Here is a 138,915-nt window from a genome sequence, read left to right as displayed (position 1 = left end):
AGTTGATAGATGAGGGAGGCAGATAGATAAGCGGTGAGATGGTGGAAGTTTGAAGCGAAATAAAGTGCAAGGTGAAAGACAAAGAAGCACAGAGGGACAAAGACAGAAAACAGCAAGAGAATGAAAAGATTAAAAATGGGATGAATATATTAAAAGATGACAAATCAAATATTTAATGTTGTTGAATGAGACTCTATAAACAGGGGTGTCAAAGTCATTTTCACCGAGGGACACATCAGCATCATGGCTGTCCTCAAAGGACCAGATGTAACTAATAAATGTAACTAAATGTAACTCAATTTAATGTAAAAATGAATGTAACTACTTCATGTTAAATAACCCTGAATTTATTACTTATTCAAGTTATTCAAGTTATTTAACTTCGCCAATGAAGGACTAAACTATCCAATGAATAAAATACAAGTTAGGACATTAACTTTTTTCGTCAAGAGTTAAAATGGGCTTAATTACTGCATTGTGGGAAACGTAGTTTCTGGTCAAAGCACAATTTTGACCTATTTATTATTAGACACTGACTTTTTTATGCTATAAAGATGGATACGGCATATAAAATGATGTGGCGGGCCATATTTGGCCCCCGGGCCATGACTTTGACACATGTGCTCTAAGAGATCAGAACTGATCGGGATTTTGTAGGAAATCGGTTCAATTCTGATCGGTGAGACTGGAAACTGGAGACGGAAACATGGAAGTTCAGGAGTGACATCGGCGTGAACGTTCCTCTGAGACGGGACGAGCAAAACAGGACGTGGAGCAGGATTAACAGACCTGTTCCAACACACACACACACACACACACACACACACACACACACACAGCGTGTTTGTGCATTGACACAGAGAGTGTCAGTATGTATTGAACGGCGGGCAGTAAGTGAGCCCTCCTCTCCCGCCCATCCCTTCCTCCGTGTCTCCTTCTCTCTATCGGATATCAGTCCCTTCTCCTCTAATCATTTCCTTCCTTTTGCTCCTCTCTTCTCTCTAATGCAATTATCCCTCGTTCCTCCTTTCCTTCCTCTTTTGCTCCCCGTGCTTCTGCTCCTACTACTTCCATCCTTCTCTTCCTGATGGCGTTTTTTTTTTTTCCTGTTTTAATTTGCAAGATTATTTTGTTTTCTTTTCCTCCCCCTTTTGTTATCTCTCCAGTCATGTTCAGGCTAACAACACTGTGTCTACCATTGTCGGTTGTACTTATTGTTCCTCCTTGTTTGCTCTTACCTGGCTCCCTCCTTTGTTTTGTTCTTTAGTGATCAGTCTCCTGTTGCCTTGGTGTGTGACAAAAAGGTTCTCATTAATCAATATCACTCTCCAAATGTGATAACATTCTTCTCCCAGCCTCTACAATATGGCAAAGAGAAACATACATAATAATTGTGAGTAAATATGACTTCTACACATTGAAAAGGCAGATTGCCCAATTTGAGAAAAACCTTTTCTCTATCATAGAATTAAGTGTACATGTATATTAAATCTATCTTTTAAGATAATGATCAACCTAAGAGACTTTTCTTGTTGAAAACACATCTTTTAGAGAAATAGCCACAATTTATCCAGCTACAACCCCCTCAAACAAAAAAAAACCAAACAAAAAACAACACTTTTGTTAAACCAGCCAACTCTTAAAATTAGATGCAGAGAAATGACATCTCCATGAACGCCACGGGCAACGTGACAGCGATGATGTCATCATATTTCTAGAGGCAGACAAACAAATCAGAGCAATTTAAGAAAGTTTGAAAGTCTGGTCTCCACAGCTGTCTAATCCCTGGAATTAGTATCATGAAAAAGCAATAACTGTAATAGTGGATTAATACACATGATGGTGAAAGATGATGTCCTGTTCCCACATGAAAAAGAAAAAAAGCTCTTTTCTTGGTCTCACATTAAGTTAATGTTACACTTTCCTCTCACCGTGACGTGTCTGCAGGCTCATTGGATCTCAGCCGTCGGCCTCGTCACGGCATCTTCGCAGGGGTCCGAGAAAACACGGCCCATAAAGCGGGAGCACCTGTGTAATCTCATCTCATTTCTAAGTGCTCCCAAAATCCACCAAGTGTCACCCCGCTGATGGCGACACTGGTCAAAAGCATATTCATTGGGCCTGAAATAAAATTAGGAGCAGGCCTCTAATCAGAATCGATCTCATCCAAATGTGATTACCGCTAGAACTGATAGAGTAGGAAGATGGAAAGATCACATCCTCTCCACAGTACAATATCACAGTGTTTGTTGCGAATGCCCAGGGCGCCTCATGTCAGGGCGATGGAGAACGGCGTGTCTCTCCGCTGCTTTATCTGGACACGTCTCTCTTCAATGCGCACACACGCACTCGCCTGAACACCTGTTGGGGATCAGCTTTAACAGCCATTAATGATGAATTGTGGTGTGAGGACAGGTACGCCTATAGTGAACCGTGCCACAGCCAGCTTCCTTTCAGCGGTGATATATCTCTACAACATTACTGCCATTGACTTGATGCTCTGTTCTGCAACACTTCACTCCCTCCTGTACTCCGGATAGTAAAAGAGAAGAGGGGTGATATTTCACAACAAGCGCTTTGGCAGACAACAACCTTTCCTCACAAATTTGTGAACCTGGCTTCCTGCGTGCCCCCTCGCCCGTTTGCACGCAGCCCCGGAAACAGATGGTTCCCGGAATGTCCTGAAGCAGAGCTCTGAAGAGCTGCTGGGAGCCCGAGAGGCCTGTGAACGAGGGAGGGGCGCCCCACCAGACTCCTGCTCCACTCTGTAGCATCGTCTTCCTGCTCAATTAAGATACTTAATAATAGTTAAATATAATTACGCTGTCATACTGCAGAGCTCTGCCGCAGCACTTAAAGTAACTTTCACTGTTATTTTACTCAGACGAGCACCAGGGGCGTCGCTAGACATCGAGGCTCTGCTGGGGCCCCTTTAACTCAGATCACTATATGCTGCATGTATGAAACTTGATATAGGAATTCACTTTGCTCAGCCTGGTAGTCCTGCCATTGTCAGGCTGCTCCTGAAAAGAAACCAACTACCAGGGAAGTATTTATTTCTATTATGATGATGATAATAATAATAATAATAAAAGGGAAAAATGATTTTGGAGCAGGGATTTTTTTTTTTTTTAAAGTTTAATGATTTAGGTTCTTTTTGTTATTGATGGGATGGAATTTATAGGTAATCTGAAAACAGGATAGTATGTTGGTCTTCAGAAGGACATCAGGTGGGAATTGGTTTCAGCACCTTGGACAGCGAACACCCGTCCTCTGCGGCGGGCAGCCTGTTCAGCACCACGGACAGGGACCAGAACCCATCACGATGAGATCACAGACCCCATCAACGGTAATACTAGGTCATAAATATATATTACTGTCCAAAAACTCTACTGTTGTATTTGCGTCTTATTTCAATTTCTATATATTCTCAGAGATAAAGATTTATTTCTACTCTGCTAAAAAAAAAAGATTCTTTGTCAACCGTACGAAAAGTAGATAAAATGAGTTGCATCACGACGATTGAAGGTTGTTTACATGTTTATGCATCATGATAACAATCATTTATTTATTTTCATTTTGCCCCCCCATCCTGATTCCACCACTGCTTACAGATGAACCATATGATTTGGATAAGGGTCACCCCTAAAATTAACCCCATTAGTGAATTCAAAACTACAACAACCCTGTATTTGTGTTCCCCGTTAATGGACTGCGAGCATCTTTTCCAATTAAACTGTTGTAATCCGCGGCTCATCCCTGCCTTACGCACCACTTGTCCCACACCTGATACTTTGATCCAGACATGGCGGCGTCTGGCGATCCGGTTCCTTTGTTATAGAGCAACGTCGGGGCTAATCTCAGTGACCCGGCGCAACCTTGACCACCCACTCCCCCGGCCTCGGGCTTGGTTGAACGCCGCCCCGGACACACAACACTTCCCGGGAGTGAGCGAGAGAAGCCCTTGATCGTTTCATCAAACGCGTCCCTGCTGAGGGAAGCATGTGCGCGCCGCCGACCGCCTCCTCGTCCCAGCAGCGGGGATAAGAGGGAAGTCGATGCAACAGCGGCAGCACAGTCAGTGATCCATAAACAAGAGCCAATAGGCGAGTGGGTAATGAGGGACTTCATTTGAACTTTATGTAAACAGCGAGGAGCGATATGACCGGGAAACCGACGCGGGAATGACCGTCGTTTCAACCTTGATGGATGGAGAGATTACGCATGAAATAAACAGATCCTATCCCGCTGGTTCTATGAAAACCAGAGATTAATATCAAGTTGTCTCCTTAATGCAAAAAAAAAAAAACACACACAAAAAAAACTGCATATTCGATTTGAAGACACGTACTTTTACTCTGAGTCCAAAGAAATAAAATACACACACAAACACTTAAAGTCAAACAGAGAGAGAAAGAAGGGGAGCGAGAAGCACCTTTCACCCTCCCTTCTCCTCCTTCCCTCTCTATCTCTCGTTTTCACCCACCCCCCCCCCTTCCTCCTCCCCTCCCAAACACCCCCTTCTCTCCCCTTTCTCTCTGGAAAAAAAAAAAAACGGCAAGGAGGCGCGACTCGCAGGGCCGCACATAGCTGATCAATATTCGATTTAGTTGCTAATTTAGGGCCTTTCTATAGCTGTCATCCCGTGATGTATGAGTCCTAACCCGAGGTCGCCGCGGAAAAGAAGAAGAAGAAAAAAAAAAGAGAGAGAAAAAAAAAAATCAAACACCAGTCAACTTTTCACTTAACAATAGAGCGACTTGAATATTATTTATGGGCGAAAGACCCACTTTATGGGTGAATTGCTCCTATCGCTGGTGGGATGATGAAGCGCCTTGTAAGTACATGCCACACAGGCTCTGACAACGGCGCAAACAGACGTGCAGCAAGCCGGGAAGAAGCATGTAAACACTACCGGGGAAGCGCGCCGCCTTTCCCATCTATACGCGTAAAATCCGCGCAAAGAGGGGAAACATTAATATCAACAGACGTCAATATCTCGGTCTCTTGGAGTTCACAATGTAATTTGAATGCACACATTTGATTAATGACGTTTATACGATAAAGAGCCCCCCCACCACCCACCCCTTACATTCCCTCCCACGTAGCGCGCAGGCAACTTCAGGTTGACGCACAAGATATCCTATTTGTCATGCGGACTAATATTATGTATTATGGACCTAATTGTTTTTGCACATTGCTTTACGAACACACACACAGGCACCCATCAAATCTGAACGCACGCCTTTATTTTGCCACTTAATGTCTTCCCGATCGATCACTGTTCTAAGGATGTTATCAATAATTTGAAAGCTTGATTAACTTCAACGTTTCCATAACAATTCCACCACGTTTATCCTCCTCTCTAATTTTTAATTAATGCCTGCTTAATTAGTTCGAGATCGTTTGGGAGTGAGATACTTTATTTTAAGGAGGAGGAGGGGAGGAAATTAACATAAAAATCTCTGCTGATAAATTGATATATTATGAGGGAAAAAAATGTTGTAGGAATTTCTAGGCGGAACGAGTCATAAACAGACATCCATCAACAGCAGACAGCTTGAGACATGTATAATTCTTTGGTAGAATTTTTTAATTATTTAATGACTACGCTATTATAATTTCTCCAAGTAATGAGGGTGTTTTCTTTGTGCCCAAATCATCCATTCACAAAGGGACCGATTTATAAAATTGCAGCATGAACAGGAAACCAATTTCCTCAGGTGACAAAGTATTTTAAGGACCAGTCAACCTTGCAGCCACATCTACTCCATGTACTGCAGGTTTTATTGAAACAGGATAACAAAGGATCTGTAATGTAGATCTTAATCCACTGATATTGTGAACTGAAATTTCTGCATATTTGTATGGCAAATGATCCTTAAAGGCAAGTAAAGACTGCCATGTAAACCATTGACAGAATAAAAGGCATTTTAATTACAGTGATTAGTTAAGGAATCAATGAGCTGGCACCAGTGAAGCTCACAGGCAGACCTGGGATCAGCTAATGGAGCCGCAGCATATGAAAGTATGTTTTTACACTCCTACTTAGACTACACCTCTGTTTTTGGCTGGTACCTGCAAATACGATCAAATAGGAGAAGTTAAAAAAAAAAAGTTACAGAACCAATAGATTCTTCATCAAAAAAAGATGAAATGTTTTGCTTTTTTTTTATATTCCTGTCTTCATTTATTTGACTAAAAGATTATGCAGCATTTTATTCGAAAGAAGCTAGATTCTGGTGGAATCTTTATGCAGGCCATACATCACAGATCCAGTGTGTTTAGGAGTGTCTTTGCATATAAACTAAGATAAAGGGAGTGGGAGTGTGTGTATTGGCTGCTGCCAGCTGCCATGCAGCCTCCAGGTTGTTTGGTGAAAGTGAAAGTGTGATTTCCCCAGACCCTGGTCTCTGGGGACCGCTGGCTCCCCCTGCCATCTCCCCCAGAAACCCAACGGTTAAACGGAAGGGTCACTGATACACACACATACACACAAGCACGCACACATAACTGCTGCGTAGTCCCTATGTGGGCCCCCGCTGCCATATAAAGGCCACATTTCCCCGGTCATTACCGACAAGTCACATGGAATCTCTCACCTCAGTGTGTATGCTCCGTAATCAGATCAAACCTGGAATTACCATCATTTAGAAATATAGCAGGGGGAGAATCAAAAGGAAACAATCTGGTGAATAATAGCGCACCCCGCCAATGAGAGCTGTAATTGTAAATCTGATTCTAGCCCTCAAATGCAAGCTGTAATGAACATCCAGCATTGTTTAAATGACTCAAATGAAATGGATGCTGATTCACCAAGCATGAATGACAGCTCATATGAAGACGTTCGCTGGGAATGAGATATGATGGGAGTGTGTGTGTGTGTGTGTGTGTGTGTGTGTGTGTGCGCACATTTTGGTTGTGTGTGTCTTCATGTGCGGAGGGTGGCGGGGCTTGAATGGGGTGTTTAACAATGGTATTAATAATCTCCATGATCTATGAGCTCGTCTGGTGTCATTCAGCCATTAGAGAGACCGTCTCTCTGTGTTCTCCACACCTCGTTTCCTCCCCCCTCGCCCATGTCGGCCCCCAAAATAATTGTGCGTTAATGGGTGAGGAGGAGGGGTGCGAGGGTTGGGTATGAAGCGGATTACAGACCAAGAAGAGGTGGGATAGGAGGATTATGGGGGGTGGGGGGTGGGTCACTGTTAACAGAGGAGATGATTAGGTGTGATGACTGACCCTTCCAAGTCACAGAAACAGTGGAGGCGATATGTGGTCGTAATGAGGGCATAAATAGCGTGCAAGAATGGAATGGAATGATGCAAAACAAAAATAGAAGGAAAGAGACCTTAAATGCAAAAAATATGTGAATGTTGGATAACCAGAGAGTGAGAAGTAATAGTTGTGTCGGTATTCCTGCGAGAAGGGGTGATCTGTAGATAGGTGAGATACCCTAGAACCATTTACAGGTCCTAATCTGGGTGGAATGAGCCATGAGAGGAAGAAGAAACTAAAGTACACTGACTAACAGGTCTCCCCTGACCCCTCTCCAACTCCCATTCTCCCACCTCTACTTTTCCTCTCCCTCGTTTCCTGTCTCCTTCCCAACCCCGCTTTCCACCAATTCCATCTGCAAAACAAAGTTGTCTGGCATTGACGGGGCCCTGGAGGCTGTCAGTACAGGGAAAGGTGGGAGTCACCCTCGGCCACGAGAAAGAGGTAAGAAAACGAATGAGGCCAAGGGAGAGAGAGAGGGAGAGAGAGAGAGAGAGGAAAGAGGGGGAGTGAGGAGATTGAAGCGTTTCTAATTTAAATAAACCCTTTGGCAGACTGAAACTGGCAGCGAGCTTCCCCTTTGCTCACAAGGAATAGAGGGAGAAGAAAGGAAAAGAGGAAAACGAGGAAGGGCAAAGGGAAAGGAGAAATAGATATACATGTAGATACAGAGATGTCTCCATGCCGGTTTGTTTATCCGCATGGGAGAGTTCGGGATGAGGAATGAGGGAATATAGAGAGTAAGGTGGAATAAGACAGGGAGCCAGATGGAGGAGAAAGAGATGGGACACAAATAATGGGAGAAAACGCTGACAAGTTACAGAGGTTAAGGAAGGGTAGGAGAGGAAAGAGATGTGAAAGTTAGGTAATAGAAAACTGTGTGTGTGAATAGATATAGGTGTAATCCATCTATTGGGAAGACTTCATCCATTCTCCCCTGTGCAAGAAACACACACACACACACACACACACACACACACACACACAAAGAGAGAGAGAGAGAGAGAGAGAAGGACAGGGTCTCACAGCAGTGGATCCGATCAGTCTCATCTCATCAAAACTTGTGCAAAGTTTTTTGGATGGATCCCAGATCCAATCTGCTTGAGCAGACACACTCTTCTCCGTCACACTGTCTCCCCCTGTCTGTCCCTTCGGCTCGTCACAGCGGCAGCCTGCCCACCGGGCTATACGGTGCTAATGGGCAACCGTGGAGAGAGGAGCTGCAGCAATCCAGGCTGTAATCTAAAGCCTCACTGCTCAGCGCCAGAGGATGCCCAGCGTCTTCTGAGAGGTGACAAACAGGCGGACACGTTCTCAGAGAGATTCAGAGAGAAGTTCCTAACAAATAGTAGAAAAATACAGAGCGACAAATCAAAACACAGTCAGGGCTGGAGGGTCAGCACACAGGGGTGACACATCATCGTGTCTGGAGGAAAAACTGACGTTTCAAATATATAATGCATCCAACATAGTTATCCACAACGTGGATCTTTAAAGGGATAAAGATCTATGGTGTGTTTAATGTCTCTGAATGGTATCAAGGGGTATCTGCTTAGGCCCATCTGCCTGATGAGGGAAGCTCATGTGCATATAGACGGGTCATCACAGGTATGTCATTGTGTGAATAATGGCATCAGTGCTTATGAACTCTTAAAATAAATAAATAAATAAAAAAACACGACAAAATGCGATCACAGCGAGTCCGGATTAAAGGTGCGTGTGCGTAAAAGCGCGCGTCGTGTGTTGTGTAGGTCTACAGGTAGCCTATAGATGGATGGATGGATGGATGGATGGATGGATGGAGAGCGTGGGGACAGAAGGAAGGGGTGGGGGGTTGGGGGTTGGGGGGTGGGGGGTCGGTGGGGGTCCTCTCGACCCCCTCCTTCAAACATACACACCGCGAACTGGCTCCGGCTTCGCTGGAGTGGAGAACCATAAATCTTCATATAGCGGCTGTTTTGATTAATGCAGCCGAGTCGAGCTAGGGGGCTGGACCTATCCCATTACGGCCTAATGGAAGATGGAGCGGCGCTGTCTCCACCACTAGGCCCCTGTCATTTGTTCCACTTTGCAGTCCATTTGGCCGAGAGACTACAAGCCACTCCATCAAAAATATTTTCAGAGTTAATTTCCGCCCGCTTAATTCGCCTTGATTCGGATTGCGTATCGAATGGCAGGATCGATTTTCGCCTGGCGTCTAAATTAAATAAAAGAGAGGGGGGGGGTATACTTTAAGTCTGCGTTTTCTTTCTTTTCTCTTTTCCATCCATTCTCCCACCCCCCTTTTTTTTTTTTTCCCCAAGACATCCTTTACCGTGGGCCGGCTCATTCTTATTTTTACGATGCATCTCATTTCCTCCTTTTTCTCAGATTTTGATTGACCCGTGTTTACAGAGGAGGAGGAGGAGGAGGAGGAGGAGGAGGAGGAGAGAGATATGATGGTAGTCACAGAGGAAGGGAACCCTACCGAAACGGGAGCATTATGGATATGTCACATGTTACAAAAAGATACATGAAAAGACCAAACGATGAGGGGAAACACCTATTATGACATGTGGATAAAAAAGAAAAGAAAGAAAAAGAAATAATCCAACAGTTTCACATCCTAAAACACATTTTTTTTGGGAAAACATAGAGTGGAGGGGAATTGGACAGGAAAATAGGGTAAATTAGGGGCATTGGGGTATTGGGGTGGGGGGCTGAAAAATAATAGATGGAGAGGGGGGGGAGAGAAAGTACCAAAAAAGAAATGAAAAGAGGCAAAAAAAAAAGCACGGTGACAAATTGGTAGAGTGTGTCGCAAATTCCCTTTCAGATTTAAAGCCGTGTGTAGCCTATCGTCATATCTTTCCAGAGTAATTTATTTTCTCATTTCTCTCTCTCTCCCATCACTACCCCCCCCCCCCCCACACACACACACACACACACACACACTCTCTCTCTCTCTCTCCCTGTGTGTGAATGTCTCTGGTAGTCACATGGGCAGAGTGGGAGGGGAAAAGTCAATAAAAGTCTCTGGCGACAACTGTTTCCCGTTTGGTCTCTCGTCTCCTTCTTACATTATCTTTCCTGCTTTGCTTTCCATTTGTTTATGCACTGAAGCTGCTTTGCTTCTCCTGATTTCCTCTTCCATCTGCCGTGTTTCCTGTTTCGGATCCTCTCTCCCATATTATAGGACTACAAGCTATACCCACTCCTCTCCAGAGAGGCCTATTGATTTTATTCTCCCACTAACAGAAAGCCCCAATGCTTTGAAATTACAAAATCAGGAAGCTGTAGGATCCATCTCTTGTATCCTGCTCAAAAATGTTTCGATAGGCATCAAGAAAAGTTCTCAGAGGCTTACAAGGTGGAGATGAAGGCCAGTGAGCTCTGCCCCGCAGACATGAAGCCACTTGTAGATTCCTCAAATCAACAAAGAAATTAAAATTTAATCTATTTGATTTTATTACATTCTGCCAAATCTATTTCTTTACAGAAATAACAGAAACATTAACACAATAAAGGCAGGTAAGAATGGGGGGATCTAATGGGAATTTTGGTCGAACTGGTTGAGAAATAATCCTGAAATCCAGGGATGAGCGGACGTTGCTTTAATAAACCATGTAAAGACCATGGAGATGGTTTGATCGATTGATTCTCCTTCAGTTATGGTAAACACTCAGAACATGGAATAACATTAAAGATCAAATAATTACCAGTCAAGTATATCACAATATTTATGAGACCAAAAGGTTGATTGCTGGAGATTCAAACTGTGACGGTTCTCAAATCCATTAGGAAAAACTACAGAATATAAAAATTCCCCTATGGTGATAACACTGTTGTGTGTGATAGCATGAGGATATTAAAAGGTAACTTTTTAGTTCAATTATTTTATTTTCACACGTAGCAGTCCTAAAATTGTACTAGAATAAAAGTGCTTACCTCACCATAATAACACATCTAAGTAAAGCCTATTTCCTCATAGATACATGCAGCAGTTTACGGTTCACGCCACTGTCGAGCCGAGAGGGTTGATCAAATTGAAGGCTCTCTGTGCTCTGGGTATCCTTAGGGGGGGGTTTACACTTCCACGGCAAACAGGACTGATTGCCGACCCACCCAGCAATATGACTTGTTCACTCAGCCCCTCCAATATCAGTGTCTCTATTTGAGTCACCACATCTGTTATTGTCTGATTCTTGAGAAAAAAGTGGCTGAGCAGTGGATAATGAAATCAAAGCCCAACACACACAGTCGAGAAGCCCCTGGTAAGAAACACGGTGTCAATATTAATCTCTCTGACAGAAAGTCGAAATATGGCATCTGTCACACATCATCTTCCCTCTCTCCTGTCTTTCTGTGGAGGGGCAAAAGATGGAGAGGAGGTGGTTTTGGTGGGAGTGAAGAGGGGGAAGTTGTTGGAAATTGAAGACATGGACTGGAAAGAGCAAAGGACTCTGGGATTTAAAAATTTTTTTTTTTTAAATTTTGTCTCCTTGAATTTGTTGTGAGGTACATTTGGGCCCCTCAGACCTTTAGTGAAATTAAAGTAAACGTTACGAATCACTTGTCAAAGAGAACCAGACGTGAGTAATGTCTCCACGTCAGAGATGACTCAACGCTATCTAAGGTATGCAGCAGTTAAAAAAAAACTTAGAGATGTCCCTGCTCCCTTCAGCTAAGACCAGAGAAATGATTTCGCTTCCACTGGGATGAGCCTACAATCGATACGTAGTAACTTCTGTATGTTCTTCTCTAATCAAATGCATCTTCTGCGTCGCTGTCGGCTGCAGCTTCACTTTCGACAGCAATAGAAAACCAACTGGCTTTAAAGTTGTTGAAACGTGCTGGTAAATAGTTTTTTTTAATTGTTGTTGTTTAATGGTTTAGTAATGTGTTGACCAGTAATAAAAGTGACACCGCCAGACTACTGCTCAAATAACACAGCATTTAATGATGATTAAGTAGAGACATCTACCATACTTTTCTCGCCTCATGCCTAATTATCAGTAAACTCTAACTTTCATTTTTAAAAAAAGAAAAGAAAAAGTGTTCAGTGAAATGGAACATGACCATGATCCGAGCGTTTGTCCTCCAGAGAGCAGACTCAAGGTCAAAGTGTGAAAAGCAACAAGTCTGGGTGAGACACGAGACTGCAGGGCAGCAAAACTAATGTTGCGCCACTAATAAGTTGCTTAAAGGCAGCGATCAAAACACAAAATCTCTTGGTGGTGAGATATAAAATGTCGTCTGATATTCCATCAGTTTTCCTATACTTGAAGTTTCTCCTCGCGATGCACATCCTCTATCCTTTATCTATCCTTCAATCATCCACAGCTCTCCCCCTTCTCAGGCTGCGATCTCTTTCTCCCACTCATTTCACCCAGAACATTTTCCTTTCTTTCATCCTCTTTCCATCTCGCTTCCTCTTCCTCCCACCTCTCTTCTTCCTCCCTCTCTCTGTCTTTTGGACATTTTTCTTAGTTGTTTCTGTATCCCCCTACCGTGCCTCTCCCACCTCCCTCTCTCCCCCCTCCTCCTCTTTCCCCTGTGATGAATGAGTCTGTCTGCTGGGTGCAGTTCATATTTACTGAGCAGGGGAGCGCACACTGTCAGTCTCTCTCGCCCTCCACATCTCTATCCCTCCTCTAAAGAGACAGAGAGAGCAAGAGGTTACGGCGGGATGAAAGGAGGAGGGAGGCCGTGGTCAAAAGATCCACTCAAGAAGTCACCACGATAGCAGCTGGCCTGGTGGAGAACACATTAGTCCTGCCCTGCACAGTTTCTCTGTGTTCGCACTAGAGGTGGTGGAGGGAGAGCGAAATCTTCCTTACTTCTTGACCAACCTGTCAATGCGGTGATACTAATAGGGAATAAACAGTGTCTTAGCAGCCCTTTGTGTGTTATTCAGCAGCCCACTCTCAGCATTCACTGCCACACACTTGAATAGAGTTTTCTCTCTCCTTCCTTTGTGTGAGCCATGCTTTTAGGCACATTTTTGACTTGAGAGGGAGAGAATGTAACAGCCGCTACCAGCCGAAGCTAACCAAAGGCCCACAAAATACCCAGTTTCATCTACACCCACGCACACTAGTGTGTTGCGGGGAGTCAAACGGTGTGTTTTGACCTGTGTGTTGACCCGTTCATGAATAAGAGGAGTGGATGTAGGTCTGCTAGAGCCCAAAGGGACAGGCCAAGAGCCGCTGCAAAGCCCCGCAGAGCCACCATCTCTTCCCACACACTGACCTCCGAGGCCAGCCAACGCCAAAACCACCGTAGCGTGACGACATCCAGTGACACCCGGCGCCAACGCACTCAATGTGTCCTCTGCCAAATTGACAAAATATAGACAGTAAATACAAGGAAAATTGGATGGCTCAAATTACATCACAAAAAGAAAATCCCCTCAACTGGACTTTTATAAGATTCAATATGGGGTAATTTGATTCCCGCACTACAGCCGAAAGCGCAACCAGCTGTCTGTCAAAGGGGGAGATAGAAATTTATTTTGTTTTGCAATTTGGTTTTGGGACAAGGAAGAGTTCATAAACGAAGATTTTTTTCTTCTTCTCTTTTTTACAGATGATTTGCAGTGTATTTTCAGTTGTAATATTACGTGATGTCACAGCAAACATTCACATCATGTATCTGTACATTCAGAATTAAAGTAAAAGAGAGCCGGGGGAAAGGCAGGATCAGGGAAAGGAAGAGAGTGTAATGCTGAAAGGAGCAAAGTAAAGCATCATGCTGTAATGATCTGAATATTAGAGAAAATTGGATGTGGGGAAAGGAGAAAATTGGATACGGGAAAGATTTCGGAGGAGCAAAGAAAAGCCTGAATGCATCAAATGTGGAAACAATGACCGGTATCAAAACGGATGGAACATATATTGGCCCCTCCAGATAAATCACTGCTGTGAAATATCCTTTAGGAGCTTCTAAAAGCCATCGCGGCCAGACAAATGACAGGGTCAGAGGTCTTAGACAGGGAAAACTATCAGCGGGAGCAACGCTGTGTGCAACAAAGGATGAGGTATGATGTTGCTTTACAATGAGACATAAAAAATATTTTCTGTATGCACTGACCACAGGCTTTTTCCACATCACAGTTCTAACAAATTGCCCCAACTTCAGAGCAAGAGACATTTCCTGAGCTGGCTTATTCCCCGAAGCATCCTTTCCACAGCTATCCATTTCCCCCTGGTGCCTCCAGAGAGGAACTACTGCTGTTTAACTCCCGCCTTCCAGGGAGAATTCATCTGCCGACTCATCTGCTTTCAAGCTGACGTAGGCCGCAAACTGTGATGCATCCCATCGTAACCAGTCAGAGGATGATGTACATGCAAACATCAGGGTGAAGCTGCACAATAACACCTTTATTTGTAAGGATGCATCTTCTACTGCCTTGTGTTTGTATGCTGCAGCTCTCAAACCCCCCACCACCACCACCTACCCTGGATCATATTTGTCCATCTGCCTGCCACGGCGATGGAACGTTCCAAAAATGGCTGCGGTGCAATCTATCTCAATTTTCCAAATCTATTAACTTTCTTTGTGCGGTCCGCCTCTCCTCAAGCTCGATCTTTAAAAACCGTGGCTGTTCAACAATTATGATAACTGCAACAGGGGGAATTAGAGAATCCACCCATTCATCTCTCTGCACAGACATGACGCGGCTAAATGAAAAATGGACACGCTTTAAGAAGTATTGATTCTAGCTTTAAACAAAGGTACAGTCAATATTATTTACTACTAAATATATCTTTGTTATCTGTGCCGGAGCCGTAGTTACTGGTCTGTCCTCGTAATTGCGGACATAAAAATAATAGACCAATTCCCGCTGAATTGACCGAGACAGGTTTAGTTGCAGCCCTTGTCCTAGTGATGCATATCCTGGGTGTAAATAAGTGTGTAAAATGACCACCTCACCAGCAGGCAGGTATGTTGTGTATTTTGATCTAAACAGGGAATAAAATACTGAATGCAAAGTCAGACAAAAAAATAATAAAAAATTCAATACAGTTAGATAATCTGAAAAAGACTTTTCTTCTTTCTATCATTGTTTCTGATGCATGTGTTTTCCTCCAGTTTTGTCTGCATATTGTTTTTCATTTCTTAAGGTGTTTTTTGTGATGTTCCTGATCTATGAGGTTATAATAATAAGAACAACAACAATAATAATAAGAACAGCAGCACCCAGTAACAAAACTAAACAAGAGCCTTCCTGTTTTTCATGGTAGATTCATATTTCCACAGACACGCTTGAACAGCAACTAAAGGTTTCTTTATCTGCATGTGTGACGATACCAGTGCATTAAAACCTTCTAGTTTGAGTCTTTCACATACTTTGTATGCTATTAGAATGTGACTTTTGGTATTTATAATGCATCATGTAAAGAGTATGAGTAAAATGCAAGAACTAACACTGACATTTCTTCACACCGTACATTCACGCATTCACCAATTTTGTTCAACTTTTGATGGATCCTCTTGTAATATTTTAGAATACAGATAGTGTTTTTTTTGGAGATTCTGTAAGGCTGAAACTTTTCCCAGACTGAAAATGGGTCCGATTGTGTAAAAATGTGAGATTTCTGATATTTACATCACAATAAACCTGTAAACAGAGAATAATGCAACCCTTTTGATGCTGCTGGTTATCTGGGCTTCATGTATTCAGTTTGGTAGCAGGTAAGCTGGTAGCATCCATCCCTGTCCAGTTTGAACTCATTTTCAATGTACAGTAGTTAATTTGTGAGAGGCAGTCATTTTTTGAAACATAACACAAAACATAGGAGGACAAACACTCTAATTTTAACATCAAACACTGCATTCAATAAATCAAGCGCGTCTTATTTGAACACCTTTACCTCGGAGGTAAAGTGATCAGTTGTGACGAATACAGAGGAGGCCAAAGCAGAGGAAAGGACCTGTAATTTAGGAGCAATTCCATCCTTCCATTTTCTTTTACCATCTTCCATTGCAAGGAACACTTTGTGAAGTTGGAAGAGAGCTAGGGTGGTCAGTTGATCACAGGGCTAACACAAAGAGACAAACAACCGTTTACACTCACATTTGTGGGAGGAAGCCGGGCGACCCGGAGGGGGACCGACACAGACGCAGGAAGAACTCCACACAGAAACATTCCAGATACCCTGTGAGGGAACAGTGTGACCCACTCAGCCACCAGGGAACAATTAGCAGCATCCAAATCTGGAAAGCAGTACTGAACAGTACAGCCTCAAGATTCATTCTTTAGTGCTGTTTAAATATCATTGCTTGTAATTTGGGTTAATGGGCAGTGCTCTTTGGAACTCCAGTAACAACATTTTGCTTTCGAGAATTTATTTGACCACCTGCAATCTTACCATCACTATTGTCCAAGCAATACAATAGTGATAATCTCGGTGGTGAAACATGCAGGAAGCTATGAGTGAGTGACAGCGACGTGGAGTGCAGTGTTGAGAAAAGATGTGCACCAACATGACACGCTTGTCTTGTGACTGCAAATGACAGAAACTTTGATGTATCAGCTAAAAAACACAACTGTTTTAATAAGTTGATCAAATAAACCAGGCTTATTCCAGTTAGTCTGACTCATCTACTGGTTGAGTCAGATGTGGACAAAATACTTTTGTAAAAAGGTTTGAACATGTAGGTCAGTCTGCATCAATCCTAACAGAGAACACCCAAATATTATAGTTGTACATATGCAAACAATCATTATTTTCTATAGCAGTAAATACAATGATTAAATATTTAAAGGATCTGCATAAAGGAACTCATTAGTATATATTAATGTATTCATTAGAACATAACGTACTTGTAACTCCGTAGAATATTAATGTTTGACCGGTCTGGGCCAAATTATTCATATTTAAAGGTGTGGTAAGGAAATAACTCGGTGAAGCAGCTTCCTGCGATGAGGACTAGTAAGATTTGGACTTTTGTTTGTAGGTCGACAAATATTCGTCAGAGTCAAGCCGACGGCGCACAAGTAATGTCATGTTAACGGCAATATTTCCACGAGAAAACGTTTCGATCCATCATGCTTTTGTGTGAAAGTACAACACGCAATGTTGCATTACAAATCATTCTTTACCTGCGTGTGTCCCTTTCGGGTTTCCGTAGTATTGTGTGCGTCTCCGCTGCTGATACTGATCGTTAAACCTGCTTCTAAGTCCCGCTAATCAATGTTGAAAAGACTTGAACTACAAACATTTTTTTCGGATAAAAAAAAAAATAATACAGGTATGTAAAAGTTATAAATAATTCTACCCCATGCCAAGATCCTTTTAATAAACTTACCTCCAGCTTCAGGAATCATTATTGACCAGTGCGCAAATTATTTTTGGAGTGTCCTTGTGATTCTGACAGGAATATGAAATACACGTTCAGGCATTTGTCAAATAATTTATTAGATTAAAACAAATACATGATTAATCTGTGGAGAAATCACCGGAAAGCCTTGCTGACATCTGAAATGATCTGAATGCCCTAATCCTGACCCTAACCCATACAAAGTATTAAGCTTCATTATAATAAGAGTTTTGTGAAATCACCTAAACCACAGGTTCCATGCAGTGTGAGTCATGTGTTGAACTATTTTATACTACCGAGTTGAAGACATCTGAGTCAAGAGGCTTCATATAAATAACTGTACAATGATGTGGGACTTGTCCAAACAATAGAAGACTACACAATTCCATTGATTACCACTTTACATAAGAGTAACTTATTTACAACCCCATTTCCAGAAACATACGGAATCTATGTAACCCGCAAATAAAACCAGAATGAAGTGAGTTGTAAATCACTGAAACCCCCCCCATGTAATTTAAAGTAGCAGACAATACAAATGTGAAAACAAACATTTCATTGTAACACACGTGATCCATATACGGATGAAGAGTCTGAATGTAGACTCCCACCATGTTAGCCCCATTACTTTTAAAACATGTGAAATGTGAGAACCAATTCTCACTTGCAAGCGTGACTTGACCAAGAGACCCCTGTGGGAAAAAGTACAAAAACACACATGTATATGTTCACATACAAACATACTGTGCAAAAAATTAAATAAAATAAAATTTAAAAAAAAGCAGAGGTCAAAGGGGAACAAGTGTGAAGATTATCAGAATAGATGGCAGGAGTAAGATGTGTGCTGATGACTAAATATGTATGCACACACGCGTGAATGAAGAAGAGTGTATGACGTATCCATGTAAAAAAGTTTAGGGATAATCAGTAAGAGCAGCAGTCAATTAACTATGATCTGTTGGATTTTAAGGATGAAACTGGTAAGAGATGAGCTTAGCCCTTTGTAAGGCACTCATTGAAACACTTTGAAATTCAAAAATTCTACCTTAGTGTTACTGGAGGACAAAACCTCCTTTCTGCTGTTACATTTTTCATAATTATTCAATGTCATTCAGAAAATCAAATAACCAAAAATAGTCACTTGCCCGATGAAGGGGTTTAGAGGTGACAGATGGTGACCATGATTGTCATATAGATTTAAAAAAAAAACTGTGTATAGTGAGGGAGAGTCAGCCTGCTAGTGTATAGAGATCACAGTGGTGATTGTGAGAGGGTGCACTATATTCAAAAAAGACAGTTGAATGATGAAGAGTGTCCAAATATTGGAGGGTAGTGCTTGATGACATTTTATAGATGATGTCATCATAGTCCAAGACAAACATGTTAGATGTGTTCTTTTGATATTTCACAACCTTTCCAGTCTCTTGTCCCCATGTTTCTGAAAACTGCTGCTGACATCAAACTCAAAATGTTAATTCATTTTTCAAAACAATGGAATTCCTCTATTCCAATATTTGTTGTCTTGGGGGGTTGTTTTCATTAAAATCTTACGTTTCAATGGTTTGCAAATGATTGCATTCTTTTTCTTTTTGGACAGCTTCTCATCTTTTTTGGAAAAAGGGTTGTACATAGGTCTTCAAAAAAACAAAAGAACAACTCAGCGACATTTAGCCACATGTCCTGAAAGATGATGGGAGCGGGCAAACCTGCGGAAGCAGTTGGGACAGGAATACGGCTTTTCCCCTGTGTGGGTCAACATGTGAGTTTTCAGATGTCCTGACAAACGGAAACTTTTTCCACACTCTTGACACGAATATGGACGCAGGTTTGTGTGACTCCTCCTGTGCTTACCCAGATCACCAGAGGAGGTGTAACAACGGTGGCATTCCGGACACTCAAAGGGCTTTTCCCCAGAGTGTATCCTCTTATGTTTCACCAGATCACCAGACTGAGTGAAACTCTTGTCACATTCAGTGCATTTGTAAGGTCTCTCACCAGTGTGGGTGCGTTGGTGGTTTCGCAGATGAGAAAGCCTAATGAATCTATTTCCACAGACCGTGCAGTGGTACGGTCTTTCTCCCGTGTGAGTCCGAAGATGGATTTTCAATGACCCAAGATCTCCTATTTTCAGGCCACAGTCCCCACACTGGTGAGCTTTCTCACTGATGTGGGTTTTGGAGTGAACCCTCAGGTTTCTCTGAGTGTTAAAGTTCTTACCACACACATCACATCGAAAGGGTCTCTCGCTGGAATGCGTCCTCATGTGGAGAACCAGACTTGACTTGAATCCAAATTCTTTCCCACATTCGGTGCAAGAATATTCTTTCTTGCCAGAGTGTGTGGTTAAGTGGCTCTTGAGATGATGCGCTCTAATGAAGGCCTTCCCACAGACCTCACATTTGTGTGGCTTCTCCCCCGAGTGTATTTTCATGTGTTGTCGCCAACCGCTGCGCTCCACAAACCTCCTGCCACAATCCTTGCACACGAATGGACGATCACCTGTGTGGGTGCGCATGTGATCCGCCAGGCTTTGAGGCGTGCACAGCTTCTTGCCACAATCTGTGCACTGCACACCAGTATCCAGACAGACTGGTTTATCCTCAGGTTCTGTGTTATTTGGTTCATGACACAAATGAGGCCCTTGACCCCAGGTGGCTTTAAAACTCTTCCCACAGTCTGCGCAGCTGAGATGCCCTCCTCTGGTTACCACAGACATGTTGTGCCATCGCTGACAATGATTCTTCAGATTCTTTAGGTACTGGAAGCTGCGTGCACAGGTCGGACAGGGGTGGAGTCTTCGGGGAGGCGCAGAAGGGTGAACTTCACGTACGTGGATCCTCAGGTGCACTTTGGATTTAAACGTGCTGCTGCAGACGGTGCAGGTGTGTTTCGTAATGAGGTTTAATGAGCGGCTTGAGAGACATTTTTTCAGCTTGGCAAGATACTGTTTCTGATGGACCCACTTGACATGCTTCTCCAAGAAGTCGACGTCCGTAAAGGAGACGTCACAGTGGGGACAGGGAAAGAAATCAGACGGTGACTCTAAGGAGGGGAGGAGATGAGGAAATTAGGATTTAAACATCCCAACATGACGACGATCTCAGATGTACCGATTTTAAGATAAGTGAAAGAAATACAGCAATTTTAAATATAAGAAATGCACTTGTGCAGACATTATGTGATATCCAGAGCATTCCCACAATATCGTCTGACAATCAGTTACAAAGTGGATAATTCGCACCTCTATATGGAGACATACGGATAGCAGAGGAAAGACATCAGTGAGAATGCCATGGCTGGAGGAACATAACAATGCATGTACCCAGATTCCCCTGAAATAACATCATAATAGCAGACTTTCTTTTTCCTAAGCTGCTGCTTCCTACCTGCAGAGACCTCCTCTCTTTCTTCTTCCTCTCTCTCATCTTTAATCCAGAACTCTGGTTCTTCCTTAACAGCCACTTCAGTTGATTCATATTCCGTCTGATGGTCTGATTCACACTCCTCCTTTACGTTAACCTTTTGGTTCTGAATGTCCGGAGTGGATGTTAATGTGTCGGGTTTCGTGTCTGAGCAGCCGCTGTGGTCATCACCGATCAGCTGCAGATGTGGTTCCTCCTTGATTTGAATGTTCAATCCATAGTCGTTAATGTGAGCTTCATCAGCGTCTTCTTCGAATTCAGTCTTAACTACGGTGGCATCTAGTTGGTCCTCTCCATTTTCGACTGATTTCATCTTCATGCCGTCATCAGTGGGCCTTCGTCTATTTATTATGCTGTGTACCAGAAGGAATTGAAGTTAAGTCAAGTCAGACAATACAAAATAAACACAAACGGCAGTCTTCTCCATTTTGCTCACCTTTCTGCTAGCAACAAAGCTAAATTATGCCCACGGCGGCATTAGCCTATTAGCAATGCTAGCACGGTCAGTCGCGTTCATTATATTCACGAGCAGTGGATATGTCACGTCATTCAGCTTTAACCTGCTGCAGAGAAAACACTCACCGTAACGGACGATTCATCCGAAGCTGCTTCCAGAACCCTTACGTTTCTGGTCTGGTTACTTTGGTGGGCTGTGGTCACAACACAGGAAGAGCTCCGCACTTCCGGTGTTGTGGCCAATCAGCTCAGACCACTGACGGGCAAGTCACGTCCCATAAGAGAAGGCCCCGAAAATCACGTGGCTAGTACAACATAATGTTGTCACCGTGACGTCAGTATTTAATATACAGTAGTCTTTTTTGTTTCTTTGATTTTACGGTGGTGATCATAAACCAAAAATCCGGCCATGATTTTTTATAATACATTATGATAACACATGATAACACATCATCTCTCTTTTACCCATTTATCAAATATTTTTCAAGCCTCGTGTTGAATTACAGCAAACAAAATAAAATCTCAACAATTTTTAAATGACTACCCAGTGGTATGATATATAGAATACTGTAATAAACAGCACCCACAGTAAAAATAAAACATTACAGAGCAAAAAAACAAAACCACAAGATATTCGCTCCTTTTGGACAGTACGTATCACTTGAAGTGTTACAAACTGCAGGAAGACATCACATGTATGAAACAAAGTAAAAACTTCAAAACATTTTTCAATGTAACTGTTACATCTAGAATCTCTCATTTCACTTTATGAACATGGCTATGTAAAAAATTGAAAGAAACATCCTATACTCTATGTCCAAAAGCACACATACACACTTATGCATGAAAAGCTGTGGAACAGTAGAGCCACTTGCAAGCACAAGACCACTCTGCAAGTCATACAACGTACTGGAGCTTTGCTGCTCTGAGAAAAGTGTGCTGACCTCCTCTGGCAGATGTCCAGTGGTCCTCCTGCAGATTGAGATGCCATCAGTGGATGTTGTCTCCCTTGTTCTGAGAGGACTTCTTTGTATGTCATCTTCATGTCTTTGATGCTGGGCCAAGAAGGTCTTCGTCACTTCCATACAAAACCCAAGGAACTGCATGATGGTCTTTTTAGGTGTAACACATACAGAAAGGTCTTTGTGGTTGAGCAGCCAGCTGTTGGCTGAGGTCACTTCTTCGTCCGTACGAAGAAGTGGCATCTACACTGTCCACTACTTCGTACGGACGCTCATGCATTAACTAATCATTCTGTCAACTCCACCCATCAGGTTCCATGAATAACATACATCATTATTGCTGGTTTGTTGTCATAGCACCTCACTACAGATATCCTTCCATCTTCAGAGGTAACATCTGTGGAGGTACCTCTTCTGGTCCTTTTCAATGTTTCGTCAGAGGGTAACCTCTGCGTACCAGTCATATACAGCTCCTTTGTCATCAGTCGTTCTGCACCCTGAATGGTTGTGAAAAATAAAATATGATCCAGAAAAGGCTCGCCTTCAAGGATTTTTCCGTCTTCCTCAGGTCGTCTGGAAAATCACAATCAATCTGCTAGGTCTGACGGTGATGTTTGAGAGTTTAATCTGGCAACGTCATAATCTGAACCTGTACCTATTCCTAAACCTGACAACAGGTGACGTAAATTAGCATTTTGCTAAACATAGAATGGTGCCATGTCCATGTTTTTTTCACAATCATTCAGGTTGCCTTGATGGTTTTTAAAATGAACCGAAGTCCGCATGGTCTTGGTTCACCATCATTTTCATCATAGATTTTTATGTCTTCTGCTGTGTTCAGTAGGTGGTGGAATGTCATCTTCATTGCTACTTTGTTCCTGTGGTAGGGGGCTGACAATTAGTATCTGACAAATCTTTCACTTCTGAGTTGACTTAATCGATTAACCCCAGTAACTCCAGTGCTCTTCAGAGAAAAATACTATGGAAATAAAATCCTGAAAAATCAAATACAAATTCATGTGTATTTATTCATCAATTAATTAATTTCAGGACGACAGTGTGCAGCTTTTTACCTGCACAATGTGATTGACATACGCTCATTTTTATCTGCTAGCCCTGTGCAAATTTTTGCTAACATATTCATGTTTTGAAAAAAATTAAGTCTCTGTCCACATACAGCAGGAAAAATGAAAATTAAAGCCACTAATGACAAAAAACCCCCACCTATGCAAAGCAATCAAACCTTAGATGCCCCTGTCAACGGCTGCTGCACGCCCCAGTTGATGTGGTACACATGTGCTATGTGTGTGTGTTTTCGCTATGACTCAGAGGGTAATTGTTGAAGTATAACAATAATAATAACAATAATAATTAAAAAAGTAATAACCTCATTAAAGCCGAACTTTTCCATGGCATTGATTTTTAATTTGTCTTTGATATTTGGGCTGAGTGTAAAAAAGACTGATCTTTTTACAAGATATAATTTCTAAGTAAAATGATGTCCACATAAAAGAACAGAAGGAAAGAAATCAACTTTATTGATCCCCAATAGGGGAAATTATTTGACCAGTCAAATACCAGTGTATGTGTACATAAGAAGACATTTGTTTTAAATTTTGATAGCACACAATAAAGTCATTTGGCATGAAACATTTCATTTACACTCCACAACTGCTACTTCAAATTCTTTTTCTTTTGAGAACATGTTTACACCTATGTGTGAAAAGCTTTTGTTAACAGTTGCAATTATGCCTTTTGCAGCATATGGGCTTCTGATCAGTTACCTTTACTGATCCTCGGGTTTATACCTCTCTCCTATTTTATTGTCAACATACACCCGGGACGTCAACCTGGGGTACACTGGTTATCTTTTGACGCTGGAAGAAGATGGCACTGGGACTTTTTTTGACTCGGATTTTCTCTCGATTCTAATTACTACCCTCGAAGCATCTTACAATTCCTGGAACCCTGCGGGTCGTCTCTTCAGCAAGTTTTGCCTCTGTATGAGGAGGATGTGATTAAAAAAGACTAAGCATCGGCGTTTGTGAACAAATTTCAAAGCCGTATTAGAAATTTGAGTTTCGTCAGCAAGGCGTTTGTTCTTCAAAAACTTTTAGAAAATGCGCCGCAGCCATGTGTAGAAGTTAGATTTGTCCCCAAAAGGAAAACAAAAAACAAGAGATGGTTCAGCTTCCCGGGGAGCACTGGGATCCAGAAACAGATAAGCTTCCTGGGGAGGGGCCGGGGGAGGAGCAGGATCCTTAAGCGGATTCGCTCCTCCTCACTGCTCCCACAGGTCTTCCCGGCACGCCGGCCATACCTCGGGTTCGTTTTGTTGTGAATGACTGGCGGAGTGTAATTTAACCAATCAAGAGCGTCTTGCAAGGGTTGAAAGTAGTTTTCCTGACATTTGCTCGAGCTTTGATAAAGCGTCCCGAAAATTCTCATTTACACCCCGTGCTTCACCAGATTCAACCCAAATAGTCCCTGGAATTTGATTTGATTCTTTTATTGTCCGCTTCCAATTTATACAGAATCACATTGAGTTGACAGAGATTAAAAAGATTATCAAAAATCGATTTCTTCATCCATTTTGTTTTATTTACAATAACTTTTTTATAACAATATCCCAACACAAGGATATGAGATCTTTTACCAGATGTTTAGCTACAGTCAGACGCAGATGCTCCAGGCTTCTTATCCTGAGAAAGCCATCCTCCCTCTTTTCTTCCTCAATGAAACCAACCATAGAGTCCACTTTCTCTTCAGCTCCCTCCGCCTTCTCTTCAACTTCCTCGTCCTCCTCATATATCTGTCTCGTTTTTCACCTTCTATTATCAAAAAGAAAAAGAAAAACATATACGTTATATACACATTATATTGAAAATATAATGACTACGAGTGTGTGGCATTGTCTTTTTAATTTTTCTCACTTCAACCCCACCCTGTTGGAAATACCCACTCAGCGTCTACCGGTACGTCACAGGAGGTGCATTGCCAGAATTCAAACTTTCTTACCCCACTCAGCTGCTCTATGCTCGCTCTCGGTTGTAACGTGTTGAGCGGTGGCAGCGGGGGACGGCTGGCGCTAGCCCTCCGAGAGTACCTCGCCTGCTACAAATAGAAAAGTCAAGTTGTGATAAAAGAGGAGTAATCTGTGTATTACCTGTAAATTAAAAAAAACAACACCTTTTAAACAAATAAATACATGTTATACTTACAGTCATATATTTCTCCCAAGTCGGGAAGGTTTTCGGCGTATGCAGGAAGTTGTTGGCTTTGCAAGCAAATTACTAACAGTACAATAAATTAAACTGAGCATTTAAAAAATGATGAATTTTTACTTAAAAAATTAATCGCTAAAAGTTACCTATTTTTGTCATGATTCAGCTGATCTTGCCTCTCTCTTTTTTTTTTTCTGGGGGGAGGGGGAGCTGGTTATCTTTATCATTAACTATTAACTATCCGCAGAGATGTGCATCTCCCTCCAGAAGTGCGTCTCCCACGGCCGAAATGGTAGGAACTTGTTCGGACATTATGAGCTCTCTCACTCTCTTTTTTGTTCCAAACAGGTGACTCTTTGGACTTTATCTTCAACACTTTTGTATACTCTTACATTTTAAAAGTCTGTGTTAGAAGAGCGGCCTTGGGCGGGGTTACGAAGCTTTAACCTTTATTTCACGTAGCATGTTTTTATTACTTGAAAACGAGTTTTATATTTTTTCTTTTTACAGTGGTAGCTCTCCTCACAAAATTAATTGTTTCTGGAAGAAATTTCTTAACTAGAAAATTTTATTAGTAGAGATGCATTTTCCATGCAAATGCCCTAATCCGTTTCAAGCCCCCCAGAATTCAGACATAAATGTTTTATGAAGGATAAAAATGCATCAAAGCATGCAATAAATACATGTTACAATTAGATTATTGCACAATAAATGAGAGCTGTGCATAATGTAAAAAACAAGAATAAAGAATAAAAATAATGGTCATTTACCTTTTTACTGCTGTCCTCATCGATTTTTGCCCTCTTTGGTTTATGTTCTCTCTCAGAAGTGGTTTTTGCCTGGCGTTTTGTAAAGGACTGATCCAAGGACGTTTGCTTTTGTCGGCTTTTAACAATCCTTCGAAAATGTCCAAGGCAAACATTATCATAGTGAGCGATTGCCCGACTGGTGAACACTTGTTCTGGGTGATTCTTTTCAACAAATTCCGAAACTTCATGGAATTTTTCTAGAATGGCTTTGATTCGGGCTAATGGAATCATGTCTGCCTTCTGCTCCTCGTCCTCTTTGAACTTCTCCTGCACTGCCGTGTATTGCATCGCCTCCAACTCCTTCAGCTCCATCGTTGAAAGCTCCTCATTTTGCTCCCGAATCAACTCGCTGATGTCCTCTTCATTCACCTCAAGACCCATGCACTTCCCCAGCGAGATAATTTCCTCAACTTCAGGCTGAACTTCACCCTCCAACTCGAACCCCTCCATATTGGGTGGAGTAACAGCATCGGGCCACAGTTTTCTCCAAGCTGCATTAAGGTTATGCATGGTCACCTCCTGCCAAGCCGTATCGATCATCTCGAGGCAATCAACGATATTGAAGTGCTGCTTCCAAAACTCACGAAGGGTAAGCTGAGTGTTTTCAGTGATTTCGAAACAACGCTTGAACAGGTGTTTTGTGTAGAGTTTCTTAAAGTTTGAAATGAGTTCTTGGTCCATGGGCTGGAGGATAGAGGTTGTGTTGGATGGGAGGTACAACACCTTAATAAACGAGAACTCCTCCAGGACATCATCTTCGAGGCCGGGCGGGTGGGCAGGGGCGTTATCAAGAACGAGAAGGCACTTGAAGGGGAGATCGTTCTCTTCTAGATACCTCTTAACAGCAGGACCAAAAACCAAATTGACCCACTCAACAAAAAATTGACGGGTGACCCAGGCCTTGGCATTGGCCCTCCATAGCACCTGAAGTCTTTCTTTTAATATTTTGTGAACCTTGAATGCTCTGGGATTTTCAGAGTGGTACACCAGCAGGGGCTTGATTTTGCAATCCCCACTTGCATTGGAACAAAGGGCAAGCGTAAGGCGGTCATTCATGGGCTTGTGGCCTGGCATTTTCTTCTCTTCTGCTGTGATGAAGGTATGGCGAGGCATCCTTTTCCAAAAAAGGCCCGTTTCGTCGCAATTAAAAACTTGCTGTGCAACGTAGCCTTCATCAGTCACTAATTGTTTGAATTTTTGCACAAATTCGTCTGCCGCTTTGTGGTTGGCCCTACTTGCCTCACCATGCCGAACAACAGAGCGAAGTTCAGTCCTCTTTTTGAACTTCTCGAACCACCCACGCGATGCCTTAAACTCTTGGTGTTCTTTCGCCAACTTTCCCTCGCCTGAATCCTCCTCCACAAGGTCATTAAAAATGACAGTTGCCTTTTCGCAAATTATGGCATCGGTCACTATGTCTCCAGCCATCTCTTTCTCCTTTATCCACAGGAGTAACAACCTCTCCATCTCATCGTTCACTGCCGACCTCCGCTTCGAAATTACAGCGAGGCCTTTGGAAGGAGTTATAGCTTTTATGGCTTCCTTTTGTCTTAAAAACGTGGAGATTGTAGATACGTTACGGCCATACAGTTTGGCGAGATCAACCAAACGCATCCCCTTTTCATGCTTTTCTATTATCTCTTGCTTTGTTTGTATGGACAAAAAAACTCTTTTCTTCTTCTTTTCTTTTCCTCTTTTCTCCGTCACTTTCTTGGGGTCCATAGTGCATACTGCAAAAGTTAATACATTTACGTAAAACTGTCAGAACACTTCATGGATCAAGGACTGATTGAGGAGGACGCTGCATCGACACATATCTATCTACACAGACACATACGGTAGAGGTCCCTCTTAGCCAATGGGATGCCAGGAAGATGTTAGGTAATAGCCAATGGCAGAGCAGCTATAAGAATGTTGCATTCAGGGAACTTTGGGAGATGCGAGTAGCAGCCAATACTGTATTTTTACCTTGCGTATCCTGAAATTTCTTTCGTAACAAGAGGCAATATTTTCCTGTTGAGACGTTTCGTAACTTGAAAATTTCATATGAAGAGACATTTGTAAGCAGAGGTACCACAGTACCTCCAATATCACCTACCCCTCTTCCCTTCTGATCACGTGATACACCCCTCCCACCCATCACGTGAACCCATCCCCCTGAACCCATCCACACACAGCCCACACACATCTCCACCCTTCTAACCTCTGCCCTAGAGCTGTAAAAAAGTTTGACGAAAGGTGGGGCCTTAGACTCTTTGATCACAATCAACTTTAGCTGGAAGAGACAATATTCCAAAGTTTCATGAGGTTTTCATAAACTACAGCTCCTTACCTGTGGAGACCTCTCTTTCCTCTTCATCCCTCTCATCTTTAATCCAAGACTCTAATTCTTCCCCGACAGCCACGTCAGTTGATTTATTTTCTGGTTGATGGTTGGAGTCACACTCTTGTTTTACGTTAACCTGTTGGTTCTGAATGTCCGGTGTGCATGTTCTTGTGTCAGGCTTAATATCTGAGCAGCTTGAAGAGTCTCCATTATTCCCCTCACTGACCAACAGTAAATGTGGCTCCTCCTTGATTTGGATGCTGAAGTCATCTCGTTGAATATGAATCTCATGGTAGTTGTCTTCATATTCGCATTCAGTTTTAATCATAGCCTCACCTTGCTGTTCCTCTCGATTTTCAGCTGATTTAACCTTCATGTTCTCTCCGATAGCAATTTGTGTCGTTGGTTTGCTGTGGGCAAGAGGGACAAGGTATTCAGGTGAAGACAAAGTCAAGCAACACTGAAAGAATAGGAAGTCACTAGCTTAAGTCAATCCACTGGATGTAAAGAAAGTTCTTGGAGAAGTTCTGTCTCTCATCCAAGAGACTTCTTCAGTTCTAAAAAGTGGCTGGTCATGTCCCAGCTTATTAACCCTGTGGGGTGTTATCAGTGCTAGTTACATTCAAACGACCCCTCGTCGGAGCCCGTCTGGCTCCTCAACGATTGTTGATGGGGGTGTCAAAGGGGGGTCGTTGAAATGTGAGTTTCACCTTGGTATGCTAATGAGGTTCATTAGCATGAGAGACATCACCTGGTTCAATCTGCTGAGACAATCTTTTTGGGAGTTTTGAAAGGACATGGTTGTAAATGGGAGAAAAAGGTCATGTCGCAGACCCCCCCCCTCTGTTCAGAGATGGCTTCTCCACTTTGATGTGGATGGCCTCTTTCTCTCCTGTCTCTGACAACCTACACAAACATCTATTCAGGTGAAGACAAAGTCAAGTCAACCAATACTAAAAGAATAGGAAGTCACTAGCTTGTGTATTTTGGGTGATGTTCCACAAAGCATCAAATACACAAATGAATGAACTTCATGGATTTGGAAAAGCAAATTACTGTATCCTATGTAATTCTATGGAGAGAATTTCAGGATTTAACCTGCAATACTAACCGATATTCATGCTGAACTTACTTCATCACACAGTGGCCGAAAACGAGTCACACCAGCCTATATAAGTCTGCATTAAAATGATAAACTGGCTTTACTAAACTGGACTTTTGTCACCTTCCCGCTAGCATTCAAGCTAAGCTACAACCATAACAGCGTTAGCCTAGCAGCAGTGCTAGCACCGTCGTTCACTCAGAGTATAACTATTGATCCTTAAGGAGGCTCACAGTGGTTTTCCCACAGCTATATATATATATTTGCCAATATTATTCATATTTCATAGGCCGAAAAAAAAACACATTTACCGTTACAGCTACGATACTCAGTCAAAGCTGTGACCAGAACGCCGATGTTTCTAAAGTAGTTCAGAGGAAACAATGAGACCGGAAGAGCTTTACACTTCCTGTTGTTTTGTCCAATCAGCTCAGCCCTCTGCTAGTCAGGTTACATCCCACAATACAATGAAAAGGATGGTTGACTTGGTTATGTCATTGTTATAAAAATTAATAAATAAGAGCTATTTTGTAATAGAATGATGTAAAAACGTTCTTACTGCAATATTTGCTGCTTTTAAACGACTATATACAGCAGGGGTCTCCACACTTTTCCCTGTAAGAGCCAAATAATGTTTCCCTTCTCTGATGGGGTGGCGTGGTCATTTCGTAACAGAGACTGTGTCGATCGCAGGGGTGCCTAAATGTAAACATTTATCTTCCAGAACCAAATATTAGTAACCCTTTCCGGTTATTATGTCATTTGCGAAGCCGGCATAGAAGTCAATGAGACTGTCGGGCTTGAATGTGTCGTTCTCACATCAAACTCCTCCATACGGCTTGTGGGCTTTAGTTTGGGGCCCACTGATATACTGTACTGTCTTACTAATTGTATATCTGCGTAGGTTCTCATTTATCCAAGTCATGGTTATCCAATGTTGTTTATGGTTATCCAAAGTTGTTTAAATCAATCCACTGAACTGTAAGAAAGTTTCTTGAAAATGTTTCACCTCTCATCCAAGAGGTTTGGATGTGGCAAATCATCAGGACAGGTTTCAGCGGTCTTCCTTCATCACAGGAAAGAGGGGCACTCGTTCAAAGATACCAATGTTGTGATTGGTACCTTGGGACCCATACTTCACAAGCTGAGACAAGACCAACTAGAACTGAAGAAGCCTCTTGGATGAGAGGTGAAACATTTTCAAGGAACTTCGGTGGATTGATTTAAACAACTTTGGATTACTAATAGAAGTACTGTATTATTACTTACCTCATTTTATATTTAGTACAAAACACAATAGTAACCATTTCACAGAATTTATTTCAGTCAACTCAGGACAGAGATCTCGATGCAGTCTTCTGTTCAACACTGTTCCCTTTTGAAAACGAGACATGTATGTACAAAAATAAAGTATGTTTAAAAAAAAACATACACAAAAACCACAAGACAAAACTGAAAATAGTATTGATGCTTACTCATGGAGGGCTGTTTTAAATAGTGACAGTATTCATCTGTAGTTTAGTTTGCTTAAATACACTGACTATCCAAGTCCATGACACAATGTGCTCATGCCTGTCATGATTTTTTACATTTAATAAGAAGCCTGTAGCACCATTCTGAATTTACCAAAAACAGTGTACCATCTGAGGCTGGACATCCACTCTTAGTGTTTCTCATGAATGGGGTTCATTGGCCCCACGCAGTGCAAAAAGGAAAACAAAAAAAATACACCAAAAACCAACCAGTGAACAAGTGATTCGGTCTCATTGTAAATAAAAATGCTTCCCAATACTTTTAAATTTCCACTTTCAAACACAACTTTTTCCATTTCAATAAAGCAATGCTTTTGATACTGTATTCACATCTTATAATAAAACCGTTGGTATGATTGGTTAATACAATCATCTAAGCCAGTGAGGCAACTCAAAAAAAATGACCAACATAACTAACCAAACACAAACATACATTTTGTGCAAACAAAATGTAATCAAAGTTTCAAGGACACATAATTTCTTCATATTTATGGACGAGTTCTGCTGTATTTTAAATCATTTTAGAGTCAGGAGATAAACACTTCTGTTTAAAAAGCTATCCTTCATTTTCATTATTTACAAAATTCATGACAATATCACGTTAATGTTATCATGTCATCAGGCAACTCAACGTGTAACCGTTGCACATTACCATAAACATAATCACAACCACAAGTATTTAAGTGTACTGCAAGCCAGTCGACTCACAGACAAGGCAAGAAGTAAAGGCAGAAAAACAATGTAATGTAACAAGAGCAGGTAAATGACTATGCCAAAACATATTCAGGCGTCTGTTTCACCTAACCATGATAGAAGCCTGCAATACATAGTGATAATCATAAGCCACTCGTATCAATCACAATGTAAAAACCAAGTCACAAGCAATTCGACTTTTTTTTTTCCTGCACTGAGCTTGACAATCAAAATCTTGCACATTATACTGACCCAATTTAAGTCTTTTGTTTGCAATGGCAGTTTTGATTGTCACTTATTAAAGCACATATTGGTTCTGAAGAGTGTAGATGCTTTTATTTTGGAATATTGCTGCACTGTAGATTTCATCTACAGTCCAGCCTCAGTGTTTCCATGAGACTAATTCATCGAATGAGTTCATGCCTCTCTAGTGATCACAAACAGGATGCGACATTGTTTTGTTGATACGTAGAGTAGTTGTAGTGCATTCTGGGGACAGCTGGATTGGTCATGTGAAGCACTGAAATACAGTATAGTAATACATAATACAATAAAAGACATTTAATAAACCATGATCAGTGTATATACAACTCTGTTCAAAACGCTCATGTTAACACACTCCTTTTTTTGGACTTAGTCTTTGCCGTGTGGCTTTATCTTTCAAAAAATTATTTATTATATATTTTAGATTTATTCAGCTCTTTTATCCGTGTGCCCACTTATTTACTTATATACCTTTGCTTCCCTACATAGCCATAGTGGTCAGGTGCTGATGACCTAGCAGCCCCTTGCGCCCAGCACCTGCCCCCGGGTGTCCTCCTCCATTGCCATGGCCACAATATTCTTGCAGGTTCTGACGTAAAGTAACCAGTGCAGAACCAAGACAGGCACGATTTGGAGCCAAGACACCCCCGGGCAATTGGAAGAGGACGGTGGCCACCCCAGCCATGCCGTCATCTGTCGGCTCTAAGGTGATGGGTCCTACCTTAAAGGTTGAATAGGAAAAACCCATGAGCTGAGACAGGAAGGGGTCAGAGCGACAAAAGTGCTGGTAGCCGCTGTACGTGGAGGGGTGATGGTGGTGCGAGGCTGGCGTGCCAGTAGTAGAACTGGCATAGTGGTGGGTGTTCAAGTAGTGCAGCGGCAGATGCTGGCCACTGTTGCCCCCTCCACCTAGGGTGAGGTGGTGGTGGTGGGCTATAGGTCCGCTAGCTGGGTCATTTTTGTAGGACACAGCCCCTGGTCTGCCCCTCTGGCCCACCACTACTCCCCCTAACTTGCTTGTGCGAGCATGAGCAAGAGAAACAGTGCTGCCCCCGACCCCTCCACCAGCTGAGGGCAGGTAGATGAGCTGAGGCTCCTCCGGCTCAAGGTAGATGGTGAGTTTAGCAAAGGGCCTTGATGCCATTTTGGTCATTTCCTGGATATGGCGACGCTGCTCCCGACGAAAGTCCAAAAACTGCTTAACCTTCCACAGTAGTACGCAGACAGAGAGGAAGAGGAAAAAGCAGGAGAAGAAAACAGAGAAAAAAACAAAAAGATCGATGTGGGCTTGGTCCTGACGCAGAAACAGCAGGCCCTGTGACTCTCCCCTCTCGTCAATTCCTACACCTCTCAGAGCGATGTAGAACCGGCTGGATTTCAGGGAGTGCACTTCATGGGGAAAAGTTATAACCACTCGATCTCGAACACTGCGGACAATCAACACCGTCTGTGGTTTCCACACAGTGATGTAGGAGATGAGCCCTTCAGCCCTTTCCTCTCTGATTTCTCTCTCTGCCCCTGGGGGTTTTGCTTGAAGTTGCAATGAATTGTGGGAGAGAACAGGACCCGTGAGACTAGACGATGCATTGGCAAACACCTTTACAGGAGATGGTGGCGAATCCTTGTCGGCGCCGGTCGTCGTTCCGCGAGTTACTGATTCATCCTCGATCTTGATGGTGTGAATCCCAGTGTACCGGTCCACATCCACAATGAAGGTGTCATGAGAGTTGGACACATACACTTCCACCTCACCAAAGGTGACATCAATGGTGACACGAATGTCAACATTGGTGAACTTGGGCTGCGCGGCAAAAAACACAGTGCGACCTTTTGGTAGGTTGCGAATGGCTGGAACGTGGAAGCAGTTGGTCTGGGATGTCGGGTCGAAGCAGCACTCGGTGTCTACGTTGAACTGACGGTAGCACTGACGCCCATTTACGGGCGTACCATTGAAGGAGTCTTTGCACTTGGCACACTAAATAAAAGTACGCAAAAAACAATCTGATCAAAATCCACTAATTAATAGAACCAGTTCACAAACGTTATTGTAAGGTCAAAATATGACTTTTATCACTTCAAAGAAAGACAATCCAAGGTGTTTCCAAAGTGAAACAATTTTTCCACATCTTCAAGTATTTCTCACATGTTTCTACCTACCTGTTGCCTGTAGCAGTCTTTTCTGTCATTCTGAGGCGTGCTGAGACAGGAGGAAGTTTCGGTGTTGTTCTGGCAGGGGCAACCTGTGCCATCATGTTCATTACACGTATCTGCATGACCGTTACACTGACACCTGCAATTAAGTGGAGAAAATCAGATACTAAATATCAGAAGATTCAAATACTAAAAGAAGGATGGAATTGAGAAAAGCTTACTTTTACCGAAACTGGACGCCTTTTTACAGACGTTTCTTTTTTTCAGTTGTATATTAAAATGCATTTCATTCATGAACAGTGATTCACATTGTTTTTGGGTGTGTCATTTGCACCCAAATTACCTTTGATAGCATGTTAATGAGAATAATCATAACTTAGTATTGGAGCAGATGCTATAATATATCTCACAGGCCTGTCACTGTACCCAAAAAGATGATGATTAAGCAACAACATGTAGCATAAATATCTTAAAAATAACACTGACCGCTAACATTACTTACTTCTCACATTTCCCCTGTAGAAGGAAGTAGCCACTGAGGCAGCTGTCGCACTTGTCTCCAACACTGTTGTTCTGGCAATTGACACATACAGCATTCTCCTCTGTAGGACCCTCAGACCCCTGGAACTGGTTGAGGGACATAGAAAGATACACCCTTGAAACTTAAAGACTGTGCCTGAGAAACAACAGTTACAGCACGCAGTTGATGTACTTGCTTTGTACATCTGGATAATACCACAAACATGGAAGGCACTTACGCTATCGGGGTCCAGGGGGAAGGGCCGTGGATTCTCCAGGGCCTTTCTGTGTTCCTCTCGTGATAAACACACACCACTGTTTCCCCTGCAAAACTCCCGACACGGACGACAAGTGCCACCCCCTTTAGCGGAGCCCACAAACAGAGGCTTACACTTCTCACAGTGCTCGCCCTGGAAAAGGTGGAAGTAGAAATCATTACTTGTGGATTTAACTATATTAAACTATTTGCATGTATTTGGCTAAAAACACTTACCATGGTGTTATTGTGGCACTCAAGGCAAACATCTGGTTTGTTAACACCAGCACAATTGCTGTGTTTGTTGCAGCTGCATTGAGATGAACAGTTATCCCCCACAAAGCCAAAGTGACACTGGCACACTCCGGGGGACACACACGTTCCGTTCACACAGCCTTGTGCACAAACTGGTTCACACTGACCAGAAACACTGTAAGGCAGAATTACAAGAAGATCACATTTGACTACACATATCCAGTTAGTATGACAAAAAACGCAGCCTTTTTTACTGTCTGCATGGCTAAGACACAATTGCTGACTCATGACCTTACCTGCTGAGTATGTAACCGTGTTTACAGGTGCAGTGGTATCCCTGGGGTAGGTCATGGCAGTCCTGAGTGCTGTTGCAGTGGTGATGGCCGTTGGCACACTCATCTTCCTCTGGACAGTGGAGGAAGGACCAGCTGCTGTTTCTAGGGGAGCAAAAGCCTTCGCTAACACCTTGGGGGGGGGGGACAATAAAGTGGAAAAGCCTCTTTTAAGTAACTAAGTTAGAAACACTGAACTAATTAACCTAAAATGCTTAAATTCTTGAAAGCATCAACCGAATATAATTCTCACCATCAAGTCCTCCTTGTAGGCAGAGTCCTGCTCCGTTGCCACCCTGAGCTGCACACCAACCACACTGAGGCCTGGCGATGCACTGGGAGCACTGGGTGAGCTGGGAACACTGGGGAGAGCAAGAGTCTCCACCCGAGAGCAGGCGACCACATTGACCCGCCTCACATCGCAAGGGCACAAAAGAGGGACTCATGCACTAGAGGAAGGAGTGAAAGGTTAGCTGCACATGAGCAGGTGTTACGTAAATAACTCACACAAAACTGTAATCGGTGAGGTTCCACACGGCGAGTCGAACCTGCTGCAGAGCCATGCTCCACACACAGTGCTGCCAACCCCCATCAGAACCTCTGGAGCCCAGACAGAGGCTGCAGTTATGGAGACTGTGGCAAGGCGGAGGGCACGGCATTGGTGGAGAAGACTCCACTTGCATGGGGGAGACGTTCAGCAGAGCATAGCTAAAACACGTCCAGTCATAGGTGGGGTTCACACTCAGGATGCGCCTTGTCTCACCTGGAGATTTCACACATTCATTTTAGGGGAGAAAACTTGGTATGGTGAAAATACGTCACAATTTCTCTGAAGAGCATTTTAAATCAGATACTGAAAGTACACAAAAATATAAATACATTTCTTTTTGGAGAGCACTGCCCGTACCTGTGCGCTTGAATTGGCGAGTCCACATGCACTTTCCTGAAGCAGTACACTTGGGGCAGTCAGAAGCCTCACAGCTGGTCTCAGTACAATTGCTAGAGAGGAAAATCTCTCTCTGGTTAATACGGCAGTCGTGTTCAGATGTACAGCTAACTGAGCTGCTGATACAGGCACCTTCTGGACAGTTTGTGCACCACTTGCACTGTAGAGAAGGCTGACACATTCAAAGGACAGATTTTAGTCAACAGAAAACAACTATTCCTAGCAACTATCAGTGCGGAGTGGCTGTATGTCACCTGCAACGGATTGGAGAATGTCTTTGGGTGTCGGGCGAGACATTCACTGCATGTTTTCAGTCTGCGACACTGTTCTGGCTGACGAGGGGTTGGGGAGCAGGGAGACGGACCAGTAAAGCAGCCCATTCTGAAAAAGAGGGACAGATGCATTTTATTCAGTCGATGCACGTTACCAAATTGTTTACTTATGTTTTCAGCCAATGTGTTACCTCTCAGCACTATCGGAGGAAGCACAGCTTCCCCTACACCATATACAGCTACCGGTGGTGGTGTTGCAGGCCTCTGGTGAGGGCAGGAGGGCACAGGGGTCAGAGGGCACAGACAGAGTTAGGAGCCTGCCGAGCGTGACGCCATTGAAACCTCCTGACAGGAAGAGACGGCCACCCCAGCTTGCCATGGCAAGAGACACCGAACGATTTACTGGATCTCCTACAGCTGAGGCTGAAGGAAAGAGGTTAAAAGAGACACAGTTATGATATGCCAAGTTCCGATGTGACCATAATTTAGTCTGCAGAATGATATCATGAAGATTACCTGGTTGTATCCAGGTGTTACAGTTAATCTGGTACAAAGACACTGAGTTACTATAGTCCTCTGTTTCTGTCCTTCCCCCAATAATGACCATGGTTTCTTTAATCAGCGCTGCAGCATGGAAGAAGCGAGACAGGGGCTGCATAGCGAAGAAATAAAGAAGACACATATAAAACACTGTCTAAAGATGAAATTTGTACAGAATATGTTCTTGGTTTGTCTATAGATTGGATGAGGTATGATGAAGTAAACCTTTTACCTTATTTCCTTGCGAGGGAACCAACAGAGACCAGGTGAGGTTGGGGTAGTAAAGACTGTAAAGCTCGCCTGAGGGTTCCACGGTCTCTACATGAAAGCGGTAGCCTCCAAAGACATAGATGGCATCCGTCTGCTCATGGTAGACTGCTGTGTGGCCGTATAAACCTGATTGGACATTACAAAAAGCAAAAAAGGTTTAAAGAAAAAGACATATGCTGTATTTTTCAACATGTTATACCGTAATACATTTTTAGAGAATAGCTATTTGTACAAGGGTGCATCAACAACTGTTACATGCATTAAACACAAAGCTTCAAAAACCTGTCGGTGGTGTTCCAGTGTGAGGGGCAATGGTCCAATTTCCAGAATGAGGGTTGAACTCCAGTAGATGATGGTTGAAGCCGTTTTCTGGAGAGTAACCACCAATCAAAAGCACAGAGGAGTCCCGGCGTACAGTTAAAGTGTGGCCTGCCACTGGGGGCAGCATTGACCCCTGTAAAAGGCAGATGGAATATTTAATTTAGTAGAAGTAAAAAAAAAAAAAGAGATATTTTTTGGATATTTTGTATTATCATGATAACTAAATTCCAACCGTGTGTTCTCTCCAGATTAGGCTGCTGAGATTAAGACTCCATGTGTCCATGGCTACACCGTTTTGAGTGACGCCACCCACGACCAGCATGAAGCTGTGACTGGATCCACTGCTTCCAGATCCAGGTTCATGAAGCAGTGAAGAGGCATGGTGATAACGAGGACTAGGAGGTGAGCCGTCTTCCACAGAGCTTGTCAACATTTGAGTCCAACGGCGATCCGATATAGAATATCTGAACAAACAAGACACACAATTTATTATGCATAACAAGACAAAAAACCTGCTTTATGAACACATTCTGTGCATTAATATTAATACCAATCATAACAGCCTCACTTACCTGTAGACATTTCCCAGAATGCCTTCTGACAGAGACAGACCCCCATACATCCAGAGGTTGCCATGTGGTCCAGACACCAAAGTGTGACCCATCCTGTGGAGGAACCTGTGAGCCTGGTTCTGTGGAGTAAGAGTGCATGTGAAGGTGTGTTTGTGTGAACGGGGGTATAAACTTCATGACGTGTGCAGACTATGTGTGTTCTGTTCCTACCACTGTCAGCTGAGTGTCCAGCAGTGTTTCCCAGATGAGGCTGTTGGGGTCCCGTGGAACAGAGCAGTCAGAGCCAGCCCAGCTGTCTGAACACGCACACACTCCCAGAGACTGACACATATAAAATATGTTGGTTTGCAACAGAGAAAAATTTGTTCATACTGGCAGAATATTATACTGACAGGGAACATTATGTCTGAACTATCCTTTTAAAAGGAGAAGATTGTTTCTCCTTTTAAATGTTTACATCCCAAGAAATCAAGTCTAAAATTAAATCTTTCAATACATGTTTAATGCAATAATATTTGTTTTCATTTTCAAATATGAATACTTTAAAAAATACATGAGCCCTACGCTTGAATGGAAGTTCTACATATAGAAAACCACTATTACAAATTGTTAATTCTTACCATATTACAAGTTCCTCTTCCTTCTGTTACCCCACAATCCTGTGGGCAAATGGGCCGGTCACAGTGGGGTCCCCCATATCCCTGAGGACACTGACAGAGCCCACCTTGGCACTGGGCTCCACCCGGACACACAGATGATCCCTCTTCTCCCTCGTCAGTGCTCTGGTGACATTGTCGCACCCAGAATGATGCGTTGAAGCCTTGAGGTTTGTTTGAGGAGACATTGGCCTCAAAATAGACAGAGATCACACCTGGTGGTCAGAAAGAAAAGAAAATATCAGTGTGGGTTTAAACATTCAGCATATTAAGTTATTGTAGGAAGATATGGATGATACCTGAAGTGGCCTCCACGGTGATAGGATGAGTCCTTGTGGTGCCACAAAATGCTCCAATAAGGTTGTGATCTGAATGTACAACTCCATTGCCCAGGAAACGAGGAAGGCCATCAAAGACATAGACAAAAGAACTCTGCAAAAGACGTATAGAAACAGTAATAAATGTTTTAATGCTTCAACACAGCTAACATTTTCCCCTAAATTTGTGCTGGTTTGGACTCACTTTACAATATGTATGTGAGTCTGGGTTCAGAGTGAGGGCAACAGGGGGACACAGCTGTCTGGGAAGACAGGGTCCCAAGTTTTCAGTCACTGACAGGACCCAAAGGCAATGAGACAGTCCTCCGTTGCCCTCCGTGCCACTTCGCCACCCCAGGGATGAGGACAGAGGCATGGCAGAAGAGGAAGTAGAAGAGAGCAGCACTGAACGACCCTGGCACTGGCGGTAGCATGTGCCGTTGTTTCTAGAACAGAAAAGAAAAGAATGATGATGATGAAGACACAAAAATCCTTCATAAGACAATTCTAATACTTACAAACTTCACGCTTTATTAATATCCATATAATCTACTCGCGTAGATATTTTTTCTAACAGGACATAGTCAAAATAAATGGAAAGGATGCATTACATCCAATATTTTCTTACCTAGGGTCTCCGTAATAACCAGGCAGACAGGACTCACAATGTGGTCCATGAGTGTTGTGGGTACAGTAGCACTGGCCTGTCTGGTTGTGACAGTAACCTCGGATTGGATCGCCGTGGCCATTACACTCACATGGCACACAGCCGCTGCCACCAGCCAGAGCTGAACCGAAGCCCCCCGGACGGCAGTGCTCACAGTGGGGCCCTGTAGTCCAATCTGAAAGACACAGCCAGGAAAAAAATCAACAAAGGATGTTTAATTTTAGGAATTGTTTGTCTTTACCTCATCAACTGGTTTACTTCAGTGTGGAACATATACATAAAACAACAGAACAAGCCAGCAAAATAAACTACTTATTAAGGCCTTACCCTGGCATTCATCACAGATGCCTGGTGCTGTTATACAGGTGGAATGGAAGTTGCAGCCACAGTCCACATCGCATTCAACTCCACTGAGAACGAGAGTGGCAGGGTCGGACGTCCAGCCGAGGGAGCATTCACACTCAAACCGTGGGCTGCCGCTGCACTGGCCCTCACGACACTCATTGTAACACCTGAATGAAGGAGTTCAGACTTAGAAAAGCAAATCAGAACACTCCTTCAAAAAACTGACAGGAAGACATTCTCCAGGTAAAGACTCGTACGTCTGGTTGCAGTGCAGAGTGCCATCTCCTGTGTATCCCCTCTCGCAGTGGCACTCATAGGAGGTGGGAGTGTTGATGCAGGTAGCAAAAGGGTGACAGTTGTGGAGACCCAGCCTACATTCCTCTACATCAGGACAGGTGGGATAGGACCAGATGGCATCTTGCTCTTCATCATCCAAGTTCTCTAGCTCCATCTCCATCTCCATTGGTCGAGGTGGGGCCGATGTCTGAGGCTCAGGACTGGAGGAAAACAGGACCAGGTGATGTGGAGTTGGAAAGGTGAACTGTATTTATCTATCCATGCAACTGTTTTATGGCTGTAGGTAAATCTATTATATGTTTTCTTCTTTGAGTAACTGTGTTATGACAAAGAAGTCGGGCAAAACCATTCCCATTTGCAAAGACTAACATAATAATCAAAGTTCCCCATCTAGCAATATTTGGAAGTCTTGTCTTGTGAGGAGCCAGTTGAAAAACTGCTTGCTTCATCAAATCATGACAATGACATCAAAGGATTCTCTTACTTAGCAGCTCGTACTTCGTCCACAGCCACACTGCAGTTATACACCAAAGGGTCGTCCATTCCTGCCCAGTCTCCCCTCAGACATCTAAACAAGTGAGCAGAAAACACAAATTACAATCAAGGAATACAAATAAAGACGTTACACGACCGTGTTTTCTCTCTGTACAGTGTACTTTTCGAAGCATCACTATGTTTATTATACTTACTTTCCAATGGTGGGATTGTTGTAGTCGCCACACCAGCCGCACTGGAATGTCCGTAGGCAGTCCGTACACGTGTTTAAAGCTGAACATTTCTTACACTGGGGAACCGAATGAACACTGACAAATACCAGAAAAAGAACAAGAACGTTAGATTATTGATCTAGGGATCATTTGGCTCACAACACATATAGTATCGTGATGCAAGGGCGTTATTTCATACTTTATATTAACATCATCAAAACAGGATAGCAACTAACTGTGGGTGCAACTTCTTATTGAACATCAACTCTGAGCTACAATTAACACAATGATAAGAGCTCTCATTTTACCTGTCGTACCAGTCCCTGCACTCTCCATAGGGGTATTTTGTGAGGTAGGCAGCAAAATAGAAGCAGGCCTGGGCTGATTCACACCATGCACATTGGCTGGAGTTAGAGAGGCACTCACCACACGTCTCCCTCCTTTACAAAATGGAAAGACCGGAGAGGAGGACAATAAGAAACACTTGAGTTTCAGATTCTTGTTGAAATGGATGCTCTATGATTACCCAAAATAAAATGTATAGTTTTTCATCTCACTGGTTGCAGACTTTAGGACAGCCCCTTGGGTCGCGTATGGATCCATCTAACCTTCCCCGTCGACTGCACTGATAGTCCCCTTTCTTGCTGGAATTGATCTGCCACTCGCAATAAGGATCCTGTGGATCAAAGTTGGCTTTGCATGAGTCAGAAATACAACGTCTCTACCTAAACTAGATAATATTAGCACCAGAGTGGCAGTTTAAGTTCTCATCTGTGACGTACCTGTGTGCAGGCGGAGCAGTCTCTGTACTCTTCACACAAGGTGCAGTGCTGGGGTGCCAAAAGCAGATACCGTTGCCCTTCCCCCTTGCCTTCCCCTGTGTCTACCTCCAGGTCTGGGCCGTCCCGCAACAGGCAGCGAGACACCGATGAGCACCAGCCGCACGACTGGTCTGATAAACAGGCCAGACAGGACATGTATCCCGAGCAGGTACCTGAGCGGTACGGCTCCAAGAACAGGAAGGAGATCTCCTAGAAGGACAGAGTGGGGAAAAGAAAATATCATCCGTTTGTCTGTCTGTCTGTTAATCCATCCATTGTAAGATGTTGCTTTCTGGATTTTCAATGGTTAAATAACTGATTTAGTTCATAGATACACAAACATCATAGAGCTTAAATAATCAAGTAATTAGCTATGTAGACATTAAGCTAAATTAGATGTTTAGCTACTTCATGTATTATTACATACATTACTACGTAAAATCCAGACTTCACAATGATTTTCATACAAATTCTTGCGTACCATGCACAACGATTGACCAATTGAATCTTATGTTTCACGACTAACGCTGCTGCCTCTTATAGACCTAAATTCCACATGTGAAAGATCTGAAGCATGAGGATCTTTGGCTTTCAGGGCAGTTTAAAAATCACACCCCCATAAACTGATGTCAGATTGGCAGGATTGAGATATCTTATTTTAACCGAACGAAATTCATTGTGCAGAAATATGGCAGGCATAAAAACACGAAAGGGCCGCCGAATTAGATTTTTTTACTTTCATTGTTTATAGTGGCTTAACGTCTTTAGTCTTGTTGAGAAGCATTGGTTTGATCAAGCTACTCACACTTCCTCCAGGCAATGTTCTATTCCAGATCAAGGCCATCTCACTGGTCTGTCCTGAACCTGAGTTGTTGAGGTAGCCCTCAGCCTGAACAAGGTAATGGTTGCCCCTGGTCAGGTTTGAAAACAGCCGACTCCCATCTGTGCGTGCCAAGAGCTTCAGCTCCTTCTCCTGCTGGGCTGCCCAACGACCAACCACTTCCTGCTCCGATGTTTGAAATATACACAGAAAATTCCAAATAAAATAAGGAGAAGAGTTAAGTAAATGAAGAATAAATTAGCGCTTCTAATTTAAATCATCCCTTGGAGATTGAATTTAAAATATTGGGCTGCATGACTGGATAACAATTAATGTTATTTAATTTCATTCAATATTGTGTTACAGTTCTCACCAAATCTCACTAGATCTTTGAAATTATTTATTGAATTTAAATCACACATATTTTAAATGCTGACATGCACTATCTCTCACCAGTTGGCTGGAATTTGGCCCAGATGCCATTCGGGCCTCAAAGTGGAGCCTCTGAATACGAGCCCACATTGAGACGGTCTCCGTGTGAGCAGGTGCAGGTGGAGGGGCCCCCCACAATGGGTGGATGAAGCCCCTGAACTGTAAGGCTACATCCATTTCTGTTGTGGGGCTAAGGATGATGGTGGTGCTGCGAAGGATGGACACCTAGCGAAGGAGTTTTATGAGGATGGAGGATAATGGAGGAGGGATGGAAGTGGAAACACATCAAAAGAAGCACTATTCTCTACAAACTGCTCCACAGGTTTAACACACTAGTTAAAAAAAAAAGGAAATATTTTCTGCGAGCCATTTGCAAAACAGACAGAAAAGAGAACAGGAAAAAGAAGAAATGAGGTCAAGAAGTTAAAAAGTCAAGAGCACAAATCCGAAATGAACAGTAAAACATATAATATTCAAGTGGGAGAGTGTAGTGGAGTCAGTGTAATAGCAATACTGGAGGAAGGAAGAAGGGATCAGTTTAAGAGGGAGGTTACATCCACAACTAGTACAGTTAGTACTTGAAATTTGGACTCCGTACCTTGTCAGGCTGGGAGTCGTTGCGGGGGTGCTGGAAGGTGAGCAGGTGCAGTCCCGGGACATAGTTCTCGGTGCGACAGGAGTGGAGGGAGGTTAGGAAAAGGGTACGCTCCCCCCACCAGCCGTACGCCCCTGAGATCTGGTCCACACGGCACGCACTTTGCTCTGTGAGACCGAGAGGGAGAGGTCAGCACACAGAGAATACATCTGACCTCTTAAAATCTCAAAATACAGCAGTTTCCTAGAGTGCACTACTGTACTCAAATGAGTCTAATTGGAGACTTTTGCGTGGCACGTGTTCAAAAAGAGTAAAGGGACATGACCGCACTGAATCAAAGGAGGTCTGCGATTGGAAAGGCAAGCCAACTCAAGGTCTGATCAACCTGTCCAATCTCAACCGAAGGTAGTCAGGTCACTGTGCTCTATCTCTGAAACATGCCCGACAAGAGTCCAGTCCCTCCCACGACAACTCCCAAAATCTCTTTTTCAGCCAGAAGCTTAGCCCTTCACTTCTGCCCTCCTTCCTCCCTCCCTGGGTCTCACCTGACACTGGTAGGCAGGATTCATTCTGAACACACCAGCCAAATTCCCCAGGGGCACGGGCCAGAGAGGCCGGAGTGCCGCTGAACACCAGGCAGGACTGGCAATCAGACAGGAAGCGAGCCAGGCCCAGGCAGCCAGTACTTCCGCACTGTGAAGACAAAGCAGGGGTTATACATTCTAACTGCAAATCTGACACAACAGACACAACAAAGTAAATGGAATGTTTGGGGTATCTCACAATGTGGGGATAAATATAATAAACACTAAGCTGGGTGAAGGGAAGTGTTACCGGATTAGTGGGTTGGTACTCTCGACAGCGACCTTCGCACCAGCTGCACTCTGGATTCTTAAGACACATACTTTCATCAATCGCCTCGGCACAAAAGGAATCCTGGTAGGGCAATGCACACACACACACACACACACACACACACACACACACACACACACACACACACACACACACACACACACACACACACACACACACACACACAGATTTTACAACAGTTAGTTACCACTACTCGCTTCTCTTTGATGCAGTTCTTTTAGATTCTCCCATTGGACTTTAAATCACTTCATTTACCAGTCTTCCTCTTATATATGACCCTTTCACTCACCCGGTCACCTTGATCACTACTGACAAACAGTGGAACTTTGTAAGCCACCAAGTCTCCACGGGCGATACCACTGTAACCCCCGGCCACCAGCAGAACTCGTCCTTCCATCACAGAAGCAACATGCGAGTAACGCCCCCTCACGGCATCCCCACCTTTGAGAACAAGATTTCATAAGCACTGTGGGTGCAGACACACAACTAACAACCACAAACAACAAATTAAAAACAAGACTGTGTGTGAAGGTCCACAGGAACTCACTGAACGACCATCTCTCCCCAGCAGACACCCACTGATGGCAGCCCAGATGATAAAAGAAGATCTCCTCATCATAACACTTCTCCTCTTGGTAGTGGATATGTACATTACCCCCTGGGACAGATAGGCACCAAAAAAAAAGAGATTAAGGTGGATCTTGACTGCAGCTACTAAAATGGATTGTATATACATAACACATGCTTATGTAATACTCTCAAACCTCACCATAGACCACCATGTAGTTTCCGATGACTGTGGCTGAGTGGAAAGCTCTCTCTCTGGGGCCTGTTGCTGGGAAACGTGAACGAAATGATGTCCAAAAGCGCCTGTCCACATGGAACATGTCTGTGTTGTTCACCCTCACACTGAACCTAAAAAAAGACAACATCATATGCCTTAAGTGCATATAAGAGTACTGTACATTTTTTATTTGTTGTGTATTTGCAATAGAGAAATGTCAAACTATTCCCCAACATGATCACCATCCACAAATACATGACTAAGTAAAAATATTAATAGAAATACTAAAGTTCCTTTTATCAACTGCTTTTTTACTAGCTGTGTGTGGATCAGTGCTTCCACTCCACTCATGCGTGTGTACCTGGCAGTGGTAGGCCTGTGGCCTCCATAGACCAGCAGTGTCCTGGAAGGGATGTGGAACACCATTGAGTGGCCAGCGGTGGCCGGGGGCTTCCCACCGGTTGGATATACAGTCTCCCACCGTCCAGAGCCATGAAGGCCAAACCGGAACAAAGATGAGGAAAACATGTCTTCCTCAGTGCGACCTGGAAATACAGGAGAGAGAGAAAAAGGAAAGAGACATACGAGTATGATTTATTTCTCAAAAAACAAATGTAAGCCAGTGTAAACACAGACATAAAGGTGATACATAATACAATGTGAAACCCACCCCCAAATATATAAAGATGAGTGTCCACAACAGCTGCAGCATGATTGGCTAGTTTTGGTGCGCCGTGTGAATGTGAAAATCCAAGCTGTTGCCAGTCATCGTGGAGCGGTCGGTACGTCCAGACATCATTGGCCAGGGAGCCGTTAGCGAGCTCGCCTCCAAAGATAACCATATTACCCATCCACTCTACTGCTGTGTGGGAATGACGAGCCGCCTGATAGAATGGAAGAGCCAGACGTCATAAGAACAAACTGACAAAAAGAGTATGTAAAATAAAATAATGAGCAAACATTGACTACTTTTACATGCACACAGAAAATGAATGATTCTGAGAAATAGGGGAACAATATATTTACATGTACCGCAATGACCAGATGAAGTTTAAACTTAAGTATGGTACACACTTAATTTGTTACACATTTATCACATGATGTTGTGCCTTGTTGAGTGTTTTTATTCAGGTATCTAGTTCGACAACACAGTCAGAGGACAGGTTTATAGTCAATTTTATAGTATGAAGTTTTGTAAATTTTATCTTGAATTTTCTTGACACACCTTATCATACGTGTTTTCATCTCTCTGCTAAAAATGGAAATTTCAAATTTCTCTGGTTGTTTTACCGGATTAAAGAAATCAGGCTGACATAACATGTAAAGAATTAGCTTATTGGAAAAGTCTGATAGTAGCGAATTGGCATTCAAGTAAACATTCATGGTATACAACATGCAAAAACCAGTAGAAGCTCAATATTAGTGTGTATCCACAATGCACTTACAGGAGAGTGACCATAAGACCTGCTTTCCCATTGATTGGATGTGAAATTATATTTGATCAATTCACCAAGAGCTCTGTTCAGATCAAACCCTGAGAGTAAAGAAATCATAATCAAACATACAAGCGTAATTAAAGAAAAACACAAAACTATGTACAAGAGAATTAAAAGGAAAGAAGTGCAACTGAACAAAGACAGCAACACTGACAATTGTTGTAGTCTCACCCACAAAACAGGCCTAATTTGATTTGATAATCAGTGTTGGAAGGTTAGATTTAATAGATCTGCCAATGAAGGGTCATTAATTAATGTATAATATGCTTAAAACAGAGACTGGAAGGTGGATTTGTACATTAAATATTAAAACTATCCTTGTAAATGAAGAGTGTCACTCTCACCGCCAAACAAGTACAGGGCTCCGGTGGAGGAGAGGTAAACTCCAGCAGAACCTGTCCTGGGAGACATGTGGGGGTTTCCTTCACTCACATGCCACCACTGCCCTGCCCCACTGTCATCATGTAAACCAAGCTGGCAGCTGCGACCCATGAAGCCTGAATTACACAGACAGTGTTCCCCTTTCTGAAACAAAACATGGAGAAGAAGAATCTCTTAAAACCAACAATCACATGAAAAAACTGGTGTAAGTAGAGCTTATTCAGAAATGGATGAGGACATTTTATCTGGTGCATTCTCTAATCTCCCTCCCAAATACCTTATCACATTGGCCATTCAAAGAACAGGTCTGGGAGCACAGAGGGATTGTACAAGCGGTTCCTCCCCAGCCCTGATGGCAGTGGCACTTGAATGTTGAGGAATCACAGCGGCCATGACCACCACATGCTCCAGGACACAAAGAGAAGGTGTAGGTTGCATTAAATCCCAGGAGGTTGTAATTAGCATCACTGAAGAGATGAAGCAGCATCTGAAAAAAAAAAATCAATAACACAACATAAAGTGAACATTTATCATAGTTATAATGCTTCACTGTTTCTTTCGATATTGATTAGTAATTGGTTACCTTGCCAGACTTTGCTTCGATAGTTTGAGGCAAAGTGTTGCCACTTAGACTGGCTAGAAGAGGGCTCTGGTAGGAGTCTCCATCATATACAAACAAATAATCATAGGTACACTCCGTGTCCATGAAGGTGAAATTTAAGACGATGCGGTGATTGTTGCTGGGAGCTAGAAGAAATGAACAGGATGGGAAATATCGGTGACATTAATATTTATCTCATTATTGATTTTCTGGTGCCCAAGACAGTATATAACCTCTTTGTACCTTTGATAAGCCATTCACAGTTGCCATTCACAGAATAGTTTCCTGGCCCATCGGTGACATAGCCTGGTGGTCCCCTCAACATCTGTCTGTGGCCCTTGCAGTCCCCTGCCTGGCATACAGGTGACTCAGCCAAAAGTAGCAGCAGGATGACGGAGACAGGGAGGGGGGAGGCCATCGCTGGCACTGCCTGAATGATAGGACGCATAAGATGGAAGGGATACATTTGATACGACACAGTATTACCATAACTTTGCAGCAGTACAGTGCAAAAAATGTGGAGCAACATTTGATACATTAAAAGAACACACCTGCCTCTAAGATTTTGTAAAGCACTTCATCTAACTTATCAAACTGCAGGATTGCAATATAAATAGCAGGATTGCTGTTTTTTTTCGTGCTACTAAAGCTACATGATTACATATACTTAATAAGTGGTCGATGCATTTCGAGACTTGGGCCAGGATCTGTGAGAAAGTATTTCTAATACAGCTAACTGTTAGCCCAAAGAGCAGAACCATTAACACCATTCTCATAGCAATGCTACCTTAATATTTAGGATTTGTAGCCTAGCACTAAAACATTGTTACACTAGACAAAACGGCTATTGATTGCATTACGTACATCGAAGCAGCAAAAAGGATAAACCATACAGAGTTAGCACCAAGGGTCTATCCGCAGGCTATCACAACAAAGCTAGTTTAAGCTAAGCTAGTTTCCCTGGACACCGTGAGGCAGCAGACACCATCTGTCCACTCTATGCGTCTGGAAAATGATACTCACCAGTTCCCGTCTCTTCGGCTTCATGGTTATTTACATTTTCGGGTTTCCCTTTAAACGTCGGCTATCGCATGGGCTAACTTATCGTTAGCAAGCGCTCAGGACTGACAGCTAAGCTGAATGGCCAGTGGCTACGGTCTCCAACCACCGCAGTGGACAACCCTGGTCTGCTAGCGTCTTCGCTACCTAGCGGTGAAGGCTTAGCCACATCCAGATGCGCAATCGTCAGTAGCTACACCAATCTACCAGGATAAATCACTTCTTTTGAGTATTTAAAGATCCCGTGTTTTCTCATGGATGAAACACAACAATAACGCAAAAAAACAAACAAACAAACTACAAGTTAACAATTATTTCTAAAAGCTTGGACACGATATCTGCGGTTGTAATATCTGCGCAGATAGACCCTTGTTTTGTTGTTTATGGCTGGCGAGCAGAGCACAGTGGTTGCAAACACAAAAGATTAGCCTGTCCCACTACTGCCCCCTAGTGATGGGAAACATGTAAACATCTGGATATCCATCAACATGTTTACTTAATGGGCTTCACTACATAAACACTAATGTCGTGTATTCATCATTGATACAGAAGGTTACAAGTTACATCTTGAAATAAACCAAGGTGACATTACCTGAAATACTATGGAGGTTTTCAAATACTTCCATTCAAATATTGCATGCAATACCCACCACAGGTGCTTTTCACCATGCAGAGACCTTTAAGTAATAAAATAATTTAATGTCAAGCCAGACTACCTATCTACTCATCTGAGAAGAGGTTCTTGAGATATTAGAGAGAGATCTTACCACAGAATAACCTTAAATTCAACTGAAATGGAAAAACAAAAACAAAACCAACAAAAATCCTCATATATCTAAATGCTCCAATTCATTAGAAAATACTGAATAACATTTGTGATATGCTCCAGGAAAAAAATGTGAGATGTATGACTGCACAAAACCCGTTTCTTTACAGACCTCCTCACTTTGGTCATCATAAATAAATATGCATCCTACCTTAATTCATTGATTAAACACAAAAAATTGAATTTTAAAACTTAAATAAACAAATGCTCATATGGAGATGATATTATTCAGAATGTGCACACACAGATACAGAGCAGTGGTAGCAGTATATTTTCATTAATTGATGACAAAGCCATGGCGTACAAGGCACATCTTCTTTTACACAGATCATGTAATTGAACAAGCACCTGTTTAAGAAAAATAACCCTAAGACCAGAAAATCAATGCAATAAACATTTTAGCCAACAATATTTGTGAATCAACAAAATTCTCTAAATATGGTTGGTTAATTAATGCACTTCCAAACATTAACAAAATGTTGTTGCCCCTACTGAATTGAAATAACATATACAAAGCAATGAACACCTTACACTAATGCCCCAAAAGCAAGCACAATAAGCACCTTAAACTCTTTTATTGACTTTTAAATCTTTTGTGAGTTGTTGATCGCTTGTTCCTTACAGCACAGTCATAAATCAAGACAGACAACTTAATTTACCTCTTCATTTTTATCAGCACTGGCCACCAGCATCAGCCATGTTGACAATTAATTTGATGTCTTTTTATGCTTTCCTGAGAGTCATTCAATCAAACTGCTCCTGGGACCCTATTCCATCCTCACTTGTAAAATCATGTCTCCCATGTCCGTAAATCATTTGTCCTGAACATCATCAACTCATCACTCTCCTCCGGTCGTCACCTCCGCCTTCGAACTCACTGCCATAACCATAGTTAAAAAACCTGGAAAACTCCTGCCACATTTCCAACCTACCACTCATTTCCAAAATTCTCTATACCTGTCAACTCCAACACCATCTTTACCCCTGTCAGCTTTGAGTAAGTTAATAAATTTTTATTTCTCTATTTGAAGGGGCCTTACTTGGCACTCAAGAACACCGTACAGAAATACACAAAGTCCATTAAAGAGAATCAACAATATTTTCAATATTTTGAATCAACCATATAAAAGATTTTAATTGAAAAAAGTCTTCTTCTTACTCTTAAATAACATCCATCTCTATACAGGAAAATCATCAGGTGTGTATAGAAATTTTCCCTGGAGCAAGAATCATTGGTTTAGTGTGGAGCCCAGGTCCAAAAATGGGAAACAACTTCTCCCTAAACTGGTGGGTTAAAGTGACGAGGTGCTGCCCTGTTCCCCCATTATAAAACGACACCTCTCCTTTGTCAATATTCAGTTTGATGCGGATCCTTTCTGGACGCTGCTGCACCTGCAGCTCCGTGCGCTCAGGTGTTAAGGCAGAATACACTCCTTTGCTGAGTCCCATGCACCATACACCACGGTTTGTTGATAGCGTGAACTTCTTTTTACGAGCCACTGACTCTTTGCATACTCCCACAATCCACTTGGGGATGTCATTAACAATGACATCCCATCTGTGTCTTCCAGAGGTGTAACCTTCAGCACCCAAGACAAAGACGCAAGGATCAAAGCGCTCTGGGTTGTCAGGGGTGGTCAGTCGCTCTGGGTTTTCCTTCACACTGGTCAGGTCACCATTCAAGCACAGCCAGGGAGAGGCTGTGTTTGGATTCAACACCACAGGATCTGCACAAAGCGAGAGAGAAAATGCATCTACATTATATCACCAACAACTGTTGAATATGCAGACAGTGAATTTCAAGTCACACATGAGGTTTAGAGAAATTACAAATGTAATTTCCCCGAGGGGATGAATAAAGTGTATCTTCTTCTTCTTCTAGAGCAGAAGCATTAGGTCTTTTGTGCCAATATTCTCATCTTTCAGACCACTTTTGGTGTCAAAATCAACATCCATTGCCAGTTCACACTCCTAAATTTTTTGATCCATATGGGCCTTGAATCGGCCACCCTGCGGTCCCCCGCCCAGGACTTGGTGGACTGAGATACTGTCGCCCCAAAACAGGAAAATTCACTGCGATACGCAACTCTAATATTTACTCACAATATTCAACATGCGACTGCATGTTCTTCCAGATCTGGAAGCTCAAAGCACCAACATGTTTTCCCATGTCCAAAAGAGAGTCATCGGAAAGGCAAGGTTCTTCATCAGTCCACTGGGCTCTAGAGGACAGATGGCAACAGCAAAAAAATTAAGGTCAGCAAGAAAAATCAGCAGGAAACTGAATAAAAAATATCTGTGCTGCATAAAAATGTGTTAACACAGCCCCTAAGTCATACAAATGTATAATAAAATGTAATTATCACTCTAAAATACAGTGGAAAGTCATCCTAATGGCTTTAAAAATTGAATCGCATACAATATGTGATTGCTACTTACTTTCTTTTTAAATGTTGGAAATTCTAAAACATAAATGAGAGAAATTAAGATTAATTTAATACAGATTAAAAACATGAAATAAATTTAGAGACTAAACAAAGTACAGTTTCAGAGAAGAGCTGAATTCTCTCACCCGTAAGAAGGGCAAATCCTCATTGCCGATCTCTTTCTTCAGAGTGTCAACGAGCTTGCTGAGAGCCTCAATGTCTTTGTTAGTGTTTTCAATCAGTTTCTGTATTTCAGCAACCTTTTGCTCTTCCTCATTAGCCAGGGCTTTTAGCCGCAGAGCTTCCTCTGTGATGAGCACCTTGTACAACCTCTCAAACTCTGCCTTGATCCGCTTCTCTGCTTCTCCAGCTTGATACTGCACAAAGATAAGAGTTTTCACATGATTCACGGGGATATAATCAGATAAGTGCAGTCTATCAAGTCTTCTCATTGTTGGTGTGTGTATGGGAGGTTCCTGTTGCTCAGCAGAAAGTGAGAGCTGACATTAAATTTACCTTGACATATTCCATTGCGTCGTTGAGTTTATGGGTAATTTTCTTGTATGACTCCACCTTCTTCTCAAAAATTTTTACTTTGAAGGAAAGTTCATTCTGAAGGATTAAAAAAGATGTGACGTAAGCAAAAGCAAAAATGTCATCAACAAAACATGTTATGCTAATGCCTGTTATTGTGCAAATACTGTATATGTAATCAATAAACTTAAATTAAAGCAGGGGTTTGCTGGGCAAAGTTTTTTTTTTTTTTTTTAAATATTGTTTGTTCATCCGTGAAAGAATAAAAAAGGAGAAACCTCCAAAAGATTTTTAAAAAGTTTTGGACAGATTGACTATGGCCCAAGAAACAATCCATCACATTTTAGTGGTCACTAGGATCATGATTCTGGATCTAGAATTTTAAACATTTTTAAAAAAAAAATATATATATATATACAACATTTATGATTTACAAATCCAGTTTATTTAAACTTATAGTGACAGTTGAGACTTAGATGCAATGATAAATGTCTGTTGAATTAAGTCAACTGGACTTGTTTTGCCTCTCATCCACTGCTTCAGTTCTGAATTGACCTGAACAAATGAAATTATTATTATTATTATTATGATGATGTCATTATCACCTTACACATGGGTGCCCCCTCTTTTAAAGACCACAGTTTGTGAGTGTTGTGTTGGGTGACGCAGTCCACACAGACGGGCGTCTCGTCCTTCTCACAGTAGAGCTCCAGCGGCTTACAGTGCAGCTCACAGCTGTCCTCGGGTCTCCTGCTCGGCACCCTGCTCGAATGCTTGAGGAAGGTCTCGCAGGCGCTGCTGAGCGCTCGGTTGGAGATGTCATGGCCTTCCTCAAACTCCTCCCTGCACAAAGGACACCTGCGGCTAAACCGCAAACTGCTCTGTAAACACTCCCGACAGAAGGTGTGGGTACAGGGCAGCAGCACTGGGTCACGGAAAATGGCCCGACACACAGGACAGGTCAGGTCCTGCTGGAGTGGAAGGGGATCTTCCGGCATCTCTTCACTCATACCGTCAGCCATGACTTCCGGGAAACTCTTGCGTTTACTTCGTGACGGATAAACATTAAAAAAAAAAGAAAAAAGACAGACACTCAGTTGTTAATATGCTAATGTTTCACCAATTTACTCACTTACACAATATAATAAAGTAAAAAAAATCGGTTCTGGATAGATTTGAAAATAGAAACCACTCAAATTGTAAACTTTGATCTCAAACTCAGCACCTACCTTTCACGTCGTGACGCGAATTTACAAATACAATACTACTATGGTGACACATATGCCCACCCTCCCATGCTTCTAATTGGTCTGAAAAGACGATGACGTCACACGTAGTTAAACTCTTTTCAATGAGAGGTTACGTTGAGACGTCATTTTCTTTTTAAACCAATCAGAAATGATGAGGTTTCTTGGCATCACCATAGTAGGAATAGTATCACGCTCTAATACACTCGCGTCTATGGCAGACACTCGTCGGGCTTCATACAACACTGCCCTCTAGTGGATGAAAATGTTATAGCTCCGTCTACTGGTTTGCAGGAAAAGCTTGCAGGGGTGGAGAATGTTTCATTACATATAAACTGATATAAATTTTATTTGTATTTTACTTTGCGTAGCATTTATCAGTTATTGGGCATATTCATTTCACAGATTTGTTTGCACTGTACATTTAATTTGAACATGCTCAGATTTTTCGTTAAACTAACTTTCTGACATCATATGTTACACTTCATGTGAATTTTATTTCTCTATTTTATCCTTGTAATTTTTTCATCCGCTACATGCAGAGATATAATCCTTCATTCAGTTCTGGAAAGAAAGAAAATATAAATATAACACGAACATAAATACCATAAAAGTTAAGTAGTGCCTGCATAGGAAAGGCTGCACCAACTTATGCTGCTGTTGGTCTCAGATAACTCAACAGTTGCTGTATCGTTCTGCTGTATCACGAGAGAGATAAGAAAACTTTCTATCTTCCTGTGTGGTTAGAGTATCGGTAAATGACGGTACTAACTGGAATCTGTAAGGGGGCATCATAAAAAAAATCACAGGGTGACGTCACCTGGGATTATAAATTTTTAATTGTGTACCAGAATAATTTTCTATTGATGCATTAGATTTCTTTAAGAAGAAAGCATCCCCCACTTTTCTTTAAGATTTCTTTAAGAAAGACATTTCTGTCTTTTCATTGGTGTTTTTGACTTAAAACAACAAACTTTCTGTTAACCATGCTGATGCACTGTGTCACATATCATTCTTGCAGAATAGGCCTGTAAAAACTTCTTCTTACAAGCCATTGGCAGACAGTTGGTAAGCTGATGTTCTCTTCTGAAGTATAAATGGTGATAATGTGGTTCATGGCAACCACAGAAGCAAATGTTACACAGGAAATCCACGCAGGTGCTGAGGGTTCTCTGCGTCTCTAAGTTAAGTTGCACAAATACTTTATTTCTGTGAGAGTGTGGCCCTCTCTGGGGGCTTTGCATGGGGAGAAGAGGGTTCATCCTGAAATTGGAGCTTGCAAAAAGCAAAGTCTGATGCATCTCAAGTTTTAAAGGCTTTCAGTATAAATGTAGGACAATGTCAATGATAATGAAACCTGCAAGATTTTAAAATACTGCATTAGAGAGAATCCCCAACTTTAACGCCTTTCCCATTTTAAAACCACAGATAGAACTCAGAAGATAACGCTGGAGATCATCTGAACTGTAGAAAGGGTAGGTTTACAGTTGTTCCATGAACTGTTGAACTTGAGAATAACATGGGCTGGATGCTGCAACACCGGGGTCAAGGCCTGGTATGCCTTGACCCCAGTAGGATTTTTCAGAAGGTTTTAACCTCATATTCTCTTTTTAATCCCAATCCCATTTTTACTTTTGACAGGCTGAATAATTTTGATTGTTGATCCTAAAGTAGTTAAATTTGTCAGCTACATGAAGGACATGAAGCTGCACTTTTCCCCATCACTTCAGTTTTTTTTTGGAAACTAATGCTTCTCCCGAATTCCTTGCTCTCATGGAACTTTAAATAATCCAAATTCAATGTCAGAAAAAAATTGTACATTACCATTACCCATGAATGAGGCCTCCAATGTGTTTGGGGTTTTGACAGTAGTGGCACATTGACCTACAATGTGGTAATGCAAATGCTAGGTGTCAGATAACACACTGAAACCTTTCTGCAGGAGTTGAAGCAGCAATAAAAGGGAAATCTAGTGAATGTTTTTCGATGCATCAATTCATTACTGTCAGCCATTCCCAAAAAACTAATCAACCTGCCTACTGATTCTTTATCATAAAAGAAAGATGTACACTTCATTCAAATTTAGAAGGCAATGGTATGATAGCTCAATTTTACAGGAATCTAAACTAACACAGTGGCTTTATTTTTGTACATGTGTTTTTTCACTTCCTCAATTTTCCATGGTTTCAGTGTAAAACAATGTCCAAACATGGGACACACTTGCAGTATGTCACATGAGAGCAATCATAACTTCATATAAAGTTACTTTATTCAAAATTTTAAATGGAAAGCTTTTATACACAAAGGGCAAATATTTTCAAAAACTCAGACACTTCAACAGGTAGATATTAAAATGGAAATTTCTATGTTTGGGCTTATTGAGCCCAAGGAAGGTCAGGGACAGCATTAATCTTTAAACTTGAAAGCCAAATATTCAGTAATCACACAGCTGATGTGTTTGCTTTTGAAATATTCAAATAAATCATTTAGGTAGAAGTTTTGTGGACATGGAAATGAAGTGAAACACTTCAGTCACAAAAATCATATCGTGGGTAATAGCCCAAATGATTGGCACAATTTTTTTTATTTTTTTTTAGTTTATTCTTTTTAGGTCCACACAATTTCAAAACTCAATCATTCTTTAACATATATGCTCCATTTTACATAAAATCATCTCTCTAAATCAGTTAAGTCATCTCCAAGCAACACACTATTAAAGGTCATGAGTTTGACTTTGATGGCCAGGTGTTTGTTCTCTTTCTTATCTGCAGCCTTTGCTGCAAAAAAGTATAAAAAACAGAAGTGGAAAGAAAAGGTGTGAAGAAAACAGGAACACGCTGTCGGTGTATTTTACTGGAGACAGGGGAAACAGACAGGCGCTTCAAAGCCCATGCTACTGCAGGTGTTGCATTTGCATGACGGTGGACGAGTGTTTACACAATACTGAAAAAATAGCTGTGATCAAAATCTTACCCCACAATCTGAAATCACTCAGTTTTGAAAGAGAACAATCATCATCTAGTCATTTAATACTTTCTGCAGCTCCTGTTACATTTTATCTTGAGGTCACCAGATTAATTCAAATGGCACTGAACACATTTTATTGTCATATAATATTCATCATTGCGTCAGCAATCAGGATGTGTTTGCTTTCATTAACGTATTCTTAAAGAATGGCACTCTGTGTGTTCACTTTTCAGATTCATTTTTAATTCAGAGAAATATTACTCATCTGTAGGTGTGGAAAATGTAGCATCAGACTCAAGCAAAGGTGTGTGCTTTCACCTTAATCATATCCTCACATTAATGTCTTCACATAAGCGGGCAACATGTAGAAGTTCAGTTTACAAAATGGCAAAGAAAATTTAAATAAAGCTAAGGAATATTTTTTCCAATTCACCAGTATGGTTTCAGATCTGTACTGCCTGGTGATTTTGCCAAATGAAATCACTGCTGTCACCTTAAAACTCCATTGTCAAAGTTTTAAATATTTTTCTGAGAAAATAAAAATAAAAATGTGAATGCAGGAATTTCAGTTGCAATGAACAAAAATTACTTTCTTAAATGTCTTTCTCACAGTGCAGTATGGTAGTGTGGTCCTCATTATCATATTTTTGGACACGACTCTGCTTCCTCTGTCTGGTTGTATAGATGCAGCTGTTTTACGAGACCAGCTCAGTATAGCGCTCACTGCTGTGTCCTTATGAACCTGCTCAGTACGGAGAATTCCATATAAGGGGATTGCCATTTGGTATGTTTATATATATATTATTATTTTAGCATATATTATATTCAAATGAACATTTAAATTCACATGTACATATTATTATCTAAGGATTTTTATTTTCACTAAACAACAACCTACACCTATCTTATCTTTACTTTATAAACTATCAGTGTAGATGTCATTTTTTATATTTGCTTTGGTTTTGGTTAGTTAGTTTTGACACCTTCAGTTCACTTTAAGAGACCACGTGTGATTGATTGTGATGTGGTTTGTAAACTGACAGTACACCGTAACATTTCAGTGCCAATTATCAAAAAAAAAGTTGAAAAGTTTTATAAAGATGAAGAAAAAATAAATAGAAAATACTGGAGGTATCACCGTGATTTGGAAGGTAACGAATTAAGCTTTTGCGTATTTGACAATGACCAAATTATAATTGATGCAACAGGTTACAGAAACGTGATAATATTTTTATTCATACTTAAAATTTGCTTCTTACCTTTTGTTCCCTTGTGAGAAGAATAGAAATTCTCACAAGCACAAAGCAAGTTAGTAAATACTGTAGCTAGGATTGAAGCAATCAGGGGGAAGTTTTGCCTCAGCTAAACAAGGAACTGAGGCCATGGTGACTGGAGGAGTGATTTTTTCACGTGTCTCCGTACACTGAGATATATCTGTCCTAAATGTTCTGTGGCAGAACCCTTGATGTGTTTGAGGGACAAAGATGCCGTCCCAGTGGACACCAGCACGCCACAGAAAGATGAAAAAAACAATGATCACAGAACACCAGATAGATACAGTAGATAGATAGATAGATAGATAGATAGATAGATAGATAGATAGATAGATAGATAGATAGATAGATAGATAGATAGATAGATAGATAGATAGATAGATAGATAGATAGATAGATAGATACAGTAGATAGATAGATAGATAGATAGATAGATAGATAGATAGATAGATAGATAGATAGATAGATAGATAGATAGATAGATAGATAGATAGATAGATAGATAGATAGATAGATAGATAGATAGACAGACAGACAGACAGACAGACAGACAGACAGGCAGGCAGGCAGGCAGGCAGGCAGGCAGGCAGGCAGACAGGCAGACAGGCAGACAGACAGCAATTGATTGATTGATTGACTTTTTGATTGATTGATTGATCATTAATTTATATATTTTTTCTTCTTGTGCAGACTTCACTGATGGCGGTCATTTCACTGACCGGTGAAGACCTCAGGGATGTTTTTGATATATTTGACAACTACTCTGATTACAACAGCACATATGACCCTGATAAGGGTAACATATGTGACCCAAGCCCGAATATGAATTTTGAGGCAGTGTTCATCCCACTTCTGTACTCAGTGATGTTCATCCTTGGCGTCCTGGGAAACGGACTGCTGCTAGGGGTTCTGGTTCAGTGCTGGAAGAACTGGAGTGTAACTGACAAATTTATCCTTCACCTGGGCGTGGCAGATGTGTTGCTACTACTGACTCTGCCCTTTTGGGCAGCACAGGCTGCTCAAAAGCAAGGGTGGACCTTTGGCACTCCACTCTGCAAGATCGCTGGAGCTGTTTTTACGGTAAGAGATGTCTGGAGGGAAAGATGCACTATGAGTCTGCTGTGGTAAATATCTAGTGCTCACACATTTTTCACATTTCTTTGTCTGATGTCTTTATACGCTCAGATCAACTTCTACTGTGGGATCTTTCTCCTGGCCTGCATCAGTCTGGAACGCTACATGTCCATCGTCCATGCTACTCAGATGTACTCACGCAGGAGGCCCTTGGTTGTTCAGCTGAGCTGCTTGGCTGTGTGGCTCTTTTCCTTGCTCCTCTCCTTACCCGACTGGATCTTTCTAGAAGCTATGAAGGATGACAGAAGAGACACAACAGAGTGCATTCCAAACTACTTAAAGTTTGTCTCTCTGTCAGAGGAGGAGCAATCTTATTCAGAAGATACTAAGAATGTCTTTCAGTCTGTAGTTGACTGGCGACTGGCATCACGGCTGCTCTACCACATTGTGGGCTTCTTGCTGCCTTCATCTGTCCTGATCTTCTGTTACTCCTGCATCCTGCAAAGGCTGCGCTGCAGCACCCAGGGCATCCAAAAGCAAAAAGCTTTCAGGGTCATCGTGGCTGTGGTGGTGGTCTTCTTTGTCTGCTGGACACCATACAACATCACACTCATAGTGGATACGCTTCATTCCAATAATAACAGTGAAACTTGCGGAGTGAGATCATCTCTGCAGAAAGCCAAGGCTATAACATCCACCCTGGGTTACCTCCACTGCAGCCTCAATCCCATCCTCTATGCCTTTGTGGGCGTGAAGTTCCGACGTCAGCTCTTAGATATCCTAAGGTTGATGGGTTGCAAAGTGAAGACCAGTGTCCACTCAACTGTCAGTAGCAGGAGAAGCTCCATGTGGACTGAGTCTGCTGAAACTTCCAACTCCATTGCTATCTAAGGAAGATACCAACCTGACAAATCTTACAAAGCTGACTTTTGTAAGATTTGATCGTGTATTTGTACAGCATGTTTCTCTTTACATCCTCTGTTATATAAAAGATATGTGACCCAAATGGCAAAAGAGGTGTCATACTGGAACTTGAGATCTAACAGCTTTACTTATTGGGAGCAGATATACTTTTCTTTGTTCATTTTCAACAGCATATCCGGATCCAGGTTGTGGGTGCAGCAGTTTTAGCAGGGAAGACCAGACTTTCCTCTGCCCAGCTACTTCCACCAACTCCACAAGGGTAATCCCAAGACATTCCCAGGCTAATGAAGTGATACAATCTCTCCAGCGAGTCCTGTGTTTGCCTATAGACAAACACAGGACTCCCAGATGGGTATGCCTGGAACAACTGAAGAAGGTGTCTGGAGGGCATCCTGACCAGATGCCTGAACCACCTTAGCTAACTCCCCTCAAAACGGAAGACCAGTGGCTCTACCTTGAGGCTAAGGCTGAGCCCACACTCTGTGGTCCTCTTTCTTAAAAAGGCGAACTATCAGCACAGTTTAGCATTCCAGGTGTACTGTACCCATTGTCCGCACAATGTTGCAGGGATGTATTAGCCATGACAGCCAAACAACATCCAAACACTTGAGAAACTCAGGGCGGATCTCATCCACATCTGGGACCGTGCCACTATGGAGATTTTTAACAGCTGCAGTAGCTTCAGCCCGTTTTGAGTGGACCATCGCCAAATCCTCTGGCTCTGTTTTCTTACTGAAATGCATTTCAAAGGGATTGAGGGGATCCACAAAGTATTTCTCACACCAACTGACTACTTTCCCAGTTGAGGTCGACAGGCCCTCATCTGTCCTACCAACGGTGTGGGCAAAGAGTTGCTTCTCCCTCCTGAAATGTTAAAAAGGTTTGCCAGAATCTTTTTGGAGACGACTGTCTTCCATAGTTCCACCAAATCTTTCTCATGACCGGATCTTTGCCTCCTTGACAGCTAAAGCCATGCATGACTTTGCCTGCCAGTACTCTTCAGCTGCCTCTAGACTCCTAAAGGCCAACCATACCCTGTAGGAATCCTTCAGCCTGACAGCATACCCCAGTTCTGGTGTCTACCAGCCGGTTTGAGAATTACCACCACCACAGATCCATGTAGCCGCGAGGCAGTGACAGCATGGAACATGGACCACTCAGATTCCATGTCCCCTGCCACTCCCAGAATATTTTCAAGGTTTTGCCCGAAGTTGGGAGTTGGAGACCAACTTGACTGGGTCCTCAGCCAGACGTTCCGAGCTGACCCTCACTATCCGCTTGGGTCTCTCAGGTCTTTTCAACAACTTCCCCTTTCACCTGATCCGAGTCACCACCAGGTGGTGATCAGTTTACAGGTCAGCTCCTGCCTTTACCTGAGTGTGCAGAACATATATTATTTCCCTTTTCTGGCCACAAGGCAACTTTGTATGATGAACCAGGAAGACATGCATTACTGCGGTGTGTGTGTGTTTACTATATTTCACATACAAATGTTTATTGTATGTAATTCTGTTGTATGTTAATCTGCTATTATGTATGTTGACTGTTAAAATATGAAATATTGTTTTTGGACCAATGTATCAATATTACAGCACAGCAACAGGGCCAAAAGGACCATTTGAAGGCCAACACTGATATTTCTACAGTGTCTTGAGATGCTTGTAAATTTACACGTTAAGAACATGTTGCTTAGTACAGTAATTCTTTCTCTCCCCAAAAAAACAGATGAACCTTCTCAACTTGCTTTGCAGATAGTCTAAATAAAACTGTTCTTCTATAAGTCAATCAATCTAAGTTGAAGTGTATTGAATTATGCCTTTCCTGTTTATAAAGGTGTTCATTTTATCCACAAACTCCACATTATAAATAAACGTGTTATTGGACTGCATCAGACACGCCTTTCTTTTCCAACTCTAACAAGCCAGTGATAGTGTTTTACATCACTGTATCCTGGGAAAAGTGTTTGGAATGTGTGATTGTAAACACACCAAGCACAAGGAGAACGTGGAGCAATGGAGGAAGCCGGGTGGAGAAGGTTATCACAATCCAATGGAAGTCAACTGTTTATATAATGACCAAACTCCTGTTAGTGAGGTCAGCCATGAGGAAGTTCATCGGATCACTGATACTACAGAAAAAGCAACCAGGTGGCTTTGCTGAACAAAGAAGTCCTGTGGTCTCCCGCTGCTGGGATGAATGCAACAGATTGATCAGTTGTGGTTGGGTCACCTTGGTGGGATTGGTGGATGATGACCCAAAAGAAGCAAATGCCTCAGTTATGATGTATCCCAGAATGTGCACAGGATACATAAATAGAGCAGTCTTCAATCAAGAAATCATGGCTGGTTCATCTTCTGCATCTAATACATGTTTTATGGGGTTTTATTTCAAACATGCAAGCTTTATTTCAATGTGTTTTTCTTGATAACATTGACTATATTATTTTTGTAATTGCAGTCTTTACAGACCAATCAACAGATCTTTCTTTTTCTTTTCTTTTTTTAAAGCTGAGTTACACACTGATTGTTGGTTGGCTGATGCTCCACCTAGCGTGATCTTCACTGAGGTGCAGGAATGCAGAAGCAGATTAAAGCCGACAGCAGTTATTTCTGCAAACTTTGATTTGAAGTATTGCAACACTTAAAGGAATGCACTGCATGATGTTGTGCAACATCCCTTTCTTTCATACTTGCATGTATTTTTTAAAATAATTTCTGGAGCACTCTCTGAAATGTTTAATGATTATAGGTGAAACTGCAAACCACAAGTAGTGGTTTCAGAGGAATTACCTTCCATTTCTTTGAAAAGGAAATCGAAACAATGGCAGAAAGCAGCCACACATCCTCACATAAGCGGTTTGAGCAGCTAAGTGTCAACATATTATAAAAGAACATACAGATATACCTACACTTGCAACAAACTTTAGCAATTGCTCAAAGCACACATGATTGACCCAAAAAACCTTGAACTAACATGACTTCCTCTAAAGTCTATGACATGTTGGCATCTGACTGCATGAGGATTGCTCTGCTGTAAACCCCCCGTTAAAATGACACATATTGGATTCCACCAACAACCAGCATGTCTATGACATAAACAGGTTCCTCCAGAACCAGAAACTTGACTGGTCTGGCTACTGTTGCTTAGAGCAAAACACACAAACTCCCCACAGTCCCTTAGGAACTTGGCCTCAGTCCCATTCAAACACATCAAACATTGTGTTTTGCTTTACATTATGAAGTCATACCTTTACATAAAGCTTTGCACCTCATTATGAGGCAAATACCCTTCCATGTCGTCCTGCCGGTAACAGAATTTCAGTTTATACTGACAGGATATTTAAAAGAGTCGATGAGCAGTTTGTCTCTATTTCCAACAGGAAACAGTGTTTCAGTGTGACTTATATACACTTAGATAACTCGTAATGCAATAAAATTGACATGTTCCTGCTGCCTCCACGGACAAACAGCATTTCTGAGCTGAGAACACAGTTTTTATCATTTGAATCAGGCTCAACATAAATAGCCTCATAGTTAAAGCAGAAAGTGAAAGCAACAATATGTCCTGCCAGGAGGGAAACAGCTTATTTTCTGGTGTGAAATCATTTTACGCAAGATTTCAAATGCATCGAAAAAACACTTTATTTCAGGCTGCATTAACATGATTTTACTTTCATTAACTCAGGCATTCCAGGCAGGTCATAACCTGCACAGAGGGTGAAACCACAAATTTGACGCTGAACACACGCTCTTCCATATGAGATTGGTTTTTTTTCTCTTTATCCTGTATTTTCCCACCAAGTCTTTTCCTCCTGCTTGTGCACAAACAGCATTGATCTGATGAGTAAACAGAGAGCTACGAAAAGGTCACAGCAGAGACAGTTTACTTCACGCTTCCTCCTCCACCACCTCCTCCGTCGCGCTCCGTCACCTGACTGATGACATCACCTTCTGTTTGTCATTAGGCGGCCTGGAGTCGACACTCCCACTGTGGAGCAATGGAGTTTGACAAAAGGCAGTGTAATGTACCCAGTGGGAAATTCCTCTACTCCCAGCACAATCCTGGAATTCACAGACTCTTTACAGCTTGAGGATAAAATGAAAAGTGAAAGACTTTTATTGTCAGCCATTAAGTCATAAACTCTTCTGGACTGTTTCATGGAAGATAACAAATCTAAACACTGATAAGGATAGCAGCTTATATTACTTGAAATTCAAATGTTACGGCATGAGCTTTATGATGATTCTCTAACGGCTGAAAACTGTTTAATGACACAATGATCCATCCACCACATATAAAAAGAAGAAAAAAGTTTGCTTTACATAGTAATAGTAATAATAGTAAAAAGAATAATATATACAGATCAGTAAAAAGATGCTTGATATTGAGTAACAAGCTAGAGTGATTAAAATAAGTATGAAACCTTCCCATTAATGTGCAATGAGGGGGAGTCCGCCTTTATAAATATCCACTTGTCATCATTACACAGAGAATTGCTCTGTGCCCTCTTGACCTATATTGTGACTTCACACCAAATTTTCCTCAGAGCTGGAGTGTTAGTAAGGCCACCTCTGAGTCACAGGGGGGCTTTTGTGACATTCATCAGCACTGTGCTGACGGAATCTGATGATCGACGCCTGTCATCTGCTTCAGCTCTTCCCCCTCATGACGCTGGTCAGGCAGGACGTCCTCGCCTACACCTAGCTCCCACAGCGAGCTCTCTGAATCAGCTGCAGCACATCTCAGAAAGCCCAGAATCCGTTTCCTGAAGTTTGCACACCGGCCGAGATAGAGCAGAGGCCTGAGGCAGGCGTGAACGCAACCCAGAGCCGACGTGACCATGAGAGCCGTTTTCATGGATCCTTCAGGAATGCCAGAGGAATCATTTGTCTCCTCAGGGTGACTTCGGACGGTGTCCACAAGGAGCGTGATGTTATATGGGATCCAGCAGAGGAAGAAGATCGCTACCAGGGACAGGTTCACATTGACGGACCTCAGTTTTTGGAGGCTTTTCAAGCTGTGCTGCAGCCGTAACAGGACGCAGGACCAGCAGATGATGAGGATGGCTGCAGGCAGCAGGAAGCCCAGCATGTGGTGGAGCAGGCGTGATGTCAGCTTCCAGTCAGTTTGTGACTGCGAGTATTTATGAACACACAGTAGCTTCTCTTGTGATGGATCTTTCCTTGCCACCATGAAAATCCAGTCTGGAATGGAGAGGATCAAGGAGCAGAGCCAGACTAACAGGCAGCTGATATGAGCTGAAGTGGGTCTCTTTTGGGAGTATAGCCTCCTGGCATGGGCGATAGACAGGCACCGATCCAGACTGATGCAAACAAGCAGAAGAATTCCACAGTAGAAGTTGATCTGGAAAAGAAAATGAAAAGTGGATATGATGGCGTGTAAAGCACAGTAGCTCCACTCACATCTTTATGAATTAACTTTCACTTCCTCTTTGCACTTTCCTTTTCCTAGATGCCTCAAGCTCTGAGAATGTCGGGGCAGAACATTTCACAAGTAACAGTATGTAGTGGAATGAACCTGGACTGCCAAGAAACACAGGCTTGCAAATACATCTACACAAACGTCGCAAATCTTCATTCTTCTCAATGTCAGGTTTATCTATACCTGTTCTAAATATGAGTTTTAACTCACGTTAAAGGCCGCTCCGGTGATCTTGCAGGTAAAACCCTTGGAGCACCACCCGCAATCGTGAGATGCTTGCACAGCCAAGAAGGGCAGCATCACCAGCAGCAGGACGTCTGCGATACTCAGGTGGAGGATAAAGATGTCGGATATCGTCCAGAACCGCCTCTTCTGAACCAACGCAGTCAGGACCAGTCCATTCCCCAACAGGCCAATAACCAGCACCAACGAGTACAAAAATGGGATCCACGTCTTACTGTTGTTTGACTCAAGCTCATCTTTGTATTCGTAGTCTGATTCGTAGTCATAGGTGACATTCTGGCTGAATAATCCATCAAGCACCACATCCATGTTCTACTGTGGAGACAAAATTGTTAAATGCCGTGAGAAAGGAGAAACGCTACAGCCCTTCGCAGAACGGATGTCATCAACTAAATCTGTCCTGCATTCAGTCACACATGTGAGAGTCTTGAAAAATCCCATCCTGGGAAGTCCAGCTGAAGCCTTATGAAAAAACAGAAACACCCCCTCAACTCACATGGTGCAATCTCATTGGATGAGGCAACAATGACTCACAAGTGTAGTTCCTCTTACACACGTGCGCGCGCACACGCACACACACACACACACACACACACACACACACAGATCTCTATAATGAGTTTGACCGTGGTGCTGCTAATGAAAACTGAAACGACCTACACTAAAACTGAAGTGATATTTAACGTTGTAAATCTTATTCTATGGTGTACAAGTCCGACCCTGCACATATGACTAATAACAAAAGCAGAATATGGTCATTCTCCCCTGTAGGGAGGTGCTGTTTTCACCAGTCTGTTATTTTGATGGTCGGTCTGTCAACAGGATTATGTAAAAACTACAGATCACAACTGCCCTCTCTCGTTCTCAAAGCACAACGTAAGGAGGGACCTGGGATAAATAAACATCAGGAAAGCAGCCGACCCAGATATAATCCCAGGCACCTGCTAAAACCAGATAGCCCCGGCGTTCACAACAATGTTTAATCTGCCCCTGGCCTGGTCGACTTCAGGAGAGAGAAGTCATCCGGCGTGCTGAGCGCATCATCCACACAACCCTGCCCTGTCTCCAGGGCGTCTACAATGGAAGTTGTTGGACTAGAGCGAACTGGATCCTAAGGGACACTACCCACCCCAATCATGGACTCTTCAAGTGGCTGCCCTCAGGTAAACGCCTACAGCCAATCAAGGTGAGCTCTGAGAGGAGGAGTTTCTTCCTACAGGCCACGCGAACCCTGAACTCCAAATAACTTATAGGTGTTTATATTTATATTAACATTCTATTTTAAGTTATTGTTTTCATCCCTACTCTATCCCGATTCTGTCTGATCTTATGCATGGTGCTGGGGTCATTGCGTCTGCACTTCACTGCTGCTGTAGTCATTTTCAGTTTCAGTCCAAGTCCACGGAACTTTGCAGAAGAATGGATCTAGGGTGACAACTGGCCATATGGATCACATCTCATTATATTGTGAAGTCAATTTATAGATTTACGGCATTGAGGGGAATTAGAGAGGATAATGTGGCTGTGGCATGAATCCGCAAATTAATTTTAGTTGAAATATATCACATTTTCTTGTTCTGAATTTCACAATAACATTTATTAAAATAAATCCTGAAGAACAAGCAAACAATAATTTCATGGCTTGAGGTTATGATTTAAAATTAAGTTAAAAAACAACAACAACTAATTTTAAATGAAATGAAGTATTCCCACTGGTCTGAGGGTCTCTCTCACAACTCAAGTCCAAATGGAGTGATTTCATTTTGTAAGCATTAAACTGCTTTAATGTAAAAAATTATTATCTGACTTACCAGAAAGGGTTGCAGAAGACGGGTGGGGGGATAAATAAGACCTCTGATGTTGTCTCGTCCACGCCGGGATCAAGAGCTTCGGACGGGCTTGAAGCGTCGCTGTTTGTGGAGGATCTCCCGCAGCTGTCAAGCGCCCATCAAGTTTCGAAAGTAAAATTAAAACGAGAAAAAACTTTTCCAGAATTCGGACTCCAAATTTACGTCTCACCAGACCTGTAATTTAAGCGTCCACGCATCTTTGACAAGACTAAGAATAGAAGCAGAATCAAGAAGAGCTGCGCTTCACCAGATGGACGTTTCAACGCGATCGCACTTCACGTACCAGACGTCCACTTTCTGCTCCGCGACGTATAAACAATGAACGTAATTTCATTACCAACTGGACAATTTACGGACGTCGAATCACGCAACTGTCATCTATTATCAACTCAGCCAAATGAGACAAACACGCAGACAATTCCGTCAAAAAAAACATGCGTTTTCTATCTTTTTTTTTTTCAAAGTAAAATGAGATGAGAGATTCAACTCAACGTCTACGAATGTCAGCAAACACAAATAGGTTAAACAATACAAAAAGACAGCGCTCTTTCGTACACAATCAAATGAAAAACGACACCGTCATTATGTACTGTCAAATTCACATGTTTTTATGGAGTTACACAAAATAGTTATTTTATTTTGAAGGCCAAATTGCTGGACTTCCGTTTACCCTGTTTCCACGGCAGACTTGACGCCGACAGTCCACAGGGGGTGCAGCGGGACACAAAGAAGTCAAACAAAGCGCCGCACGTTGAGCCGCAATCCACGAGGTGGCGCTATTGAAATAGATTTTCCAAAGTGAACGTCGCTATACAGTAATCAGACGCTTGTTGAATGCGGCAGATTGAACACGAATGCCAAAAGGTTTATTTACATAATTCCAAAACTGTTCTCGATTGCATTTAAATATTTCAAGAAATATTTCACTTTAATTTTAATTTTTCAATTATATCTGTTATGTCATAAAGTTCTTTTTTTTAAAATAAACATCTCTATTACTAGTTTTCTTTACATTATAGTCTGGAAGTTATAATTACCATTGACTGTTTGTCAATGGATGAAATATTTAGAGACATAGTGTAGAGAAAATCCCTCAGGTTAAGGTGGTCATCATCTGTAATAATCGAAATACAGACGGTTTTCTTTAATTAATGTATTGGGAATCATTGAAATGTTTGGACTAATGTGAAATAACAGATAATAATGATACAAATTTGCAACTAAATTCAAAACACATCTGAAACCATGCTCATTTATTTTGGTGTCAAATTTGAGACATCGTCAAAAGCTACTGAGCTCGATCCAGAGGAAAACCACCATTGGTGAAATATATTTTCTCTAATATATTATTCTTAAACTAATGATTACACAGATATTATTCCAAATTATAAATATGGGCAGGGATTTATAGTCATTATAGTCATATCAAGGTCAAACTGTCATTGAACTATTTCTTGCATGTGCAAAGACGTGGACATTGAGGTCAGTGTCCTTTACTTGTTTTGCTGGATTAAATCACATGAGAACCTGAGATGAATATAAAAATACAGCCAGTTTTCAAACATAAAACATTTATTATAAAAAAATCTGTGTCCATTAAAAGTTTTGATTTAAAAAATAAACACAATGAATCACACCATATACATTTACTATTCTGTAGTACAATGTTCAAATTTTAAGCACTCAGCTGCCAATGAGTAAAAGGAAAGCAACATGAAACGTGTGATTTAACATTCATAACTATTCAAATAAAATCATTTTCATTGCCTTATATGTTAAAATTAGAGGGGCAACTGATGTCAATAATATCCAAAAAGTGTTACATTTTTGAATTCAGTAACTTTTCTCACGAATATGATGTAACTATGTTTCACAAGATTTGACCTATGAATCCAAAAATCAAAAACTATGCTGTAACCTGACATTAATAATAATGTTATCAGATTTTCCTTTAAAACAAAGAAACACTGAGCAGGGTGATCCATGCTAACAAGATGGAAAAGCACCAGAAGAATGCATCTTTACCTGAAAGCTTCATGATGAGAACTTTTAAAAATAGAATTTATGTTTTCAATAAACCCTTATAGCGTTGTGTTCTTTGGTCACACCAACATGCAGATATCTCTATTCATTCTTGCCTCTCTAAACAGTGTCACGCTGTGAAAGAGTAGGAGGTGTATTCACTTTCTGTTGAACTAATAAATCCATTTTTTCTTTTTGGCATCCTGTGTCTCCATCCCTTCATTCCCAGGAAGCCTCTCTTTCCCAGCAGTCCATCATACATTTTGGCCAGCTCCCTCCGGAACTTCACTCCAACAAATCCGTACAGAAGAGGATTGATGGCGCAGTGCATCAGCCCAACACTTTCTGTGATCAAAGTCCCAATATCCACCACACGACCAAACTGGCAACTTCCGGTCACCATTTCCATCCTGTACAGACTATCTGCCAGCTGGAAGCAGCTGTATGGTGCCCAGCAAATCACAAACACAGACACTATGGAGACAATGAGGTGGAGAGACTTGCGCTTTTGGCGGCGAGTGGCATTGCAGAGAGACCTGAAGATGCGGATGTAGCAGTAGAGCATGATGAGCAAAGGGAACCCAAAACCCAGAACCACACTGACCAGCTGCAGCCCCACCTGCCACTGTGTGGAGTTCTCTGTGAACCACACCTGACACAGGGCTTTATGCTGGCCTATAATGCTCCCCTCCACCACCTGTTTAAAAGCAAAGTCCACTCCACTCAGGCCCAGGCATCCCACCCAGATGAAGACACACACAATCTGTGCATGACATGTGTTACGCTTCCATCCGGAGCTGACGGCATGAACTATGGCAAGATATCGATCAAAGCTGATGCAGGCAAGGAAAAGGATTCCACTATAGCGGTTCAAGGAGAAAAGAGCGCCGGATATCTTACAAACAGCCAGGCCGAACACCCACTGGTGAGCCCACTGCACTGCAAACAGAGGCAGAGTGAAGGCTAGAAGTAGGTCAGAAATGGCCAGGTGGAGGAGGAAGGTATCCGTCAGAGAAAAGGCACAGACTCCTCCTCTTTGAGCGTTTCGGTAGCGATGGATCACACACAGCACCAGGATGTTTCCCACAACAGCTAGGATGAACACCAGACTGTACACAATAGGGGAGTACTTCTGTGCAAAACCGTAGATGTCCTCCTGCATGCATGGTGCTGCAAAACTGATGCCCATTTCACTGGAGTAATTATCATAGTCCATCTATTGGCAAAAGACGGGAGAGAAGAGTTCAGATAAATTGTTCAAGCAGATGGGTGCTTGAAGAATTGTGCATTACAGAAACAAAAAACCCCAAACAATTTTACAAACTTTATAATGTGAAAACTAAGCATGATCAATCTAATAATTTAGTTGAGGTTCACAGAAGATAATGTTTGTCATGACTTTATAAGCTTATAATGTGTTTTTGTAATTTTTTTTTTTTTAGGACTTATCCCTACCACACTTCGATTGGCTAATCAAGGTGGGGTAGGATAAGTCTAAATATGCAGGTTGTTGAAGAAATATTATTTTTAATGAGTCAAGGTTGCTTACGTATATTAAAACAATGACCCACAAAAAGACTAGTGTCGTAGAAACATGGACTCACATAGTAATCATCTGTGGTCGGCGTTGCTTGGTCCATATCTGTTGCAAACAATAAGGCAGCAGAGCAAGTGAAGCCTTCCAGCAGTGCATAACACAGATGGATAGATAAATGTCCTTTCACAGGCTGTCTTCCTTTACGTATTCAGAAAGAAGAAGTTAAAATTTAGGAACTGAACCCTTACTGATATCAGACAGATGCAAACAGATGGAATGGATGACTGTCGTTATTGGGAAATTGTGACATGTATTTTTAAAACATTGCTGCCCTTGTAAAGCCGGATCAGACAGACTATGACTGGGACTGGATGGAAAAAATGCTATTTTTGATTGTCTGGATTGTGCACCCGCATCTTCTGCAAAAGTTTTTCTCAATGTATTAAATTATCCACAAATATTAATTTCAAAAAGGAACCAAATTCATTCATTCATTCATTTTCATGCACCGCCGCTGTATCCGCTGCAGCGGGTCACGGGGAGCTGGAGCCTATCCCAGCTGGCATAGGGCGGGAGGCTGGGGACACTCCGGGCATGACGCCAGTTCACCGCAGGGAACCAAATTTCTGGGAGTAAAATTATCAAGAAGCAGAAACAGGTTTTATAATACTATTCCCCAAAAACAAAGGAGAAGTGAAAGTGCTTAGCTCACAGCAAATTATGGTCTCCTACTGTTTAGTTCTTTATGTTCGTCTGTTGAGTCACACTGTGTTGTTTTACCCTGGTGAAAACCGAAAGGAGCCCCTCTGACTGTCAAAAAGTCTATAACTCTCAAAATATCAGAATGTAAAAGTGCTACAAGTAGGAAAAAATATTGCTACAAAATCCACAAAGTAGTTCCTAATTTTGAACTCGGTAACTTTTAACTCCAGTGTGTGTGTGTATGTATGTATGTATGTATGTATGTATGTATGTATGTATGTATGTATGTATGTATGTATGTATGTATGTATGTATGTATGTATGTATGTATGTATGTATGTATGTATGTATGTATGTATGTATTTATCTGATACCAATGACCAATGTGAGACATGCATACACTTGAGGAATCAAGTTTAAGCTGTCCCTTAAGACAATATGTGAAATTCTACATGCATTGAATGAGCATTTCGGTCTTTTCCAAGCAGTTGCACTACAAATGGTGTTTATTTTGCCAACTATTTATCATTTTTGATATGATAAATAGTTCATATAATACATATAGTAAAAAAAAAAAAAAGACCATGTACTGTAACTTGGGTGTAGGTCTTGGTAGTTTTATTTTATTGTACTCTTTGTACTTCATGCTGCTTCCTCTTCCCTCCCACAGGGTATCAGTAAAGGTTATTGTCATTCTTATCTTATTTACAAGAAATGTTACAGAGGAATTCACATTTTATCTTTGACTTTACTTCTTGTTTGGAGTGGACTTCATATCTTTATGTGGAAAAAAAAGTTTTTGTTTTCCACAAATATATTTTGTCCTTTCTATTTAAACTACTGTGATTGAAAAAGTTGCTCAAACTATGCAGGGAAGTGACCAAATGTAGCAGTGACTCTGAAACAGTGTCTTTGCGGTGAATAAAGAATAGTTCATGCCAATCATGTTACAGTATATGAGATATGCATGAGCAAATGTATATCCTATTAGTTTTTCACAAACAGTCTTGGACAGACAAACACACACAAAACACACACAGACACACAGACACACACACACACCTACACACACACACACACACACACACACACACACACACACACACACACACACACACACACACACACACACACACACATACAGCTCACATTGTTCGTCACAGTTTGAGGACAAACAGGTTCATGTCAGGTTATTATATACGAATTTTAATTACAGTATTATAATAGTTCAGGAACAAAAACAGTCAAAGCAGAGACATTTCTTAGATTTCAAGGGATGGCAAGTAGATGATTTGCCACAGGACCCACTGTTCATTTATAAACTCTTTCATTTGTTGTACATTACTATTGGTATGTCCTACAGAGGATACATCCATCAGAGGGGGTCAGGTTTCAGTGTACTAGAATGTCAGGTTGAGTTCTGACACGACACCTACTTTTGATCCAAGCCATTGGTTGTCATAGGGAAAGACAATTTCACACATTAATTTGAACAGAGAAAGGAAGTAGATGCCGCCTCTTAGTGTTTTCAAATAATGTTTAATTCTATTAATAGTTTGAGTTGTTATTAGTATTTTTTTCTCAGAATACTATTCTTTCTCACCTTACATCCATGATTTCCTGTATCAACTTCAAGTCATGGTCCTTTCTAGTATTAACTCAGGGCAGCAACTCATATATCACTCCCTTTTTCCCTATTCATCCAATTGGGCCCACAGTATGTACACATGCTCCACCTGACTTCTAAGCCAGCTGATATACAAATATGGTCTGTATGACTACGTTGTTCTGTGCTGATAAATGCGTTGTTAGGTAATGTGCACTGTTTTAAAAGCCGTGATACGCCTCAAAACTAAACATCTGGGTTTTTGTCTTTACGAGATTTTGCACCAGCCCACATGAGCAATTGAAACTGGGATTCAGCATGTGAATGATGTCACACTGGATATAAGAACTGCACCCACGTCTGTCCCATTCTGTTTGTGGATTTTCCTGTGAGAGTCGACAATCACAGAAAACCTTTGTAGGACCAGTCAACCAACCACAGGAGGTGAAAGCAGGTGAGATATAAGAACGTCCTTAATATTAATGTGTATTTTAATATTTAGAATGTTTACCAATGCAATCTGCTTCTATATCATTCATCTTTAGATAGTTCTTTTCTTCTACTTACAGCAATGGCATTCCAGTCAAATGTGATCAACTCACAGCCTCAGGTCTCTGTCACTCAGTATACTGTCACAACTGGAAGGTCAGACTGGAGTTCAAACGTGTGTGATTGCTGTGAAGACTGTGGAATCTGTAAGTGTAGACATTCCTTTTAGGGAGACAAGGAGAATGTATCAAGCTCTGTGAAATGGAGATGACAGCATGTCTGTCACCTGCAGGTCTTTGTGCATCATTCGTACCTTGCATCCTGGCCTGTAAAGTGGCTCAGGACAGTGGAGAATCCTGCTGTTTGCCCTGCCTTCCTGGTGCCATGATTGCCCTGAGAACCAGCATGCGCAACAGATATCATATTGGTGTAAGTATAATTAAAAAAAAACATCAGATATTAATGATACACCTGAATTTGTTCTGAAAACCTTACAGGCATGCATGCATTTTATTCTTTATGTGAAATAATGATGTTTGCACCCAATTCACTATGTCTATGCTTCTTCCCAGGGCTCAGTGTGCGATGACTGGGTGGTCATGGCCTGCCTGCCTCTGTGTGGACTATGTCAGATGGCACGGGAACAGAGGATTAGAGGATAAGAAGTGTGTGTGCGTGTTTGTGTGTGTGCGTGCAGGGGTGTCATCGAATCAAATATTAAAATTGCAGAAAATAATGTGGATCTTTGCATTCCCTTGTCGGTTCACAATCTCTGTGAAGAATTTCACTTTCAAATAAAATTACATACTGTCTTTCTCAAAGCATCTACAACATGGAGAGATCTCTACATGATCACTATTGAACATTTTGTAATCATTTTATTTAATATGATTTTTTATTGATGGGCATTCATATCAACAGAATCTCAATTTTTTTTTTTTTTTTAAAAAGGGAAGGGAAATAATGTATTGTAGCCAGGTTCTCCTTCCTGATTAGTGTGAATTTAAGATATCCGTGGTGCGAGACGTACTCTGAAGAGAAGAGCTGAGGTGAATGAATGTCAGTCTTTTGAACAGGTAGGACTGCAATACTGAACTTAAACTGTTAAAAAATATTAACCTATTTAGTAGTTTTCTGATTAGATAAGGTTGTGTAATGCTTACATGAGAATGACTTGTCACATGACCTCAGTTATTTTGAGTCATTGTATCCTGTAAATTTCAATTCTTACTCGTGGTTTGTGACAAAATGTTGGTGAACGCAGCACAGAAAACACAGCAATCGCTCTCTTTTTTTAAAAAACAATATCAAGTTAATGTGTTTTAACAGTATCATAATTGGGAAAACTGAACTGTAACATGAGGACAGAATGAAAAGGGATATAAAAATATCAGACAAGGAATCCAGTTAAAGCTCTGCAAAGTTCAAATTTCTTTGAAAACAGGAAGAAAAACACTCACATGAGGAACATTTGATTTGGTATGCTACTAAATACTGTACTAATACTGTATTTAGTATTAGTACTGTATTTACTAATACTAAAAACTAACTTTTTTCTTACCATGCCAAAAAGTTCATTTTTTTTTGTACTTGGTAAATAATATGAATTTACAGTAACTAACATGTGATCTATTGTGTTATTGACAGAACTTGAAAGTTTGACTTCAAATAAATGATGGTTTTCAAGCCTTCCTTTTTATCCACAGATTCCTGTGCCACAGTCAGCTGACGCACAAATGGCAGGCCTGACTTATCAGTTGTTCTCTGTTACAGTTGTTCTCAGCACTGTTCAGGTCATCAGTGGTTACAGCTTTAACAACTGCATTGAGGACCCATTATCAAAGGGAGAAAACTTTGAGTGCATTCATCGAGGGGAGAAGAACCTATCAGTTATTGTAAATGATTTGCCGCAGTCGGCCATTAATCTCATCATCACTGCTAATCCTGTGTGGCATATTCCCAATGGAAGCTTTGTTCATCTACCAAACCTTCAAGACCTCAGACTTCATCATAATTACTTGACTACCATCGATCACCTTGCTTTCCAAAGCTTGTACCATCTTAAGTCTTTAAATCTGTCCTTTAATTACGTATCGGAGCTCCATCCTTCTCTCTTCAACGACCTGCACAACCTCAACTTTCTCTCGCTGACCAAGAACAAACTGAAGCAGCTCCCAGACGGAATATTCTCCACTGTCCTGAAACTACACAGTTTAATCATAAGGCAAAATTTTCTGACAGATTTCTCAGGGATTGTTGAGTCTGTGTCACATCTGAAAAACCTGACCAATCTAGATCTCTGCTTTAACAATTTGACCTCCCTTAACCATTCAAATACGTCACTACCTGAATCTCTCACTACGTTATTTGTATGTAGAAATGATCTATCTACACTTGGTTGTAAATATTCATTTCTCAAATTTATCGAGGTGCTTGACCTTTCATACAATCCTAACCTCCCCACTGTGGCTTTTCAAGGAGTTGATTTAAGACATGTAAACTATCTGCGTTTGCGATCAACAAGTGTCAACGTAGTGGAGTTTTTAAACATCACCAATGTCAATGCTGGTCATGTTGATTTCTCTGACACTGGTTTAAAAAATGACACTCTCCTCATAGAACTATGCAGATTGTTGAAGAAAGACTTGAAACAGATGAGAAATTTAGTTTTGAACAATAATGGTATTGAGACTCTCACAAACCACACACTGTATTACTGTCCTGAAATATTAGGGACCTTGGATCTATCTCGCAACCAACTGAAAGAAACACGTTGTCTTGGCTTTCTCCAGGAACACAAAAAAGTAAAAAGTTTTACTGCAGAGCATAACCATTTCACCTCCCTTAAATCCTGTAAAGGGAAACGGTTTAAATTCAATTACCTGGAATTACTGAGCTATCGTTACAATAGAATTCTAACAGTCAACTCCCATGCCTTTCATTATGCGCCAAATCTTAAAACACTTAAACTTAACATCAACACAATCGCTTTTCTTCATCGTCAAGCCCTGAAAGGACTAAAAAATCTAGAGACTCTCCGTTTGGACAATAACCTCTTAACAGATTTGTTCAATATCACCTTTCAAGATCTTTTCAATCTGCAAATCCTTAACCTACGCAACAATCGTATTTCTGTTATTTTCAATGGGACATTTCTTAGTCTCGAGAATTTGACTACCTTAGACCTTGGAAACAATAAAATTACTCAATTTCAGTCATCTGGCTTTGCAGGACTAAAACGTCTGTCCAAACTCTATCTTGATGGGAACAATCTGAAAGAGATTGACAGCTCCCTCTACAGTGTGTTTCAAGATACACTAACAGTGCTTGATTTAAGCAGTAATCAGATCCGCTTCTTCAGAGATATTGTGCACACACCATTTAAAAATCTTAGAAAACTCAAAGATCTAAAATTGAGTGGACAGCAGCCTCATGGTCTCACTGTTTTACCTCGTACATTATTCCATGGCCTCTACTCACTGAAATCTTTGTATCTCACCAACAACAAGATCTGTTCTCTGGACCAAGATGTGTTTGATGATCTGACAAGCTTAAATTTCCTCACACTGGATAACTGCTGCGTTGGGGTCACTCAACTACAACCAGGAGTCTTTAAAAATCTGAGAAATTTAACCAAACTGGTTATAGAAAATATGGGCATTCAGAACTTTTCAAAGGCCGTTTTTGGGAATCTTACTAAGTTAAACTCCATTCAGCTCAATCACAATGTGATGCAGACCATTGATGTTGATGCACTGGAAAGTTTACCTGAACTCCACTATATTGACATACGTAATACTCCTTTAAGCTGCACCTGCATGAACAGCTTACTGAAAAACTGGACATTGTATAATGTAAATGTCCAGGTGGTCTATCTCTATCATTTTAAGTGCCCGCATGATGCAAAACTCAAATTTTATAAGTTTGATACAAAAGTTTGTTACATTGATCAAGGCGAGTACCTGTTCCTAAGCACATCGCTTGCCATCTTTTTTTTTACAATTATTCCCTTACTTCATGTCAAACTTTACTGGAAAATTAAGTACAGCTACTATGTGCTGTCCTCCTGGTTTAATGAGCAGTGGCGAAAATTCCGAGAAGAAGAGGAAAATTGCAAATATGATGCATTCATTTCCTATAATTCCTCTGATGAACAATGGGTCATGACCCAGTTGATGCCAGCGCTAGAGGGAGATGGATCATCTTTTAAACTTTGCCTCCACCATAGGGACTTTGAGCCAGGCCGCTATATTATTGACAACATTGTCTCTGCTGTGTACAGCAGCCGTAAAACTATTTGTGTGGTCAGCAGGAATTTTTTAAGAAGTGAATGGTGCTCTCTGGAGATCCAAATGGCCAGCTACAGACTGTTCCATGAACACTGTGATGTTCTCCTGCTTGTATTCCTGGAGGCAATATCTGAGAAGCAACTGTCTTCCTACCACCGCATGAGGAAAGTGATGTTAAAGAGGACTTATCTGCAGTGGCCTAGCTCAGACTGCACTAATCCGTCAGCAGCCCAAACCCTTTTCTGGAACCAGCTGCGTAGAGCATTAAGAACAGGAAGCAGACCCACAAAAGAGGAAAATCCCTGAGATGAAGAGGATGTAACTGAAACCCAGGAAACTGAACATTCTGAGATTCACACAGACAAAAACCATTACTTGATACCATGATTTTTTTTTAGAATTCTATTCAGAAAAGAAACCTTGAGTCATTAAATACAGCTGCATAGTTATGTTTCAAGTATGAAGCAGAAAAGTTATCTTATTCTCAGTTATTTGCATATATAGCAATGTTTGATATTGCATGTTTCTATTACATTTATGCAGATTTGAAATGTAACCCACATACACAACAAATTATAAAGATTTTACAAAATTAAATCCTGGTTACAAAACACCTTACACCTTACTTTTCTGTGTTTGTGAGTGTGTAAATGTACAATTCTGCACTTTATAAATAAGCTTCAAGGAAGCAAAGTGTATCATCATTTCTTTACATCAACATAAATGGAAGAAAATAACACCACCTAAGATGAGGACTGTTGCATTCAACATGTTTAATGAAATGTGGCTAAAAAACACACATACTAACTGTAAACAGGATAATGGTACGGATTTAATTTTTTTTAATTAAACAAAGAAATGTTTACATGCAAGTCTCTCATACAGATCTTCAATAAACATTAGTACAGTTTCATAGGGGGGAAAGACCAGCGGTCAGGGCTTGGGAAAGAAGACAGAGGATGTGCTGGGTCTCCATCAAGATTATGAGATGGTGGGAAATGCATCATGTTAATGTGTTGAGAACTTAGGGGAGGGCCATTTGAAAAATGACTGAATTGGCTCAAAGGCTCAAAGTGGTTGAGCTCCTGAGGATGGTGAATTTGGGCAGAGAATGAGGGATCCAAAGAGTATCTGTCACGTCCGAATGAGTTCTGCTGAGAAAAGGGGATTTCCCCTGCTGACCGTCCATCTGGCAGCTGTGCTTGGTTGGGGAAGAAAGACTGGATGCTACTGTCATTGTATGGAAACCCTCTGCTCCCCTCTGTAACGGCACTGGTGTGGTTAATGAAGGAACCAAACGTTATCCCTGTTTTGCCCTTTGGCACGTTGCATCGGTCTTCCCAGTGATGAGATTCCAGGGTTTTTCCTCCCAACCATGAGTCAGCAGAAGGACCGAACATGGAATTACTGGCTGTAATTCCCAAGTCCATGGGGAACTGAGGAGAATGAGTAGGTTGGAAGATTTCATCCAAAAAGCTGACAGATGTATCCACAGGCCCTACTGACCATTCAGGTGTCTATAAAATGAAAAACAAAATATTTATTGTAGAAAAACCAAATTCTAGACTGCCCAAGGACTATTAAAGTGAGAATAAGTTATACATTGGAGTAAACATTACTTCCTACCTGTTTCCAGTTCTTTTGGTGTGGACTGGATAGCTGTTTAAAATGCCTGCCTCTTGTATCTTTTGCAGATTTGTAGTCAGTCTTGACTCTTGAGAATAGATCTATAATCAAGGACACACAACTGAACATTTTCACACAAACTCTGATGTATAATGTAATTTTTTTGAAGAGCATATATTTACACTTGCAGGTTTTTGTTCCTGTCATAATTCTTTGTGTTTATTCAAATCATTTATCAATTCCTAATGTGTTTTCACTGTACTGTAAATGATAAACAAATCTACAATCCTTTTATGAGCAAAAGTGAGCTCCAAGGTCTCCCTGACATTGAGGCTTTTGCATCCCAAACTACAATTTCCGATATTTCAACTATATGCCTCTTAAAGCATTAAATGGCCTGTTGATGAGCAGTACATACAAGGGAATTACAGGAAGGAAAACCTGTCTTATAATTCATGTGGATGAAGAAAAAGATCCACTTATTAATCCCGTAACGGGGAAATTACTCTATACATGTCTTTTTTGTGTGTAAGATACAGAGTTTTGTGCAGGACCCCGAAACACTCAAGGGGCCTGCGAGCATGCAGTTAATAAACACAACAGAACATGAGGGCAGAGTGACGGGTAGCGACTTCAGGTAACGCCCCAATTGAGCAGCTTCTAAGGGACGGCGCCTTGCTCAAGTGGCTGGGAGGTGAGCTGACACCTCACACAGTCAGCTCATAATCTGAGGATGTCGGATGTCTGGTAGGAGCGAGAATCGAATCTCTGATGTCTGGTCATAAGACGTCTGCTCTACTACTGAACCACTGCCGCCCCCGTAGTATAGATAGTATATCAAATATAATAAGGCTTGAAAAATTGTGAACCCATCCATAAAATCTCCACAACACATCTGAAAACAGATCATTATACTCAAATTTTATCACGCAAATCCCAGGGATGTCTAGCATTTAAAAGCGTAAGTCTCATCTTCACCTGTCATGGTCGGACCCGGATCCTGGATTTCCTGTGTGGCATCAATACCACAGCTGAAGCGTTGCTGCACCTTCAGGAGATTCTCCTGAAGCTGGGGTCCATGCCTTTCCTGCAGAGCTTTCAGCAGCACTTCCCTGCTCTCAGATACTAAGCTTTCCCTTTTTAAAAGTCGTAACTTCAAACAGTTACATAAACGTGCTGCCAATGCACTGACAGACTGAGATGTGTGGTCAGGCTCTCGTCTTCTATCCTGTACGTCAACACTGCCAACAGCTTGAGAACTGACTAGCAGAGGTGTGCTTAAAAGATGAGCTTCCGTTTGGGGTAAAGGCGACTCCTGGTTCTTTGGAATGTGTCCCTCAACCTTCTTCTTCACATTTGTCACATTTTCACTGTCATCAATGGGAGTCAGCTCTAACTCTCTGCCCTTTTCAAACATGACAGAGTTGATTTCCATTTCACTGATGGAGTTGTGTTTAGGTGATGCAATGCTTCTAGAATTTCCAGATGGAAGGTCAGGTTGTTGTAGTGGTCTCTGGCCTGGCGTGAGATCTGATCCCTGACTTTTCTCTTTTTTGAAAAAGTCATCATGGTACTCGCTGTGGGTCAAGAGGTCAACTTTTTGTTCCACTTGCACAACCTCATCAATATCATCACCGAAAATATTGATTGTGGAAGAAAAAGGGATGTTAGATGTTAATGATGGATGTGAAGCAGACTGGGTCTTTTCTGGTATTTGCAGACAACTTTTCTCTTGTTTCTTCTGCTCACTTAACAGGCGCTCAATGTCAATAGATTTCACCTCATGATTGAACAGTCCTTGGTGTCCAATCAGCCGATTGTCAGTGATGATACTCGGCTCTTGTGTAGCAAGAGCAACATTTGGACATGGAGTATCTGTACCTGAATGAAAGTTACATTTACTGTGACAGCAGTTATGGACATCCCTTATGTCTTGACTAGTTTGGCGATGGCAGTGGCACGGATGCGATTTGGACTTTGAAGCCTTTTTCCAACCGTCTCTCACGTGACTTCTCTCTTTTCTGCTCTTCAGTCGCTTCCTCCTGCACTGCCCATCAATCTTACAGTTGTGTTTTAAAGAGCTGCAGAGTGCAGTGGATTTATTCATGGAGAAAAATCCTTTTTTTGATGATCTTAACTGATTATTTAAGATCTTTTCTTTGTCTGATGAAGTCCTTCCACACATGCAATTCATGATGGTTTGTTCTTGGCCTTTCCACCAACTTTAAGAAATCATCAGGTTGCTCCCTGCTGACAAATGAATTAAAAAAATTGATTAAACCTCTTTGGCAGTGGTAATACATACTGCAGTGCATGTCACGTTTCTGGAGTACACACGTGATTGAATGAGGAGGGTGTTGGCTCCCTCATAAAAAAATGGTCTTGATTGTCTCACCTTGAATTCTAAGCACCTTGAGGGATGTTTTGAGCTTTCATGGGTCATAGTTGATTATTTCTGATCATTTTATGTACATAGGAAAAAAAGGATAAATAAAGCTTAATAACCTATACAGCAAGACGATGCAAATTACTGAGATCAACTTTACTCCGTACTTTATGACATATACTAAATATCAACCATCTGGACCATGAAACCTTGGATCATGCATCATGTGACATTTATGACATGATGCATCTAAAATGCATCCCAGATTTTTTTGCTGGTTTTTATTCAAGACGTTTGAGTCTCTTCTGTTAATAGGGTATAGACAAAATACAACTTTAATGTTCACTAGAACATAAACTGCTCATTTCAAATGTGGTTTAACATATAGTGCAGAAAATAAGAAAAAAAAATCTTGATCCTGGCTCAGTATCCCCATCACTAACAACCCCCCAACCCCAAACAATCAATCAACAAATAAACAAAAAACCCAAAACCAATCTCCATCTTGAAAAAAAAATATTTAAAATGTTTTGAGTTATAGCAACTGCTAACAAACAAACAAGAAAACAAACCAATAGCAGATAAATCTACCTTAATGTTGGGGGTAAAGGTTACTTAATGTGATGCCGCTGGAAAGGAAGGGGGGGTCATTTGTGAGGGCAGTGCAACACAAGCAATAGGATAGAATTTTTAAAAAAAAAAAAGATTTGACGAATTAATTGTTCAAGGGGAACGTGATTTGTTATTTAGTAAAATGTTGTATACTCCAGTTATGTCACCTGAGATATATTTAGGGTTATATTTCAGCATTAATTAGTAATTAAGATGAATTCAAATAATTCAAAGTGTGCAAAGAACAAAATATGGGTTGTGACTGTCATGCACCATGAGAGCATTTTTGAAGTAGAAACAACAGTGAATGATTTGGTAAACAGTGCTCATCATTCAATCAAGAACTGATACCAAATTAAATCAAATAAAATCTGAGAAATCTTCTGAGTGTCACCACCAAAGAAAATAATATAAAAAACAAACAATTGCCCACATACTTTCTCCCAAACCTAAAAACAATCCAATGGTATAATGATAAAATTACTTCAAGCTGACAAACTTACACCGGCTTTCACTTATGGAAAACAACAGAAGAATAAGAATATGCTTCCATTTCAGTATGTTCAAGTAATTTTTAAGTAATTATTTCCTTGCATTTTGTGCAGTATACAACTCTATTTCATATACACCTCAAAAATGTGACACCACTGTACCTTGAAACGGAAATACAGAGCATCAAAACAAGGACACCGTTTCTCCTACTGTCATAAACACGCGAACAACACGTTTCTAAACGTGCATTCATTACTATAACATAGCCATTCATTACTATAACATAGCCAAAATCAAGCTAGCTCATTAGCTGATCGGTAACGGGTTACGGTACCGTTTATCACCTGGTACACTGGAGCACACCTGTTAGAAGTTCAAGTACTCGGCGTTAACTACTGTGGGACACAAGCTTAGCCTCAGGCACGTTCAGGACAAACAACGAACTCATATGGAATCATTCTTTTATAGATTAAAAATTGATTACGATTTGATGAATTATTATCTTACCAAAATCATGCAAAAATCTTTTTTTTTTCCTCCACGTGAAACTGTCGCATGGCAACCAACAGTAGATGTGTTCGTGCGCGCAGCACTGACTCCCATGAGCACCGACAAACTGGACGAGTCCACTAATTCAAACGAGGAGGTAAAATTGGGATTTAAAAAAATTATTTGTCACCCGAAAAATATTTTTTTTTGTCACTTTCTCTTGTTCTGTGCTCTTCAAAATTCCTCCAAGTATGATATGAAACACTCTATTGATTTAAATAACAAAGAAATAATATAATAAATTGCAAATGACAATAATGGTACGTGCGGCTACAATGAAAATTTACTTCCTGAAACTGATTGAGAGATGACGATATTTTGATTTTATGGTATCGTGAGTTTAGTAATGTCTCTAAATTTATCAGTTATATGAAGCTCTGCTTTCACTATTTGGATGCTGTAGGCTTAAACATTAACACTTGTGGATGAACAATAGAACCGATATCTCTCTGTTAAACCACGTCTTGTTTCTGTACGTAAGCTAGCTAATGCTGCTAATATATCAACCCTCTTAGGTTTAGCTAGTAGCTATAGCTACAGACTATTAAGCTACAGTTTGTTTATGCTATATATAACGTTCCAAAGAGCCTGCGTGACTGCTGTAGCAACACAAACGAGCCATGAGTGCAGAAGAGCCAAACCCTGCCGCCACACCCACTCCCTGTGAGGATGTCCAAGGAGATGGACTATGGATGTCTCTGGTTTGTGAAATAATCTCACTATTATTACTTGTTTCCTGAGGTTATAGATGAATGACAGTCTTTTTTTTTTGTGCTTTTCTGGTCTGCATTCAGGCTAATGTATAGTTTTTCCAATTTAAAATGTCATTGTGCACAGTGATGTGTATGATGACATCACTGTATACAAATCTTCTTGATTCCGATATATCCATCTATAAATTAGCTCTTTTCTAAAATTATCTTTGCATCAGATTGGCTAGGGTATATGCAAATATTTTGTCGACTGGTTTTTGTTTCATCGAATTCATATTTACATACATGTCAGTGAAGCTGCTTTGTATTAACTCACAGAACATCCTATGTGAAATTTTATCTATGATGCTGCATCTAGAAATAATCAAAGTTTGCTCCTCACTTTTTCTCTGAATAGCACAACCGCTTTGTGTCTGATAGCAAAGACAAAGAACCTGATGTCCTGTTTGTTGGAGACTCTCTTGTTCAGCTCATGCATCAGTTTGGGGTAAGACATAAATTGCACACTATGTCTTTGATTCTGTATGTAGCGTTTGATAGAAAAAAAAATCTCATCAGGTTTTAATTTTGAGTGACTTTTTGGTTACCATTTCTGTGCAGATATGGCGACAGCTGTTCTCTCCTCTCCATGCCCTCAATTTTGGGATTGGTGAGGATGCAACACAACATGTACTATGGAGACTAAGCAACGGTGAATTGGATAACATCAGCCCAAAGGTCCTTATTAATCCTAAGAATAGAGAATATGGCCATGCTTGTGTATTCACAAAGTAGTCTGATTGTCCTTAACTCTGTGATAAAATCTCTAGGTACAGCACCATCAATGACCATGTGTTCACTTATTTTTTTCATTTCTCTCATTTTGGTTGTTTTAGGTTGTGGTGCTATGGGTAGGCACTAATAATCATGGTCATACTCCAGAACAGATCTGTGGAGGCATCATGGCTATTGTCCAGGTCATCAAGAACAAGCTCCCCAATGCTCGGACACTTGTAATGGTATGGTTAGGGTTAGTCTCTGATGCATTTCTTAAAGGAAATTCTGCTCATTTATGTCCATTTCAGCTTTGTGAGATGTTGCAGTAGTGTGTAGGAAATGGATTTAATTGGTATGTGAATTGTTTGGAGCAAAGGGTGTTTACACTTTTTCTGTATGTGAGTTGCTTATAAAATGCCCAAGTCAAAATGATCTACGTACTACAAAAAAAACCATAGTTTATTTATAAATATATTGTGAATTCTTGATATGTACAGTTTATGTTGATGTATCTTGCATAACCACATGAGCCCATATTGCACAACACAACACAATTAACTATGGACATGTTTTAGTCCTGAGTTTACTGGGATGATTAGCACTAAATGGAATCAGCCAGGGATGTGTAGTCCGGACAGTAGCTGCTGACAGCCAGCCTCAAGCACACTTCAAACATTATCATCAGTCATGGTGGAACGGTACTTGGATTTAATGTGGCAAAAGGCCGATGAACATAAATAAGTGGAGCTGAATTATGCAGTCAAGGAGGTATCACATTTCCTCATGTTGGAGTACTTTTCTTCTGTGAGTAAGTTCCAGAAATGCATATGAGCTCTAGACTTCCGCTGAACGTTGATTTGTAGTGAAAAGTTCAGGTTAACCAGTGCCACAATTTTTAATGTGAGTCAATCAACCTCAGTATCTTCCTGTAAAAGGGTAGCACATAAATGTAGCGACTTGAACAACAGTCTTGAGAGCCAATTGTCAATCTCTGACAGACAATTGTCAATCTTTATTTCAAAAAATAGTCCAAACAGGCTAGGAGCATTTCAGTTTTTGAAAATAATATTCAACATATCTTTTCCAGAGTTTACTGCCCAGGGGTAAAATGCCAAACCCATTGCGAGGGCGAAATGAAAAGGTGAACAAGCTGGTTCAAGAGGCTGTATCTTCCCTTCCCCACGCATCTTTCCTCGATGTGGACCCAGGCTTTGTCCACTGCAATGGTAGCATCTGCCATCAGGACATGTATGATTACCTTCACCTGACTCCTCAGGGCTATCAGAGTGTGTGCGAACCCCTGCATGCTCATCTCAAGTCCATGCTCGACAATCCTGCTGAGGACTGAGCAGCCAGGGCATAAACATGCAGTACCACAGTGGTCCTCAAACTCGGCAAACTTTTGAATGATGGCAAGAATCAGTTATTAAGGGCTACACTCATTATTTGGCCAGGATTGGTGACCACTTTTATAGTTAATGGGACCTTACAAGTCTTTTATGTATATGATACAGTCAGAAAATAAACACGCTGTTCTATAGCAAGACAAAGTCTTGTTTCCATTCCCAGTATGCACTTGATTAACTAAGTTGTGGTCCTTAAACTGTTGCTTAGAGTACTTCATTTCTCTACCGCATAATACCAGTGATGAATCTGAAACAGAAAAGTGCCCGTTCAGCAGGACTCAAAGGTCAAAACCATGCAATGACATCTGGAAAGGTGACTCTGGAAGCCACGGATATACGATAATAAATCCAGTGTTTATGAAGACAGTTTTCAAAGTACAGCAACATTTTAAGCTAAGATGTGCTGCAGGTCAATGTGATAGTTGCTACACTTTTATGTTTTACTGTGCTCCAGATGTCGATGTCATCCCTTCAACTACAGCTGTCTTGAAACTATAAATCCTAATTTACCTTAGAATATGAACATTTTTGTTCTTCGACAAAATATTGTCCATCTGAGGTTACTGGAATAGCAGCTGCCCAGATAAAAAAACTTTTGGGTGACAGAAAAGGCCTTGTTGAAAATGCAAGAACTGCCCTCTCCAGACATTGCTATGATTTGTATTTCTGGTTTATCAGTTCATTAAGTTCTTCAGTTGTGTTTATTTGGCAATTGCTTAATTGTTGACTCTGTTGTAATGTCTGATGCACTTACAGGTTAATTCGAGTGACCAAAAGTTCTCAATGTATTGATGTCTATTTGCTTTTTCTTACAGTGTCACATCATTTTCACTATCTATTGTAACAGCAAACAGATTTTCTATGTGCGAGGTCGTGCTTTTTTGCAAATATCAATGTACTTGAGTCAGTTGTACAAGTTGTATACACACTATATGTTGCTGGTGCTTAAAATTGTATCCCATCTTCGAAACAAATGTCCATTAGACCATCTTAAAGGCTTTACACTTAGATGCATCTGATCCTGTTGGATAATGATTGTACTACAGAACTTGAACTATAATTCAGAATTGCTGATTATGTAAGAAATGAAAGAATGCATTAAATATGAAACAAAATGGTCTTGGTGTCCTGAATTATTAATCAGCATTATCATGATAGAGATAAGCATTACTGGTAATGGTTGATTAGTAGTATAGTATGAGATTCTACTGTTAGGAAAGAGTCACAAATGTACATGAAACACAAGTAGAAGGCTTGATGGGCATAAACATGTGTTTAATGTTTCAATTTCCTACAGTGTGTAGTGCAGGCAAAATTAATCCCTGTTTAAATGAACAGGAAAAATCTTAGGATTCAAATTTTGTATGGTAGATTATACGGGGCGGCAGTGGCTCAGTGGTAAAGCAGGCGGTAGAGCGGGTCGTCCTATGATTTAAGATCGGCGGTTCGATTCCCGCTCCCGCCCCCCCAAAAATACCCGGAGGTGAGCTGACAGTGGGAGGTGTCGGCTCATCTCCGGAGCACTGCCGAGGCACCCTTGAGCAAGGTGCCGTCCCCTTTACAAATTGCTCATTGAGGCGCACCAAGAAGGAGCTGCCTGCCACTCTACCTCCCCTGCATGCCTACAGGCCCCTTTGTGTGTGTGTGTGATACAGGGGCCTGTACTCACAAATATATATGTATGCATGCATTTGTAATCAGTAGCTAGAGTGTGCGTTCTTAATTTCCCTTCGGGGATCAAACCAGTATATAAAATTAAAAAAAAAAAAATACTGTATGTCACCTCTTAAAATGAGATCAAGTTTGATGTACACAAACACCTGAGCACATATGGAGTTATAATTTACAAAAAGCTGAAATTTTTCATTTGTTTTTTGTGCAATGTCAACCAAGAAGGAGCTAAAACTAGTGCAGGCATGATCAAACTAGGGCCCGTGGGCCGTATACGGCCCGGTAGATTTTGTAATCTCCAAACTTGTTTAAACTACATAATTAATTTTAAGAAATTGATGCAGTTGTGAAATAATTTTTACAGTAAGTCTTGCATATAAATGTTTTGCTACCTGTTAACGGCCAAAACCTTTTATATGATGGTTTTTACATGTCATTTGCATTAGTACAGACAAACACTCTCAGCTGTCCTACTGTCAAATTTTAGAATGCTGTGTGGCCCACCAGTCAAAATGTTTGCCCACTCCTGCTCTAGTGAGACTCTGAAATAAATATATACAGCAGAGGAAAAAGTATCATGGAAAGTAATGAGAATGTGAAGAGAAACCTGATTACCATTCAGACTCTGCACAAAATCTGCATTGTAACCTGCTCACTAATTCCCAGCAAATTCTACTAATTATTTTAACGAATACATAAATTCAGCAGAATAAAGTGTAATAACAATTCCTTTCCTTTACAATTTTATTGTCACACATAAAAGACAGACTTGTAGTTGCTCATCTTCAAGATTTGAAACTCACATCAAAAAAGTAGAGAGACATTTCAGAAGAGTACTTTTATGTTTCCCTATTTTGAAATAAACAGTAATATTGTAAGTAAAGGCCATAACCAACCAGCACAATACATCTACTTCTCTGTGCTAATAATGAAAGCATCAATCACACATGTGGACACACATGCATACACACAAAAACACCAAGCAATGAAAGTGCATCACATGTCAACATCCATATTTTTCTATTCAGCAACACCCACAAAACATGATGACAAGTCAGTGGTTGTCAACTGTAGAGGGAGCAAGAGGCCTTCCAGTCTCACTACGTTTCTTTCCTGGATGACTCAGTTGAACAATGCAGTGTAAGATAAAGCAAACACACCCATCAACATCACACTGCCTCGAGATGGGATGTAGAGGGCCGAGGCATGATCTAAGAAGGAGAGAAGCGTAAATGATGATCAATGATAAAGAGGAATGTATCTGAAGTGTAAAGGAAGTTACAGTTAGGACAAGAAATTTGCAGTCCCACAGTATTTAATCTGATAGTGCACCCAAAACATGCTATTACAATGTCAGCATTATCTTTGGAAACCTACCCCTAGCATTTTGAATCTGCTTATTAGTATTAGTATTAGCACTTCTTTCTAATATATTAGAAAGAGTTAAAGTGATCCAGAATATGAATCCGTACACAGATCTAAAAGACTGTCCCTCGGCCCATGATCCAACAAAAAATGTCATCTAAATCGTTCCGTCAACCTTTAGAGCTCTCTTGTAGATCAACAAATAGGAAATCCTGAGTATATAAACTCCTGCCGCTGCTTTTGGCAGAGGTAATGAAGAGAGCGTAAAAGACTTACTTACCAACAGTATAGGCTTTGGTTTGGTTCATTGTGATGCCAGTCACAGGATTTGTCGCTTGGCATGTATAGTTCCCCTCACTATTTGCTACTGAAGGGAAAGAAATAGTGGAGCCAGAGTCAAAAGGCCTTGCGTTATTGTTCAAATACCAGGTAAATTCACTTTCTGGACGAGAATCAGCCGAGCACTCCAGGGTAACGAGGATGCCAAAAATTGTAGTTATTTTCTTGATAGTCACTGTCAGAGGCCCATCTGCAAACACACAGAGTTTTCTCAGAATTGTGATCAGTAAGATATTTTTTAGTGACTAATATGGCACAACATATTGCATTTTAGCCATACTAATCCAAATCAAAATACACTTGAAGCCACATTCAAAGAACTGTCCAATGTAATTCACAATCTCAAACAATTTTATAGGACTCATGATTAAGGTTACCTTCTGTAAATCTCACTGTGTATTCATATGCATTCTCTCAGTGTATGATTACGATTAACTGTAAAGATTGTGGCATATACACCTGATTATATATTCAAACTTTATAATGAAATAGTAAATCATATCAGTACTGATATTACTAGAAATAGTCGAAATGTTTTGAATTAGTAAGGAAACAACACCCTCTCTCATTTCCCACAACACTCACAGTTCACCAGCAGCTTGTATGGGGGGCTGGTGGTTAAACCTGCCCGATTTCTGATGATGCACAGATAGACCCCATCATTGCGCGTCGTCACTGGAGTGAACGTCAGCGTGTTGTTTTCAAAGTAGTAATACATATTTCCATAAGTTGTATTGTAGTGATGCGTGTAGTTGTGATGCGTGTAGTTGTGATGCGTGTAGTTGTGATGCGTGTAGTTGTGATGCGTGGAGTTGTAGTAGTATGTGTAGTTGAGGGGGATGCCATCCTTGGTCCAGTAGAGCTCATCAAAGGGCCCGATGACTTCACAGATGAGGGTGAAGTTTTTAAATTGTATTGGAACTGTGTTGTTTCGGATCATTACTGACTCTACAGCCTCTGTGAAAACAGTAGATGTCAGCACAGAATCTCTCTAATACTCAAGTGCATAAGTCAAACCTAACTCAGGTTTCCTTACCAATGACCGTGAGCACTTTGGACTTTGTGTCGTTCTTTCCAGTTACATTATTGTAAGCCAGGCAGATGTATTTTCCACTACTATTGAAAGTCAATGGGCCAATTTCAAGCAATGAAGAATTGCCCACTTTGGAGCCATTGTACCACCAGCTGTAGTAACTGGGAGGCCACGACTTTGCCGAACAGTTGAAAACTACAAATTTTCCTTCCTCTCCATAAGCTGGCCCTTTAATGACAGTCATTTTGGGGCCAACTGCAACAAAGAAGACAGCAGGTACTTATGGCTCTGTATTTTGTTAAATACCTTAAGATGATGTACTACCGTACTTAAAAGTACAGTATATTCCACACTATAAGACGCACCTAAAAGCCTTTGTTTTTCTCAAAAAACGACAGTGCGCCTTATAATCCAGTGTGCCTTATATATGGAAAAGGTTGTGACATGGGTCATTCATTGAAGGTGCGCCTTGTAGTCCAGTGCGCCTTATAGTGCAGAAAATACTGTACTTAAATTTGACATTTACTCACAGTACACAAGGAGTTTGTAAGCAGGGCTGGTCTTGTTCCAGAGTTCATTGGATGCAACACACTTATAATATCCAGTGTCATTGTATTCAAGTGGATTGAAGGTGAGTGTGTTGTTATCCATGTGTACCATTGTTCTGTTGTCTCCCTTCAGCAGCTCACCATCTTTCATCCAGTGAACATACTCAGCAGGCCCAGTCACATCACATGTAAGATAATAAAAATAACCTTCTATGGCATCTTTCATTGCCGCTTTTACCTTTACATCCGTTATTGGAGCTGAGAAAAATGCAGAAAAACATAACGTTTCATTAATTCTTTCCTGATCCAGCGTGTGTGTGGGCAAAGCATTTTAACTCTAAATAAAAACTTTCAAATCTCACCAATAACAGAAACCATCTTGTAGGCAGTGCTGTTTTTGCCCGTGATGTTGTTGAAAGCCACGCAGGTGTACTTCATACTCATGTTGCCGGTTAAAGGAGGTGTGACATATTCAGACATATAGGCCACCACAGAACCATTGAAGTACCACTTGTAGCTGCTGGGAGGGTTTGATGATGCATTGCAGCTCAGTGTGACGTTGGCTCCCATTTTTACATATTTTGGACCCATGATAACTGGTTTCTCAGGTCCATCTAGACACATGGATATTAACTTAAAACACTTTCAATGTTCCACATGGCTGTCAATACATTAATGTAAGAAAGAATTCTGCATAAAGGGAATGGTACACATTTGGATAATTGATACCAACAAAGTGATGTTTACTTCACTTCAGTAAGTGACATTTTTCAATTGTTCTGCAAGAGTATTTTATAGGTAGAATATATCAAGACACAGAGAAAAGGGAGAGAGATAAAGAGAGATCTAGATACTTACAGTATACTTTCAACATATAGGGGCTGCTGGTCTTGTTGCTCACTTTATTATAAGCCCGACAGTAGTAATCTCCTTTATCTGAAAGTTTGACTGGGTTGAGGGTTAGCGTCTTGTTACCCATGTCAAGTTCTGTTGTATTGTCAGGCAAAACGGGCTGGCCGTTTTTCCACCAGGTGATTTTGTCAGCAGCTCCAGTCACATCACAATACAGGCTGAACGACTTGTGAAGTATTGCTGGTTCACCTTTGTCATTCACCATAACTGCTGTTATCGACTCTACAGGACGACAAAGAAAGTGACTTATTTAAATTCACTTATGTATGTGGGTGGCTGTTTACACAGCTAGCATGGCTAACCCTAAAAAAAGTAAGCTGCTGTCTTAATGTCAAGCTAAGAGGACTGACTGGATCCTTTGGGGTTCATATTGAATAGCAAATATTGAGAGTAATATTGATCTTCTTATCTCACTCTTATGAAATCAGTTTACATCCTCTCCAAAATACAAAGGATAATTCACGTTGCTCACTGGCAGAAAATGAAAGGAGCAATCAGTTCTGTAACAATACCATAAATCCAGCCTTACCTACGATCTTGATCATTGCATTTGCACTGCTGAACCTGAGCGTGACTACATTGTGAAATACGCATTTATAATTTCCTGTTTTGTTCTCTGTAACATTCTTTAGGTAAAGCATTGAGCCAGAATGATTCAGATCCATTCCGTCAAACATCCATTTAATCATCGCTGAAGGCTTGGACTCAGTGGAGCAACTGATGCTGATGTTTGATCCAGTTTTATACGCGGGTTTCATGGGCATGATCTTTAATGCTGTGTTGCTGGGACCATCTGATAAAGCAGAAAGAGATAAGTGGTTTTTAGGGTTGATGTCATCTAGTTAGAATTTCACACATACAGCAGGCCGCTAATGTGTGTTGCAAAAACTCACAGCTGATGTTCAGATTAACTGGTTGACTGATGCCAGCGCTGACAGCATTAGACACATTGCACCAGAATGGCCCCTCATCGTAGCGAGTCACCTTGTCAAGAGTTAGAATGGCGCCTCCATCGCTGAACTCTACTCCCTCGCGGGATGTGATCACTTGACTGTTGTTTATCCAAACATAAGTTAATGACGTCCCCTTTGACACAGAACACGTGAGAACTGCCGTGTCATTGCTTTCTACCAGGTTGGTTGCTTTTGCCATCAGAGCCACATTTGAAATTGGCTCTAAAAAAAAGTGAAATAATAGGTTTTAGTAGGACTGCAGAGGAAAAGCAATGTAGCGTTTCCTAATAAATGCAGGCAAAAGTCCAACGTGCTTTAACTGATGTCCGATCTTAAATTTGAAGCCAAAAGTCACACAAAAGTGAATGAAAATGAAATCTGTCTATCTGTTTGTCCATCGGAATATTTTTTTTGTGAGGAGATGAAGAAAAGCTGAGTTTGGAAGCTTTTACTAACTTTATTTTGCTCAGTCATGACAGAGCCAGCATATAGATCTTTTTTTTTTTTTTAGCTTCAGTGCAGTGACAAAAAAAATGACAAATAGAAAAATAGTAATACAGTAGTACCTTGACAGACAAGTCAATCGATACCAAAGTTTGTTGAGAGACGACAAAAAATCGGAGTTACTTTGAGACATCACCGCTAATTAGCAGAAGGGTGCAACAAAGCTCAGATTGCATCTCATTCTTTCCCACGTTGTCTGCGGAGTAAAGACATAGCTCGTGTTTGCTTGTGGCTTTTGCTTTTCTTTTTATGCTCCATCATTATTTACATAACTTACATATAATTATGCACAGGTAAAGTGTGCACAATTATTGTTTGATAAAAAAAACATCTTTCTTTGTTTTCATAAAAAGGTTGGAACAGATTAAATTGATTTTAGTTATTTTAAATGGAGAAAATTCATTTGAGATACAAGCAGATTGACTTACGAACTCGGAATGAATTAAATTTGTCTCTCAAGGTACTATGGTAGATGAGTGTATGACTGTATATGAGCGTTATATTAATCCTTCTATGTTTGGAGACATATTTACAGAATGAGTATAAAATAATGGGCCTAAATGTCCCTTTTATTTCATTCTGCATGATTGAGACTGAATTAGGACTTGCTCTGCTACATCGTCAAGGTGACTAATGGCTGGAAAGTCCTTCAGAACACATAAACATAAAAAAAAAGAACAGTATATACTAGTTAATGTAAACAGACAGAACACCATCTTAAGTTTTAGAAATCTTCATTTATATGCATTTACAGTATATGTATGATATGAGCTTTAATGGAGAGATATGAAAAGTTCTTACCTTGAACTGACAGCTTTAAACTGGCTTGAAACGAATTTGCTAACTGTAAGGTGTACTGCCCGGAGTCGTTCACTGTCACTGACTTTATGGTCAATGATGTGAAATTATTGGTATTATTTAATGTCACTCTGTTCTGGTAACTTTGGGTTATGACTTCTTGTCCTGAGACTATGAACACAATTACTCCGTTTTGGAATATCCATACGCCCGTAGTGACATTGGCTTCTGTGTAAAGCATGACGTCGCTGCCCACTGGCAAGGGGTTCTCAGAGGCTTTTAAGGTCTGGGTACGTGCAGGAGCTGGAGAAACAGATAGAAAAGAAACAGGCAGCAGTCATCACCCTTCAATATGGTTGAAATAATTATCAGTACATTCAGCATCTGTTTGAACAGAATGTCCAAATGTTTGACAGGAACTGTATTAAGAATAAAATATAAGCAAGTGGCATATTTAAATATCATTATCTGAACTTAAAACTATTTGCACATGAGTGATCAGTAAATTAATTCAAATACAAAAAAAAAACTATTTAGCCTTACCTGCTTGAAAAGTGATTGTGGCCAGGATTAGGACGAACACCACTGGAGACTCCATTCTTCTCTTCAACTCCTTTCTGGTTGGCCACTGTCAGCTAAATACACTTGATAAATTCAAAACCTGGTGATATTATACGGTCCTAGGCGCTTTCAGTTCAGCAAATATTTGCTCTGAATCAGTCTAGCTTTCTGATATCATTATGTAAATGCCTACCAGTACTCGACCATCACCATCCTGCCTCCCTGTCATGGCCACACCTTGTTTTGTGTGATTTTACACAGTACACACTGGTACACATCAAGGACTTTTCGTTTACTGTAAACTTCAGTCAGTATCGGGTGATATTGGTGATGCTTTGGAATAGTTTGCTGACATGACTGTGAAAAGTTTGCAAGTGGGTTTATGTAATCCAGATAAATGCTGCTAGATACTTATAGATAGCGCCTTCTCTGACGTTGCAGAATGATTAAACATTTGAGAGTAGAGAAATGACTAAAAACAAAGAAAAGGTTACAGAATACACAATTTGATGTGATGGAAAATGTGACTAAAACTATTTTCTGGAGAAAAAAAAAACCTCTTGTTTTTAAATGCTTTATCATTTATCACATTCACATCTTTTCATCAGAAACTTTTGCTTTTAGGATTCTTTGAAAACCAGCTGCTTTTCTACTTTAAAACATGAACAGGCTTTGATAACAGACAACAGTTTTCCTTTATTGGAAATATCTTTCCCTCTCCTTACTCCCAGTTCCTAAGTTTCGTTTCAAACACTTAATCTTACTTAAACAGTGACAGTCATTGAACCAGATTCTGAGTCCTGCACAGTGTACAAAGGGTCAACAAAGAATACCTGTACAACACGTGAGAGCTGGTACAGTTTTTGAAAAGTTACTATTTTTTATATTTTGTGTTTGATGTGGGTGCGGCTGGGCAGTTTCTTCTTACTTTAAGTTCTTCTTATCAGGCAAATTCCATGTTTTATTATTGAACAAATTGCAAAAAACAAAAGCAAGGGGAACAAAATATTTGACAGTCGACAATGATAATCAAATTAGCTCATAATAATATAAAGTTTGATTTAATTGCCAAATAAAAGACATTTCAATACATGTGAAAATAGTTATGGGTGTTTTTTTTGGACATTAGTGAAAGGTTCTCTGTATCCTGTTTCTTTTGCTGCATCAGACTCCCCGGTATCTGTGAAAGAGAAGCGGTTACTATATATTTTTAATAACTGCAAATGCTTTGTTTTTGGACTTATTTTCCAGTAACAACAATAATTTTTGGGGGTCAAATTATAAATTGTCTTTACAGTGTCAATAATTAAAATAACTAGTAGTGGCAATCTGTTTTTTCATTTAGCTCGATAATGTCTCACCAGGAAGCACATCTTACCTATACTGCAATCTATAATGTAGCCTATTATGTCTAGGACTAAAAATTAAAAAAAATTAAGTTTTGTAGTGTAAAAAAGACTAAAACAGATGTATATTTATTCTAAACTTGCCTGACATCTACAAGAAGAATCCAACCAATAATAGCAAAGGCAGGAGCCAAATGTTGACCGCCTGTTGCTCTGATCCTGACACATCTGTATAGAAAAATAAAGCAATTATGAAACAGGGAACAGATGAAGAAATATGTAGGCTGACATCACAATGCAAACATACTCACCTGCTATGGTGATGTTTGCAGTGACATTACGTGTCACCTTGGTGTGATTATTGAAGGCCAGACAGGAATATGTGCCACTTTGGTCCTCGCTGACACTGACCAGCTCCAACAGCGGACCCGTTGTGTTCATTAGCTCTCCTCTGACAGCCCACTGAAGGTGAGCCCGGGGATTGGACTGCGCTGAACAGAACATTGAGAGATTGGATCCACTTGAGAAGAAAGTTGTATTCTGTCCATTTACTGTTATGGTCATGCCATCTGGACCATCTGATGAAGAGGCATAAAAAATGGCAGAGGAAAAGAGGATTGATGCATTTTTAGAACTCTGTTGTTTACCTGGGGGAGTAAATAATGATTTAAGGGAAACTTTACTCACAGCTGATGCTTAAATTTAGTGGTCGACTGGTGCCATTACTGACAGAATTGAACACATGGCACCTGAATGGACCCTGGTCATGGCGACTCACATTGACTATAGTGAGAGTAGAGCCTCCATCAGTGAGCTGAACTCTGTCACTGGCTGTGACCTCAGAGCTGCTGTTCATCCAGACGAAAGACATGGAGGATCCAGAGGAGACGGAGCATGTGACAACTGCTGAACTGCTAATCTCCATCAGATTGGTTTGATTCACACTTACTGTGACATTTGTAATGGGTTCTGTGAAAACCAGGACAAGGAAACATGGATTTAGATGCAACTGACAAATACTGTTTGCTATTTATAGAAGACAAGCAAAATGATTGACAATTTAAAAATTAAGTTCTGGTCTATAAAATTTTATAGCCAAATTTATATAGCTGTACAACTGCAATCTAATTCTTTCCAATACAGTCCCGATATAATTCCAATGTCTCTCATTTTAAAACAACAATGATTTTTTTTTATTGATATACTGCAGATATACTGAAGATACAATAGGATACTTGATAGTGATTTCTAGGCTTCAATCTCAATCTCAAACACAGGCATTTTAGTTGTTAATTTTAATTTAGTTATAAACCATAAATATTATGCCACAACTTATGTAAAGACGGTTCTGTTAGAAAATGGAAGGATCACCTTTTTTAGTCCTTAAAGTGTTGAACTGAATCTACCACACTCCACAAGAACAAGCTGTGCTGTTAAACACCAATATAAAAATACAACAGGCCGATACAGGTACCCCGAAATTGATTTTGCTTGTGGAAATATCCTTGACTCTGCTGTCAAAAGGGCAGCGAAAAGGAACACAAACATTGGCCATTACTTGAAGTATTGGTGACATGCTCTGGGTGGTTGTCAGTCAAAATACTTCAAAGGCCTCTCACTGTTTAGGACTTCTCATTTTTCTCTGCAACAGGAACCAGTTCCAGTAAAAAGGTGACATAAACAATTCATCAGCACATTTTTTTTCTCCATGACAACCAGTTACAGAGGACTCCCACAGGCAATGTTCACAGCTTTGTAGAGATTGAATGTGATTTTTTGTTGTAGCTAGTTTTAAATTCTCTTGTCATTTAGGTTCTATCTACAACATCTATGTGATAATTCTATTTCTTTGTGCCGTTTAACGTGGGTTCCTTGTTGACAATACTTGGTCATAAATTTGTTTACCATCCTTCAAAACATAACTGAAATTAAGTAATTAAGCTGGATATATTGCTGGAAATAAAGTGTAAGTCAAGGTTTAGCTCTTTTTATATTTGGCATCCGAAACATGGAATCCAATCATCAGAATAAACAATTCTTTCTGCAAACGATTGATTATTTTGAAACGTAACGCTTCCTTACAATTCCAATTTAATTTACAGCTTGCATTAATTTTTTTTTAATGGCAACACTGTCTTCAAGGTGTGAATAGGTGCAGTCACATTTGAACGAAGGGGACAAGGTGAACTCAAGTCGCTATGGTTTCAGTTTTCAGAAGAGTCCACAGAGTTTGTAGTTGAGGAGCTATTGCAATTAGTTCCTCCCGATTATTTGTTCAGGCTTACCCAGAACACTGATGGAAGCATTGGCTTTAATCTGGGGGTTGCTGCTCTGCACTATGTAGACTCCTGAATCGGCCACTGTGAGGGAGCTCACATTGAGAGCTCCAGTCAGGACATCGACCGATGCCCTGCCATCGTGACTGGGGAAAACTAGCTGCTCTCCCCTCGCCCAGGTGATGATGAGGGAGCCTCCCACTGACCAGCTCCCACTACTCACAGTCCCAGAAGGAGACAGAGACAGCATCACTGTGTCCCCAACCACAGCAGGGTTGACGGAGGGCTTGACCTCCACAGCACCGGAAGCCAGAGCCCCTGAGGAAGACAGCAAAATGTATTTAGTTTAAATATGACAGTCTTTTACAGTTAAGTAATTTCGTATATTAGCCGCATCAGAGCTTACCTCGTATGACAGCAAGCAGTAAAATAGCAGAAGTTCCTTCACTTATCTTCTTCATTGTGTATCAATAGTCTGAGGTGGTCCTCTGTGTTTCTTCTCTATATTTGCACGTATGTCCAACCCCTTACCCATAAATACTTACAGAAGCAAACCCCAATTCTTATCTCCAGGTGCTTCTGGTTATCTGGTGTTCTCTCTCCCCTCAAACTTACAAAAGGTGTATGACATTCTTCGTTTACCATGGTGGGTGAAACTCTGTCAGTGGTCCATGGGCAAAATGATAAATTGTGACAGAAGGTGTGTTCCGGAGGTGTTGCATGTGGGGTTATTGATTAATGTTTAATAAGTAATACAAATATTGTGGGGGAGTTATTGACTCTTTGGGATATTTTTCTAGTTTTATCTACTTCTGAAAGTTTCATGTGTACTTACGTATTTTGTGTGTCTGTGTGTGTATCAAGTCTGTTCAGCTTCCATGAAGTTTACACTCCAAATGAATACACCTGCACCTGCAGCAGCTTTCTGTTGTAAATGTTTATCTGTTCTGTTCTGTGTACTCAGACTACAGAACATCTTATTTGGATATAACAAAATATGCAGCATTTAATGACAGACCACAATATTAACTCCGATAATTTAGTGCACCTCACATCCATTTAAAACAGAAGAAAGAGAAGCTGTCAATACTAGATGATGAGCAGACAATCCAGCTTTCATCTTTCACAATAGCACATAGTAAACATGTGGCATTATTTGGCCTGCGACCGGTCCAAAGTTCAGTATCTGACCGCACCTGTGTTTTGTACCGGAGTCACAAGATGAAATGGTTAGCATGGCTGCAATATTAGTCAAGCCTCCAGATGACAATGTGAAGCAGCTTCAGAAGGCGGGAGCCAGATTAACAATCAGCATATTACATATAAACGTCAATTAGAATAACCTCAATTCAAAAAGTGACTAATAACTACAGCTGATACATAAATACATAAATCTGGAGCTTAGTTAGGGGGTTAATAACTACAATGTAAAAATGTATATTTTCCTGAGAAAAAAGTAAAAAAGAAAAAAAACTGCACAGAAAAAGTAATAAATCAGGTAAATATTTTAATTTGTGGAATATATGTACATATATACTCTGGAAGGTAGTATTAGGTGAATTGTATTACATGATAACGTCTTGCCTCCATCCTCTTCTATGGTGTACAGTAATAAAATTCTGCCATACTGTTTGACCAATAGCCTGTTTTGAATACAGGTCATTTGCAAAATTCTGTTGCAAATTTTAATGCAAATACATTTTGCAAGAATTTATGAATCAACGGCACACCAGAGATGACAACAAGTAATAAAACACAGAAAGAGCACAGATACGTATCCCCTGGATCCCCTCATGTCCTGGTCCTTTTAATCAGGGTCTACAGGAACCATATTTCTCTGCAAAAGAGCAGTCATCCTGATATGCTTGGCAAAAATGTATAAACCTGTTAGTCTGGGTACGAGTCTTTCCTGGTACAGTAATGCCTTGTCATTGTTTAGATATGTAACTAAATGCACAGATGCAGGTATTGCTGCTTGGGTTGCAATACTAGAGGATCAACAGTTGTTTGTAGTCGCATTCAAGAACATCACCACTATTTATACATTGGAACACAATGGAAAGTCTTTACGGCAGCATTGTGTCATCATTGTAGGCAGTAATTACAAGACTTCTGAGGGATATTCCAATGGTACACTAAAACATAGAGCCTGCTCTAAGAGAAAGTTCAAGAACATAATGACCCCCACAGATTAGAAAACTACTCACTATAAATACAACTGAAAAAGAAAGGTAAAAGTTGTTTTGTTTTTCGTTCTTTTTTCATTTATATTAACTCTTTGGCCAACAGAGCCTTCAAAAATGTCTTTGAAATGTTGAAGCATCATAACCATTTGCAGAAAACAACAAACTGTCACAGGTCCACAGATTTAGATCAATAACACAAAATGTAACTGACAAATAAATTATGAAGAGGTGATGTACTGGGAAAAAAAGATTAAAAGGCAGCAAATATTATAAGAATAACACACCCTTAGGCCTCTGTCTCCCCCATCTGTTTGCTCTGTGCGACTGTTTTCATATTTGCTCAGTTGCTGAAGAGTAAAAGAAACAGCACATAAGTATTATGAGTAAGTTATTTTGTAGATGGAGGTTGGCTTCACAAAAGCCTCTTTTGAGGGTGCAAGTGAATCAGTAACACAACTAAGGCAGAGGTTGTCTTGGTCAAACAATGACTTGTGATGTCAATTCTATTGATGTGAAGGAGGAGGAAACACCAAAAATAGGCATTATTATGAGAAGACACGTGACACATGGATTTAGATATGGAATTTTATCTTTCCTTCATGTTGATCATTGCAGGATGTTTTTAATGTCTTTGTGCCCCTGGTACCACAGCTGGAAAGGTAGACAACAGACCCCAAGCAAAGCTCTGATTCAGAAGATCCATTTAGAGTCTTTACTCAGAAAACACTGCGTCAGGGTTGAGGAGACAGAATTCTCCGGTCTCCAGATACCAAGGGAGTGTTTTAGTTTATACCTGAAACAGCAATTTAGCAAATCACAAGGTTTAATGAACAGACAGCATTAATGAACGATATACTCTGCAGAGGGTTCATTCAGTGGCATCAGATCTTACAAAGAGGAAGTCCAATTATCGAAGAACACTTAGGTCAGCCGACACTAACATTTTATTGACTACAGTCCTGGAAGGGACTCTCATGGAATTTATTCTTGTTTCACATGATACAGAGAGATAGTGATGTGTTTCAGTTACCAAATAAATGGTTTCAGCTATTTAGTCTGAACACTGATTGTGCAAACTTACATTTTACCCACACCTGTACCATATGAGGAACAGGACACTCAGTTACACACGTGCAAAGACATCATTTTACATGTTCTTACTCCAATATACTAGATTAACAGTGAATCAACCTTTAAAACATAGTTATAATGTGTATAAAATGATAACACAATTTAGTAAATATCTCAACTGTAAAACTAAGCAGCTATATTATGGTATATTCATAAGCAGAATATACCATAATATAAAAAATGAATTAGCTTTCGGCTAATGTCTATACTAACATTGATGCATATGCTACTATAAGCATTTAATGTGATCGGCAGTAATCTACATTATCCCCACAATGTACAGTCTTGAAATATTAACAGCAATAAACTTGAACATAATCTCAAGCATATGTTTCCAAACCAAAAACTTACTCTACAATGAATTTCACAACTGTGAGTTTCCCAAATGGCTTCTCCCAGCAATGCTGTTATGTCAAAACAAGAAACTCCCTCACACTGTGACTTCAATGCAAAAACCAAAACACTTTATAATTCATATTCTAATGTATCGACAGCAGTATTGAGGATAGATGAAGGGAAGAACAAATTTAAGGCACATTTTGTTAAATCTCTCAGAAACAAGGTCAAGTCTGCATGCTGACGATGAATTTCCATGGAAAAACTACATAAAAGATAAAAGCTTTCACTCCAACATCTGAATCATTGAATCTGACTTCCTTTATTAAACTATTCTGATCTTCACAAATGATTACAGCTGGGAAGCCCTGTCTGAAAGAAAAAATGGAAGATATAGGGGCAGTGTTTTGTATTTAAAAAAGACCGCTTCTGCTTCTGCTTTCTTCTTTTAATCCGAAATAAAGTAGGAGAAATGAATAAATGGTAGCATTGTTCTGCATTAACACCAGCAGTCAGTAAATTAATCAAATTATCATATTGTCAGTACCAAATGTAGAACACAGTTATGGTATTTTTGCTTCCTCTACAGTGGGTTTGTACACAGAACTCCTGTTTGTCTGGGATAATTTGTTCAGTCATTGAACACTAGATGGCACTTTTCCTTTTAGGCTGTGAGCCTCATGTTCCCTGTTTAATAAAAACAAGGATGGGGTTCTTCTCCCATCATTCTGTGATCCTCGTGCCTGATACTACTACTACTACTAATACTAATAATAATAATAATTTTAATATCAATAATGAATCAACCTATCAGTGTGGGATCTGTTCCTTAAATAATGTAACAATTTGATAATGCGAAATACTATAGTCCTAAACATTCTGACATTGCTTTCAATAACAATGAGGTTTTTTTAATAGGTTTTTATTACATTAAAAGGAAATCATGGAAAAATACCTTACTTTATGATTCTCATTCACACTCCCTTCATCTTGGTGTCCTGTTTTGAGTAGATATATTGCTATGTATTAGTCACACTGAACTTTGAACATATTGGTATGCAGTAAATGTGATATCACATATGGAAATGAATTTATATTTGCATCTTGTTTTGCCTGCAGCTCCTATCTTCTTTATGCCACTGAAGAACACTTACGTCATTGATTATCACAACTATCAACACCATTTTCTAAAATTGTAAGAAAATATGAGCTACCTTGCACTAACTTGGACTGGAAGTCAAAGTCACATTCATATCTGTACTAGACTGAATCTCTGGTTCCCTATTAGATATAAATAACATAGAACCTTGTTAATTCAACACATGAAATGGGTGTTATAAATGTGAAAACACAGACACAAGCACTACTATATGTGAACAAGACAGTCAGATACACTTAAATGTGTGCAGATTCAATGTAAAAATAGTTTACTCATCTGAAGGTAATATTATAATACATTCACCCCATTCTTTCTTTGGTTAAACAGTTCAAATCTTAATCAAACATTCACTTCGGAGCCAATGTGAGGGTTAAAGAAAAGCTACATTCATGTGAAAAAGAAAACAAGCGATCACATATTCAATGCTAACAGTGTTCACAAAGAAAAAGATGAAGTGTCTCTTGAATAAAATTTTTTAAAAAATCATTAAAAACCATTTTAAGATATTTATTCTTTTTGGTTAAAGATTAGCCAAATGAATGAACTGTAATGCAGTAAAGATTGATGTTTTAATGGATTATAAACACTATAAATATATTTAATGGTTAGAATCGCAAGAATTTAAACAATAATTCACCCTTTACCTTGTTGTCAAGATCTTTTACTAAATTGTGTGCACTACTAGAAAGAGGGTTTCAAAGGTTATCTCCTGAGCATACAGCATGAAAACTTAGTGAATTTCTCAATTCAAAGACCAAAGTTAGTATTTTAATGTTTAAAATAATAATCATTCTTTAAAACATTCCATGGTCATCTTTAAATCCAAGTTTTCACCTTCGACTGACATTTAGCATGTCTTCAGGTCATTGCTAGCATTTATACATTTTAAAGAACAAAAGGATTTAGTTTTGTGTGGGAAACACGGCTTGTGTAATGTTTCTCTCTCAGTGCAAATGAAATCAACTGTGTGACTAACTCAGTTTTATCTTTAGCAATGAGTAACCACGAGAGGGAATCTGGCCAGACACTCATTAGCTTGTGTCAGGACACTTCATTCTTGTAGTTTTTGCTGAACAAAAAATAAATAAATTCTGTCATCAAAAGTTGCTGCACTACACAATTCCTGCAGTTAAGAGTTAACAAATTATCAACAATCCAACAAAGGTGAATACAGTAATGTTGTGCCCAACTGAAGACCTTCACTCTTTAAATCAATCTTTTCAAATGAGACAAAAAAAATTGCTTGTTGCCATACTTATTTCATAGACAATTATTACTGATTACATATCAGTTTTACATCTTTGTCCTTAAAGAAGCTGCAAAATATGCCAAGATGTGACTGTTTTTGTTAGAAATATGGCACTATTATTATTATTTCTCTCAAAGTGCCATCTTCCATTTTAATAGTAAAAAACTTTTTGAATAAAAAAAATCAGCTGTTAAAATAAGCTAGAGAAATATTCAAGTAACATTATTTCAAACATGATCTAATACACAGTGTATTAGGCATAGAGGAAACACCTCTTCATACACTAAACTTGTCCTGAATTATCACTCATCACTAGAATAAGCATGACAGGTTTGTTAGCAGATCAGTTTCTGCTCACCTGTTTGACAACTTGTAGGTGTTATTCTAGTATCCAGTGAAAACTAACCGTTTTTCCCCAAATGGAAAAAGACTGAATGGAGCACAGAGAAACATAAGGACACTCACAGGGGGATTTATTCACATTAAAAAAGGTCATACTTAGATGAATCATTGCATTAATTCACAATAATCTCTTCTGAATATGCAGCAGTTATCTACAGTTACACTAAATTCACCTGTATTTTCTTCTTAACATAATTATAGCATCTTATAACGTCTTATTTGGGCTTTGCATCAGCCTCTAGAAAGCAAGTTTCTAGCATCCTGGTAACAACAGTACCAAACTAAGGCCATACAAAAAATGTTTTGGCTATGAGGTGAGGTTGTGTTTATTTGTGCTTTCGAATGCAAAATATTGTGAAACAGGTAAAAAAAAAAGATCTGATTTGCTTTTTATTCATTGTCCACATCTACTCAGTCTCTTCAGTTGCTGTCTTCCTTGCTTGAACCCCTGCTGGATAAAAATACAACTAAATCTTACAAACAAACGTTATCAAGTTATATCATTCTGCAATTTGGATCCACTTCAAACTTTAGTGGTTTCTCCCTTAACTCTTGCTGTACCTCGTTAATGACTATTGGGCCTATTGTATTTCCATAACCCGCAAACGCAAAGCAAACAACCCAGTTCAAAAACATAACCTCCTTAATAGAGGTAATAATTTGCACTGGGAACACTTCGCATTGAGTGTACCTGCAAAAAAAAGAAAGGATAACTTATGTATGCAAACTCATCGAGCAACATTAGGCAACTTCTGACCTGAGTCCAGGCTATAACTCTCACAGGCTGGTTGAATATTAACCACTGCTAAAGTGCTCTGACTAAGTAAACTCACGTCTGACTTAGTCCTTTAAAATGTAGCTCAGATAGGATCGCAGGTTTTCACCACATACTATGTTTCAGCTGCTTTGCTGTCCAGGCTATGGTGGCCACATGATCCATCATATCCAATGTGGTCAGTCCTTCAGGACCCGAGCATACAGTTCAGTTCCATTGGCGTCAGGCTGGGGAGCTATACCGCTTTTTCGCTGCAGGTAAACATCGTAAGTCGGAGGTGAGGCTGCTGGAGGAGGATCGTTCATCACTCTGATCTCAGCGTATTCTGATGAGTTGGTCTGTGGATCCAGCTGGTTTGGCAGTCTATCTTTGTTCTGTCCGAAATCAATGTCGACATAGTTTGGCTCCTTTTTTAGAAAGAAAGAAGATAAATATTGGTTAGCTGCTTTATTTAAAATTTAGGTGAAGAAATAATCCCTATTTGATAAAATGTAATCAGCCATTCATCTTAATAATTCCAAAACAAGCACAATCAAACATGAGAAGCTGCACAAAAAAACCCAAGAAAAAAAAAAAAAACAGTTCTGTGGAGGTTGAGACTCGTACAGAGTTTATGTACACAGACGCTCTTCCTGGTTCAAAGTCTGACACTGATTAAACTTTATTATTAAATTAGGTCTAGCAGTTGAGGGAGGAAGCCTCTCAGTCTAAACCTTATAAAACTGATCACCAAGTGGCACCTTGCATGTTCTAAATTATTAGCACGTTAAATCGCTAAATTAGCATTCTAAATTTCCAATCAAATCATGACCATCCGTCTTCTCGTAGTTAATATAAGCCTGGTGGGTAGGTGAATTAAGACTGAGGTCTCCAATAGCCTGTGTAACATGCTTTGAGCACGAGTCAACACAATGGGAATATTTACCTGACTTGAATATGCGGTGTTGTCCTCACCTTTACCTCCATCATCAACACATAAGAAATATCAATGGTTAGGAAGACTCAAAAGCAGGTGAATTATGCTGTATATGTAAGCAAAAAACCCCAAAAACACACATTTGAATATATACTCACCTTCTGTCTTGAAAAGTGTCCTGGATTGTTTTTGCTTTTCTCTGCTTTGAGAGGAAATGAGTCATTAGTATGCAATTGAAATTTTTGTTATTAGCTGACATTCTGGAACAGAATTGTAATAAAGGAACAATCTGACCTTAAAAACTGCACACAATTCATCTGATTACATAATTTTAATGATCATACCTGCAGTCTCATGAAGCATATCCAATATTTCACCCATTATTACAGAGGATTTCAATCAGTTAATCAAGCAACCAATGACAGATGTGTTGTCATGTGCTGGAGAGGTGTCAGTTCACCTCCTGAGCACTGCTCAGGTGCCCTTGAGCAAGGTACAGAACCCCACAAGCTGCTCCTAGGACGCTGCCATGTGTAACTTTACTGTTTGTAATGGATACTAAGGAAGTCTGGTGATGATAGTGGTAGTGGGGACAATCTTTCTGATGAAAGCTCTGCCTCTCACCAACATTACCCCGCCCCCCCCCAACCCTTCCTTTGCTCTAAAAGGTAAGTCACATACTACATGCTACAGTACCATGCAGTGGTTCAACATCAACAGCTGATTCTGGCTTTTGTTGTTGGATGCCCTTAAAAAGCTGGTCAAGACTTCCTGTATTATAAAACTCTAACTTCTCAGTCTAAATCCATCAATACTGACCTGTTACTTTTACCACTGTTATTGATCAAAGACTATTCATGACAACATCTTCATAAAGCCACTTACTTTCTTTGACAAATGAGTAACCCTGCAGCAACTGAACAGATGACGACAATACATGCGATACAGATTCCAGCGATGCACCCACTCGAACATCCCGATGATCTGTCTGGGATGACAAGAACAAAGAAGACCAAAAAATATATAGTTTTTCCAACATTCAATATTAAGAACAGCCCCATCATACCAGTAGATATGAAGCAGAAATGAATATTTCTGTTTTGTCTGAAATTACATCAGACACGTAGCTATTTATTTTATACGAGAGTGATGCCTGACATGGTGGATGGTTGAGTTGCCTTGTGGTAATTTAGGCATTTAAAGGTTTATAATGAACTATCAAAAACTCTAAACTAAAATTTTAATCAGCACTATATTGTTATCTTCCTGAAGCCAATGATGTAATAAGTCAATAACAAATAATTTGATCTTTTTGAATTATAATAGCATAACAACATAATAAATGAGTCCTGAACCGATAATGTAATCCTTTTTGGCTAGGGGTTAGTGTTAAGGTTAGGGTTTAAGTTAGTTGGGGTTTTATTAACCAGGCCAATAGCATAATATCTAGCCAATAACAATTTATTATGGAATAAATCACATCATTAGTCAAAAATTATTTTAAAACTTATTAAATTATCTTCATGACTTATTACATTATTTGACAGTTATTGCATATGGGCTCATTTATTATTGGCCTTATACATTTCAAAAGGGGCAAATTTATTACATTATCAGCTGTTATTACCTTATTGGCTTTAATTAACATACCTGTTACAATCAATTCATGCTCCACTGTTGTTATTCTCCCAGTTATATTATTCATGGCTTGGCAGGTGTAGAAGTCATTGTCTGAAATATCACTGATATTTATGGTGAACACAGCAGAATTGTGTATCACTGTCCCATTCCGTTTCCAGGTGAAACTTGCAGGTGGTGTAGACTCAGCAGAGCATGTTAACACTAAGGTGTCCCCAAAATGTAGCTCATTTGGACCTGTGATTTTAACATTGTCTGGTCCATCTGAAAGACAAACAGAAATAAAATGATGTATATACACAGCTTTTATAAACAGTATTCATACACATTCTGTAGTTTGTCACCTACAGTTAACAACTAAGATGTAATTTGCCCAGTCGCTGCTGAGAGGGTTGCTGATGTTACAGAAATATTCTCCACTGTCTCCTCGACTGATTCTGTTGAATGACAGCACTCTGTTCCCATCGTGAAACACCGTGTCATCAGTAAGAACCAGTTCTGAGCCGTCCTTCGTCCACCGTCTGGTAAATATAGAACCAGTGGCCTCGCAGGTAAAGTTGACCGAGTTCCCCTCAATGGACACGTTTGTTGATGACGTGATGGAGCCATACGATATCATCTCTGTTTGAAAAGGGGAACAAAAGTAACCGAGGTGCTAAGAGTTGATTGAGTAACCAAAGGAACTGAAGAGTGCAACTGTCATTTCTACAACATTGCGGTTAGCAGGGGGAAACACTACTGTGTATTTACCGTCTTCTGTGCACAGGTTGTGTTTAACTCTAAAGATGCAGGTGAATTTATTATATTGAAGCATCATAAACTGATGAATCCACAGGCAGTAATAAGATAATAACAATACAAGCTGATGGGATGGAGGAACTAGAATTAAACTTTGATCGACATTATCACTCTGAACATGTGGTACTTGATTGTCCTCCGCTTTTATATTTCTTATACTTGCCTTCCATATCAGTTTGTGACATCTGTGAAATCCTTGCAGAAGTTATTTAAATTAAAGACATATTTAGATTTTTACTAATATGTCGACAGGTGAATACCTAAATCCCAACTTTATCTATAAAGTTGGGATTTAGGTATCATTTAATTCAAACTTACCCAACACAGTCAACGGTGAAGGCAGGGAGTCTCCATACCAGCCAGTTTTCTGGTTAAAGGCCTGACAGGTGTAGTTTCCACTCTGATTTAATTGTACATTCACCAGTCTGAGCTCTGGTCCAGCATTACGCAGCTTATCTCCATTCAGAAACCAGGAAAGCTGGGCAGAAGGTTTGGAGACAGCTGAACAGGACAGGGTAACGTTTGAGCCTTTCTTATTGTATTCTTGGTTGGAAGATGTCAAAATAATATTTTCTGGTCCAACTGAAAGCATTGGAGAAAAAGAACAGTGAATAAATCACAAACTACAACGTTATTTGCATGTAGAATGTTATTTGGCAGGTGTAACTCACAGCTGACTGAGAGGTTTACTGGACCACTGGAGCCATTACTGACAGGATTGGACACCTGACACCAGAATGGTCCCTGGTCGTAGCGGCTCACATTGACTATAGTGAGAGTAGAGCCTCCATCAGTGAGCTGAACTCTGTCACTGGCTGTGACCTCAGAGCTGCTGTTCATCCAGAGGAAAGAAGGGGAGGATCCAGAACAGGAGCAGGACAGACGGACGGTACTGTTGAACTCCACCAAGTCTGTATTGCTGGCTCTAACCACCACATTAGAGACCAGTTCTGAAAGATCAAATAAGCAGCAAAAGGGTCAGTACTCTAATGGAATGGAGTAAAGATTGAACAAATTGAACTGTAGAGGGAAAACACTACCTTAGCTAGTGGTAGATACCATGTTCATCAGGAGACAGCAATGCTACACAGACACAAAATGTTAGTCTAAATCACACTTTGTGTCTGTGTAGCGTTACTCATTTAGAGTCTAAATAACACCGTGTCTGTAGCATTAGGGTTAGGCTTAAATTTGAGACCAATGGTTCCCAACTCCCAGCCTACGAACTGGTACTGGTCACACTTTTCCATTTTATTTATTGTCCATTTTGGAAAATTAACAGATTCTCTCCTCACATGTCACTATTGATGTTTGTCAAAATACTCACAAAGAAAGCTGCAAATTCCAGCTCTTATGCTGGTTGTTTATTGTATTTATCCACCACACTTCAGTCAATCAAAATATTGTCTGACGTGAAAACGGCACAAAAAGGTTGGGGACCACTGATTTAGACCATTTACAAAACATGTGGACTTCAAAGTGCAGCTTCAGGTTTTGTTGATGTTGTGTTTGACTTCAGTCACTGAAGAGAGTAAAAATCACTAATTCTGTTATTTTGATTGTTGTTTTTCCACGTATATTCATTTATTTATATTAAATAGTTAATTATGTTGCTTTGGAAAAATTGTTGAGTATTGTTCATTAGAGTTAATAAAGTTTCAGGGTCTTCATAAGCAACTTCTACATGTAACTTTAATCATGCCATTATCTAATACTATAATTTATTTTACATAATGTGTTTCACATCTTTTCTTCATCTAAAAAAAAAAAATAGTTTTTGTTAAATTTCTTAACATGATCTCCATTCAGTCAATCAGTCAAGAAACCAATCATGGATTTGTTGTCATGAACACAACCAAAGACATGTTTTTGTCACAAGATGCCTTATGCAATGCTTAAAAAAGTAGTAATATACAGATAGAACAGATAGATTACTAAAAGATACATGAATACAAAACAGTGTTAAGTTTTGATGACAGGCAGGAGGCCTAGAGGAAGACCAAAGAGGAGGTTTATAGATGTAGTGAAAGAGGACATGAAGGTAGTTGGTGTGAGAAGAGGACGCAGAAGACAGGGTTAGATGGAGGCAACTGATTTGCTGGGGCGACCCCTGAACGGGAAAGCCGAAAGGAGAAGAAGACGATAAATACAGAACAGTACAGCATGTGAAGGGTTTGCTCACCATAAACGATCAGTCTGGTATTTCCTTGGATTATTGGTGATCCCTGAGGTACAATGATAAGTTGGTATACTCCACTGTCATTATGAGTAAGATTCCGGAGCTCCAGCGACCCAGTAGACATGAAAACTGTGATCCTGCCTTCATATTCTGCTCCAGTTGTGTTCTTAACATTAAAATCGAATATAGCTTCATCACCAAATTTCCAAGACAGTGCAAAATATGGTGTTCCTGGAATCAGTGTTGTCGTGAACATTCTCGCACCCCCCACAACTCCATTCAGTTGTGTTTCTGGAAGCAACCCGGCTCCTTCGGTTAAAGCTGGAAGACACAGTTGTAGGTTTGACTGTATCTCTGAGTCAACCGCAAAAGTTGGGGGGAAAATGGCAACTGGGATGATACTCTTAGTCACAATCACAATCATACACTGAGTAATGTTAACTTGGTAACCAGCAGAGATGTCACGGTTCTTTTATGCTCCCGCTGGCCTCATCAATTGATATGGCGGGCCACATTTTGCCCCCGGACACGTGTCATCTACATGGTCGGCTGACACTTCCATGTATTTTGACATGCTTGATAATCCAGTCTTGGTGAATAGTAACATGAATGTTAACGTTTATATCTGAACAAAGAGGAAATTCCTTCTTAGATACAGAAGGTAACAGAGGTATTTTTACTTCAGGTTACACATACTTCTAGAAGACTTGTGCGTCTTAAGTGTTTGTAGTCATAGTAACAGTGAAGCACAGAAGTCTGAAAGGTTTCATGCATTCTCCTGTGAATTTTTGTTCTGCAGTTCTCTATTTTTTGTGTTTTTCTTAAATAACAACAAAAATGCTGTTTTTTGTAGTTGTTTTTTTTACAACCCAGGAAGCACAAGAGGAAAAGAATGATCTTCATAACTTTCTCTGTGAAAAACAAAACAGAACTTCATCTCTGCAGTACCAGATTACACAAAGAAGGGTGTAATCGCGTTTCAGGGCGTTTTAAAGCGAATGCATTGGAAAATGTGCCTTTTGACACAATGGAACTATAATTCTCAAAATGTATTCAATCATGATGAGAATAATTTTAACATTCATTTATATAATAATAATAATAACTGAAACAGAGGGTGTTTACAGCCAACTACTTTTGAGGCGCAACTCCATTCCAATAATGTGACCCATATCTAACGGAACAAACCTCAAATGAAGGAGAGCCAATACAATTTTTCCTCAAATCACACTTTAACAGCATGTTAGCGGCGCACGAAAGGCAACTGCTTAAATGGAATCTAACAACAATCTACCTTTTGATTATTGAATTCATTCTATCGATTGTTCGGGCTTCACTTTCGGACACCATGATCCCGGTAGAAATTTGTCTTACCTGTAAAAGACACAAGGAGGACACAAAGTAAAGTCATGAGCGCCATGTCTTCCACACAGTTGATAATATTCCGTGTGGAACCTCTGTTGTCGTGGAGAACCCGGGGCCGCGTAAATTACGCGTCAGCCACCGCACGGACGAAGCGTCTCTATAATAAGTTAATGGAGTTAACAGAAAACTAACGCGCACTCAAACCCGGAATCTTCAAGATGTCGCCCTCTTGTGGTCAAACCGTTAGATCACCACTGTTAGTTCTCATGTAATATATTACAGACCTTTGATTGATTCAGAAAATGTATTGGTTGTTTCATGGGTCGAATGCCTGTTGTGAACCTTACTATTAAGAGCCAGGAACTGGTGCAAAACGTACTGAAACACTGAACAGTTGGACATGGGCTGTCAAACATTGAGAGGAGGTCACATTAAGATCACCTGTAAATTGTTAATCAAGTCATGAAATGTATTACGATTTCTGCAACTCTGGTGACCCTTGCTAAATATTTTTAAAGAGTTAAACAAGAATCTTGGTCTTTTTTTGGTCGGCTTGACAACATCATTGATGATCAACAGAGTAATGCTTGACACCAACTTGAACATTGTTTCCTTATTAGACAAAATGAGGATCAGTTTGGTTTATATTTTATATCTTCATGCACTCCAATCAGCATTTTAATTACAGCATTGAAACTTGCAAAAGTGGAGTGAATGACAATCACTTTAATTTACAGATGAAATGGGGAATGACATTGTTACACTTAAATTGTCATCCTGGGGGCTCAGGTGAGCTCTTGTCATTTAATGTGGCAGAAAAATCATTTATTCCCTTTAATATTCTGAAAGAATGGAATATTTTAGATGCATTATAGTGTCAAATTAACAAAACTGTGGATGAGGAGGGGAGCAGACAGACATACATAGGCTGGCACTGACTACTTTCTTCTTAGCGCGTGTAACAAAAGCAAATCTACGTGATAGAAAATGCATAGGGTGCCCCCAAACTTACCTACTCCCCCACCTCTTACCAAGTACACAGATATGAATGCTCGAAAATCACACCACCGGCTGTGGCTCACAGGGTACAGTGAAGAGAGACCCAGATTCTGCTGCGTGCAGCTTAAAAGGCCGCCCCTGGATGGTGCTTGTTGTAAACAGCTTTCAGCTGAGCCACACAGGTGAACCGTATTCCCTCATTCACCTCCTGAAGAAGCATGGAGGGTGTGAGACAGAAAACCATTAGATTGCTGCTGGAATGTAACACAACATACAGGAGAACCTTGAGATAAGACCTTTTGGCCACTTGGAGGCAGAATACTCAACATTATCGTCGAAGTCTTGATCATGAGTAGACAGACTCCTATTTATCCATCCAGTACAGAACAATAATATCATTTCAGGCCACATGTTAAAATGTTTTCTATTATCTTTTTTTCTGTTTTCTGCTTTAGGTTTTTTGTTTTGGTTTTTTTCAAATTGATGTTTTATTTACATAAAACAGGATGAATGTATGTAAAACCTATAACAAAGAGCTTAGATAAGATAACATTCCAATGAGTTCAGTGACTCTTTTTTTTAATTAAATAAAGCTGTTCCTTGTGTTGCTATTAAGCAATGGTGATGAATCTGTTTTGTCATTATAAGTTTCCACCCATGTTCATTTCCATTTTTGTTGGTTTGTCACAAAAATAGATTTTTTTTAATGTGTTAGCTTTAACTGCAGGGGGCAGTACAGCGATGAAAGCAGAGGATGCACTCCAGTCAGCGCCCATTTTGTTTGGTTATGTTTTCAGCTCGTTGTATTTTAAGCAAAATAACAGGAGTTCTATTTACGTCATTATTCAAGAGGTTTATTAATAATGATTATGATAATAATCATTCATTTCTTGATTCCAAAGTTACGGGTCATTGGTTATGCCGGAGCCTATCCTAGCTGACTACAATCAAGAAGCGGGGTACACCCTGGACATGACGCCAGGACATCGCAGGACCACACGTAGACTGACAATTTGAACAGTCAGTTCATCTACAGTTACATGTTTTTGGTGGTGGGCAGAGAACCCAGTGAGAACCCGGGGAGAACATACAAACTATTAAATCAGTGTTTGTCAAAAAGTGAAAAGGCTGGCGTCTCATTTGGGATGTACCCCATTTCTTGCCCATAGCCAGCTGAGATATGCTCCAACAATGCCCACAACTGGCACCTTGAATAAGTGGCTAAAGACAAGATGGTTATGATCTTCAAGAAAATGAATGAATGATAATTATCGTTATAATCATTATCAATAAAGCTCTTTAATAATGAGGAAAACATAACTTATTTTATTATACAAAAGTGTACACAGCACAATAAATGTTCACATAAATAATCAACCAATCAACCAATCAATCAATCAATTTTATTTAAAGTGGAAAATCACAATGCATCATGGTCCCCGATTCCGATGAATCATTGATTTTATCTGGTGCTCAGAACATCCAGTTCTGTGCTTTATTAATGCGTCATTTAAGTTTGGCAAGCCACAATCAGAGGTTAATTGAGGTAATGATTAAACAAAACATGTAGATGTCTTGTTGATACGTTTCATTTACTGCATATAATTATAGGGACACTTAATCAGTTTCTGCCCAAGCACAGACTGTAGAAGGTCAGGCATCGTTAGAGCAGGACCAGACTGACTGATACACCATGAACTATTCATTTCTCAGGTCTACCATACTTGTGTTCCTCACCTCAGGTAAGAAATCTGTTAAGGTTAGATTTAAATATATCATCAGCATTAAATGCAATGTGAAATGTTGGTGAACTCTGATTTTCGTCAGCAGGTCTTTGCTATGGGACCGGTATACTCCCTGACTCACTCCGTGGAACAGTGGGAGGCAGTGTCATCTTCAAAACATCTGTAACACCGACCACCGAACCATTTCTGGTGCTGACTTGGAGCTTCAATGGTACCATCAATGTAATCACCTCAACCAGTTCAGATCTGGTTGGAAACGGCTACGAAAACAGGGTCACTCTAGATAAAACGACTGGATCTCTGGTGCTGAGCAACTTGACCGAAAACGATAGTGGCGAGTATGAATTAATAATCATCCCAAACGGAGCCTCGCAGATTCAAGGAACTACTAAACTGGAGGTTTTAGGTAAGTGAGATTGATTGGTTTGATACTGTATTTGAAGTTTGGGAAGAACAAATATGTAAGTAATTAGTATTACTACTACTACCCTACTACTGCGTTTTACACCCATCACAGGAGTGGTTCTTAATTTGACTTTATTTATCATTTCTTCACAGCAACGGTACCAAAACCCACCCTAACCTGCCCCACAGAAAACCTAATAGAAGGCAAAACCTCTGTGAAGCTAATCTGCAATGCTGATGGCGCCATATCCACCAGAGTCTGGATGAAAAACGGCCAGCCTCTGGTTCCTGGAGGGAGATTCACTTTCTACGAAGGCAACAGAGTGTTATCTATCAGCCCCGTGCACAGGAACGACACCGGAGAGATATCCTGTAATGTCAGCAATTCTTTGAGTTTTGAAGTGGCCAGATGCCAGCTCAAAGTTTTTTGTAAGTATTGTACTGTATTTTATGTTATAATGTCATGTTTTTAAACATCAATATATTTTAAGTATGACTTTGACATCACTCTGATCGGAATGATTGACATTCAATCCATCTCTTCCTTCCTCATCTGTTAAGATGGACCCGACAAACCAATAATCACTCAAACACCAATCGGAGCAGAGCTTGAAGACAGCGTTCTTCTCAGCTGTTCTGCAAACTCCCTACCAAAAGCAACTTTCTTCTGGAAGTTCAAACACATGCAGATGTCCGGGTTCGTGCACTACATCCATGAGATGAGAATGTTTGACTTGGGGAGATACACCTGTACTGCTAAAAATGCAGTCACTGGGCAGGAAGCCTCTGCGTTTCACATGCTGACTGGTATTTGAGCTCTTATACCTGTATACTGTGTATCACTCTGTTTGGTCATACTGATGTGTGATTGTGAACGACTGAAAAGACAGAGTAATGTTGTTTTTTCTTCTGGTCTAGACTCCTCCACTCGCATCAGTGGTTCTATGTCCATATTGGTTTGCACTGTCCTGACCTCGGTGGTATTCTTTCTGGTCTAAACAATGCATTTTCTCTGTGGATATACAGTATATGTTTTCTGGGCGTCTCTGTAGATTCTACATTGCTTAGAAATAAATCTGTGAATGACAATAAAAAATTACAATCAGCATTATCATATTTGGTTTTTGTCGATACAATTGATTTATAATATTTTTCATTGGTATTTAAATATGATTAACCACAAACTAAAATGTTTTTTATTTTTATTTTATTTAATATATCATTGTATAATTATCATGGACTGTGGGAATGTGACTTTGTATTAAGAGATGGAAGCTTTGCTTTCTTGACAAATTCACCTTTGTAATATTTAGGACATTTTGACTTTTCATTTGTTACATAACTGACCTGGTAAAGTGACTGAAGCCTGATAACAGCTTATCAAATTGTCACTATAATAAACTTCTATTGAAATTCTTTATCGGGTTCTGTTGTGTATTAATGAACTTTCCATTTGTTCCTTTTTTTTTTTGTTCCACCAGAGCAAAGTCATGCACTGCCATCAATCAATTTGATTATTTAGGATTCACTGTCTGTTCATCTCTTACCATAAGCAGTCCTGATCCATCCATCCATCCATCCATCCATCCATCCATCCATCCATCCATCCATCCATCCATCCATCTATCACTCCACCCATTCATCCATCCATCCATCCATCCATCCAGTCATCCATCCATCAATCCATCCATCGTTCTTTTCGTTTATTTCGTTCACATTTATGATATAATTCGATGTGACTATTTGGGTTCTTATCAAACATAAGCAGAACAAAGTGTTATTAAAACTGGATCAGCTGATTTGTCGTGGAACATTTTATTTCACAGTCAAGGTTGCTATACAGTGAACCAACAGGGTAAAGTGAAATCTGTCCTCACATGGATGATTCCCATTGTGTAACGTACACTCAGTTGCAGATTATGAGTTTAATGCATATAATGGCTTAAAATCAACCCAGATCCTCAACACTTTAAAGAACAGGAGCTTTTATTTTTCAGTGAGCTCTGACGTGGTGCATTTATCACAATGGCCAATACATGAACCACTTAAACATCTAAAACATACAAACATAACTATAAAATGCATATCAGATTTATTGCTATTATCAGCACACTGTTGTAAAGTCACCACATCAGCGTAATATACTGTCTAGGTCTGAACACACATCAACAAGTGCATGAGAAAATTTGCAGGAACAGGATTCATGCTGCCAACATAAAATCTTCAGTCATATTAACCTTGATAGATTTAAAGGAACATAAACTTTTCATAAATAAATGACACAATTAATACTTAAAGAGTTCTCACTCTCATCGCTCGTAGATATACAGGTACAGGATCTAATACAACTAAATTATGCTTTCAGTTGCATTCAATGATACACATTTAATTTGTTGTGTACATTTGCAATGTGGTCATGTTGCATCGCCTCTGGTCTGCATAGGTTGTCACAAACATTAGCTTATCTAATAATTATTGTGTCATATACAGTTCATGGTAAATTCTCAATATCTTTTCAGGGGGTTTACAACCGCTGTTTATTTTATCTTGACTAACACAGTTCTTACTCTATCGTCTTTAATGAGCACCAAGGTGTTTATTGAGGGTTGCAGATGAGGTCCATCGTCCCTCCCCTCCAGGCCACACACTAGTATCAGCACCTCCGGTCTGAAAACACTTTCTACATACCCACAGACAGCAGGAGGTATGGAAACGTCGGTGATGCTTCTGATCGTCCTAGGAGCCATCTCAGGTGAGCAAAGTCTTTAAACGGAACATTACTGGAATAAACAGAAATGGTTTGTCATAGCTACCATAGTTTTTTTCATGATAATGATGACAATGGCATATATAATCTGTTTTTTAAATGGCTCTTGATTGTGCTAATTAGGTAGTACCATTATATAATATTTTCATGTTAATCTAATAGTTTGAGTTACTTTAGATAACACGTAACCTTAAATCATCATGACAACCAATTCTGTTTCTCAGTTGCTGTCATATCCAACCAATAAATTAAATGTTCTTTTCAAGGTTTGGGCCATGGGAACAGTGTGCTACCAGGCACTCTTACTGGAATGGTTGGAGACACAGTGGTGTTCAAGACGACGCTGCTTCCAACAGAAAACCCATTTGTGGCAATAACTTGGAATTTTTTTGATTTAAATATAATAACCTCAACTGGTGTAAACATAACAGACCCAGCATACAGCGACAGGATCACCCTTTTCAGTTCAACTGGCTCTCTGGAGCTCAGGAATCTGACTCTTAAAGATATTGGAGAATACTCAGTCACTATTATAAAACCACCTGTGGGAATAGAAAGAGGAGTATGCTACCTGCTCATAAATGGTAAGATGATCCATGATGATTTTTGACAGAAAAGCTGTTCAAGATGTTTTTCCTTTTAACCAAACTAAAATCACTGAATTAAATATAATGCCAACGTGAAATAGATGAAAACTCACAGTGGAAATCATTGCATATTCACTATTATTATAGACTATTATAGTAGAAAAATGTCCTTGGTATATATGACTACACTACACTGTCATCACCTTCCACCTAAAGGGCGTGGTCACAGTTGGTCACATGGTCACATCTCCTATTCAGGTGAAATTCAATTCTACGTTCAGGTAAATTAAACACCACATGATGCAAAGACTCGTGTATCAAGAGAGACCAAAACAATCAGTGGTACAACCTCTAGCCAATCAAATTGTTTTTCATCCCTCATGTAGAGATAAAATTAATACAATTATTATCTAACGATCTCCAATAAAGTAAAAGAAAAATGGAATTAATACATTTCTAATAATTACATTAAACGCTTTTCACTGTTGAGTCACAGTTATTCATATGTGGTTTGTTAACACAGAAGACTAATCGCATTTTAGGAGAGAATTAGTGCATAAAGGTGTTGGATTGTGCATGAAAGCAGTTTTGAATGATGTTCTGCTACAGAAAGGTAGAAGACAATCAAATAGAAATTGATTTGTCCGTGTTTGAGTCTGACCATTCTGCTGCTTATTTCAACTTTCAGAACCGGTCTCTAATGTGGTGGTTAGAGCCAGCAATACAGACTTGGTGGAGTTCAATAGTACTGTCCGTCTGTCCTGCTCCTGTTCTGGATCCTCCCCTTCTTTCCTCTGGATGAACAGCAGTTCTGAGGTCACAGCCAGTGACAGAGTTCAGCTCACTGATGGAGGCTCTACTCTCACTATAGTCAATGTGAGCCGCTACGACCAGGGACCATTCAGGTGTCAGGTGTCCAATCCTGTCAGTAATGGCACCAGTGATCCAACAGAACTCAACATCAGCTGTGAGTTACCACTTTATATATTTACTTATTGCAAGTTCCTCCACATACCAGAAATAAATATTTTAGAAAAAATCTGTCCTAAAAACTGTCAAACTTCTAATATTTTAGTGAAATTTTCTCTTCAGTTGGCCCAGAAATCGTAAATCTGACATCTTCATCACAAGAATACAATATGAAAGGCTCAAATGTTACCTTGTCCTGTTCGGCGGACTCCAGACCTTCTGCCCAGTATAATTGGTTCCTGAATAGAGACAAGCTTCCTGATACTGGACCAGAACTCAAACTGATAAACATTCAGATGAGTCAAAGTGGAAACTACAGCTGTCAGGCCTTTAACAACAAAACTATGAGATACGTATCATCACAGCCTTTGGTTATGAATGTATTGGGTAAGTAAAAAAATATGCTTTTGAGGTAGCGACATTTTAAATATATTATTTATCATATTATTTATCATATTTATATTAATCCATTTGTTTTGTTGGGTTTGGTATGTGTTCAAAAGAGTCTGAATTCAGTGCTGTGAATTACATAGTCTAAGCCACACCCACTTCCAGAAAGGGGTGTGGCTAGTGTCAACTCTTTTATATTTTATGCAAAACATACGTAGACACTGAGCGGGCATTTTAGACACGGAACTGTAAACCAAATCAGAACTTTATCTAAAATTGTTCATGGGAGCAAGTCCAAAATTATTTGGACCATTAAAAAAGTTACGGGTTTTCATTAAACTGTTGACGCGTCAGACTGTGACAACAGGTGTTGTTTTTTTAATTCAACTTTGTAAAAGCTAATTATAGAAAGTTTGTACCACCAGTCCTATTGTTTTATAGGTTTCAGACCTGTTTTGTCTTTTTTCAGTCTATAACGTAAATTGTTATAGATGAAATTACATTAAAATAAAATTTGTACTCTTTCTGTAGATATTTCTTTAAATTTAAATTTGTTTTGTTAAATTAGATCCCATGAGGGATATTATAATTAAGAAGTTTCTAAGCTGACATTCATGTAATAAAAATAATATTGGCAGTTGCAGAAAACCCAGTGCTATAATTGTTTTTTGTACAGGCTGTAGATATTTGTTGTAATGATGGTATAATTAATTATACTTGGAAGTTTCACTCACCTACTTTCATTACTTAAATGTGCCTTACCATAATCAATATCTTTTCATCCCACAGAGAAAGTATCGAATGTGACGGTGAATGCAAACTCCACCGACATGTTGGAGTCCAGCGGGTCCGTCCGTCTGTCCTGCTCCTGCTCTGGATCCTTCCTCTCCTTCTTCTGGATGAACAGCAGCTCTGAGGTCACAGCCAGTGACAGAGTTCAGCTCACTGATGGAGGCTCTACTCTCACTATAGTCAATGTGAGCCGCTACGACCAGGGACCATTCTGGTGTTGGGTGTTCAATCCTGTCAGTAATGGCTCCAGTGGTCCAGTAGAACTCAACATCAGCTGTGAGTGACTGTTGTCTTCATCCATTATGTTCATTTACAAAATTAGAAAAACTAAAGATTAATGTAAAACTACAGAGTATGTGACACAAACAGTTAGGTTTTCACTTCAGGTTAATAAAGTAATTTGTGATGTTCTATAAGTTGTCCTCTCCTATCAATATTTTATTAGTGACTGCATATTTTTATGTTTCTTGCCACAGATGGCCCAGAAAATATTCATTTGATTCTATCTCCATCACAAGAATACTATGGTGAAGGTACAGACGTCAGCCTGATCTGCTCAGCTGACTCCAGACCTCCTGCTTTAATAAACTGGTTTCTGAATGGAGACAAGCTGCTTGATTCTGGTTCAGAACTCAGACTGATAAACATTCAGATGAGTCAAAGTGGAAACTACAGCTGTCGGGCGTTTAACAACAAAACTATGAGACATGAATCTTCGAAGCCTTTGGTTATAAATGTACTGGGTAAGTCGAAAGAATATAATTTCAAAGTAGTGACATTTTAAATAAGATTATATTTGATTATTCATTTGTAGCATTGGATTTTGTGTGTGTTCAAAAGAATTTGAATTCAGTGTCATAAATTACATTTTTCTTTCAATGAACATTGATAACCTAATTTGAAAATTCAAGGTCTTATATTGTGCAAAGTGCAATTTTTCAGGATTTTCCTACAAAAATACCCTTTTGTGTCCTCTAGAGATGCACATAAAAAACAACAACTCTTTTTTTGCTTGCTCCACTTATCAGGAAATATGTCCTGTGAAGGACCGTTCAGATTTGAGGTCTACTATGATGTCATAGCAGGTTTTGCACCTCCTCCCGGGTGAAAACAGGTGCTCATAGTTTGCCCGTCCTTCATTCACACTGGAGCAAAGTATCAGCAAGCCTAAGCCACACCCACTTCCAGGAAGGGGTGTGGCTAATGTCAATGTATTTGTATTTTACACCAAACAATTACAGGCACTTTTTGTTTTAGGAACAAAAATCCAAACCAAATATTTCGGTGACTCCAGGACTCCATTGAGAAACTTGAGATATTGTACCACCTACTTTCACAGAAGTGTCATTACTTAAATGTGCATTGTCATAATCGATATCTGTTCATCCCACAGAGAAAGTATCAAATGTGACGGTGAATGCAAACTCCACGGACATGTTGGAGTCCAGTGGGTCCGTCCGTCTGTCCTGCTCCTGCTCTGGATCCTTCCTATCCTTCTTCTGGATGAACAGCAGCTCTGAGGTCACAGCCAGTGACAGAGTTCAGCTCACTGATGGAGGCTCTACTCTCACTATAGTCAATGTGAGCCGCTACGACCAGGGACCATTCTGGTGTTGGGTGTTCAATCCTGTCAGTAATGGCTCCAGTGGTCCAGTAGAACTCAACATCAGCTGTGAGTGACTGTTGTCTTCATCCATTATGGTCATTTAAAAATTACAAAAGCGAATGCTGAATGTAAAACTACAGTTTGTGATAGACAGAGTTAAGCTTTCACCCAAGGTTAATAACATAATCTGTGATGTTCTTGTCCTCTCCTATCAATGTTTTATTAGTGACTATATTTTTTTTGGGTTTTTTTTAATCATAGATGGTCCAGAAAATATTCATGTGATTCTATCTCCATTACAAGAATACTATGATGAAGGTGCAGACATCAGCCTGATCTGCTCAGCTGACTCCAGACCTCCTGCTTTAACAAAGTGGTTTCTGAACGGAGACAAGCTGCTTGATTCTGGTTCAGAACTCAGACTGATAAACATTCAGATGAGTCAAAGTGGAAACTACAGCTGTCAGGCCTTTAACAACAGAACTTTAAGAAATCAAACATCTCATTCTGTGGCTGTCTCTGTTCAAAAATGTAAGTTGTTTAGGAAAAACAAAACCTCAACAAGGCATTCTAAAAAAAAAAATACTCAGAAGTAGATCCTGATTCTGATCATTAAAAATTTCAGGATGTGCTTGGGTTCTACTTTGGTGAAACATTCCTGCAAATCTGTGCATTTGCATTATCTTGCTAATAAATAGGGGGGAAAACCCCAAATAGGTCATGTTAACATCTCAGCAGAGTTAACAATACTTAAAGGAGTGACATTTGGACCACTTTGAGGTAGTGTTTTGATAAATATAGGTTGCTCACTGGCGCATAAACAACATTAGGCGTACATGGAGTCAAAGGTAAAGTTAGACACAAATTCACTTATTAATTTCTTTACATGGATAAATGATCTGAATACTGTAGTTGTCTTTCAATCTGTTTCAATCCCCTGTACAGTAACTATATATATATTATTGGCTAGAGATGAGCGTTTTGTTGATTCAAGCTCTATATCACTTTTGATGTTTTAATTTTTGCATGACGCCTAACATTTTCTTTTATTTCTAATCCACCCACAGCTCAAATCTCCAATGTTGTAATAACCACCAATACCACCGATCTGTCAGAGCTCAAAAGCTCCGTCAAGCTGTTGTGCTCTGCTTCTGGGTCCTTCCCTTCTTTCCTCTGGCTGAACGGCAGCTCCAATGTTACAGCAAGTGAAAGGGTCCACATCACTAACGGAGGCTCCATCCTTTCAGTCATTAATGTGACACGCTACGATCAGGGACCATTCAGGTGTCACGTGTTCAATAATTTCAGTAATGACACCAGCGATCCGGTGAAACTCCACATAAGCTGTGAGTTATTGTGCTTACATGCTCTGCATGCAAATGCTACATGAGGCGCCATATAAATGAACTAAATACTGGATAGACCCATGAATTCACAGCTTGATATAATGATTATTACTGCTGTCATGTCAGGAATGGTTGTATTTCATTTGATTTGTGTTGAGTTCCTTCCTGTTTTATTGTGTTCAGCCGGTATTTAGTGAGTCATAGTTACATTTAACGACGCTATTCATTATGAGACTAACATAGTAAACATTAATGGCCCATTGCACTCCAAGCCGAGCTGAATGCTACATGCTGCGTCTCGAGCTAACACAATTTATTAATTAGTGACCTTACTGTTTTATGTTGTCTCACCCAGTTGGGCCAGAAAATATTCATTTGAAGCTGTTTCCATCACAAGAACATTATGAAGAAGGATCAAACATCAGACTGGTCTGCTCAGCTGACTCTAGACCTTCTGCCCAGTATTACTGGTTCCTGAATGGAGATGAGCTGGCTCACACTGGACCAGAGCTCAGGCTGATGAACGTTCAGATCAGTCATAGTGGAAACTACAGCTGTCAGGCCTACAACAACAAAACTGGCAGGAATGCAACATTTCCACCTGTCGCAATCTCCATACGAGGCACGGTTGAGTATTTTTTAGATAAATGGCTGAAAGATCAACATGAATACTTGGTGCTAATCGCCTTTTGCTTGCTCGCCCACAGCACAAGTTTCCACTGCGGATGTGACGATTAACAACACACAGATGTTTGAGTTCAGCTCCGTCAGTCTGTCCTGCTCCTCTTCAGGACCTTCCCTCTCTTTCCTCTGGCTGAATGGCAGCTCCGAGGTTACGCCAGGTGATAGAGTTCACCTCACTGATGGAGGCTCCAAGGTCATCATCACTAATGTGACCCGCTATGACCAGGGACCGTTCAGGTGCAACGTGTCAAATGGTGTCAGCAGTGTAATCAGCCAACCTGTGAATCTCTTCATCCAATGTGAGTTTATGGATGTTACGAAATTTGAAAAGGCAATTACTCACAGGATTGGCACATCCAGGCTACAGCTCTGCATGCAGAGCTCATGCTCAGTCTCAAATCCTGCTCACAGACTCTAGACAGCCTTTAATCAGAATAACACAAGAGCTCAAACGTTTTATGAGGAACAGCATGTCACACTATCAGAGAGTGAGGCTCATATTTTATAGGCAAAATGAAACGTTCATCCCATATGAAAAGCACGTACAATTGTTCTTGCAATCTAAATAAAATTAACTCAAGTAATGATTGTAATTTTTTTTTTTTAAAACGGGACTCTGTTATGGACTCTATTTTCTCATCCTTCTAGTTCCATTTGTGAAGATAAGAATAAATCCAGTCACCATGAATACAAAAGGGAAACACAGGAACTTTCTATTAATAATATAAATAATACCTTTGTTGTGTTGCAGATGGACCAGACACCGTCACCATCTCAGGACCTACACTCCTACACGTCGGAGAGTTCACTATGCTTTACTGCTCCGCTCCCTCTGTGCCACCGGCAACACTCACATGGTTTTTTAATGGCATCCAAAGAAGTTGTTATGATGCTGCATACATCATACCATCCATCGAACTCTCTCACGGTGGAACGTACAGTTGCACAGCTGTGAATGCTGTAACAGGCCGGAATCAAACAGCGAGTCACGATTTTACCATTACAGGTATGTGACAACAAAAGAAAAACCAACACAGAAGTATAAATGTTGGTGACACATTTGATTTCAAAGACAAACTGCATTCGGGTGTCTTTTCAGAATTCTCAGACTGTTCAAGGGCTGCTGCAAGAGCTACAATTTTAACAGCTGGATGTTGCCTGATTATTGCAGTGGTCTGTGCAATGCTTGTTTATGGTGTGATACGGAGGAAAAGGTGAGAATGAAATGTGTGACTTCTGTTCAAGCTGCAGTAATCGTGTTGTCTTGTGCATATATTGTAGGTGTGCAAAAATGACATAAATTGCATATATGCAATTTCCTCCGGGATTAATAAAGTATCTATCTATCTAAATGGCTGTAGAATAATGGAAATACAGTATTTTACTTCTATTTTTAAGTGGTGATATCAATGATTTACCCCAATATCACATCAGTCAATATATTAGATTAAAAATGAAACATGACTCTCTTTTATTAAAACCTTAGGAAGTTGTGTGCAAACTAGAAGATTTGGCTGTATTATCTGATGGTCTTGCTGTTCTATTTTAGAGAAAGAATATTTTTTTTGAAAAATGTACAAATACAGCAGAATTTTCTGCAGCATCTCTCAGCACAACACAATCTAATCTAACAACGCCAATAAATACAGCCTCGGAAAGATGTGACAAATTCAAATTGAGCATTTTGACACCGTGATGGACACATTGAAACATCACATTATCACTTTTTAGATTAGACTACACATCGCACAAGGGTGTATACTTTACTGACAAGTCAGCACATGCATGAGAGTCCAAATTATATTAACTGACATTAGTAAATAAAAGTTTGATGGTTTGTCTGCAAATTTCCATAATGACTCACTTACAAAATCTGACTGCAAAATCTGTTTATCTGTTTGCACAAATGCAAAACCCACATAAATGCAATGAATTTTTTTTTAATTTTTCTTTTTTGTGTATGTACTGTGAGCTGCATGCCCACTTACACAAAAGATTCATTTTTTTCTTCCTTTTTTTAAATTTAAACGGTGGACATTTTTTAGAAAGCTCATATAATATTATCAATGCCTTGTTTTTATTTTTCAGGTTAAACAGCATTTATCCAGCACATCAAAAAGGTCAGTATGACTCTGATCCCAGCTCTTATAATCAATATATGTTCACATTTTTCCTGAACATAGCAGTAACGTTTTGGATCATATAAATTAACAAACGCTCTGTTAATACCTTAGAAAAACTAAGTGTAAAGGAGAGACGCTCAGATACTTATAAGATGTCACAAACAGCACACAGCGACTCGTCTTCCTTTGATGGTGAGTTTTAATTATGGATTATATGCAGTACAATTACATTCATGTGATTAACGTGTCTGACACGTTAATCAAATTAGCCATGTACTGTATATTGTAAAATGTACAGTACATGGCTAACTTAAAGATTAAAATATCTTCAATTGTTCCTGTTCATTCATGTCCTGTAAAAATTCCAGAATTCATAAACAGGCAAAAAGATTTTTTTTTTAATTCACAAGTTAACCTGCTGAAAAGAAGAAGTCTCCTACATTTTGGCCTGTCTGTGCTGGACATCAAGCAGATATAGCATTACACCATTTGACAATGTGATGTCACAAATCTAGCTCACAGCTCCACCTAGAAAAAGTTAAACTCAGAATATAAACTTTTTTTGAGTGTTTTGTAGGATCAAATTCTCTACAGTAATTGTATTGATCAAAACACAATAATTCATCTGTAAGAAAGAAAACTACACTTTTCACCATACTGTATTTTTATTAGCATTTTTTACTTCTCTTTTATATTTAGATTAGTTTACAGGTGAGAAGTTTCTTTCATTTTGCAGGAATGGTGTTGATCAAAACACCAAATCCTCCCTTAATCACTTGTCATTTTTTCCTCCTGCAGCATAAATAAAAGGAAGGAGCATTAGAAGCATTAAGCAATTTCAGCAGTCTGAAAGAAAACAAGGTTTGTTTTTGTCTTTTATTTATTCAAGTCAACCACATTCTGGCTCCTTTGGATTACTGTTCCAGAGGAGTTTAATATCAGATGCACAGCTGTACTGGAACCATTATGTTGTGTAAGATTGTGATTGTTATGTAAGATTGGATCTGATATCTGTAATATACAATAAAATCTGTAAATATTAAATCAGAGATTGCTTATTTAAATTCTTCGTCACAAATCAAATAAATGTCTTTTATGACAGAAGTTAAGTATAATGTTTGTTTATTCAATAAATATTTTATGTAGAAAGCTTTGTATGTGGCCATCTTTCTCACATAAACTGGGTCAAAAAGGAGAAATAAAATGAAGTGTTGACTAGCTTTCAGCATTTCTACAGTTATTATAGTTTCTGGATGATGTCTCAAACCGCCGATGCTTTTAAGCCAATTGCCCTTCGATGCAGCTCTTAGTTGATCTAAAGAACATGACTAATATCCACAGATGTTTCTTCTATATGTAAATAGTTGTTGAAGACTAACTGTAGATATCTTCATCATAGAATTCATTAATGACTCAAGCTACTTCCCCTTTCTTCCATTTCTTTCTCTTTGAGTTTCACATAAGTAATTGTTTGTATTTTTATTACTATGTTTTATTATTATTTTTATTATTATTTCATTTCATAAATTCACCCTAAATACTGTTGAAAGTTGAAAAATATTTCAGTTCTTTGAGCCGATTCAGAAGACAAGTCATCACACCGTCAGTCTTGTTAATAATTGTTGCCTGACTCTATAAAGCCGTGTTCCAACACTCTTAATTTATGCCTGTGATAAATATTTAATGACCCTCATGTGTAGAAAATAAAAGGACTTTGTTACCTGAGAAGTGATTGAAGCATCTTTAGAGGGTAGTCTAACCCATTTTGAGGTGAGATCTTATCTGGACTCTTATTAACAAGACTGCGCAAGTAATCATTCATCCATAATGGTCATCAGGTCAGGCCAAGGACGGGTTTACTGCTGATCGAACAGAATGTCCTTAAAGTCATTATTTACTGAGAAACACCTGGACAAAGAAAACACTTAGAATAGTCAAAATACAATTCAAGTGAAACTTAACAGAATCTCAAAAAATCCAAGAAACCCAAAAAGTAGGAACCGGTTGGTGACAAACAATCTGACGGAAAACTGAGGTCAGAGCCGAGCTTAAGTAAATGGAGCCTGATTAGCGACACAGGTGACTGGAATGAACGGATTGAGTGGGGGCAAACCCAGGAAACAGGACAGGAGCGGAAACTGGACGTGGGACCATGACAATAACACATATGGTATACATGTGCTGTATACATAAAACTCTAGATAAAAGAGGCTCGGTTTAAAGCTGAAGAAAAGCTCTATAAATTTATGAGAGGTCTACAAAATGTGTTTGATTTGGTGACTATGATACTGCCGAAAGATTGGGTTTAAATATTTAATGATAATATATCACTGAAACAAACAGCACGTGCATCACATACACAAGTACATACATACATACTGCAATTTAACCGTCCAAGCAAAAGCACAGAGTGTTGCTGATGCTGCAAGACTTTTCTTTTTTAAAAGAAGAAAAAAACAAAGTAAATCACTGCACCGGTCATTTTCAGCCATGAGTTGATTTTATTATTTGTTTGATTTTATTCCATTAGAGCTCTCAATATTTAGACGTACTCAAATTAGAAGATGAAGGGAGGCTGTCAAACATGGGATTTACCACATTATTGTATTATATTATTGTGGAAACTGTATACTGATCACAATCAGCCCTCGTATGTATGGTAACAACAGGAGAATGACATACATAACAGTGAAACATCTGCCTCCCATATTCTGCCTTCACACCAGATGATAAGATATGAAAGGGATTATCATCAAGGATGAAAACAACCTTGATGATCTCACCAACCAAATGGAATACACACACACACACACACACACACACACACACACACACACACACACACACACACACACACACACACACACACACACACACACACACACACACACACACACACACATCTGTGTGTGTGATCTGTAGAATATCAGGCTTTGCCATCAAAATGTTTTCATATTAGGAAATTCAGTCGAGTAAATTGAATAAACCTTGAAGTTTTTATGAGATGCAAAACAGTGGCTTTATATAGCGGTAAAATATTAACCCATCTGAACACTGACAGATAAGACTAGGTGGTAGCTACACTGTTGAGGTCACAAGTCAGCATAGATCACATAAAGAATTTCACAGGCAGAGTAGGAGTAAAGACTAGTGGAAAACAAACTTTCTTTGAGCCTAAAAAATTGTAGAAAGTTAATGAAAATAACAGCTAATGTGGTGGAAAATGTCAATTTTATACTTTTATCTTCTAGCAACATTAGCTTCTCAGTCCGCTGGTCCATGAATACAATACACCACATCATCCATCCATCCATTTTATTGCTGGAGGTGGGTTTAAGCCGGAGAACCTGGGGAGAACATAAACACCCGAAAAAAAGAAAAGAATCAAACCAGGAACCTTCTTGCTGTGAGATGACATTAAGAAGACAACAGAAATAATGTGATGTACTTTTAAAATAAAATAAAAACAATACAGTATAGTGCTATACATATTGAGAAACAGTTCAAGTAAGACGTTTGTCATACTTGACAAACGTCTTACTTAAACAGTACTACTCTGTTTTCAATTGAGCAACACCGACACTATTGACTAAGTTACTGTATTGAAAAAGGGGGTTTGGTCTAAATGTAAACTGTGTCTGTCTGTTGAACAGAACTCTGACTACATACTGTGTCATATTTACCAACTTGGAAAGTAGCCAAAGAATCCATTCAGAGCTCATAAACCTTACGGAGATGTAGCATGATACCATATGTTACGAATGCATTTCCTATCGCATGACGTTTTTGGTTTCTGTATTGAACTATGGTTGTGAAATACCGCTCTGTATACGGGACAAATACACTGGACTTAGTGTTACTGTGTAAATGTATGAAGGTTTTAATGAAGAAACAGTATTAGTTGGATTTTTAAAGAGGTTAATAGAATAAAAATTAACTTCTTGGGTGTTGAAATTGTTCAAATGATGACAAAAATACGAGAAGCCTCTTGGATGGGAGGTGAAACATCTTCAAAAAACTTTCTTGAAGTCCAGTGGATTGATTTCAAACAGCATTGAATGACTTATTACACTGTTGTAGTAAATTAAAAATCACTTCACTTTTATAATAATAAATCATCTGTTACATCCCTAGTTCACTGAAACTCAGCCAAAGGATGGGATCTCTTATCAACTTGTGTTACAGTGTTATTCCAGAAGGAACTTACCACATATTTACACAGTTAGAGCCACTTACCACAGCACCGACAATTAACCTCCAGTTTTGTAAATATCAGGAGTCAAAGTGTGAATGCCTCACTGTTTCAGATGACTTGGGTGTTGTATTCGGTGTTCGGACAGACTGGACAGATGTTTATGAAAATAGGAAGAATTAAACAAAAACCATAATGAGAGACAATTTAAAAAAAACGATTTAAAACTGATTTTATGTGGAGACACTGAAGACATCTGATGGGGGTTCTGTGTCCCCTGGAAGTCTTTGATCCTCCTCTTGAAGGAATGCTATGGCTCACTGCTACTTCCTAAACACAATCTTATAACAAACCCAAAACCACTCACTGAAACACTCGTAAAACTGAAGCACCTCATGCCTCCCCCACCATGACTCAGCCTCCCCATCCATATAGTCCAGTTCATTTATATCCATGACTTATTCAATTAAGTTTCTTTACTAGTGGCTCAATGTTGACAATCAGCCAGTTTAAGGATCTTTAACGTTTGCGCTTCGGCTCTTATCCAGGAAGAATATCTGTTTTCCTAATCAATAAATGCATGAAAAATGAATAGTTCTAATTTTAAACACCAATTTCCGGATATTATGCAACGGTTAACTCAATAAGACTGTCTGGCCGCATCATATGTCAATGGTCACATGAGATGCATCTATTAGGTCTTCTATTTGGCTGCAGTTAGCTAAAATTAGACATAGCCTGCAGGTAATTTTAATAATGGATCATAAATGGCAAATGTAAACACTGCAACTTTGGGAAAAAAAGTTAGTGGGTCCAAAAATATTCTTGGTTGCTGCCAAAGTTTCTAGTTTAAACATTGTCTGGAAACCACTCCTTTACTGAGTTCTGCTTGGTTTAAAACAACAAATAATAAATTCACATCTCATCGGACTAGATGAGTACTTTTACTCACACTTGAAGCCGGTCAACAAGATAGTGACAAATAAGTTTTGCTGATAATTGTAACCATTCTGATGCAGCTATTTAAAAAAAAAAAATTGCGTCACAAAAGCAGTTTTGTGTCACAGATCCAAAAGTTTAAACGATGCATGGTTCTTTGAATTATATCCATATGAATGTAATTTAAGGGTACATGGGACATGACGTTGTCATGAACTGTATCTGTATTTTCTTTTTCTGTTAAATTCTTTCATTCTGTATTTTGTACTTAAATCTTCCTGGAAATGACATTAAGATGAAATTAAGAAGACTTATCTTATACATTTGAGATGTGTTGACCTGTTGGAAAATTCCTCCCTTTAGGAAAAATTAGTAAATGATGTTGTTTTCCTTTAAACAGTCTGATTCAAGCACATTTTGACAATACCAAAAGGAGTCTGATAGAAGATATGAACCTGAGTTTAGGTGAGTCCTGACTCACCCACAGGCATTCTGGTGTATGGACACAGTGGCATCGTAAAGAGTGTTTGACCTTTTTATTACTGAGTGGGGGGGCTGGAGTTGTGCAGCGGGTGTGAGATGATAAAAGGCCAGGAGCACCCACGACCCTTCTTATTTTACATTTTGGAGAGGACTTTCAGACAATGTCACAGACGTCATTTGAGCCCGTGGACAACATGCTGAGGACTGCTGCTTGTTTAGTTCTTGTTTTATCAGGTACAGTAAATCACAGAAATACTTAACATCAATGTGTTTTGTTCTATCGATTGACAAGATTAAAGCCAAACTGAATTAGTTCCTAGAGTTATGAAGGTTTTTTTTTTGTTTGTTTAACCAGGTATGTGCGTCGGTGAGGGCATCTTACCCTTGGGGCCCCTGAGTGGAGCTGTGGGAGGTGCAGTGAATTTCACCACCACCCTGAGACCTCCAGAAAAGCCATTCCTGTCAGTTATATGGAGCTTCAAGGGGGTGAACATCTTAACCTCCATCAACGTCAACGTCACTGAGCTCGGATATGAAAACAGGATCTTCTTACATCGAGCCACTGGCTCCCTGGAGCTCAGCAGCCTGGTGGTGGAGGACACCGGAGAGTACACCATCGCTATTATAACCAGTGAGGAAGTGCTGAAACAGGGGAAGATTTCAGTAAATGTCTATGGTAGGTTGTAAGAATAAGGATAAGAACAAGAACAAGAATAAGAATAACGAGAACAAGACTGTGAATAAAAACAAGAATAAGATAAAGTAAATGAAAAAATAAAACCTGTCAAATAAATGCCTGAGATGACTTTGTATTATTTTACCCAAAGTCAACTCTGATTTGCACAAAAATTACATTTACATAATTTTTTTATTATATCAATATAACAATTTCTTTTGTCACTCATTTGATTAAATTAATTATCTTATCATTCTAACAGAGCAGGTAACTGGAGCCACCATCCGCAGCCCAGAAGCCACCCTGATAGAGGACGAGAGCTCCACCAGCCTGAGCTGTGAGGCCTCTGGCACCGTCAGCAACAGGCTGTGGATCAAGGATGGCCGGCTTCTCCGTCCGAGCGACAGAGTCAGTCTCTCTATCGACAACAGGACGGTGTCCATACAACCCGTTCACAACTCAGACCATGGCACCTATCAGTGTAGGGTCAGCAATCCAGTCAGCACCATGACAGTGGACTACAGTCTCACTGTGAACTGTGAGTATCTTCACTTCCGGCCTCAAGACTGTGGACTATCATTTCAAAATAAAAGTATTTGTTGAAATCTTTAGATTACATTCATTTTAAACTCTACATCCTTAATATTGGGTATTTTCTATATGCAGTTGGACCACATAACATATCGATTAGAGGACCATCAGCAGCAACTCCAGGCAAAAGAGTGACACTGGAATGCATAGCAGACTCTGTCCCACCAGCAAACTTCAGCTGGACATTCAACGGAAATGAAACACATGTTAATAACTCCATGTATGTCATTGAGAGATTAGAGGAAGTAAACATTGGGAATTACACATGCACAGCCAGAAATATGGTGACCAGGATGGAAAACTCTACATTTCTGAATCTAAGAGGTAAGATTTACTTCACTTGATTCCTTTATGTATTTGTGGTAATTTAATGTAAGGTTTGAAGAGTGATAAACTTCTTTGTAATTACGTGAAGCGTCCTGCACTGCCCCCTGCTGGTCACTTTTAGTATTGCTGATAAGTGAACTGACGCGGAGTGGATTCGTGTAAAAAGTATTGACAGGTGAGAAAGTGAAAATATTTTTTATCTTCATTGTTGTGATTAATTAACCTAACTTTAACTATCTCTATTGTTTATCATCATACTAATCACACTAATATGTTTTATGATTTATTCTCAGACTCCCCAGATGGGTTTTGCTTCTGACTGAGGACCTTGATTCAACAATAATATGTGACAAATTAAAAGCACTTTTGGCTGAAACGGACTGAATTTTTATTTTTTACTCAATTATAAATCTGTTTTTGACTTTGCAGACATGTATAAATGAATTGCTATGATTAGAATACAAGTGATGAAGACAAATAAATTAATACAGTAATATGTAATAACATGTAAAGCTGCTTCATGTAATTTATTGGTTTTCTGTATAGCAAAGTATGATAAAGCATATTTATTGCTCAAACAAATTAATTATACAGTAATTGCTTGAAAACATAATGATCTCTCTGAAGAAATATACTGTATACTACAAATATTAAATTGACTAAAAGTGAGGGAAAAAGATGGGTTTTTTTATACCATAATCTAACAGCAGTTCACTATGATCCCAGAATACTGTATCATTGGTTAAGAGCATTACGGTAGTGCCTCTAATATGTACTTTTGACATATACAGTAAAAACATTTTTTTTAAAAAGCCAGTATTTCCACTTATTATTACTACCAATGAATAAGTATGAAACATGCATGGTGATTCTCCACTTAGAATGTAAAATCTTGATCAGCAAAGGGGCCAATATACTGTGGGTGTAAGACGTCCAGCGTAAAGACAGCATGCAATCAGATCTTCCTATTCGATACACACTGTAAGAAGAACTTCAACATTATAACAGATTCCATCCTTTTATGTGAATGTAAACCATCCTTTTCAATATTATGATAGACATTGCATCCTTTGTCTTGGAGGAATTGAACTCCGGATGCAGAGCTGTGTCTGTTGCTGTTCATGTCCGTCCCTGTGGGTGAGGAATTACATGCAGGCACCAAGATGAGTTCGACCAACTAAAACAGGCAGAGTTTTGCATCACTGACCTCATTGTATTGATGAACACCTGGGGATAAATTCAACGGTGAAATTGATTGATGGAAACAGTCGTCCTTTTTTGTTATATGTGTCTTCCTCCAGGTAGCTTGACAGAAAGCCATTGGTGCGCAGCCTTGAGACAACTGTTCTGCCTTGTTTTGTCACACTATTATCTTCCAGCATCGTACCTTTTTTATGATTCATCTGCAAAATTAAAATCTTTTTCTAACTTCAGTGACCTTTTGAAGGACTGATGTATTGTCGTCACATTTTTGTGTTATTTCTTTTCTCTTTCACCTGTTTTTGTTCTCTCTAACAAAGACATTGCCATTTCACAAAGACAAACAAAATCAAATTTTAATTTGACGTGCCACAGTTATTGAATATATTTCAAAATGATGTCAGTTTGACTCACATCCTGCACTTCTACGTCCATGTCCAGGAAATCTATACACCACAGAAATAAGTCATGTAAGTATAATCATGCTGCTATCACACATAGAAACATCTAAATAGAGATATTGGGGGAGGGGGGGGACCTGTGGTCTCATTTGCAGAAGTTGGAAATCTTCCTCACTTCTGTGTTGCAGAAATAAAGGCAACAGTTTTAAACCCGCTGATGAGAGGTGAGGACATGTTTTGCACACCAGCGATTCTCGTAATATATTGGGTAAGTGTTCTCATTAGCAAAATGACACAACCATAAAACATGAAAGAATTTAGATCCCATTTCATTTAAAGCTTTAAAAAATGTGCAAGGACAATATGTTGCATACACCTTAAATGAGCAAACCATTTTTATTTCTATATTTATCTCAACGTTCTTTTGCAGTCACCTATTTCAGATTAGGTTCCTCTTTGCAAATAATGCTTTTGCACATATCGTCGCATTTTTAGATGAATGTACCGATAATCGACGGGCATCGATCATCCTCTGGGAAACGTTTTCTATAACGATTTATTCAAAGCTGATTACGTTCCTTATAACGTTTTGGAGTTTCCAAAGTTGAAGCATAAAATAACATTAACTTAACAAAAACTCCCCATGGCTCATGAGTTTGTATGTTCTCTCCACTACCTTTCAATTGATTTCTATTTTGCTCATGTCTGCAGTCATAAACAGTGAATGTTTTCTCCAAATCATACGTCATGCTGCTGCAGGTGATATTCATGGCATTACTCCCAGGTAAGAATAAATGATTTTATTGCCTGTCTTAAAATATATATATATAATCTTAATTTCCCTTATCCAGATGTAGTTCACCATATCAGTAATACTGATATTTACAACGTTTTTTTGTATTTTTTTTAAAACAACAACAATATTTGAATCTCACATTTGAAAAATGTAGCAAAGTAATCCAGATTCACATGTACCTATTTGCACCTCAAAATATAGGCATTATAGGCAGTAACAATTTATGACTCAGGTGTGAAACATCCCCTTTAGCACTTCAACATTTGCAACCTGTAGCGCAACTTCTCGGTAATATGTCATTCCTTACTTTGACATCATCACTGAAATTTTTGGGCAGTTCTCGAGCCTCAAGAAATCCGAATGTTGCCTGAAGTGGATGGATACCTCAGGCATGATGTTACCCTGCCATGCCAGTTCATCCCAGGACCACTAGGAGACAAGATTGTTCAGCTTCAGTGGATGTTCAAGTCACTAAAGGGAGAAGAAATACGAATTATTGTTTTCAGCTCTGAAAATGGAGTAAATATTCTGGAAACATATCTGAAACAGAGATTGAAGTTAGACAACCAATCTTTGACAATTACAGAAGTTGAAAAGAAAGATGCAGGGTTGTACACCTGCAACATTGCGGCCTTTCCTAGTGGTTCACTTGTAGGAACCACCAACCTCGTTGTTTATGGTAAGTAAATGCATCCTTCCACATATCTCAAGTTTACATAACTTCATCTTAGACACCCAGTCATCACAGTTCTGTTTCTTCTCCCAGAAGAGAAGCCTTTGTCACCAGGAATTGTTTCTGCTGTA

General features: G+C 40.0%; 14 protein-coding genes across 21 annotated transcripts in view; 6 read left to right on the top strand and 8 right to left on the bottom strand.

The window, feature by feature from the left end:
• Nucleotides 1-17,663: 17,663 nt before the first annotated feature.
• LOC137601915 (zinc finger protein 436) lies at nucleotides 17,664-21,683 on the bottom strand. 2 transcript variants are annotated; one of them, XM_068324401.1, is made up of 3 exons: nucleotides 21,588-21,683; nucleotides 20,970-21,358; nucleotides 17,664-20,625 (listed from the first exon to the last, which is right to left on the bottom strand). In XM_068324401.1, exons 1-3 carry the CDS (start codon nucleotides 21,602-21,604, stop codon nucleotides 19,241-19,243), a joined length of 1,791 nt encoding a protein of 596 aa, XP_068180502.1. In that variant the 5' UTR covers nucleotides 21,605-21,683; the 3' UTR covers nucleotides 17,664-19,240. The 2 variants fall into 2 exon arrangements, with proteins under 2 accessions (XP_068180502.1, XP_068180503.1); XM_068324402.1 differs by lacking the exon at nucleotides 21,588-21,683 and adding an exon at nucleotides 21,442-21,559.
• Nucleotides 21,684-25,002: 3,319 nt separating this feature from the next.
• LOC137601913 (tigger transposable element-derived protein 1-like) lies at nucleotides 25,003-30,267 on the bottom strand. Of its 3 annotated transcripts, none has more exons than XM_068324399.1 (5): nucleotides 30,196-30,267; nucleotides 28,789-29,192; nucleotides 26,418-28,186; nucleotides 25,442-25,537; nucleotides 25,003-25,254 (listed from the first exon to the last, which is right to left on the bottom strand). In XM_068324399.1, exons 2-5 carry the CDS (start codon nucleotides 29,156-29,158, stop codon nucleotides 25,228-25,230), a joined length of 2,262 nt encoding a protein of 753 aa, XP_068180500.1. In that variant the 5' UTR covers nucleotides 29,159-29,192; nucleotides 30,196-30,267; the 3' UTR covers nucleotides 25,003-25,227. The 3 variants fall into 3 exon arrangements, with proteins under 3 accessions (XP_068180500.1, XP_068180499.1, XP_068180498.1); XM_068324398.1 differs by lacking the exon at nucleotides 30,196-30,267 and adding an exon at nucleotides 29,915-30,105 and having other exon boundaries at nucleotides 25,442-25,534; XM_068324397.1 differs by lacking the exon at nucleotides 30,196-30,267 and adding an exon at nucleotides 29,915-30,102.
• Nucleotides 30,268-31,184: 917 nt separating this feature from the next.
• On the bottom strand, nucleotides 31,185-50,033 carry megf8 (multiple EGF-like-domains 8). Its single transcript, XM_068323727.1, has 44 exons — nucleotides 49,626-50,033; nucleotides 48,846-49,032; nucleotides 48,585-48,748; nucleotides 48,279-48,488; nucleotides 47,965-48,145; nucleotides 47,570-47,658; nucleotides 46,795-47,008; nucleotides 46,486-46,669; nucleotides 46,110-46,255; nucleotides 45,888-45,998; nucleotides 45,630-45,781; nucleotides 45,299-45,400; nucleotides 45,010-45,157; nucleotides 44,468-44,631; nucleotides 43,891-44,094; nucleotides 43,423-43,620; nucleotides 42,579-42,827; nucleotides 42,354-42,472; nucleotides 42,105-42,236; nucleotides 41,779-41,892; nucleotides 41,574-41,657; nucleotides 41,050-41,289; nucleotides 40,775-40,959; nucleotides 40,409-40,622; nucleotides 39,986-40,226; nucleotides 39,763-39,895; nucleotides 39,428-39,678; nucleotides 39,018-39,128; nucleotides 38,808-38,926; nucleotides 38,468-38,699; nucleotides 38,197-38,368; nucleotides 37,877-38,040; nucleotides 37,621-37,756; nucleotides 37,296-37,527; nucleotides 37,087-37,213; nucleotides 36,794-37,004; nucleotides 36,435-36,649; nucleotides 36,140-36,335; nucleotides 35,851-36,019; nucleotides 35,537-35,729; nucleotides 35,283-35,453; nucleotides 35,027-35,151; nucleotides 34,531-34,663; nucleotides 31,185-34,348 (listed from the first exon to the last, which is right to left on the bottom strand). Exons 1-44 carry the CDS (start codon nucleotides 49,647-49,649, stop codon nucleotides 32,855-32,857), a joined length of 8,640 nt encoding a protein of 2,879 aa, XP_068179828.1. The 5' UTR covers nucleotides 49,650-50,033; the 3' UTR covers nucleotides 31,185-32,854.
• Nucleotides 50,034-50,150: 117 nt separating this feature from the next.
• Nucleotides 50,151-54,698, bottom strand: trim35-28 (tripartite motif containing 35-28). Its single transcript, XM_068323713.1, has 7 exons — nucleotides 54,677-54,698; nucleotides 54,053-54,494; nucleotides 53,430-53,525; nucleotides 53,060-53,290; nucleotides 52,927-52,949; nucleotides 52,591-52,709; nucleotides 50,151-52,214 (listed from the first exon to the last, which is right to left on the bottom strand). The coding sequence occupies exons 2-7, from the start codon at nucleotides 54,467-54,469 to the stop codon at nucleotides 51,682-51,684; spliced, it is 1,419 nt and encodes a 472-aa protein (XP_068179814.1). The 5' UTR covers nucleotides 54,470-54,494; nucleotides 54,677-54,698; the 3' UTR covers nucleotides 50,151-51,681.
• Nucleotides 54,699-58,384: 3,686 nt separating this feature from the next.
• LOC137601565 (C-X-C chemokine receptor type 3-like) lies at nucleotides 58,385-62,799 on the top strand. Its single transcript, XM_068323805.1, has 3 exons — nucleotides 58,385-58,445; nucleotides 59,626-60,015; nucleotides 60,121-62,799. The coding sequence occupies exons 2-3, from the start codon at nucleotides 59,635-59,637 to the stop codon at nucleotides 60,898-60,900; spliced, it is 1,161 nt and encodes a 386-aa protein (XP_068179906.1). The 5' UTR covers nucleotides 58,385-58,445; nucleotides 59,626-59,634; the 3' UTR covers nucleotides 60,901-62,799.
• A 1,764-nt stretch (nucleotides 62,800-64,563) lies between these two features.
• Nucleotides 64,564-68,876, bottom strand: LOC137602079 (C-X-C chemokine receptor type 3-like). 3 transcript variants are annotated; one of them, XM_068324656.1, is made up of 3 exons: nucleotides 68,430-68,876; nucleotides 66,586-66,933; nucleotides 64,564-66,297 (listed from the first exon to the last, which is right to left on the bottom strand). In XM_068324656.1, the coding sequence occupies exons 2-3, from the start codon at nucleotides 66,925-66,927 to the stop codon at nucleotides 65,536-65,538; spliced, it is 1,104 nt and encodes a 367-aa protein (XP_068180757.1). In that variant the 5' UTR covers nucleotides 66,928-66,933; nucleotides 68,430-68,876; the 3' UTR covers nucleotides 64,564-65,535. The 3 variants fall into 3 exon arrangements, with proteins under 3 accessions (XP_068180757.1, XP_068180758.1, XP_068180759.1); XM_068324657.1 differs by having other exon boundaries at nucleotides 66,586-66,930; XM_068324658.1 differs by lacking the exon at nucleotides 68,430-68,876 and having other exon boundaries at nucleotides 66,586-67,132.
• Nucleotides 68,877-70,061: 1,185 nt separating this feature from the next.
• cxcr3.2 (chemokine (C-X-C motif) receptor 3, tandem duplicate 2) lies at nucleotides 70,062-72,429 on the bottom strand. The gene is made up of 2 exons (XM_068324655.1): nucleotides 72,095-72,429; nucleotides 70,062-71,706 (listed from the first exon to the last, which is right to left on the bottom strand). Exons 1-2 carry the CDS (start codon nucleotides 72,128-72,130, stop codon nucleotides 70,621-70,623), a joined length of 1,122 nt encoding a protein of 373 aa, XP_068180756.1. The 5' UTR covers nucleotides 72,131-72,429; the 3' UTR covers nucleotides 70,062-70,620.
• A 2,110-nt stretch (nucleotides 72,430-74,539) lies between these two features.
• cnfn (cornifelin) lies at nucleotides 74,540-75,628 on the top strand. Of its 2 annotated transcripts, none has more exons than XM_068323484.1 (4): nucleotides 74,540-74,789; nucleotides 74,881-75,030; nucleotides 75,117-75,253; nucleotides 75,397-75,628. In XM_068323484.1, exons 2-4 carry the CDS (start codon nucleotides 74,907-74,909, stop codon nucleotides 75,484-75,486), a joined length of 351 nt encoding a protein of 116 aa, XP_068179585.1. In that variant the 5' UTR covers nucleotides 74,540-74,789; nucleotides 74,881-74,906; the 3' UTR covers nucleotides 75,487-75,628. The 2 variants fall into 2 exon arrangements, with proteins under 2 accessions (XP_068179585.1, XP_068179584.1); XM_068323483.1 differs by having other exon boundaries at nucleotides 74,544-74,789; nucleotides 74,905-75,030.
• A 185-nt stretch (nucleotides 75,629-75,813) lies between these two features.
• Nucleotides 75,814-79,727, top strand: tlr21 (toll-like receptor 21). The gene is made up of 2 exons (XM_068323481.1): nucleotides 75,814-75,900; nucleotides 76,531-79,727. Exon 2 carries the CDS (start codon nucleotides 76,561-76,563, stop codon nucleotides 79,417-79,419), a length of 2,859 nt encoding a protein of 952 aa, XP_068179582.1. The 5' UTR covers nucleotides 75,814-75,900; nucleotides 76,531-76,560; the 3' UTR covers nucleotides 79,420-79,727.
• A 5,353-nt stretch (nucleotides 79,728-85,080) lies between these two features.
• On the top strand, nucleotides 85,081-88,763 carry pafah1b3 (platelet-activating factor acetylhydrolase, isoform Ib, gamma subunit). Its single transcript, XM_068323482.1, has 6 exons — nucleotides 85,081-85,250; nucleotides 85,356-85,479; nucleotides 85,889-85,978; nucleotides 86,092-86,208; nucleotides 86,367-86,489; nucleotides 87,335-88,763. Exons 2-6 carry the CDS (start codon nucleotides 85,399-85,401, stop codon nucleotides 87,593-87,595), a joined length of 672 nt encoding a protein of 223 aa, XP_068179583.1. The 5' UTR covers nucleotides 85,081-85,250; nucleotides 85,356-85,398; the 3' UTR covers nucleotides 87,596-88,763.
• Nucleotides 88,764-90,036: 1,273 nt separating this feature from the next.
• Nucleotides 90,037-96,546, bottom strand: LOC137600887 (carcinoembryonic antigen-related cell adhesion molecule 5-like). Its single transcript, XM_068322750.1, has 11 exons — nucleotides 96,320-96,546; nucleotides 95,780-96,079; nucleotides 94,415-94,696; nucleotides 94,051-94,314; nucleotides 93,468-93,743; nucleotides 92,972-93,223; nucleotides 92,592-92,867; nucleotides 92,065-92,316; nucleotides 91,614-91,985; nucleotides 90,970-91,218; nucleotides 90,037-90,535 (listed from the first exon to the last, which is right to left on the bottom strand). The coding sequence occupies exons 1-11, from the start codon at nucleotides 96,372-96,374 to the stop codon at nucleotides 90,447-90,449; spliced, it is 2,667 nt and encodes an 888-aa protein (XP_068178851.1). The 5' UTR covers nucleotides 96,375-96,546; the 3' UTR covers nucleotides 90,037-90,446.
• Nucleotides 96,547-97,086: 540 nt separating this feature from the next.
• Nucleotides 97,087-114,238, bottom strand: LOC137601484 (hemicentin-1-like). The gene is made up of 14 exons (XM_068323682.1): nucleotides 114,103-114,238; nucleotides 112,732-113,049; nucleotides 111,221-111,499; nucleotides 110,868-111,131; nucleotides 110,100-110,372; nucleotides 109,764-110,015; nucleotides 108,999-109,101; nucleotides 108,273-108,315; nucleotides 108,123-108,167; nucleotides 107,379-107,604; nucleotides 99,969-100,277; nucleotides 98,371-98,652; nucleotides 97,995-98,261; nucleotides 97,087-97,911 (listed from the first exon to the last, which is right to left on the bottom strand). The coding sequence occupies exons 1-14, from the start codon at nucleotides 114,146-114,148 to the stop codon at nucleotides 97,835-97,837; spliced, it is 2,784 nt and encodes a 927-aa protein (XP_068179783.1). The 5' UTR covers nucleotides 114,149-114,238; the 3' UTR covers nucleotides 97,087-97,834.
• Nucleotides 114,239-116,010: 1,772 nt separating this feature from the next.
• Nucleotides 116,011-126,437, top strand: LOC137601483 (hemicentin-1-like). The gene is made up of 16 exons (XM_068323681.1): nucleotides 116,011-116,092; nucleotides 116,923-117,243; nucleotides 117,396-117,614; nucleotides 117,804-118,049; nucleotides 118,161-118,222; nucleotides 119,937-119,994; nucleotides 120,276-120,571; nucleotides 120,757-120,769; nucleotides 121,285-121,563; nucleotides 121,689-121,952; nucleotides 122,745-123,023; nucleotides 123,224-123,490; nucleotides 124,141-124,419; nucleotides 124,615-124,884; nucleotides 125,421-125,699; nucleotides 126,055-126,437. Exons 1-16 carry the CDS (start codon nucleotides 116,011-116,013, stop codon nucleotides 126,435-126,437), a joined length of 3,597 nt encoding a protein of 1,198 aa, XP_068179782.1.
• Nucleotides 126,438-137,503: 11,066 nt separating this feature from the next.
• The window catches only part of LOC137601582 (nectin-1-like), a 3,046-nt gene continuing 1,634 nt past the window's right edge, over nucleotides 137,504-138,915 (top strand). The window contains exons 1-4 of one of the 2 annotated variants that reach the window (XM_068323835.1): nucleotides 137,504-137,583; nucleotides 138,027-138,099; nucleotides 138,449-138,790; nucleotides 138,878-138,915. The exon at nucleotides 138,878-138,915 is cut by the window's right edge and continues 65 nt beyond it. In XM_068323835.1, the coding sequence (XP_068179936.1) occupies nucleotides 138,063-138,099; nucleotides 138,449-138,790; nucleotides 138,878-138,915 (417 nt within the window). In that variant the 5' untranslated portion in view covers nucleotides 137,504-137,583; nucleotides 138,027-138,062. The remainder of the gene's footprint in view (nucleotides 137,584-138,026; nucleotides 138,100-138,448; nucleotides 138,791-138,877) is intronic. The other variant, XM_068323836.1, reaches the window with a different exon arrangement.

This window comes from Antennarius striatus, chromosome 9 (assembly GCF_040054535.1).
Source record: "Antennarius striatus isolate MH-2024 chromosome 9, ASM4005453v1, whole genome shotgun sequence".
Taxonomy (NCBI): Eukaryota; Metazoa; Chordata; class Actinopteri; order Lophiiformes; family Antennariidae; genus Antennarius; species Antennarius striatus.
This window is presented reverse-complemented; position numbering and strand designations above follow the sequence as displayed.

Excerpts from the sequence above, each read along its gene's own strand:
- tlr21 (XM_068323481.1), top strand. The coding sequence starts at position 76,561 with ATGGCAGGCCTGACTTATCAGTTGTTCTCTGTTACAGTTGTTCTCAGC.
- trim35-28 (XM_068323713.1), bottom strand. The coding sequence starts at position 54,469 with ATGGCTGACGGTATGAGTGAAGAGATGCCGGAAGATCCCCTTCCACTC. Across the intron at positions 53,526-54,052 it reads AGGGGGCACCCATGTGTAAG|AATGAACTTTCCTTCAAAGT; the intron begins GTGATAATGACA and ends TTAATCCTTCAG. Across the intron at positions 52,710-52,926 it reads TTCCAACATTTAAAAAGAAA|AGCCCAGTGGACTGATGAAG; the intron begins GTAAGTAGCAAT and ends TCTGTCCTCTAG.
- LOC137601484 (XM_068323682.1), bottom strand. The coding sequence starts at position 114,148 with ATGGCGCTCATGACTTTACTTTGTGTCCTCCTTGTGTCTTTTACAG. Across the intron at positions 111,500-112,731 it reads TACCAGACTGATCGTTTATG|AACTGGTCTCTAATGTGGTG; the intron begins GTGAGCAAACCC and ends TTGATCTTTCAG. Across the intron at positions 111,132-111,220 it reads AGTAAACCTCTCAGTCAGCT|TTGGACCAGAAAATATTATT; the intron begins GTGAGTTACACC and ends CAATGCTTTCAG.
- LOC137601565 (XM_068323805.1), top strand. The coding sequence starts at position 59,635 with ATGGCGGTCATTTCACTGACCGGTGAAGACCTCAGGGATGTTTTTGAT. Across the intron at positions 60,016-60,120 it reads TCGCTGGAGCTGTTTTTACG|ATCAACTTCTACTGTGGGAT; the intron begins GTAAGAGATGTC and ends TTATACGCTCAG.
- LOC137601915 (XM_068324401.1), bottom strand. Across the intron at positions 20,626-20,969 it reads AAGAGAGGAGGTCTCTGCAG|AGTCACCGTCTGATTTCTTT; the intron begins GTAGGAAGCAGC and ends TCCCCTCCTTAG.
- LOC137602079 (XM_068324656.1), bottom strand. The coding sequence starts at position 66,927 with ATGGATGTGGTGCTTGATGGATTATTCAGCCAGAATGTCACCTATGAC. Across the intron at positions 66,298-66,585 it reads TCACCGGAGCGGCCTTTAAC|ATCAACTTCTACTGTGGAAT; the intron begins GTGAGTTAAAAC and ends TTTCTTTTCCAG.
- cxcr3.2 (XM_068324655.1), bottom strand. The coding sequence starts at position 72,130 with ATGGACCAAGCAACGCCGACCACAGATGATTACTAT. Across the intron at positions 71,707-72,094 it reads CGACCACAGATGATTACTAT|ATGGACTATGATAATTACTC; the intron begins GTGAGTCCATGT and ends TTTTGCCAATAG.
- megf8 (XM_068323727.1), bottom strand. The coding sequence starts at position 49,649 with ATGAAGCCGAAGAGACGGGAACTG. Across the intron at positions 43,621-43,890 it reads GGCCAAATTCCAGCCAACTG|GAAGTGGTTGGTCGTTGGGC; the intron begins GTGAGAGATAGT and ends ACATCGGAGCAG. Across the intron at positions 34,349-34,530 it reads AAGACTGCTACAGGCAACAG|TGTGCCAAGTGCAAAGACTC; the intron begins GTAGGTAGAAAC and ends ACTTTTATTTAG.
- pafah1b3 (XM_068323482.1), top strand. The coding sequence starts at position 85,399 with ATGAGTGCAGAAGAGCCAAACCCTGCCGCCACACCCACTCCCTGTGAG. Across the intron at positions 85,480-85,888 it reads ATGGACTATGGATGTCTCTG|CACAACCGCTTTGTGTCTGA; the intron begins GTTTGTGAAATA and ends TTCTCTGAATAG. Across the intron at positions 86,490-87,334 it reads ATGCTCGGACACTTGTAATG|AGTTTACTGCCCAGGGGTAA; the intron begins GTATGGTTAGGG and ends TATCTTTTCCAG.
- LOC137600887 (XM_068322750.1), bottom strand. The coding sequence starts at position 96,374 with ATGGAGTCTCCAGTGGTGTTCGTCCTAATCCTGGCCACAATCACTTTT. Across the intron at positions 93,224-93,467 it reads CTATATGTTGAAAGTATACT|ATGGACCTGAGAAACCAGTT; the intron begins GTAAGTATCTAG and ends CCATGTGTCTAG. Across the intron at positions 92,317-92,591 it reads TTACAAACTCCTTGTGTACT|TTGGCCCCAAAATGACTGTC; the intron begins GTGAGTAAATGT and ends TCTTTGTTGCAG.
- cnfn (XM_068323484.1), top strand. The coding sequence starts at position 74,907 with ATGGCATTCCAGTCAAATGTGATCAACTCACAGCCTCAGGTCTCTGTC. Across the intron at positions 75,031-75,116 it reads CTGTGAAGACTGTGGAATCT|GTCTTTGTGCATCATTCGTA; the intron begins GTAAGTGTAGAC and ends TGTCACCTGCAG. Across the intron at positions 75,254-75,396 it reads GCAACAGATATCATATTGGT|GGCTCAGTGTGCGATGACTG; the intron begins GTAAGTATAATT and ends GCTTCTTCCCAG.
- LOC137601913 (XM_068324397.1), bottom strand. Across the intron at positions 25,538-26,417 it reads ATGAGGACAGCAGTAAAAAG|CAGGCGAGGTACTCTCGGAG; the intron begins GTAAATGACCAT and ends TTCTATTTGTAG. Across the intron at positions 25,255-25,441 it reads GCATAGAGCAGCTGAGTGGG|AAGGTGAAAAACGAGACAGA; the intron begins GTAAGAAAGTTT and ends TTTTGATAATAG.
- LOC137601483 (XM_068323681.1), top strand. The coding sequence starts at position 116,011 with ATGCCGGAGCCTATCCTAGCTGACTACAATCAAGAAGCGGGGTACACC. Across the intron at positions 119,995-120,275 it reads CGTCCTAGGAGCCATCTCAG|GTTTGGGCCATGGGAACAGT; the intron begins GTGAGCAAAGTC and ends GTTCTTTTCAAG. Across the intron at positions 123,024-123,223 it reads AGTAGAACTCAACATCAGCT|ATGGCCCAGAAAATATTCAT; the intron begins GTGAGTGACTGT and ends TTCTTGCCACAG.